Here is a 144,179-nt window from a genome sequence, read left to right on the forward strand (position 1 = left end):
CAGTCTTTCCATACCAGAATGGGAGCATATACTGGTGCTGCCAGTGGTCGTTTTGAACACAGCCTGTGATGGTCAATTGTCTCATTACTGGTCACAATCCACATAACTAGTGTATGGACTTGGACTGTTCTTTGGTGTGTGCTACCGCAGTACATTGTTGTACCACACATTATGGTTTTTCCCCATTCAATGCTCATGTGGAGTGTGGGAAGAATGATTCTTTAAATGGTTCTGTGCATGCTGTAATTAATCTTGCCTTCATGGTCCCTATAGGAGTGATACATATGCGGTTATTGTATAATCCCTAAATACCTCACTTAATACAGGTTCCTGAAATTTCATAAGTTAGGTTTTGTCATATATTTGGCGTCTATCTTCACTTGTCTGGCATTTCCAATTTTTAGTAGCTTCTTGATGCTCTCCCATGCATCAAATAAATCTATGATCAATCATGCTACACTATTTTGTATACATTCAATGTCTGCCATTAGCCTTATTTGTTATGGGTCATACTTAAGCAATATTCTAGAATGGGCCACACAAGTATTTTGTAAGCAATGTCCTCTATAGACTGATTGCATTTTCCAGTATCTTACCAATGAATTGAAGTCTGCATTCTGCTTAGCCTACAAGTGAGTCTATGTCACCATTTCATTTCATCCTGATATTTGAATGAGTTGACCAATTAAAACTGTGATTATTTGATAATGTAGTCATACAATACTGTCTTTTATTTGTTTTGTGATGTGCTCCAATTTACATATCTTTGGATGTTATGATCTGACTCAAATTTGTGCAGATATTTTTTGGGTAATAATTCATTATAGACAACTCTATCATCCAGGAAAAGTATGAGGTTCCTTATAATATCGTCTTCCAGAACATTAAGGTACAACATTAATGTAATGGTATAAATTACTATAACTGTATAAATAAGTTTATAAGTGTGTAAAATACATTGAACTATTTGTTACAACAAAATATTGTACCGGTATACTCAGCAAGATGTTAAATCAGCAGATAGCTACATTTTATGTTCAACATTTTGTGTACAGCATATATGCTGGAAAGGATTTATACCCAAATTAAATAAATCTGAAGAAATGGTAGTGTGTATCTGGAAAAAAAATCCGTAAAAACCCATACAGTCCAATTTGCTATTATGTCACTGTTACTGAAATATAATACAAAGTAACTGAATTCGATGAACATTCTCAGAGTGCAATATGCCTCAGAGTGAAATGCACAGTAATGTCAACATTGTTTTTCAAGGCTATGTTTGTGAAAATGGATGAAAGCAAACCACACATTTTGTTCTCAATCTGCGGAAGCATTATGCACTGTGAAACACTGTACTGCTGTTATACATAAAAGCTGTCTCATTGCCAACATCTTTCCCCTGCTGGCTGTTCTACACTTCTCATCACTGATTCAACACATTGTAAGATATTTTATGCTGTATGACACCACAGTCCAATCTGGTTAGGATAGCATAAAAATAATATATGAATTTCAGTATTGAAACTGGAACAGCAGAACAGCTCTCATCACACTGGATATCAAATCGAGGTTGGATTACAGCCATGGGTACATCATTTCATGCTACTCAACTGTATGTCATATGTCAGAGTTCATCAACTGTAGTGGCTGGCGACTGGTGGCATACCCATCTCTTGGCATCCTGTGAACAGACGTTCTCCACAGGTGACAGATTTGAAGAAAATGCTGGATACGGCAACAGTGGAACACTCTCTGTATCGAGGTAGCTCAGGTGATGTGTAGTCTTGCATTATCTTGTTAAAAGATAACATCACGGAGCCCTTGAAAATAGGGCACAGCGATAGGCCTTAACAAAACACAAATGCAATGGCTGCTGTCCAAATTACTGGCTATGTGAACCAGAGGTTGTGACATGAATCCAGTTGCACCCCATACCATCACATCACGTGCTGGACTCACATGAGAATGACAGATACAATCTGGCCAGGTCTGTTGGCATCAGAGCCTACACACACATGTACATCAATTGTGACGATGTTGCAGAACCGAGACTCATCCGATACGATGACACAGTGCCATTCCTGTGCCTGGCATTGTTGTCAGTTGCACCGCTGTCAGTTCACCTCTCTCTAGAGCTCCATTAAGGACTTGACAGTCTGTGCTGCTCCAGATGCCATCACATTGTCTGTGTGGATACTTGTCTCACTGTATACAAGCCCACTTCCTGACTAAATGTACACAACTTCACTGCAGGATCACGTACGCATGAGCGAACACTTGTCTGCCCTCTCAGGTGCTAGTTGGGTGGCACTACTGAGGCCCTGCAAGGCATTTAGCATGGCCCTCCTGAACCTACCAATTCTATGTTCGCACAAAATGAGATTCTGAGCAATGCAAGCAGCAATATAGTGAAACAATAAACCAGATTCTCAGCAGACAATGAGCCTGCCACTGCCAAATCTGGAATGCTGATAAACATTTCTCCTTCTTCCATTATGCTTAACACGGTCTTCGTGTAAACAACCAACACTGAAATAGAATTTCTGAATGAGAAACCTGCTCCATATGCTTTTCTTGCATACAGAATATGCATGGGAGTGCTGAAAAGTAATGCCTCTGAATTTTTTATTCTGTTCTCAATATCGGTCGAGGTATGACACGTCACACATATTACTTGGTCAGCTTTTCCACTTCACTGACTCGTGGCACACCCCCCTCCCGCAAACAGATGGTGTCGCAATAGGCAGCCCACTCTGACCAGAGATTGTGAATATGTTTACGGTGCACTTCGAGGAAGAGGCCCTGATGTCATCCAAATGGAAATCCATCTTCTTCTTCTTCTTCTTCTTCTTCTTCTGTTATGTGGATAACACACTTGTCATCTGGCCTCATGGAAGAGACAAACTTCTTGACTTCTTTGTACATCTGAACTCCACACGCCACAAAATCAAATTCACTATGGAGACCAAAGAAGAAGGAAGACTACCATTCCTGGACATCATAGTCAGGAGAATAACGGACAGCACCCTGTGCCACAGCGTGTATCTGACTCTATAAAACACATAAACTCAGTTCTCCCTATGGCACTGTGAATAATTTCAATAACAAAAAGTGAGATGAATGTTGCAGCGGATATTTAATTTCCTCTGTGGCTTTGCATTCAAGATCAGTCTTACCTGAGAGTGCAACATTACATCTTTGGTTAATTTAATTATATGTTCATTAGATTTTGGTTATAAGGCACGTTTTGCTTCCTAATGTTTCATCTCCAAATGCTGGAAACAATCCATGGAGGAAGAGGAGTATGTAAGACATTGGTGGACCAGGTTGGAAGAATCTGTGAATTTCAAGCAGATATATATATGTCTGCTTGTGTCTTTATGTGTGGATGGGTATGTGCATGTGTGCGAGTGTATACCTGTCCTTTTTTCCCCCTAAGGTAAGTCTTTCCGCTCCCGGGATTGGAATGACTCCTTACCCTCTCCCTTAAAACCCACTTCCTTTCGTCTTCCCCTCTCCTTCCCTCTTTCCTGACGAGGCAACAGTTTGTCACGAAAGCTTGAATTTTGTGTGTATGTTTGTGTTTGTTTGTGTGTCTATCGACCTGCCAGCGCTTTTGTTCGGTAAGTCACCTCATCTTTGTTTTTTACATATAATTTTTCCCACGTGGAATGTTTCCTTCCATTATATTTATTGTTTTTGTTGTTATAGTTACTCATTATAACCTACTTAAAGTACATCACGTACCCTCCTCTCCACAATTCTTCGAACACATAGTTTTGCCTTTTGCAAAAAATCACTGCGTTTCTATATAACATACTTGGAGTCAAAGTGTCCAACATCTATTACAATTATAAACAGAAGAAAGAAAGTCATTGTATTTATTGGCAGTATTACGCAATCAAATATTTTGAAAGAGTTCCAGTGGTATAAATTTACAAAATCTTACAAATAAATATATACGTTTATTCTTTAAATCAATTCTTAGCAATAACATAATAGTATAAATTGCAGAATCAATATAGCCAATTTTAATGTAATGAATGCAATACATATACAATATAACAGTGGTAAGTTATAACAAATGAGAGAGAGAGAGAGAGAGAGAGAGAGAGAGAGAGAGAGAGAGAGAGAGAGAGAGGCATTTAGACAATGTTTCATTACAGTGTGAAACTTATTAGAATTAAAATGAAGCCATAGTGAATTATTACATTCCAAAAATAATAATTATTGTGTTCTTTCACCCCAAAATAATACATTCATTAGGTAATATATACTTTTAATTTCAGAAATTTTTACAGCTCTGAACTTCACTGCTTCGATGAATTTATTACATGTGTCAATGAATGAGGGTTGATAACACTGCTTTAGTCATTCAATTGTTCGTCATGTGATATTCGCAATGTTCTTAATAACTTCTTATGTAAAGTTCTATCATCAAAAAGATAATCTACATAAGTTTTAAAAGTTGCGAATCTTTAAACAACAACTTGAAAATGGGTGTATCAGTATTTTGTATACATTCTAGCATTGCTAGATTTACTTTTAAATTTTAAAGTATATGAGCAGATTGAGCGACTTTCCATCCAGAAAATTTACTGTTGGCAAGACCTCACTACAAAGAAAAATGGCCTTTCCGGAGTCAAATGCTAAAAAATTCATAAATACCAGCATTGTAAGTGATACAAACAGGTATTAAGCAATGGGCATAAATATCGTTCTGCTTGATGAGAAAAAAAGTAGGTACATGAAAGAGTAAATTGGGTGCAAGGATTGAACATAAACTGCAAAGGTTAAAAAAAAAAAAAAAAAAAGAGGGTCACTGCTCAAGAATTGAGAACTGTCCCCCCCCTCCCCCACCCCTTCCTTTTACAGGCTTACTTTCACTTTTCAGATGAGACCATGTCCCCCATATGTGAAGAAAATAGCCAATATGTAAAGAGAATTACAGATAAAGAGTTTTCTAGAATGAGATTTTCCCTCTGCAGCATAGTGTGCACTGATATGAAACTTCCTGGCAGATTAAAACTGTGTGCTGGACCAAGACTCAAACTTGGTGATCGTAACCCCAGACCTGTGTTGCCGTTTTGGGAGGTAGATCTTGTATCTGGAAAGAGGAGATGACAGTTAGGATACTATGGGCGAGCAGCTGCCATCAGTTTTTGATGGTGCAGAACCCACAATAGTGGAACTGCTGCCCAGTCCAAAGGCACCTATTACCAGTCTTACCCCACAATAGTGTATCGAATCCAGAAGTAATGTCGAAGCTGATAAAAAGTCATATGAGAGATTCCTGTAATCTAGGTGTGACTGCACCAATGCTGCATACAGCCATATCAAAGTAGAGTGGACCACACCGCTGAGGCATAGAAGAGCATTCAGGTGCGACCTACATGTCTGCTTTAGTTGACAAAGACGGGGAAGCCATGTCAACTAGGCATCATTGACCAGTCCTAAAAAACACAATGACAGAAATGCATAACGTAGGTCATGGCAGCCAAAAAATGGATGCTATGAGTGAAAGCCCAGGATTGTGCTTGGTGTATTGCTCCCTGCATTCTGCCTCCAGCAATAGCCGTCACGGATGAACAAAAACGATGGGGACACCATATGTCATGCAGCTGCCGCCAGATCATTGATAGCCACAAAAAGGAGAGTGACACTCAAAACAGAACCTTGTGCAAGCCCCTTCTCCTGCAGGGGGAGATGCTACAGGAGGCACCAACCTGTACCCAAAAAGTGTGACATGGAAGAAAGTTCTGGATAAAAATCAGGAGTGGGCCATGGAGGCCCCACTCCTTTAAGGTGGCAAGGACGTTATGGCACCATGTGGTATCATAAGATATACACGCAGATCAATGAAAACTGCAACAAGGAACTGATGCTGAGCAAAAGCTGTTCAGATAGCACACTTCAAGTGGACTAAATTATCTTCAGTAGAGCGCCCTTGGCGAAAAGCACCCTGGATCGAAGCCAAAAGATCCGGGGATTCAAGGACACAATACAGCCTTCGACTAACCATATGTTCAAGTAACTTGCAGAACACTGAGTAAACAAGCTGGACGACAGCTGTCCGTTTGAAGAGGCAATTTATCTGATTTCAAAATTGGAATAACAGCATTTTCTCGCTACTGGGAAGAGAATTCTGCATTGCACCAGGGATGGTTAAAGAAAGGCCAGGTACACTGATGGAAAAATTTGCAACACCAAAAAGTAATTAATGTAGAGTAATGAAATACCAGGAATATATTTGTTGAGACAACGTATGTAAAGTGATTAATGTTGCAGGATCAATGTGAGTGTGAGATAAGCCACTGCAAGACATTGCTGAAGATGCCACTAAGTGAGACAAGTTCATAGAGAATTGCAATAGAAGGCAAAATCGTCAAAAAAAAGGGAGCCGGAGATGCCCAGTGGGAGACAGGCCATTATAGGGTTTATGGTGATAGCAAAGAGAATGACACTCAGAATGGAACCCTGAGACACACCATTTTCCTGGATAAAGGTGTCCGACAAGGCAGACCCTTCATGCACCTGGAAAACTCGGTCTTTTAAAAATGTCTGAAGGAAACAGGGTAGGTGGCCACGGAAGCTCCACATGTGAAGAGTATGGAGGGTACTAGCTCTCTAGCAGGTGTCATAGGCCTTTTCCAAATCGAAAAACACAGCGACAATCTGGGATTTCTGCAGAAAACCATTCATGACATGGGTGGGCAAAATAATGAGACGGTCCACTGCAGAATGCCCTGTTGAAGGCCACACTGTGCATTCATCAAAAATTGTGAGACTCGAGCCACCATATCATCCGGGCATGAATCATATGTCCCATCACCTTGCGAACACACTGGTAAGAGAGATGGAGTGGTAGCTAGTAGGAAGAGTGTGTGTGTGTGTGTGTTTTTGTGTGTGTGTGTGTGTGTGTGTGTGTGTGTGTGTGTGCGTGTGTCAGAGAGAGAGAGAGAGCTAATTTCAGCAAGAGCTGGATTTCCATCAATAAACTGAGTTGAAGTCTGCTGTTGTGGTCTTCATCCAACTACTGCTTTGGTGCATCTCACCAGCCTATTCCAGCCTTTGTAAGCCTCTTCATCTCTGCATAGTATTTCAACCTAAATCCACTTAGAATGGTGAACCACCATTCAGAGAATAACTTTTTAACAACACAGTTTGACTTCTGTAAAGGCTTCTATACTGAGAATCCAACATAATGTCTCACAAATTCAATTCCAGTAGAATTAAATAGTGGAAATTATCCCCTCTGTCATCTTGCCAAAGCCTTTGACTGTTTAGAAATCAAAAATTCTGTGACGGGGAGCAAAAAAAGTATGGCATTAAAAGTCTTCCCCTTGCATGGATTGAGTTGTACTTTAACTACAGAAAATGGAAGGTCACATTAACAAATGATAAGACAGGAATAAGATTAAACTCAAAAAAGGAGAACATAAAATATGGTGTGGCACACAGTGTTTGCTGCCAAGTCCACAAAAATGATTTACTTGGGGCACTGGAGGGCTTTGGAAAAACTCTAATGTTTTGCAGTGTCACAAACTTATTGATGCAAGATCTAAACTCATCCATACCAGAAACATCCAGGAGAATAACAGAACAGGCTTGTACTGATCAACAGATACCAGCTTAATGCCTAAAAACTTGTATTGTGCAGTTCTAAAGAAATAAAAGTGACTTACAGATACGAATATCAAAAGTAGGGATAAATGGGTAACTAGGCTCCCGTGTTCTAAGTTCCTGGAAATGCAGATACCACTCACATGTGAGACCAGCATGTGAGTCAGTTAACCGAGAAGCTCAGTTCTGCCCATTTTGTGCTTAGAAATCTCTTACTGTATCAAACTGGACAAAGGATTGCTAACACACTTTCACTCAGTTTACTCATATGGCATAATCTTCTGAGGTACTTCAGCTAAGCGGAAAAAAATATTTATTCTACATCTTGAAAAAGCTTCTTCAGGGACCCATGGATTCTCACACTTACATGCCTATAGAAGTTATATTCCCTAATGGTATATGTGATTAATAACAAGATTTAGTTTAAGATGAACTCAGCAATTCAGAACTGCAATACTAGAAGCAAAAATAATTTCCATATATAAAAACCTAAAATCAGGTTTGCCACAAGTTTCTCCAATTGAAATTCCCTGATATTTCTCTGATTCCACAGACACGTTTTAGAATTTTTCCCCGACAAATTTTGAGGTCTCAAGGGGAGGTAAAGACATAAGTCGACAAAAGAATGTATTTGTGATTAATAACAAGAGTAATTTTTAGATGAACTCAGCAATTCAGAACTGCAATACTAGAAAGAAAAATAATTTCCATATATAAAAACCTAAAATCAGGGTTGCCACAAGTTTCTCCAAGTGAAATTCCCTGATATTTCTCTGATTCCACAGACACGTTTTAGAATTTTTCCCCGACAAATTTTGAGGTCTCAAAGGGAGGTAAAGACATAAGTCGACAAAAGAATGTAAGGGCTTTGTATTTCTCCCCCATTTTGTTTTAGGGCGCAAAAACAACTAGGGTCATATGTGTCCATGCCAAAACTGTGAAACACAAAGATGAAATGAGGAGTTAAAAATGATTACATGTCAATGTTTAATGACAGAAGATAGGACAGCTACAAACAGGGACGTGGAGAAAGCTCTATGAAGTACGCAATAGGGAAATGGAGGCCCAGAACTAAATATTAAATGGCCTTCACTATATTGCTACAACTGATAAAAAGTAAAACACAGTCGACAGCCCACGGATTGTTCACTAAAATGGCCAATAACTCAGATGGCAAACCCAAACGGGAATGTAAACGGTAAAAAAAAAAGGGCATCCCTTCAGGAAACGGCAGACAGTTAAAAGTTGGGTGCAATGTGCACAAAGTAGTAGGGGAGCACCACTTAACAAATGGTGATGGCTAAAAAAGCAGTGCCCAATATGCAACCTAGTTAAAATGACCTCCTTGCCGCAGGAGGACTGAGAGGAGGTTGTCCAAGCCACTGGGAGAGGCATAATAACCCAGAGCTTATTCCTATGAATGGAGGACCAGTGGCGATGCCAAAGTGACACCACCTCCTGACAGAAAGCAACAAGAGATCATCAGAGGGAATGCAAGAATTATTGGGCTGAAGTACAAGGAATGCAGCTTTGGCAGCAGTGTCAGCAACCTCTTGGACCGATATGACCTGGAACCCACATAAACATCACAGTGGCTCCATAAAAAGTGAGCAAGTGGAAGCTTTCCTGGAACGGGTGCACTAAGGGATGGCCATGTCATAGGCTTTCTCCAAATTGAAAAACACAGCCAGTCTGGGATTTCCACAGAAAACCATTCATGACATGGGTAAACAAAGTGGGTGATAGCCAGAAGGAAGTTGTTTGTCCTTACCGGGCTTTGGTGTGGGTATGACAGTGGCTTCACGACAGTGGCTGGGAAACATGCCCTCTGCCCAGATCTGGTTGTACGTATTAAGCAAAAAGTGTTTGCCCACAAGAGAAAGGTGCTGCAACTTTTGAAAGTTAACAGTGTCTGGTCCAGGGCGGAGGATTGAGATGAAGTGAGAGCATGATCTAGCTTCCTCATAGTAAAGGCAGCACAGTAACACTCACGATTCTGAGAAGAGAAAGGCATTGTTCGAGTCTTCTCTGCTCATTTCCAATAGAGGTAGGCAGGACGATAGTGGGAGGATCTCAAAATTTCTGCAAAATGGCGACCGAAGGTGTTGGAGATAGCAATAGGGTACACGATGATAGTGTCTGCTACTGTCAGGTCGAAAATTGGGGAATGTATCTTGCACCCAGAGAACCGTCGGAGGTTGGTGCACACGATGGAAGAGGGGGGTGTAACTGTTAAAAGAACTAGTGAATGAAGTTCAGCTGCCTTTTTGGTTATCCCGAAGAATGCGAATTGCATTGCAGCTGGCTTCAGTCCACCAAAGGACTGGGACACAGCATGGTAAAGAGGAAGTGTGAGGAATGGAATGTTCTGTGATGGTAAGAATAATGTTTGTAAGAAATTCCACCTGGTCATGACAACTGCGGAAATCGTGTTCGTTGAAGGTCACCAGGGAGGAGTAAAGTCTCCAGTCAGCCTTAGTGAGCTGCCATTTCGATGTGCACGGAGGTGGGGTAGGAGTTAGCAAATGGATAGCACACAGGAAATGGTCGCTCGAGTAGGTGTCAGAAAGAACGGACCGTTCAAGATGATGTGCAGGACGGGCAGTGAAGAAGGAAAGGTCCAAATGGGAATAGGTGTGTGACGAGTCTGAAAGCAACATGGGTGCTTCTGTGCTAAAGAAGAAAAAGTTAAGTTGATTAAGAATGGCAGCGAAGAGGGCACCTCTCGGATAGGTTCTGGAAGAGCCCCAAATGTGATGGTGTGCATTAAAGTCCCCAAGCAGCAGAAATCGGCAAGGAAGCTGTCCAATAAGCTGGAGGAAGTCGAACCTGGTGACATCGAATGACGGAGGGATGTAAATGGTAGAAGGGGAAAAGCTCAAGTGAGGAAGGAAAAGACAAACTGCAACAGCTTGATGACAGGTAGTCAGGGAGATGGATGGGTTGACTATGAATGTCATCCCATAAGAGCAGCATGACTCCCCCATGAGACAGAATGCCAACCTCGAGCGGAAGGTCAAAACAGACTAGGAAGAAATGTGAAAGCTCAAAGCAGTCATGAGGATGAATTTTGTTTCCTGAAGACAGAGTACAAATAGAAGCTGCGATTCTAAAAGCAGTCATAAATCCTCTTTGTTGGATCAAAGGCTGCAAAAGTTCCATTGGAGGACAGTCACGATGAGGACAATAGGAAGGGGTGTCACCTCGGCAGCTGCCGAGTGCCAGTCTGCGAAAACTCGCTGCTACAGGGCACAGAGGCAAGAGGATCCTGCTCCATGTGGTCCTACAGAAGTGTCGGCTTTCTTCTGCTGTCGACATGAGGAATCCAGGGCATGTTGTCTGTAGTTCAACAATGCCTAGATGATCAATACTGCAGTTCGATTACATCTGCATTATTACACTGTGCCAAGAAGGGCTCTCAACAAGGGTAGTGTCCAGGCATCGTGGAGTGAACCATGGCAATGTTGTTCAGACATGGAGGAGAAACAGAGAGACAGGAACTGTCAGTGACATACCTTGCTCAGGCCACCCGAGGGCTACTACTGCAGTGGGTGACGCTACCAACGGATTATGGCTCTGAGGAATCCTGACGGCAATGCCGCTGTGTCGAATAATGCTTTTCGTGCAGCCACCTTACATCACATTACGACTCAAACTGTGTGCAATGGGCTGCATTATGTGCAGTTTCACTCCACACATCCATGGCTAGGTCCATCTTTGCAACTGCAACACCGTGCAGCACGGTACAGATGAACCCAATAACAAGCTGAATTGGACTGTTCAGGATTGGCATCACGTTCTCTGCACCAATGAGTGTCACATATGCCTTCCGACGATTGTCAGAGATGTGTTTGGAGGCAACCCGGTCACGTTGAACTCTTAGACACACTGTCAAATGAGTGAAGCAAGGTGGAGGTTCCCTGCTGTTTTGGGTGGGATTATGGGGGGCTGATGCACACTGTTGGTGGTCATGGTAGGCACCATGACAGCTGTGCTATAAGTGAATACCATCCTTATATTAGAACAAATAAGCCCTCGGTCACAAATATTAAGTCAAAATTGACCAGGTTTCGATGCTACTATGAGCGTCGTCTTCAGAATTACACTAACTGTTCTAGAACATATTATGTATATAATACATTAATAAAATTAAAGTTTGTACTGACTGGAAAAGATGAAGTACAAACTTTAATTTTATGAATGTATTATATACCTAATATGTTTTAGAACAGTCAGGCTAATTCTGAAGACGACGCTCATAGTAGCATCGAAACCTGGTCAATTTTGACTTAATATTTGTGACCGAGGGCTTATTTGTTCTAATATAATTCTGACACGGGCACTGAACCTTAGCAGCTATGTTCAAAGTTTTATGAATGCCATCCTCCGACCAATAGTGCAGTCATATTGGCAACATATTGGCGAGGCATTCGTCTTTGTGGATGACATTTCGCATCCCCATTGTGCACATCTTGTGAATGACTTCCTTCAAGATAATTACATCACTCGACTAGAGTGGCCAGCATGTTCTCCAGACATGAACCCTATCGACCATGCCTGGGATAGATTGAAAAGGGCTGTTTATGGGCATGTGACTTGCCAACCACTCTGAGGGATCTACGCCGAATCGCCGTTGAGGAGTGGGACAATCAGGACTGACAGTGCCTTGATGAACTTGTGGATAGTATGGCACGACGAACACAGGCATGCATCAATCCATGAGGACGTGCTACTGGGTATCAGAGGTACCCGTGTGTACAGCAGTCTGGACCAACACCTCTGAGAGTCTCGCTGTATGGTGGTACAACATGCACTGTGTGGTTTTCATGATCAATAGAAAGGGCGGAAATGATGTTGATCTCTATTGCAAATTTCTGCACAGGTTCAGGAACCGAGGGGATGCAAAACGTTTTTTGATGTGTGTATGTATGTATGTATGTATGTATGGGATGGGCATCAGTTGTTTGGTAAGTGGTGCTTAGGTGTGTGTGTGTGTGTGTGTGTGTGTGTGTGTGTGTGAGAGAGAGAGAGAGAGAGAGAGAGAGAGAGAGAGAGAGAGAGTGGAGGGGGGGAAACTGTGGTTGGTAAGACCTTTTTCCTTTTTGTAATGTAGTGGATTTGTTTACGGTTCATTGAGGTAATTTATGTTTGATTAATTTGGTATTATTTTTTGGGGGTATTTATTTGCTTATATCGGTGGGTTTTATGGAGTGTGGTCTGGTGTTGTTGATTTGTGGCAGTTGGTAGTATTGTGCACCTTGGTTGAGCTATATAGGTCAAGTGAAATTTGCAGTACCAGGTTTTTGTGTCTGGTTTCATGGTATCTCTGGCTATGTTTGAGCCGTATAGACCAAGTGAAAGTTTCAGTGTATGTGTGGGTTTCTAGTATCACTGTCTTCATTGGAGCTGTTTAGTTCAGGCAAAATGTATGATACCAATAGCTGTTATTCGCAGTTTTGGGGTGGGATGATTGTTGAGGGTTTGTTGAGGATTTTGTGTGCATAATTTTTGGTTTGATATTTATTTTGGAATGGTGTCATCATCCTTATTGTTGTGTGTGGTGATTGACACTGCCCAAAACCCCTACTTTGAGCGGTTCCCCCATTAGTTTCACTTTATTTCTGGTGTTAAATATTCCACTTGTTAGGGCCTGTTTATGTTTGTTCATGGGTGTAGTGATAGATGTCGTGGTCTCCATATTGAAAACGCTTGAAATAGGACTGTCACCATCTTGAAGATGCCACGGGTTAAAGCAAATAAGAGAACAAGAACTTTTGGTAATCCCCTGCTGCCTATGTCTGTAAAATATGCTAACAACAAATTATGGCTAGTGCTACTCTGCTCGAATTGATAATTATGAAATTACTTGTAGATTTGTTATGTCAGGGGTAAAACAGCGATTTTGAAAATATCCACTGCTCGTCCTATACTATTTAGCTGCTATTTTTATATAATACTTCAAACAAAACATTCATGTAATGGGACGCAGACTACTGTCAGCTCTCTATATATGGGTAAAGTCAGGATCTATATAATAGTATTAGTATGCAGAATTTACGTTCTGGAGCCCAGGTATTCTTATAAATTATGGACACCTTGTCTCATGGGGTATTTTTTTACTTCATTTTTAAGGATTTGGGGATTTTTGTTTGCCTGTCCGTCTCTTGTCATACTGTTACACTTTTCTAGCAGAATATAAAGCTGTAATCTGAACCGTACGGAGAGGTGCACAGTCTACATGGAAATATGCCATTGGTACTTGAGGGAACATAGATATATTAATGCTTAAATTCACATAATTGATTTTCCACAATAGTATTTGTTTTATAGTCAGTTATAAACCAGCTTTTGGCATTCTGTGTCATCCTCAGACAATTTCTGATGATGTCCAAAAAAGCCAAAATCTGATTCATAACGAACTGTAAAATAAATGACTTTGATCATGCTGAGCACCACAGCTGAGACCAATATTAATGATTATATGTGTTATTACATATTTATCATGTTGCAGTTGGTTTCATTGATTGAACATCTTCAAATTGCCCATTTGTGTCATGACTTTACACATGTAGGCCACCTGAATATGTTTAGTGAACAAATCTGGTCATAACACAATAAATGTGTAATAATACAGCTTAGATGGTTATTAATATGAAATAAATATTATTATGGCACATCAATCATGTGTATTTCCAGGGTTGCCACATGTTCTGGAAATCAGGGAATTTCAAATGTATCAGGGAATTTTGAAAAGAGCACTGGAAAAATCTTGTTTTTGTCTCAGTAGATGAAATGGTTTGTTTACTGAGATGTCATGTGTCATCACTGGCTGGGTGCAGCTGAGTACGTGCGTAACTTCCGTACTCCCTTATTCTTACTGCTTCTCCCCTTTATACCACTCCCCTCGAATTGCAATCAGTACCACCACCACTTCTTGCCACTAGCCTAGCAGCTATCGACAAGAGACAGGGAGGCAGGAGGAGTGGTTATTTGAATCTGATTCTCAGAGATTGTTGACGCAGCAGCCAGAGGTGGTGATCACGTATACACGAGTTGTGTCTGGGTGACTGTCTGAATATCTGTGTGCTCTTGTTTTCTGACAAAGGGTATGGCGGAAGTTTAGTTGTGAGAATGTTATTGTCTTTTTTACATGCCTGGATGTGGCTCAGCAATCATCTTTACCGTGAGTTGCTACTATCCTCATTAGCGTTGATTCTCAGAGTATTTGTGCAACTCACCAGCTACACAACCGGCAGGCCGGAAAGGACAGAAGGAAGAGTCCCTTGAAGACTTGCTACATCCCTCCAGCCAATCAACACATGAGTCTCCCTCTGCCAACTGGAAAGGCTCGAAAAAGTCCACCAAAGGCAAATGGTCTTCTGTTTCGCTGACCCAAAGATCCTCTTTGACGGTGTCGCCATGTGATACCTTCTCCTGGCCGGCCACCATTTCGCCAGTGTGCCCCACCAACCTTTCTTGTGCCCTGGATTCCTCATGTCGACAGCAGAAGAAAGCCGACACTTCTGTAGGACCACATGGAGCAGGATCCTCTTGCCTCTGTGCCCTGTAGCAGTGAGTTTTCGCAGACTGGCACTCGGCAGCTGCCGAGGTGACACCCCTTCCTATTGTCCTCATCATGACTGTCCTCCAATGGAACTTTTGCAGTTAGAATCGCAGCTTCTATTTGTACTCTGCCTTCAGGAAACAAAATTCATCCTCACGACTGCTTTGAGCTTTCACATTTCTTCCTGGTCTGTTTTGACCTTCCGCTCGAGGTTGGCATTCTGTCTCATGGGGGAGTTATGCTGCTCTTATGGGATGACATTCATAGTCAACCCATCCATCTCCCTGACTACCTGTCATCAAGCTGTTGCAGTTTGTCTATTCCTTCCTCACTTGAGCTTTTCCCTTTCTACCATTTACATCCCTCCGTCATTCGATGTCACCAGGTTCGACTTCCTCCAGCTTATTGGACAGCTTCCTTGCTGATTTCTGCTGCTTGGGGACTTTAATGCACACCATCCCATTTGGGGCTCTTCCAGAACCTATCTGAGAGGTGCCCTCTTCGCTGCCATTCTTAATCAACTTAACCTTTTCTTCTTTAGCACAGAAGCACCCATGTTGCTTTCAGACTCGTCACACACCTATTCCCATTTGGACCTTTCCTTCTTCACTGCCTGTCCTGCACATCATCTTGAACGGTCCGTTCTTTCTGACACCTACTCGAGCGACCATTTCCTGTGTGCTATCCATTTGCTAACTCCTACCCCACCTCCGTGCACATCGAAATGGCAGCTCACAAAGGCTGACTGGAGACTTTACTCCTCCCTGGCGACCTTCAACGAACACGATTTCCGCAGTTGTCATGACCAGGTGGAATTTCTTACAAACATTATCCTTACCGTCAGAACATTCCATTCCTCACACTTCCTCTTTACCATGCTGTGTCCCAGTCCTTTGGTGGACTGAAGCCTGCTGTGATGTAATTCGCATTCTTTGGGATAACCAAACAGGCAGCTGAACTTCATTCACTAGTTCTTTTAACAGTTTCACCCCCCTCTTCCATCGTGTGCACCAACCTCCGACGGTTCTCTGGGAGCAAGATCCATTCCCCAATTTTCACACTGACAGTAGCAGACAATATCATCGTGTACCCTATTGCTATCTCCAACACCTTGGGTCGCCATTTTGCAGAAATTTTGAGCTCCTCCCACTATCATCCTGCCTACCTCTATAGGAGATGAGCAGAGAAGACTCGGGCAATAACATCTCTTCTCAGAATCCTGAGTGTTACTGTGCTGCCTTTACTATGAGGATGCTAGACCACGCTCTCACTTCATCTCAATCCTCCGCCCTGGACCAGACACTGTTAACTTTCAAGTGTTGCAGCACCTTTCTCTTGTGGGCAAGCACTTTTTGCTTAATACATACAACCGGACCTGGGCAGAGGGCATGTTTTCCAGCCACTGTTGTGAAGGCACTGTCATACCCACACCTAAGCCCGGTAGGGACAAACAACTTCCTTCTGGCTATCACCCACTTTGTTTACCCATGTCATGAATGGTTTTCTGTGGAAATCCCAGACTGGCTTTGTTTTTCAATTTGGAGAAAGCCTACGACATTTGTTGGAGGACTGGTATCGTTTGTACTCTCTACACATGTGGCCAACTGCGCCATCTCCTTGAGGAATTTTTAAAAGACGAGTTTTCTATGTACGTATGGGGTCTGCCTCCTCGGACACCTTTATCCAGGAAAATGGTGTACCTCAGGGTTCTGTCCTGAGTGTCGTCGTCTTTGCTGTCACCATTAACCCTACAATGGCCTGTCTCCTGCCGGGCATCTCCGGCTCTCTTTTTGTTGATAATTTTGCCATCTACTGCTGCTCTTCATGAACCTGTCTCATTGAGTGGTGTCTTCAGCAATGTCTTGATCGTCTTTACTTATGGAGCATGGACAGTGGCTTAAGTTTTTCTACTGACAAAAACATTTGTATGAATTTCTGGTAGCACAGCTGGTTTCTCCCACCATTTTTACATCTTGGGCCTGTTGCTCTTCCATTCATTGAAACTACAAAATTCCTGAGGCTCCTGCTTTATACAAAACTATCTTGGTCCTCCCACTTCATGCTCCCTGCAGCTTTTTCGATGGGTGTGAACCCTTCACCATCTTGGCTTCGTGCGGCAGCCCATCTTCACCTTGACCTTCATTCACTTTCTAAAGACACTGCACCAGGCTCGGTCTATTGCCTTCAGTTTCACGACCTATGCATGGAATTTTGCAGTAGTATCTTTGTGTACACTGATGGCTCTTGGACTGACCATGGTGTCAGGTGTGCCTTCAACGTCAACCAACATTTTTTGGTACTGACGTCCGGCACATTGCTCAGTATTTACAGCAGAGCTCTTCACCCTGTATCAGATCATCGAGTACATCTGCTGACATACTCTTTTCACTGTGTCACTGCTCAGACTCTCTTGGCACCCTTCAAAGCCTCTGTGCAGTGTAGACTGTCCATCCCTTAGTGCACCGGTTCCAGGAAAGCTTCCACTTGCTCACTTTTTATGGAGCCACTGTGATGTTTATGTGTGTTCCAGGTCATATCGGTCCAAGAGGTTGCTGACACTGCTGCCAAAGCTGCATTCCTTGTACTTCAGCCCAATAATTCTTGCATTCCCTCTGATGATCTCTTGTTACTTTCTGTCAGGAGGTGGTGTCACTTTGGCATCGCCACTGGTCCTCCATTCATAGGAATAAGCTCTGGGTTATTATGCCTCTCCCAGTGGCTTGGACAACCTCCTCTCAGTCCTCCTGTGGCAAGGAGGTCATTTTAACTAGGTTGCATATTGGGCACTGCCTTTTTAGCCATCACCATTTGTTAAGTGGTGCTCCCCTACTACTTTGTGCACATTGCACCCAACTTTTAACTGTCTGCCGTTTCCTGAGGGGATGCCCTTTTTTTTTTTTAGAGTTTACATTCCCTTTTGGGTTTGCCATCTGAGTTATTGGCCATTTTAGTGAACAATGCGTGGGCTGTCGACTCTGTTTTACTTTTTATCAGTTGTAGCAATATAGTGAAGGCCATTTAATTTTTAGTTCTGGGCCTCCATTTCACTATTGCGTACTTCATAGACCTTTCTCCACGTCCCTGTTTCTAGCTGTCCTATCTTCCGTCATTAAACGTTGACATGTAATCATTTTTAACTCCTCTCTTCATCTTTGTGTTTCACAGTTTTGGCATGGACACATATGACCCTAGTTGTTTTTGCACCCTAAAACAAAATGGGGGAGAAATACAAAGCCCTTACATTCTTTTGTCGACTTATGTCTTTACCTCCCCTTGAGACCTCAAAATTTGTCGGGGAAAAATTCTAAAACGTGTCTGTGGAATCAGAGAAATATCAGGGAATTTCACTTGGAGAAACTTGTGGCAAACCTGATTTTAGGTTTTTATATATGGAAATTATTTTTGCTTCTAGTATTGCAGTTCTGAATTGCTGAGTTCATCTTAAACTAAATCTTGTTATTAATCACATATACCATTAGGGAATATAACTTCTATAGGCATGTAAGTGTGAGAATCCATGGGTCCCTGAAGAAGCTTTTTCAAGATGTAGAATATATAATTTTTTCCGCTTAGCTGAAGTACCTCAGAAGATTAAGCCATATGAGTAAACTGAGTGAAAGTGTGTTAGCAATCCTTTGTCCAGTTTGATACAGTAAGAGATTTCTAAGCACAAAATGGGCGGAACTGAGCCTCTCGGTTAACTGACTCACATGCTGGTCTCACATGTGAGTGGTATCTGCATTTCCAGGAACTTAGAACACGGGAGCCTAGTTACCCATTTATCCCTACTTTTGATATTCGTATCTGTAAGTCACTTTTATTTCTTTAGAACTGCACAATACAAGTTTTTAGGCATTAAGCTGGTACCTGTGGATCTATACAAGCCTGTTATGTTATTATCCTGGATGTTTCTGGTATGGATGAGTTTAGATCTTGCATCAATAAGTTTGTGACACTGCAAACATTAGAGTTTTTCCAAAGCCCTCCAGTGCCCCAAGTAAATCATTTTTGCGGACTTGGCAGCAAACACTGTGTGCCACACCATATTTTATGTTCTCCCTTTTTGAGTTTAATCTTATTCCTGTCTTATCATTTGTTAATGTGACCTTCCATTTTCTGTAGTTAAAGTACAACTCAATCCATGCAAGGGGAAGACTTTTAATGCCATACTATTTTAGCTTCCCCTCTCAGAATTTTTTAATCTAAACAGTCAAAGGCTTTGGCAAGATGACAGAGGGGATAATTTCCACTATTTAATTCTACTGGAATTGAATTTGTGAGATATTATGTTGGATTCTCAGTATAGAAGCCTTTACAGAAGTCAAACTGTGTTGTTAAAAAGTTATTCTCTGAATGGTGGTTCACCATTCTAAGTGGATTTAGGTTGAAATACTATGCAGAGATGAAGAGGCTTACAAAGGCAGGAATAGGCTGGTGAGTTGCACCAAAGCAGTAGTTGGATGATGACCACAACAGCAGCTTCAACTCAGTTTATTGATGAAAATCTAGCTCTTGCCGAAATTAGCTCTCTCTCTCTCTCTCTCTCTCTCTCTCTCTCTCTCTGACACACACACACACACACACACACACACACACACACACACACACACACACACACTCTTCCTTCTAGCTACCACTCCATCTCTCTTACCAGTGTGTTCTCAAGGTGATGGGACATATGATTCATGCCCGGATGATATGGTGGCTCGAGTCTCACAACTTTTTATGAATGCACAGTGTGGCTTTCAACACGGCATTCTGCAGTGGACCATCTCATTATTTTGCCCACCCATGTCATGAATGGTTTTCTGCAGAAATCCCAGATTGTCGCTGTGTTTTTTGATTTGGAAAAGGCCTATGACACCTGCTAGAGAGCTAGTAACGTCCATACTCTTCACATGTGGGGCTTCCGTGGCCACCTACCCTGTTTCCTTCAGACATTTTTAAAAGACCGAGTTTTCGAGGTGCATGAAGGGTCTGCCTTGTCGGACACCTTTATCCAGGAAAATGGTGTGTCTCAGGGTTCCATTCTGAGTGTCATTCTCTTTGCTATCACCATAAACCCTATAATGGCCTGTCTCCCACTGGGCATCTCCGGCTCTCTTTTTTTTTGACGATTTTGCCTTCTATTGCAATTCTTTATGAACCTGTCTCACTTAGTGGCATCTTCAGCAATGTCTTGATTGTCTTTACTCGTGGAGCATCAACAATGGCTTTCGCTTTTCCACTGACAAAACTGTCTGTATGAATCCCACGAACGCTGACTGCAAATTTGTATGTCCGTCTGGTTATTTGACCTGTTGTGCTGCCATTCACAAACAGCATTCCAGGAGGTGTTTTCCTACAGGATAACACTTGCTCACATACTGCTGTTGTAAGCCAACATGCTATAGTGTGTCAACATATTGCCTTGGCTTGCTCGATAACCAGCTCTACCTCCCATCGAGCACGTATTGGACAACATCTGATGACAGCTTCAACCCATCCACAAACATCATTAACTGTCCTTATATTGGCCAACCAAGTGCAACAGGCATGGAACTCCATCCCACAAACTGACACATGACACGTGTACAATAGCGTACCAGCATTTGCATTTACATTTGCAGTGGCTTGTCTCACACTCCCATTGATCCTGCAACGTTAATCACTTTACATACGTTGTCTCAACAAATATATTCCTGGTATTTCATTACTCTACATTAATTATTTTTTGGTGTTGCAAATTTTTCCATCAGTGTACCTGGCCTTTCTTTAACCATCCCTGGGGCAATGCAGAATTCTCTTCCCAGTAGCGAGAAAATGCCGTTATTCCAATTTTGAAATCACATAAATTGCCTCTTCAAACGGACAGCTGTCGTCCAGATTGTTTACTCAGTGTCCTGCAAGTTACTTGAACATATGGTTAGTTGAAGGCTGTATTGTGTCCTTGAATCCCCGGATCTTTTGGCTTCGATCCAGGGTGCTTTTCGCCAAGGGCGCTCTACTGAAGATAATTTAGTCCACTTGAAGTGTGCTATCTGAACAGCTTTTGCTCAGCATCAGTTCCTTGTTGCAGTTTTCATTGATCTGCGTGTATATCTTATGATACCACATGGTGCCATAACGTCCTTGCCACCTTAAAGAAGTGGGGCCTCCATGGCCCACTCCTGATTTTTATCCAGAACTTTCTTCCATGTCACACTTTTTGGGTACAGGTTGGTGCCTCCTGTAGCATCCCCCCCCTGCAGGAGAAGGGGCTTGCACAAGGTTCTGTTTTGAGTGTCACTCTCCTTTTTGTGGCTATCAATGATCTGGCGGCAGCTGCATGACATATTTTGTCCCCATCATTTTTGTTCGTCCGCGACGGCTATTGCTGGAGGCAGAATGCAGGGAGCAATACACCAAGCACAATCCTGGGCTTTCACTCATAGCATCCATTTTTTGGCTGCCATGACCTACGTTATGCATTTCTGTCATCGTGTTTTTTAGGTCCGGTCTTTGATGCCTAGTTGACATGGCTTCCCCGTCTTTGCCAACTAAAGCAGACATGTAGGTCGCACCTGAATGCTCTTCTATGCCTCAGCGGTGTGGTCCACTCTACTTTGATATGGCTGTATGCAGCATTGGTGCAGTCACACCTAGATTACAGGAATCTCTCATATGACTTTTTATCAGCTTCGACATTACGTCTGGATTCGATACACTATTGTGGGGTAAGACTGGTAACAGGTGCCTTTGGACTAGGCAGCAGTTCCACTATTGTGGGTTCTGCACCATCAAAAATTGATGGCAGCTGCTCACCCATAGTACCCTAACTGTCATCTCCTCTTTCCAGATATGAGATCTACCTCCCAAAACGGCAACACAGGTCTGGGGCTACGATCACCAAGTTTGAGTCTCGGTCAAGCACACAGTTTTAATCTGCCAGGAAGTTTCATATCAGTGCACACTATGCTGCAGAGTGAAAATCTCATTCTAGAAAACTCTTTATCTGTAATTCTCTTTACATATTGGCTATTTTCTTCACATATGGGGGACATGGTCTCATCTGAAAAGTGAAAGTAAGCCTGTAAAAGGAAGGGTCGGGGGAGGGGGGGGGGGGCAGTGCTCAATTCTTGACCAGTGACCCTCATGTTTTTTTTTTTTGTGCAATTTGGGTTAGTTTATGTTCAATCCTTGCACCCAATTTACTCTTTCATCTACCTACTTTTTTTCTCGTCAAGCAGAATGATATTTATGCCCGGTGCTTAATACCTGTTTGTATCACTTACAATGCTGGTATTTATGAATTTTTTAGCATTTGACTCCGGAAAGGCCATTTTTCTTTGTAGTGAGGTCTTGCCAACAGCAAATTTTCTGGATGGAAAGTCGCTCAATCTGCTCATATACTTTAAAATTTAAAAGTAAATCTAGCAATGCTAGAATGTATACAAAATACTGATATACCCATTTTCAAGTTGTTGTTTAAAGATTCGCGACTTTTAAAACTTACGTAGATTATCTTTTTGATGATAGAACTTTACATAAGAAGTTATTAAGAACATTGCGAATATCACATGACGAACAATTGAATGACTAAAGCAGTGTTATCAACCCTCATTCATTGACACATGTAATAAATTCATCGAAGCAGTGAAGTTCAGAGCTGTAAAAATTTCTGAAATTAAAAGTATACATTGCCTAATGAATGTATTATTTTGGGGTGAAAGAACAGAATAATTGTTAGTTTTGGAATGTAATAATTCACTATGGCTTCATTTTAATTCTAATAAGTTTCACACTGTAATGAATCATTGTCTAAATGCCTCTCTCTCTCTCTCTCTCTCTCTCTCTCTCTCTCTCTCTCTCATTTGTTATAACTTACCGCTGTTATATTGTATTTGTATTGCAGTCATTACATTAAAATTGGCTATATTGATTCTGCAATTTATACTATTATGTTATTGCTAAGAATTGATTTAAAGAATAAACGTATATATTTATTTGTAAGATTTTGTAAATTTATACCACTGGAACTCTTTCAAAATATTTGATTGCGTAATACTGCCAATAAATACAATGACTTTCTTTCTTCTGTTTATAATTGTAATAGATGTTGGACACTTTGACTCCAAGTATGTTATACAGAAACGCAGTGATTTTTTGCAAAAGGCAAAACTATGTGTTCGAAGAATTGTGGAGAGGAAGGTACGTGATGTATTTTAAGTAGGTTATAAAGAGTAACTATAACAACAAAAACAATAAATTATTTGTGATTGGCAAGCTTTCGGAGCCAATGGCTCCTCCAGACAGAAGCGTTGAAGGGGAAGGAAGAAGGGTAAAGGAAAAGGCCTGTAGAGTTCCAGGAAAAGGTGTAGATTTTGGAAAAGTCACCCAGAATTTCGGATTAGGCGAAAAATAGAAACGACACATGTCATATACCAGCTATTATGTAAACACTGTTCAGCTTTCTACATCTGCATGACTACCACCAAATTATCAGTTAGGATAAGTGGGCATAGGCATAGTGTATATACTGGAAACTCACAATATCCTGTTGCAGAGCATGCTCTACAACATGGCATACGTGACCTCGGCACTTGTTTCACCACACATGCCACCTGGATTCTTCCGCCAGACACCAGTTTCTCAGAACTCCGCAGGTGGGAACTAGCACTACAACGTGTCCTTGGTTCTCACCACCCACCTCGCCTTAATTTACGTTAATTTCTCCTGTCTCAGCTTTTCTTCACTGTAATTACTCTTTGCTTCACTCCGTTTTAGCTTTCTACATCTTTCATTGTCTTTCCCGTCTATTTTCACTGCCCCCTCCCACAACTGTTGCATACAATACACTTACCTTCTCACTCTTATTAACCATATACAGTTTTAGTAGTAATCTCTGTCTTGCATATTACCCTGTCTTCCACCTTTAAGCTCTCAGGTTTCCGAATCTTGCCCGATGCAGTCCCCAACAATTAGTCTTTCCTTCTCATCCTGTACCGTAAGTCACCCATGACCCATGGTTCTGGGTGACTTTCCCAAAATCTACCCCTTTTCTTAGACCTCTCCAGTCCTTTTCCTTCATCCTTCTTGCTTCCCCTGCAACCCTTCAGCCTGAAGAAGGAGTCACTGGCTCCAAACGCTTGCCTATCACAACAGTCTTTTATGTGTGTGTTCTGCCACTGCTTGGTGAGTAGATTTTTTATCTATCCAATTAAATAATATTATAAAGAGTATCTGTGTGTGATGTTTTTATTGGTATACAACTTGTTATAAACAAAACTTATTTTTACCATTTAATATGTTTCCAGATATTTACCAGTGGTAAAGATGAAATTGGGTTGATTGTACTTGGTTCTGACAAGACACAGAATCCACTTGATTACCCAAATGTTAGTGTGGAATTTCCTCTTGCACTACCTACATGGCAGATGATATCCTTTGTGGAGAAATCTTTTCATGAAAGTGAAATAAAAAGAGATTGGATAGATGGTGTTGTTGTTGGCATGCAAGTCTTGAAAGATGAGCTAGAGTAATTATTTAAAGCTGTCTGTTTCATGACATTCCTGGAACATGTTCCAGAATGTGTGTTACACAAATCACAGTGACATAGTTGTGACTTTATAAACTTGAATCAATATGTTTTTGTAATGAAAAAGAAACAGAAGGCACAATACCTGCAGAAATAGGAAATTTTTTTGTGTGATTTTACTGCATGAATGTTTTTTACAGTTTTTCAGCTCAATAATTAAGGAGGTATTGATACAAGGCTTTGCCAAAAACCCATCTGTCACCTACAATTCCAGCCCTGTCACTGGCATTCCGTACCCCACAATATGACTGGGCCACTATGAGAGCAGCCACATCATTGTCAAATTCACTGAAACTACTGCATAGCAATTTGCTTGAGTATGGCTGCAGTTGTGGTCTTCTGTTTGGTTTAAGCACTGCGTCAATACCTTCTCTTTATAGCACTCAGAGGTCGCGATCTGCGACTGTTTTTACAAGTGGCAAGAGAACTTTTCCTCTAGTTGCTTGTTTTTCACTGAAAGATGCAAATATTTTAGAATGTAGTGCCCTATGTATATCTGTTAGAATAGCCACAAGGTCTGAAAGTTATTTTCAAATGATTGAGCTCTTCTACAGAGTATTGAAATTCACAGATTCTTCCAACCTGGTCCAACAATGTCTTACATACTCCTCTTCTTCCATGGATTGTTTCCAGTGTTTGGAGACAAAACATTAGGCAGCAAAACGTGCCTTATAACCAAAATCTAATGAACATATAATTAAATTAACTAAAGATGTAATGTTGCACTCTCAGGTAAGACTGATCTTGAATACAAAGCCAAAGTGGAAATTAATTGTAAGCTGCAACATTCATCTCACTTTTTGTTATTGAAATTATTCACAGTGCCATAGGGAGAACTGAGTTTGTGTTTTATAGAGTCAGATACACGCTGTGGCACAGGGTGCTGTCCATTATTCTCCTGACTATGATGTCCAGCTATGGTAGTCTTCCTTCTTCTTTGGTCTCCATAGTGAATTTGATTTTGTGGCGTGTGGAGTTCAGATGTACAAAGAAGTCAAGAAGTTTGTCTCTTCCATGAGGCCAGATGACAAGTGTGTTATCCACACAACAGAAGAAGAAGAAGAAGAAGAAGAAGAAAAGAAGAAGATGGATTTCCATTTGGTTGACATCAGGGCCTCTTCCTCGAAGTGCACCGTAAACATATTCACAATCTCTGGTCAGAGTGGGCTGCCTATGCCGACTCCATCTGTTTGCGGGAGGTGGGTGTGCCATGAGTCAGTGAAGTGGGAAAGTTGACCAAGTAATATGCGTGACGTGTCATACCTCGACCGATATTGAGAACAGAATAAAAAATTCAGAGGCATTACTTTTCAGCACTCCCATGCATATTCTGCATGCAAGAAAAGCTTATGGAGCGGGTTTCTCATTCAGAAATTCTATTTCAGTGTTGGTTGTTTACACGAAGACCGTGTTAAGCATAATGGAAGAAGGAGAAATGTTTATCAGCATTCCAGATTTGGCAGTGGCAGGCTCATGGTCTGCTGAGACTCTGGTTTATTGTTTCACTATATTGCTGCTTGCATTGCCCAGAATCTCATTTTGTGCCAACATAGAATTGGTAGGTTCAGGAGGGCCATGCTAAATGCCTTGCAGGGCCTCAGTAGTGCCACCCAACTAGCACCTGAGAGGGCAGACAAGTGTTCGCTCATGCGTACGTGATCCTGCAGTGAAGTTGTGTACATTTAGTCAGGAAGTGGGCTTGTATACAGTGAGACAGATATCCACACAGACAATGTGATGGCATCTGGAGCAGCACAGACTGTCAAGCCCTTATTGCAGCTCTAGAGAGAGGTGAACTGACAGCGGTGCAACTGACAACAATGCCAGACACAGGAATGGCACTGTGTCATCATGTCAGACGAGTCTCGGTTCTGCAACATCGTCACAATTGATGTACTTGTGTTTGGAGGCTCTGATGCCAACAGACCTGGCCAGATTGTACCTGTCATTCTCATGCGGGTCCAGCATGTGATGTGATGGTATGGGGTGCAACTGGATACATGTCACAACTTCTGGTTCACATATCCAGTAATTTGGACATCAGTCATTGCATTTGTGTTTTGTTAAGGCCTATCGCTGTGCCCTATTTTCAAGGGCTCCGTGATTGTAGATTGTATTTTATTGGTCCTGTTGTCTACATAGCAGCTTATGCATAAGACATTGGACAAGTCAAGTTATAAATATACAGGCTGAAAGTAATTTCAAAGCATACATATTTAAGCTTACAATAATACACTTTACACACAAGTATTTATATAACACATTTCATAAATTTAAATATTCTTCAATGGAATAAAAGCAGTGATGCTGTAAATATGACTTTAGAGATTTTCCAAATGTATTGACCTCAGTGATAGCTTTTATGTTTTCAGGAAGTTTGTTATAAAGCTTAACTCCCATGTGAAAAGTACCTTTTTGGCACAGTGCTATGCTGATTTGAGTCATATGTAAGTTCCTGTTTTGTCTGGTAAAGTGCTCATGTATATCACAGTTTTTTTTAGCCTCTGGTCCTTGCCTATTACATTTAATTTAAAGAACAAAAGGGTTTCCATAATGTATACACACGGTAATGGGAGAATACCAGATTTCTTAAACAGGGGTTTACAAGAGTCTCTAGGCTTGCACCCAAACAAGATTCTAATGGCCCTTTTTTTGTAGTTTAAAAGTGCTATTAGCTATTTTAGAGTTTCCCCAGAAGGTGACCCCATATCTAAGACGAGAATGAAAGTACGCATGATATGCATTCAATACTGTTTTCTCACTACAGCATGATTTTAATGAACAAAGAAGATAACGTGTTTTGGTCAGTTCTGCATTGAGACATTCAATATGCTTGTTCCATCTGATGTCACTCTGCAGCCAAAGTCCTAAGAATTTGGTTTCAGTACTGTTACCAACTGGTTCGTCATTGATAGAGACTGACGGGATAAACATGTCCTTGTTAGGAACATTGTGGAATTTAAGAGCAACGGTTTTCTTACTGTTTATTACAAGCCGATTACTCTGTGCCCAGCTGCTAAGTTGTTTCGTGACTGTGTTTACTGTCTGCTGTAACTGTTCATCGTCATCTCCTTTTAGTAGAATCGTGGTGTCATCTGCAAATATGATTGATTTGTGTGCATCAATATTTAAGCTTAGATCATTTATGTACAGAAGAAACAGAAGGGGTCCCAATACGGATCCTTGGGGTACACCACATTTTATTTGTTTATAGTCAGATAAGTGATTAGATACAGTTTTTAGTTCAATATTTGTGTGCTTGACGCACACTGCCTGCATACGATTTGTCAGGAAGGAACTGATCCACTTGTTGGACAGACCTCGAATACCATATCTTTCTAGCTTTGATAGCAGAATTTTATGGTCCACCATGTCAAAAGCTTTTGACAAGTCAATAAAGACTCCTATTGTTTCCTGTTTTTTGTCCATCAGGTTTAGGATGAAATTGATGCACTCATAGACAGCAGTTGTCGTTGACCTCTTATTTCTGAATCCATGTTGTTCATTACATAGGATGCTGTTTTTATTTATAAATTTCATAAGTTTCTCATACATAACTTTTTCCAGTACTTTAGAGATGCAGGAGGAAATTGTGATGGGTCTGTAGTTATTTACATTGTCTTTATCCCCTTTTTTATATACAGGAATAACTTTTGATGTTTTTAACACATCAGGGAAAGTGCCTGCCTGAAGTGAGCAGTCGCATAAATGTGTGAGTACTTCAGTTAGGTTTGATGCGCTCTTCTTTAACACTGTTGCAGGTATACCATCAATACCTGCCGATTTGGAATTTTTTAGTCCTTTTATTGCTTTAGCTACTTCATCTTGTGAAACAGAACCGATGTACATTGATCCTCTACATGTACTTATTTTATATTCATTTGCCTGGATGCTCTTAAAGTTTGATTGTAACATATTTTCAGCAACACCTGTGAAAAAGTTGTTAAATGTGTTAGCTACTTCTAAGGGGTTTGTTACTTTTTTATTTTTATGTGATAGTGTTATATTTTTCCAAGGTTGTTTGTATTCTCCACATTCTTTTTTTATAACACTCCACATAGCCTTTGATTTATTAGCTGAATTATAAATGATTTCATCATTATGCATTATTTTTGCTGCTTTTATTACTTTTCTTAATATTTTGGAGTATTTTTTATAGTATGCGCGTACTACAGGTGAGGAATTTTTCGAGTTACATATTTCATGAAGTAGTCTTCTCTTCTGGCATGAAACCCTTATTCCCTTTGTGATCCAGCTGTTTGTTCTAGAGTTTCCCCGTATGGTTAATGTTTTCAGTGGGAATGCAAGTTCAAAGAAATGGGTTAATGTATCAATGAAAGTGTCGAATTTTTCATTAATATCATTCATTTTGTACACTCCTAGCCATTTTTCTTTGTGTAATAAGTTGTTGAAGTAGTTCACATTATGCTGATTATAGCTTCGATATGCTGTTCTAAAAGACATGTTGTTAATAATACTGCCTTGTACTTTTATGCTTAATATTTGAGCAAGATGATCACTAAAACCTGCATTGAAAATTTTTAGTGAGGTGTTGTGTAAACTCTTATTTACTAGAAACTGATCAAGAGCTGTTTGACAAGTTTCTGATACTCGGGTAGCTGCTTTTACTTCAGCCTTTAAATTGAAGGACGTTGCAAGGTTCAAAATGGTCTCCCTATTTCCACTATTCATGAGGAAGTCAATATTGAAGTCACCACAGATTATAAATTCACAATCCATTTTATTTACTTTATTTAGCAATGACTCCATTTTGTTTAAGAAAAGTTCAAAATTCCCAGACGGTGATCGGTAAACTGTAGCAATAACCAGGTTGAACTGAGTAATTTTTATAGCTGCAATTTCATAATCCTTTTCGACATTTGCCCTAGTTAAGTCAGGTAGTGTAATAAAATCTACATTATCCTTTGTGTAAATTGCTACCCCACACTGTTTGCTGTTTTTCCTGCAGTAGTAAGCAGCCAAGACAAATTTGTTTATTTTAGTATTCTGGATTAATTCTGGGTTAAGCCAGTGCTCAGAAATGCATAACACTGAGATATCATTAAGTTCATGTGTTAATAGAACGTTAATTTCATCGATCTTATTACGCAGGGATTGCACATTATGGTGATAAATTTTTAAATCGGGCGTATTCACAATTTGGTAATTGGGAATCATATTTACAGCATCACATACCTCTAGTTTAAATTAGGAATGTCAGCAGCGTTGTATTTTTGTTCTTCTTTCTTGTTTATTTTGTTTTCCTCGCTGTTGGAACGATGTTCAGGAAGCTGATAAATTGTTCTATCCCTTACAAGTCTTTCTTTGATGTTATCTTTTAACAAGATAATGCAAGACTACACATCACCTGAGCTGTACTGAGCTACCTCGATACAGAGAGTGTTCCACTGTTGCCGTATCCAGCATTTTCTTCAAATCTGTCACCTGTGGAGAACGTCTGTTCACAGGATGCCAAGAGATGGGTATGCCACCAGCCGCCAGCCACCAGTCGCCAGCCACTACAGTTGAAGAACTCTGACATATGACATTCAGTTGAGTAGCATGAAATGATGTACCCATGGCTGTAATCCAACCTCGATTTGATATCCAGTGTGATGAGAGCTGTTCTGCTTTTCCAGTTTCAATACTGAAATTCATATATTATTTTTATGCTATCCTAACCAGATTGGACTGTGGTGTCATACAGCATAAAATATCTTACAACGTGTTGAATTAGTTATGAGAAGTGTAGAACAGCCAGCAGGGGAAAGATGTTGGCAATGAGACAGCTTTTATGTATAACAGCAGTACAGTGTTTCACAGTGCATAATGCTTCCGCAGATTGAGAACAAAATGTGTGGTTTGCTTTCATCCATTTTCACAAACATAGCCTAAAAAATAATGTTGACATTACTGTGCATTTCACTCTGAGGCATATTGCACTCTGAGAATGTTCATCGAATTCAGTTACTTTGTATTATATTTCAGTAACAGTGACATAATAGCAAATTGGACTGTATGAGTTTTTACGGATTTTTTTTCCAGACACACACTACCATTTCTTCAGATTTATTTAATTTGGGTATAATTCCTTTCCAGCATATATGCTGTACACAAAATGTTGAACATAAAATGTAGCTATCTGCTGATTTAACATCTTGCTGAGTATACCGGTACAATATTTTGTTGTAACAAATAGTTCAATGTATTTTACACACTTATAAACTTATTTATACAGTTATAGTAATTTATACCATTACATTAATGTTGTACCTTAATGTTCTGGAAGACGATATTATAAGGAACCTCATACTTTTCCTGGATGATAATGAATTATTGCCTGAAAAAAATCTGCACAAATTTGAGTCAGATCATAACATTTCAATTTGGTCCAAAGATAGGCAACTGAGTTTAAGTTTTCAGAAATGTAAATTGGAGCACATCACAAAACAAAAAAAGACAGTATTGTATGACTACATTATCAAATAATCACAGTTTTAATTGGTCAACTCATACAAATATCTGGATGAAATGAAATGGTGACATAGACTCACTTGTAGGCAAAGCAGAATGCAGACTTCAATTCATTGGTAAGATACTGGAAAATGCAATCAGTCTATAGAGGACATTGCTTACAAAATACTTGTGTGGCCCATTCTAGAATATTGCTTAAGTATGACCCATAACAAATAAGGCTAATGGCAGACATTGAATGTATACAAAATAGTGTAGCATGATTGATCATAGATTTATTTGATGCATGGGAGAGCATCAAGAAGCTACTAAAAATTGGAAATGCCAGACAAGTGAAGATAGACGCCAAATATATGACAAAACCTAACTTATGAAATTTCAGGAACCTGTATTAAGTGAGGTATTTAGGGATTATACAATAACCGCATATGTATCACTCCTATAGGGACCATGAAGGCAAGATTAATTACAGCATGCACAGAACCATTTAAAGAATCATTCTTCCCACACTCCACATGAGCATTGAATGGGGAAAAACCATAATGTGTGGTACAACAATGTACTTTGTCGGACAAACCCACAGTGGTTTATACAGTGTGCATGGAGACATGGAATCAGTTGACAGTAGCTGGGTAATGGTTCATATTGATTCCCATTTCCCTGTTGCAGTAGGTGATCTTATGCCTCTAATTATTTTTTCATTGCTATCTTAACTTGCATTCTTCAATTCAGTTTATTAACCCTTCTTATCTCTTTGTATTAGGGCAAATGTACAGTTAACTTTTGAGGAATTTGTATTTTCAATTTATCAACTGGAGTTTTGTTTCATATGCAGCAGCAATGTTACAAATTATTTGTTTCAGTTTCTTTAGAATAATTTGCTGTTTCACGGGTGCTTTGAAGGAAATAAAAGATCTCGAAAGTGTCTTAATGACAACCGATGGCCTCATGTTGACAAGACAGCTGGTTGCCTTGCAGAGGGCAGGGCTTGACGGTCTGAACATCAGCTTAGACACCCTGCAGTCCCAACGCTACAACCAGATCACGAGGAGGAAAGGCTGGGAGCGTGTCATGGTTGGCATAGATCTAGCCTTGCAACTTGAATACGACCCTGTGAAGGTATTACTAGTGCAGCTGTCATCGCATGCAGACTTTCATAAACAAAAGATATAAATCTGTTGTTAAGAATATCAATACAAGAATCACCATTTTAAAGCAGTATGCCCACACCCTCGCCCCCATCCCCGCTCCCACCCTCACCGCTGTCTCCACACTGCAGCTGTAAGTGAAGGAAGGTATATTAAGACAGAAGAAGTAAATTTTAGCTGACGATGCTAACAGTTTCGTAGTTTATACAACATAAAAAGGATGCCTTGCAAGTTTACCAATTAAAAATCTTATATTTTCCTCCCAAGAGAGTCTTATGAGACTCAAGATCTTTACAGTTTCTCTTTTTTTCTTTTGTGTCTTTAGTTTAAAATAAGTTTCCACTATTGTGGTGTTGTTTTGGTAAAAATACTCGATTGTTTGGAAAAATTATTCTTAATTCTGTAGTCACATTTTTGTTGTGTCTAAGTACTACTGGTTTCAGTAGCAAGTGCCAGCATCAGTTCATCTTATTATCAAACATTTCTGTGCAAAATAAAAGCTGACCACTGTGGCCGAGCAGTTCTAGGCACTTCAGTCCAGAACCGTGCTGCTGCTATGGTCGCGGGTTCGAATCCTGCCTCAGGCAGGGATGTCCTTAGGTTAGTTAGGTTTAAGTAGTTCTAAGTCTGGGGGACTGATGACCTCAGATGTTAAGTCCCATAGTGCTTAGAGCCATTTGAACCATTTTGCAAAATAAAAAGCTTCTGTACAACTGCAAACTAGACATACCATTTTCAGGGTGCAGTTCACATCTATTGAAAGCACAACAGTGACCTTTACTTTTAGTAGATAAGACACCTACTGAGGTAAGTGACTTGATGACTGCACACAAGAAGTTGTCATTTATTCCATATGTAGCTACCATGCAGACTCATATTTTGTATTAGTTTGTCCTTACTCTTCCAAAAGGTTAAACCTTGTCTCTGCAGCCACAGCTTCCTCTCTTCAGCAGTTGTCTTCATCTCCATGTGTGAAGAAAATCCCATTCATTGATCATATTGTTTAAGTAGGATGTTCTCAGTCATCCCCTTGTTTTCTTGCCTACGATCTTGCCTTCAGAAATGTTTTTTAAAAGATTATCGTCTCCAGTTTAGTGTCCAGTGTATTTTGCTTTGCCCTGGCCTATAACTTTCAGTGGTTCTTTCTTCTCTCCTATTTCCTTTAATTTTTCTGTCAATGCAGATAGTTCTTGTACTTCTCCTCCAGAACCACATTTCAGCAGGTCTGAGGCGAGCTTCCTTTGGCTATTCTAATGTACAGATTTTGCATCTGTGTGTCAGAACACTCCACACAAAGGTCTTTACAAATATTTTCTTAATGTGGAAGCTGATATGTTTATTCAGTTGCAGCTTCTTCTTATTTTGGAAGGAACTCTTCACCTGTGCTATTCTTTTCTTGAATGCCTTGAAATATTGATTGTTTTCTTGCAAAATGCTACTGAGATATTGAATTTCAGTTCCTTTCTTGAGTTGCTCATTGCCTGTTCTTGTGTCAGTCCTACCTCCTCCTCCTTTCTTGTCTGTAGCCATAACTTTTGTCTTCTTTGTATTCATTTTTAGCTTTAGTTTTACCACTTCTTGATTTAAGGCCTGAAACATTTTATTTAGTTCCTACTCTGATTTACTATTGTGATGTCATCAATCTGCAGTGTATATGCATGCAATTAAGTTTCCATATCGACATCATGCTCCAAAAACCACCTAACTGTGTGTGGCAGGGGGTACGTCTCATGCCACCAACTGATCCCCTCTGCCTTGTTCCACTTGTGAACAGTGCTTGGGAAGAATGACTGTCAGTACACTTCTGTATTATCTCTAACTTCTCAAATTTTCTTCTCGTGATCATTTCGTGAATTGTATATGAGAGAAACTATTATGTTGTCAGACTCTTCTCGGAAACTACTCTCTCGAAATTTGGGTAGTAAATCTTTCCGTGATGCACAACTGCTCTCTTATGGCATCTACCACTGGAGTTGCTGAGCATCTCTGTAATGATCTCACAGCGACTAAATGATCCTGTGACAAAACACTCCGCACTTCATTGGATCTTCTTTCTCTCTTCTGTCAGTCTTACTGGGTAAGGACACAGGGGTAATTTACATTCACTTAAGATTCTTCCTGTGAATCTTAGTCTGGCATCTGCTTTTCTATTGCTGTTTTATGTGGTCATTCCACTTTAAGGTTGCTCTGGATAGTTACTTCTAGATATTTTATGGTAGATTCTGTTTCCAGCAATTTGTCATTAATAGTGTAGTTGTACAGTATTGGATTTCTTTTCCTGTGTGTGTGTGTGTGTGTGTGTGTGTGTGATATGTTACATTTATTTATGTGCAGGGTCAACTGCCAGAGCCTACATCATTCACCAATCCTCTGCAGGTCATTGTGCAAATTGATACTGTCTTCTGTTATTGCTACTTTCTGATGGACAAGTGTAGTACCTGTGAACAATATTAAGGAGCCTCTGACACTTTCTACTGGATCATTTATATACATTGTAAATGTAATGGTCCTATCACATTTCCATGGCGTATTCCAGAAATTACCTTTTGATTCTGGTCATCTTTTCTTTGTTGTTGTTATTACTTCCTTGATGAACATATTAAGGAAGTAAGGTGATAGAAGGCACCCGTCTCTCACTGCCCTTCTGGTTTTCCTTCTTTCATATCCGGTTCAGTACTCTGACTTTAGTATATACTCAAAATTAATCATCTGTCCTTCCACTTTGGACATTACTTTAAGGAATGATGATATAATGGTAATCTGTTTATTAAACAATATTTTAACGATACACTATGCTTTCTGATCATATAGTGGCTTGATGATGGAATTTGATACTGAAATTAGTAATCATTAGACAAAATAAAAGTGAAGCTATAATAAAAGAAAGTAATATTTTGGATCATGTCAGTTGTTGTTCCAAACAACAGCACGTCAGGAATAGGTTCAAATGGCTCTGAGCACTATGCGACTTAACTTCTGAGGTCATCAGTCGCCTAGAACTTAGAACTAATTAAACCTAACTAACCTAAGGACATCACACACATCCATGCCCGAGGCAGGATTAGAACCTGCGAACGTAGCGGTCATTCGGTTCCAGACTGTAGCGCCTGGAACCACATGGCCACTCTGGCTGTCCAGGAATAGGTACTAAATTATTTGTCCGCTGATGACCTCACAGCCTAGAACACTAAAACACAAATGTTAATTGTTTGTTATGTGCCCTGGTAGAGTTTACAGCTGTTTACAGTTCACGATTGGTTGTTGGAGATTGGACATTACTCACATAGTGTATTTAGTGCACAGTGCAGAAAAAGGCAGTGTCCAGAAAAGTAAACAAGTGTAAAGGCAAAAGTTTCATGACAGGATGTTGTGTCACCATACTTGGAAGACAATTATAGCCAAAGACAGAAATTTAAAAGAAACTGGCTCATTTGAGCTGCGGAGACCTAGTCGAGGATTCTCAGTAGATAATTGTTAGCACAGTAGAATTTATAAAGAGACAATGTCAGTTCGTGTCAGGGAAGGTTGATTGGTAAGTATCTATCAGCTTTCTCGTAAAACTCACAATTTGAAGAATACACATCAAGGAAAAGGTAGAAGTCCAACAGTGTCAAATCTAGACAATAATATCGATCATCCAACAGTTTTGCAAAATCCCCAGTTGTACTTTACTTACTTACTTACTTACTAACTTACTCAGATTTGCTGTGTACCATACAAGGAACTGGTTTCCACTAGTTGACTTGATCAGCTGCCAAGTTCTCACCTTCCTCCAAGTTTGTGTCCATGGATTGAAGATTCATTGCAAAAGTTCCAGGTGTTAAAAGGTCTTCCTGTACATCTGTATCTGTCCATTGATTTCAACAACAGTGTTGATTTTGGGATTCTTCCACCTTACATGCGTAGAACATAACCTGCAATCCTCAGTCTTCTTTCAACAATAATTTTGTGCAGGCTGTGTAGACCTCTTATTCTCAGCACTTCATCGTTTGTAACTTGGTTGGGTTAACATCTTCAGAATTCATCTCTAGCATTGTTGGTGAAAAACATGGAGACTGTGTGCTGATTTTACTGACATTTTCCAAGTCTCACACATATAAACGATAAAGGAGTGTAGTCAAAGCTTTGTTGGCATATTACAGACCTAATTGCCATATGGACTGATTTTCCAGTTCTGCTGGTGATTTCTGCATCTGTGACCTCATTATTACATATAAAGCTACCGAGATATGGCAATCTGTCAACATCTTGTATTATCTTCTATTGCACTGTAATCGGGGAAGAGACGAGTAATTTCCACTTACTTTGCACATTCTGTTTACCTTATCCCTATTAATTTTCAGCCCTACACAATAGGGCATTTAATGAGAAAGCATATAAAAATTAACTTAATGCCTTCCAAGGAGACGGTCTCTACTTAGTCTCTACTCCTTCAAGCCTGACTTTGTAAGTGTAGACCAGACATGGCTTAAATTCAGAGAAATAGTATCGACAACAATTAAGAGATATATACCAAATAAATTGAAAGGATACCAAATAAATTAAAAGGGTGGTGCACAAAATATGTCAAAACTCAGCTGCAGAAGCAATGAAAAAAAGCATGTCAAAATTTAAAAGAATGCAAAATCTCCAAGATTAGCGATGTTTTACTGAAGCTCGAAACTTAGGGTGGGTTTCAGTGCAAGATGTGTTTAATAGTTCCCATAGTGAAACTTCGTTTTGAAATCTGGAAGAAAATCCAAAGAGGTTCTGGTTGCATGTGTAGTACACCAATGGCAAGACACAACCAATACCTTCACTGCGCAATAGCTGTGGTAATATTACTGATGACAGTGCTACTAAAGCAGGGTTACTAAACACGGATTTCTGAAATTTCTTCACCAAAGACAACAAAGTTATTATTGCAGTATTCAAATCAAGAACAACTGCAACTGTGAGTAACTTAGTAGTAGCTCTCCTCAGTGTCATAAAGCAGTTATGTTTCTTTCAGAGAATGCTGATACAATAGCTCCATTAGAAATCATATATAGCCCTGGAGATTCTAAAAGGTATCAGATAGATTATATAATGGTAAGACAGAGATTTAGGAACCAGGTTTTAAATTGTAAGACATTTCCAGGGGCAGATGTGGACTCTGACCACAATCTATTGGTTATGACCTGTAGATTAAAACTGAAGAAACTGCAAAAAGGTGGGAATTTAAGGAGATGGGACCTGGATAAACTGAAAGAATCAGAGGTTGTACAGAGCTTCAGGGAGAGCATAAGGGAACAATTGACAGGAATGGGGGAAAGAAATGCAGTAGAAGAATAATGGGTAGCTTTGATGGATGAAGTAGTGAAGGCAGCAGAGGATCAAGTAGGTAAAAAGACGAGGGCTAGTAGAAATCCTTGGGTAACAGAAGAAATATTGAATTTAATTGATGAAAGGAGAAAATATAAAAATGCAGTAAATGAAGCAGGCAAAAAGGAATACAAATGTCTCAAAAATGAGATCGACAGGAAGTGCAAAATGGCTAAGCAGGGAGGGCTAGAGTACAAATGTAGGGATGTAGAGGCTTATCTCACTAGGGGTAAGATAGGTACTGCCTACAGGAAAATTAGAGAGACCTTTGGAGATAAGAGAACCACTTGCATGAACATCAAGAGCTCAGATGGAAACCCAGTTCTAAGCAAAGAAGGGAAAGCAGAAAGGTGGAAGGAGTATATAGAGGGTCTATACAAGGGCGATACACTTGAGGACAATATTATGGAAATGGAAGAGGATGTAGATGAAGATGAAATGGGAGATACAATACTGCGTGAAGAGTTTGACAGAGCACTGAAAGACCTGAGTCGAAACAAGGCCCCTGGAGTAGACAACATTCCATTGGAACTACTGACGGCCTTGGGAGAGCCAGTCCAGACAAAACTCTACCATCTGGTGAGCAAGATGTATGAAACAGGCGAAATACCATCAGACTTCAAGAAGAATATAATAATTCCAATCCCAAAGAAAGCAGGTGTTGACAGATGTGAAAATTACCGAACAATCAGTTTAATAAGCCACAGCTGCAAAATACTAACACGAATTCTTTACAGACGAATGGAAAAACTAGTAGAAGCCGACCTCAGGGAAGATCAGTTTGGATTCTGTAGAAATACTGGAACATGTGAGGCATTACTGACCTTACGACTTATCTTGGAAGAAAGATTAAGGAAAGGCAAACCTACGTTTCTAGCATTTGTAGACTTAGGGAAATCTTTTAACAATGTTGACTGGAATACTCTCTTTCAAATTCTAAGGGTGGCAGGGGTAAAATACAGGGAGCGAAAGGCTATTTACAATTTGTACAGAAACCAGATGGCAGTTATAAGAGTCGAGGGACATGAAAGGGAAGCAGTGGTTGGGAAGGGAGTAAGACAGGGTTATAGCCTCTCCCCGATGATATTCAATCTGTATATTGAGCAAGCAGTAAAAGAAATAAAAGAAAAATTCGGAGTAGGTATTAAAATCCATGGAGAAGAAATAAAAACGTTGAGGTTCGCCGATGACATTGTAATTCTGTCAGAGACAGCAAAGGACTTGGAAGAGCAGTTGAACGGAATGGATGGTGTCTTGAAGGGAGGATATAAGATGAACATCAACAAAAGCAAAACAAGTGTAATGGAATGTAGTCGAATGAAGTAAGGTGATGCTGAGGGAATTAGGTTAGGAAATGAGACACTTAAAGTAGTAAAGGAGTTTTGCTATTTGGGGAGCAAAATAACTGATGTTGGTTGAAGTAGAGAGGATATAAAATGTAGACTGGCAATGGCAAGGAAAGCGTTTCTGAAGAAGAGAAATTTGTTAACATCGAGCATAGATGTAAGTGTCAGGAAGTCATTTCTGAAAGTATTTGTATGGAGTGTAGCCATGTATGGAAGTGAAACATGGATGGTAAATAGTTTGGACAAGAAGAGAATAGAAGCTTTCGAAATGTGGTGCTACAGAAGAATGCTAAAGATTAGATGGGTAGATCACATAACTAATGAGGAAGTATTGAATAGGATTGGGGAGAAAAGAAGTTTGTGGCACAACTTGACCAGAAGAAGGGATCGGTTGGTAGGACATGTTCTGAGGCATCAAGGGATCACCAATTTAGTATTGGAGGGCAGCGTGGAGGGTAAAAATAGTAGGGGGAGACCAAGAGATGAATACACTAAGCAGATTCAGAAGGATGTAGGTTGCAGTAGGTACTGGGAGATGAAGAAGCTTGCACTGGATAGAGTAGCATGGAGAGCTGCATCAAACCAGTCTCAGGACTGAAGACCACAACAACAACATATAGCCACTCATTTGATAAAGATCCATACCTAGAGACTGAAAAGTTGCTCAGGTCACACCAATGCTCAAGAAAGAAAAGAGGAGTAATCTGCTAAATAACAGACTCATATCACTAATGTTGATTTGCATTAGGATTTTGGAACATATATTGTGTTTGAATATTATGAATTATCTCAAAGATAATGATTCATTGATAAATAGCCAAGATAGATTCAGAAATATTGACCTTTTAAAACACAGCTAGCTCTTTAGTCACGCAAAGTAATAAGTACTGCCGACTGGGGCTCTCAAATTGATTCCATATTTGTAGATTTCCAGAAGACTTTTTGAAACAGTTCCTCACAAGTATTTTCTAATCATATTGTGTGCCTATGGTGTATTGTCTCTGTTGTGCAACTGGATGTGTGGTTTCCTGTCAGAAAGGTCACAGTTTATAGTAATTGATGGAAAATCGTCAAGTAAAACAAAAGTGATATCTGACATTCCTCAAGGAAGTGTTATAGACCACCTGCTGTTGCCGATCTACATTAACAATTTAAGAAAGAATCTGAGCAGTCCTCTTAGATGATGCTATCATTTACAGTCTTGCATATCATTTACTGTCTTGTAAAGTGATCAGATGATCAAAACGAACTGCAAAATGATTTAGGCTACCTATCCATATGATGCAAAAAGTGGTAACTGACCTTAAATAATAAAAATTGTTATGTCATCCGCATGAGTAGTAGAAGGCATCTACTAAATTTTGGTTACATGATAATTCACGCAGGTCTAAAGGCTGTGAAGTCTATTGAATACTTAGGAATTACATTTACAAATAACTTAAATTGGAATGCTCACATAGATAACGCGGTGGGAAAGCAAACAAAGGACTGTGATTTAATAGTAAAACATTTAGAAGATTAGGATTACTAAAGAGACTATCTACAACTATACTTGTCTGTCCTCTTTTGGAGTATTCTGCATGGTGTGAGATCCTTACCAGATAGGACTGACAAAGGACATCATTTAAAAGTTCAAAGAAGGGCAGCTCATTTTGTATTATTGGGAAACAGGAAAGTGCATGCCACAGATATCGCATGTGAATTGGGGTGGCAGTCATTAAAGCAAAAGCATTTTGCTGGAGCAGGTTCTTAAAATTTCAATCATCAATTTTCTCCTCCGAATGTGAAAATATTTTGTTAGAGCCCTCTTACATAGGGAGAAATGATCATTGTAATAAAATAAGAGAAATCAGAGCTTGTACGGAAATATTGAAGTGTTTGGTTTTCCTCAAATGCTGTAGGGGAGTGGAATGGTAGATAAATAGGTTGAGGGTGGTTCTCTGAACCCTCTGCCAGCAATTAATTGTGAATTACAGACTAGTCATGCAGATATAGATAATGTAGATAGGCTTTCAATATTGTGCACTGATTCTCTAATTTTATACATTGCTCAAATACTTTCGTGGCGCTTTGGAGTGACCCCTTCAAAATAACACTTTACCAGTGTTCTTAATATGTATTTTGGTAACCAGGTTGATAAGAAGTTACAACAATACTCTCTTATTACTCCCCAGTTTTGGGTTTTATTAATGAACAAAATCGCCGCAGTGTTCCATAACAATTACGGGCTGAAGTTTCCTGCTGATGGAACCAATATGATTTTCTGTGTTTCTGAGCATACAGGTTGTGTATGCTGTTTGGAGCCTGTTGTATGCTGAATCAAATGTTTTTATTGTTGTGATCTTCCATCTGAAGATTGGTTTCATGGAGTTGCCCATGCTAGCTTATTCTCTGTGACCCTCTTCACCTCTGGGTAACTACTGCAGCGTACAATAACTTGAACTTGCTTATTGCAGTCAGTTTTTGGTCTCCTACAGTTGTTACCCCCATTATATTCACAGATGACCACATATTGTGGAAATTGCATATTGTAATGTAGGATGCAACAATAAGGTACAGAAAGTTTCTGTTGAAAATTACGAATTATTTAGGAATAAAGGAGATGGCTCACCAAAAGGCAGAAGCACTGTCTCATCGATAGGCACACGAACAAAAGGTATGTAGAATGAGATTTTCACCGTGCAGTGGAGTGTGCACTGATATGAAACTTCCTGGCAGATTAAAACTGTGTGCCGGACCAAGAGTCAAACTTGGGACCTTTGCCTTTCGTGGCCAAGTGCTGAGCTATCCTTGCACGACTCACGACCCGTCCTCACAGCTTTACTTCCACCAGTACCTCGTCTTCTACCTTCCAAACTAAAAGGTACGTTACTTGGTGAGCTTCCAGAATGCACTTTCTTTTTCTAGCTGTAGGGAAAACATGTGCGCGCGCCCACACACACGCACACACACACACACACACACACACACACACACACACACACACACACACTCTCTCACATGCGCATGCATGTCTCCTTATGCTGTGGTCGCTCAACTGCCAGCTCTTTACTGGCCCATGGTGAGTGTTCTGGAGTGAGGTGGGGCTTTAGAGTGGGGTAGGATGGGGTGGGTTGAGGCAATGTGAGAGATGGAGAGAGATGGGAGGGGTTTGGAGGGAAGCATTTAGTGGCTCGTGGGAGAGTGGGGAGCCATCTGTGGGCTAGCTAGGGGTGCAGGTAGGGGGGTCAGGTGCCAGACAGCTGGGCACTCATAGACTAGGGTGTGACGTGAGATAACACCACACAACTAGCTGATTTGCGAGGGGGGGAGAGAGGGGTGTGTGTGTGTGTGGGGGGGGGGGGGGCTGGGAGTTAACTTGGATTTAGGCCAGGAAGCAAAGGATGTGCTGTAAGTATGGCTACGAAAGTTGAGTATTCTTAAATAAGATCAGCTGGTGCCAATGTATTGGAAAGTAACTGGCACACAAAGTGCAATTGTGGCTCCTTTTTCTTCAAAAGTTTTAAATAGTCTGCAGAGCAAATTGAATTAGGAGGATCAGGCATTTGTGTGGGTCTAGGAAAGTAAATTGTAGAGCCAGATAAAAGGCGCACAAGACAGGAGGGGTACTACTACTCATCACTGCTGTATCGTGCTACTAGTACATGTCAGTGTGAGTGCACCGAGAGTGGTGTTGCCGTACATGCGTCTTTAAATTGGTCACCGACTGATCATTGCAGGCTGGCTGCTGGAGGCCGTCTCTGGGAGCCAAGCGTGCTGTGCGGTCCCTGCCGTGCCATCTGCTGGTGACTCGCACATATATTAGTGTGGAACAGTGCTGACTGACTCTCTGTGTGATTCTAGTTTGTAATGTGCACATCAGTGTTCTGTGTCTTGTTGAGTCCTTAGAGGCATATTGTTCGGAGGTTATTATTAAAGCCATATTTGTGCGACTTGGATCACACTTCAGTATTTATTTATTTATTTATTTCTTGTTCCATAGATCCAGTTAGTGAGTCAATCACAAGGATATGGAACGTGTCAAATTGTACAGGTTTCAATTTAAACTATACAAGGGCAATTCAATGGCAAATTGTACATAGTTTAAGTAAGACATACTATAAATACGGTAACAGATACAATATCAGCTAGATAACATAACAACCATTTGACAGAAAAAGGAGTTTCAAATAAAGGTTAAAGGCAAGAGCACAAAGTTAAATCAGATATTAGGCCTACAAGAGTAAATACATGTACAGCCAATCTGTTGTTACAAAAAGTGAGCTAATTCCCAAATGCACAATTAAATCAATTGAACTACTTCTAGACACAATAAGTTTAGTGATGGTATACATTTTCTTTCAGGTATTCATCCACAGTATAATAAGATTTCTCTGTCAGGTAATCTTTGAGAACTCGTTTAAATTTTGGCAGTTCTGTATGAACACATTTGATATGTAGTGGTAGAGCATTGAACAGCTTAATGCTGGAGTAGTAAACTCCTTTTTGTACCAGAGTGAGACGTTTCATTTCTAAATGTAGATTGTTTTTGTTTCTGGTGTTATAACCATGGAATTTACTGTTGTCTTGGTAGATGGAATAATTTTTGCACACAAAGGTCAGCAAGGAAAAAATATACTGTGAGGCAGTTGTTAGGATACCTGCAAGAGTGTCTTTGATTAACCCCACACGTTATTCTGATTGCTTTTTTTTTTGGATGGTGAAAACTTGTTTTGCAAGCGGTTGGTTCCCCCAGAATATGATAGCATATGACATCAATGAGTGGAAGTAGCGAAAGTAGGCAACCTTAATAGTGTCAACTTCAGCCACTGAAGAAATTACCCGTAGTGAAAATGTTGCCGAGCTAAGTTTTTTACATAGATGAAGAATGTGAACTGACCAATTACATTTACTGTCTATGTAAGCACCCAGGAATTTTGTTTCTTCAACTTTCTGTATTGGTTGATCTCTACATTTTATGTCAATTTCATTGGGATTACTTTGTGATGTATGGAACCTCATATAATGAGTTTTATCTGCATTGAGTGAGAGACCATTTGAGGAGAAACAATTTAAGATGTCATTAAAAACAGTAGTTGTAGTTTTTTCAAGATCATGATCAGTCAAATCGTCAATTAGAATTGTGGTATCATCGGCAAACAGGGTAAATTTGCTGTTTGTCTCAGAACAAAGAGGAAGATCATTAATAAAGATGAGGAAAATCAGTGGGCCCAAAACGGAGCCTTGAGGCACACCACACGTTATCATGCCCCATTCAGACGAGGCAATTTCTCCAGAAGAGCCATTTAGCATTACAGTCTGCTTCTGATCCTGTAGATATGATTGTAGCCACAAGCCAACAGTACCACCTAAACCATAGTATTCTGCCTTTTTCCAAAGAATTTGGTGGTTTACACAGTCAAAGGCTTTCGTAAGATCGCAAAAAATACCCACTGGAGACATTTTTTTGTTAATGGCTTCCAAAACTTGGTTGCTGAAAGAGAATATTGCCTGTTCAGTACAAAGACCGGCACGAAAACCAAACTGATTTTTGCTTAAGATACTATGGAATTTGCGATGGTCTACAATCCTCCTGTGCATGAGTTTTTCTAGAATTTTCGAGAAGGTAGTTAATAGGGATATTGGGCGATAGTTTGTAACAATGCTTTTATCCCCTTTTTTAAAGAGAGGAATCACTACAGCCAACTTAAGTCTGTCAGGGACAATCCCATCTTGTAGGGATGCATTGTATATGTTGCATAAGGCGGGACTAACAAATTTATAACAGTGTTTCAGTATTTTACTAGAAATATTGTCCACACCAGCAGAATTTTTGTTTTTTAATGATCTAATTACTCTTATGACTTCGCTTACAGTAAATGGAGATAAGGATAACTGTGGGATTCTGTTGCTAATAGCTTTCTGTAGGAGGGACAATGATTCTTCCATAGAACCATTACAGCTTGTCTTCTCTGCTGCTCTCAAAAAGTGGTTATTAAATATTTCTGCAACCAACTCAGGTTTCTTTATGATACTGTCCCCTGTTTTAATCTCTACCTGAGACATGTTCCCTGTTGTCCTGCCAGTTTCCCTCTTTATTACATTCCTTATAGTTTTAATTTTATTTTCTGAGCTTTCAATTTCTGATTTTATGCACATACTTTTAGATTTATTTATAACCTTCTTGAGAATGCTACAGTAAAGTTTGTAGTGTTGTCATTTCTTTGGATCATTACAAGTCCTGAGAGAACTGTATAACATCCTTTTTGTTCTACAAGATGTTGTTATCCCTGTAGTGATCCAAGACTTCTTGGCATTGCCTATATGACTATTTCTAACTACTTTTTTTGGGAAAGATGGACTCAAATACAGACATGAATTCATTTAAAAATGAATTGTACTTTTTGTTTACATCTGTTTCCCTATCAACTCGGCTCCAGTCTATCTCTTTTAGGCTATCACTGAATTTTTTAAGGCCCTGTTCATTTATTATCCTAAAAGATTTCCAAGAATGCTCGGAACTGTTGCACACACTGATGTAATTGAGCCTAAGCAAGTGACCACCATGATCAGAAAGGCCAAGGATTGGATGTACAGTGATCTCATTCCATGTAGACTTATCTATAAATATATTATCTATCAGACTTTTACTGTTAACAGCAACCCTAGTTGGGAAATCTACTATTGTCATCAGATTATAAGACTCCATTAAATGTACTAAATCAGCTTTACTATTGCTCTCATTTAGGAAATCAACATTAAAGTCACCAGTAATTATCAAGTTCTTGGACTTTGAGTACAGTATGGATAATAAAGAATCTAAGTGCTTAAGAAATACATTCAAATTCCCTGAGGGAGATCTATACAGTGCTAACACTACAGCCGTGAAGTCATTTACAGTAATCTCAACACCACATACTTCAATTTGTTGCTCTATACAATGGCTCTTTAAATCTAATGCATTGTAAAATATGTTGTTTTTTACATAAATTACCACTCCACCTTTTTCCATGATGGTTCTTGAGTAATGCGCTGCCTGACACACAGTATTACTTGGTTAGTACATCACCACAAACATATGGACCGGGACTGTACATGCTTTGACAGTTTGCTACGTCTCTCTCTTCTAGGACTGACATGGTAGCTGCCTTGCATTTCTTAATGACTCTGACCTTGTCAACCACAAACCGAATCTTAGTACAGTCATGATTTCCCTGAAGAGATTACATGACAGCAGAGACTTGTAAAATTGTGTTACCCATTTCTCTAGCCAGTGAAGATTCATTCTATACCTTCAGATACAGTGTCATTTAGGAGTAGAACAGCAAGAAATACGTAGCTCCTCTAACAGTAATGACAGTTTATCACCTCCCAACACTACATGTGCCAATGTTTCAGTGCATTTTTGAATATGTTTGTTAACAGATTCATCAACACAACAAAAATTTACGATCTCAGTAGCATCTTATTTTTTAACTCATACTTTACTATTCATCAGAATCTTCATCGCTGCTCTTTGATTTGTCAGAGCTCCCTGCTGTACTTTGTTTTATTTCATAGTCAGAATTAGTTGAAATACCACCTACCGTATTTACCCAAATCTAAGCCGCACTCAAACCTGAAAAATGAGACTCGAAATAAAGGAAAGAAAAAAAAAAAAATTCTCGAATCTAAGCCACACCTGAAATTTGAGACTCGAAGTTCAAGGGGAGAGAAAAGTTTTAGGCCGCACCTCCAAATCGAAACAAAGTCGGTCCATTGTAATATGAGACACAATTTAGGTCGAATGAATGACGATACAGCTACAGTAGTTTGGTTCGAGTCGTAAGCTTAGCAGTTAAACTTTACCAGGTAGCCTTTGCTATGCGTCAGGCGCTCCATCCATATTTATACTGGTACCCTTCCTTTTTCATGTGCTTCATCTGGTTTGAATCAATCGCTTATTTTGCTTTGATCTGATAAGTGCCGTTTTCCTTGTTATAGGCGTTTATGTCACTCTAAGCTGAAAATGCATTACTGTACTGTGTCATGCATTGTTTGTCGCATTCTGATAGTGCGTGTTTGCGGCCTGTCATCACTCGTGGCATGGCTTGCTTTTGTGCACGCTACCGCTGCCTACAATTTAAAAAAAAAAAAAAAAAAAAAAGAAGAGAGAGAAATCATCTCATTAGCAAAACAATGGCAAGAGACTACTATTTGTTGTTCCTTACACTGCTGCTTTCTTTGATAACGATCAACAAGAACCAAATAATAGACTGCGTATGATAGAACATGTTCTGAACGAGAGTTAGGTGAAAATTTTTCTCCATTTGAAAATCTTTGCGGCCGCTTCTTTAGTACATCAAATTCTGCACAGAAATTAGAGTCATCTTGGATATAAAAATCTAGTCAGTTGCCGTGCTTCATTTCTGACTGTATCACTATTAGGCATAAGAATAATATGAATATAAACATGACACGATACGTATATTCTTCCGCGTTTGCTGTTGTCTCACTCTAGTTTCGTAGTTTATTAGGCAGACAGGATTTAAATAAGATAGCAGCAAACACGAAAGAATACGTGGCAAAATGTTTATATTCGTATTACTCTTATGATGAAGAGAATACTGCATGTGATTCACATTTCATCAGGTTCCTATTAGCAACCGTCTCTTCTCACAGGTAGGAAAAAATTCAGAACATTGAGTTGGCCATATTGACAAACATCCCAAACAGTCTTGCCGGTCGGATTTTCGTAATACATTGAAGTTCTGCTACATTCGAAGATGAACAATACGGAATTTGTATTTACTTCGTTGGATAATGTATGAAAATTGTCTTCCACCTTTTTTTTTTTTAATTTATTTACTGACGCAGAGGTTTTGGCGCCAGTATTTATTTTTGTGCCTACGAAGCATGCCTGTGTAGCGCTACATATATTCCACGGCAGAAATTAGTTGTTTCAGCACCTACTGACATTTTTCAGAACTTCCACTTGCTTTGCACTCGATTCCAAGCCGCATGCGGTTTTTTGGATTACAAAAACCAGAAAAAAAGTGCGGCTTAGATTTGAGTAAATACGGTACATCCTCTCCTTTGGATTCAACTTCTTAAGTATTATATTTCAAGTCAACACCTGCTAATCTGTGAGACCGAAATGATGAGCCATACTACTCTATTTCACTGTACCTGTATGTTTCATTTGTATAACATTTTATTCCATCATAGATGCTGCACTTATAGTTTCATATATGCATTGCAGCAGCAGACACAATAAAAGTAGCAATCAGCAGTGCTTAGTTTGTTGAATGGGTAACAAATATGCCATTGTCCCAGTTCCACATATCCCCAAAATTTGATTCTGCCAAATTCTGTACTCTCTGAAATCGAATGTTTAATCCAAAGATGAAAGTGAACAAGTTTGATGCAGTATTGCTAATATTGTTTATTACTCATCTTGCTGAATGAAGTGCATACCGTATCCTTTCTGAAAGGTTTGGAGAAGTAATGCACATACCAGTTTTCTAAAAACTTACATTGAGATTGTGCTCTCCTTCCTCTTGTACAAATTAGTAGAGCCCTTCAGATTACTCCACAATATGCCTCTTGGCAAGGTGGTAACGACAGTATTATGAAAAGGATAGATTGGCACTCACTGTATAGTGTAGATGTGTTGCTGGCAGGGTGTAGGGGGGGGGGGGGTGGGGGGTGGGGGGGAAAAGGAACACCACCTATTATTAAACACGTAAGCTTTTGGTGCAAACCCCCCCCCTTTCCCTCACACACACACACACACACACACACACACACACACACACACACGCACACGCACACACATGTGCGCAAATGCAGATCACACATACATGACCACTGTCTCCGGCTGCTAGGGCCAGACTGGGAGCAACTGTGCATCATGGGAGAAACAACGGTCGGGTGTGTGTGTGTGTGTGTGTGTGTGTGTGTGTGTGTGTGTGTGTGTGTGTTTTTTGTCCACTTTGGAAAAAGACTTTCTGATGGAAAGCTTACGTGTTTAGTAGTCTTTTTGTTGTGCTTGTCTGTGACCTAACATCTCCTGTATACAGTGAATAGCAATGTATCTTTTTTATAATATGGTCATTACTCCAGCCTAGATTTCTATTGTTTGTTTCCTTTTAAGACCTTATAAAGACAGTTACTGACAATTTCTTTTTTCTTATTGGAGAAAAGTAAAACCATATGGGGGCCAGACGTAGATTGTAAATGAATATGGAATAGAGTATTTTTATTCTCCCTGTATGCAGTGTCAATAACGTCACCTCACACACTTCATTTCTGGCAGCACCTCCTTCTCAACACATGACTGTCCCCCGCCACCTCACCATAGTCTTCAAGTTATATCCTATAGCACTTCTGGGTGGACAAATAGATGAAGGATGTAGTTTAAAACAGTATAACTAAACTTAAAAGTCAAACTGCCCTTTTATAGAGACTGCCATCATTATTTAAACATACTAAACAACATCAAAACAGTCAAAAGAAATTTTTTTTCAAAAGAGCGGAAAATTGTAGTGAAATTCATGAGAGGATTGTTTTAAATTGTTATATCTTAAATCAATAAGTATGTCAGCATTTCCCAGGATTTTCTGGCTTAATTAAGACTAGGTCATGCCACCACAGTGGTCAGACAGTGGACTTGACTTCCAGAGGACAACGGACCCGAATCCCATCGGGCCATCAAAATTTGGGTTTTCCTTGATTTCCCTAAATGATTTAAGACAAATGCTGGGATGGTTCCTTTGAAAAAGATGACATTCGGCTGAGGAAGCTAATTTCTGTGGCATGTCTGATGACACAGTGCTGGTGGAAGCACGAGTATTTCAGAGCACACCATTCATTGCACATTGTTAAACATAGGGCTCTGCTGCAGACAACCCCTGTATGTTCCCATGTTGACAACACAGTTGAATTACAATTTCTGTGGCTCAGGAGCATTGAGATTGGGCAGTGAATCAATAGAAATGTGTCATCTGGTTGAATCATTCGAGTTTCGCATTACACCTACTTGACGGTTTTGTGCACATACACTGTCAACAGAGTGAATTGGTGCTTGCAAGGTGCACTTTGCTACAGACTTAGGCCAGTGGGAGCAATATTATGCTATGGAGGACATTCACCTGGTCTTCTATGGGTCCTGTGGTAGTAACTGAAGGCTCCATAACAGCTTTGTTCTGTGTGAACGTTATTGTGCACTGTCCGCACCCTGTCCCTAATGAAGGTGACATGTTTCAACAATATGACTTTCAGTGTCACGAGGCCAGAATCAAATTCACCCCTTCTGAATCTGATGGAATACATCTGCGATGCTATCAGATACCAGTTCTGCACCCAGAAACCACTGATCTCCAATTTATGGGAATTACATGACCTGTGCTTAGACATGCGGTGCTGCATAATGCTGGGAACATACCTCACATAATGCTGGGAACATACCTGAAATTTGTTGAACTTGTCCCACACAAAATCACTGCTGTATTGTGTTCCAACAGTGGACAAACACGTTATCAAACAGGAGGTCATAGTGTTTTGTCTCATCAGTTTATATATTCAATGCTTGAATGAAAGGTGTGCTCTTTTCCTTTTTTCTGCCATTGCGTGTATGTGTAAAGCAGGATGTTCTACCATTTGGGCTTGTTTATATGATGGCTGTCAGTATTACCACCTGCAGAGATACTAAATGCTCCTTTTGTGAAGACCTTTTATCTTGAGAACACTTTCAACTTTGTTTCACAAATGGCAGCACAGTTTCATGTAATTGTTAAAATAATACTTTCAGCAAAAGATGTGTGCGTTGGAGTGGGGAAAAAGATTGGAGATGTATGTAGTTTAATTTTCATAAATTGTTAAGAAGGTTAACAGCTTGGCATGCTAAGATAAATTCAGACATTCTCTAAAAAGAGAGAAAAAGATTAATATAACAGAATCAGTGAGGTATACAAATATAACAACAGACTTGTAGAACCATTATTTTGTAGGTTAGATTAGATTAGATTCAGCTTTTGTTCCAAGACCCAAAACATGAGACGATTCTCATGGGTGAGTAACATGCCAGAAAGTATAACATAAAAAATATAAAACATTTGAATACCCTGATCATTTGTCAGGAGATTGTCAAACTAGGTGAATACAATACAAACTGGAACAGCTAATATTTTCAGAATTGATACGCTGTCAGACTGAAACATTGTTATGCACTATTAATAAATTTATCAAACAAAAAGTACATAATCTTGACTGTTATGACAAAGTGCTCTCAGAACTGAAATCTAACAGACATTCTTATTTAAGCTGGCCTAACAGCCACTGTTAAGATATTCATCTATTGAGTAGGATGAGTTACCTATCAAAAAGTCTTTCAAACTCTGTTTAAACCATGCTTTATCTGATACCAAGTTTTTAATGGTGTCTTTCTTCAACAGATAAATTGTGTTGTAATGCGAGGTTTTAATGAAGATGAAGTGTGCAGTTTTGTGGAGTTAACAAAAGAGAAAAATGTTGATGTAAGATTTATCGAGTACATGCCTTTCAGCGGCAACAAATGGAATGATGGGAAGATGGTCTCATTTAGTGAAATGGTCCAAATAATTAGAAAGCAGTGGCCTAATTTTGATCCTCTGCCCAATGGGCCCAATGATACCTCAAAGGTACGTGCAGTATTACATATGAACATACATTGAAAATAATTTAATGTTTATGACTTACTACCAATCACAATAATACTTCACATCTGCTGGTGGTATGAGAGATGGACTGGTTTAGTTACATATTTCTCATCCCATTCAGTAAGTCTGTCCTGGCCTGGGTTTCTCTGCAGCTTTTCTACAACTCTTCCCATTTCCTAAACCTTGACAATCCTTTTCTTTCTTCCCTTTTCCATCCCCTTATTGTTTCTGCCAGAAGAAGAAGCCACTGGCTCCGAAAGCTTGCACATTTCCATAACTTTAAGGGGAGTTAGAAGGGGAAAACATTCTTTTTCACTTTTTCGGGTTTTTACCTGATTATAAAATTTGCAATTTTCCAAATAAAATGATATGTATATTACTTATAAACTTGCGTGGGAAGTATTTTATTTTATTTTCTAAAATATAATCTACACTAGTTGAAAATGTTAAAATTTTTACACGCATTACTTCAAGACCTAATAAAATCTGTAATTTTTTATATACAGGGTAGTCCATTGATCGTGACCGGGCCATATATCTCACGAAATAAGTGTCAAACGAAAAAACTACAAAGAACGAAATTTGTCTAGCTCGAAGGGGGAAACCAGCTGGCGCAATGGTTGGCCTGCTATAAGGCGCTGCCATAGCTCAAACTGATATCAACTGTGTTTTTTTAAATAGGAACCCCATTTTTTATTGCATATTCATGTAATACGTAAAGAAATGTGAATGTTTTAGTTGGACCACTTTTTTCGCTTTGTGATAGATGGCGCTGTAATAGTCACAAACATATGTCTCATAATTTTAGACGAACAGTTGGTAACAGGAAGGTTTTTTAAATTAAAATACAGAACGTAGGTACATTTGAACATTTTATTTTGGTTGTTCCATATGTGATACATGTACCTTTGTGAACTTATCATTTCTGAGAACGCATGCTGTTACGGCGTGATTACCTGTGAATACCACATTAATGCAATAAATGCTCAAAATGATGTCTGTCAACCTCAATGCCTTTGGCAATACGTGTAACGACATTCCTCTCAACAGTGAGTAGTTCGCCTTCCGTAATGTTCGCACATGCATTGACAATGCACTGACGCATGTTGTCAGGCATTGTCGGTGGATCACGATAGCAAATATCCTTCAACTTTCCCCACAGAAAGAAATCCGGGGACGTCGGATCCGGTGAACGTGCGGGCCATGGTATGGTGCTTTGACAACCAATCCACCTGTCATGAAATATGCTATTCAATACTGCTTCAACCGCACGCAAACTATTTGCCGGACATCCATCATGTTGGAAGTACATCGCCATTCTGTCATGCAGTGAAACATCTAGTAGTAACATTGGTAGAACATTATGCAGGAAATCAGCATACATTGCACCATTTAGATTGCCATCGATAAAATGGGGGCCAATTATCCTTCCTCCCTTAATGCCACACCATACATTAACCTGCCTAGGTCGCTGCTGTTCCACTTGTTGCTGCCATCATAGATTTTCCGTTGCCCAATAGTGCATATTATGGCGGTTTAGGTTACCGCTGTTGGTGAATGATGCCTCATCGCTAAATAGAATGCATGCAAAAAATCTTTCATCGTCCTGTAATTTCTCTTGTGCCCAGTGGCAGAACTGTACATGACGTTTAAAGTCATCGCCATGCAATTCCTGGTGCATAGAAATATGGTACGGGTGCAATCGATGTTGATGTAGCATTCTAAACACCGACGTTTTTGAGATTCCCAATTCTCACGCTTTTTGTCTGCTACTGATGTGTGGATTAGCTGCCCCAGCAGCTAAAACACCTACTAGGGCATCATCATTTGTTGCAGGTCGTGGTTGATGTTTCACATGTGGCTGGACACTTCCTGTTTCCTTAAATAATGTAACTATCCGGCGAATGGTCTGGACACTTCAATGATATCGTCCAGGATACCAAGCAGCATACATAGCACACGCCCCTTGGGCATTTTGATCACAATAGCCATACATCAACACGATATCGACCTTTTCCGCAATTGGTAAATGGTCCATTTTAACACAGGTAATGTATCACGAAGCAAATACCGTCCGCACTGGCGGAATGTTATGTGATACCACATACTTATATGTTTGTGACTATTACAGCAGCTGGCTGGAGTGGCCGAGCAGTGCTAGGCGCTACAGTCTGGAAACGCGCGACCGCTACGGTCGCAGGTTCGATCCTGCCTCGGGCATGGATGTGTGTGATGTCCTTAGGTTAGTTAGATTTAAGTAGTTCTAAGTTCTAGGGGACTGATGACCTCAGAAGTTAAGTCCCATAGTGCTCAGAGCCATTTGAACCATTTTTGACTATTACAGCCCCATCTATCACAAAGCGAAAAAAGTGGTCCAGCTAAAACATTCATATTTCTTTATGTACTACATGAATATGTAATAAAAATGGGGGTTCCTATTTTAAAAAAATGCAGTTGATATGAGTTTGACCCATGGCAGTGCCATCTACCAGGCCAACCATAGCGCCATCTGGTTTCTCCCTTCAAGCTAGACGAATTTCGTTCTTTGTAGTTTTTTCATTTGATGCTTATTATGTGAGATATTTGGCCCGGTCACTATCAATGGACCACCCTGTAGAAAGCTGTGGATTGCTGTGTTATAAAGGTTAAATTATGTGTTTGTATTGGTAGCACTGTCAAAAATAGTATCGTATCTTTTCATAGTATAAACATGCTTTGTACATCGAAGTGTTAACATTTTTCTGAGGAATAGTGACGAATAGACTGGTAAATCTCTCAAAAAGTATGACTCCAAAATGAAGTGTTTTTAAGAAATGTGGGTTTCATGGTAATAAATTTTTGAATAAAGAGAAACATTGTGTTCAGCATGTGGTGTGTGAAGTTACAGACAATGAAATACTCGCAAACTCATGAGTATCTAGAGAAACACCCATTAGTGCTTCGAAGATTAAAATAAAACATAGTGATAACACAGTTATCTCAAAACAAAACTCATGTAAATGGTAGGTTAGGTTATATTCTGATACATCTACACATCGTAACAGGGGTGTTATGTGAATGTGTGTGCTGTATGTATGTGGAGGGCCAGTTAGTTTACATGAAGACATTGAGGTATCAAATGGACTAGCCAGGAAACTTATCATTAATTCTGCCAGTTGTAAATATACTCATTCATTTTGGAGTTCTGATAAGTGTAAAGATAATTATTTTGAAATAAATGTTAGGTGGTTTTATGGATTGAGAGCTATTGGCAAAGGACACACTGCAGCAGAAACAATGTGTGTCGTGATGTATATGCCACGCCCACTTTGTAAAATGGACAAGTATGCAGGATTTATTGGAGCTGCTGTGAAATCCACTGCATGTGAGTCAATTAAGGGTGCTGCAAATGAAGCTGCTGAAATAAACGATGGTATGATTGACATATCAGTAGCTTTTGGGGCACTTGGTAGAAGCGCAGCTGAAGTTCTAAGAATTCTGTTGCTACAGTGACCAGTGGTGGATACTGGAAAGCTAATAGATTTCCAGATTTTAACCAAACATTCTTATAAGTATAAATCAGGGAATGAAGAAGGGCATATCTGTGACAGAAATTATGAAGGACAACTAGTCGTACGGAGGCCTGTGCAGCTGTTGAAATTTATAATCGATCTGTAAACTAAAGGGGAGTGTGTTACACTAAGTTCTTAGGTTGTGCAGACTCAAATGCATATAACAGTGTAGTAGCCACTCAGCCTTATGGTGAGAAGCTTATCACAGAACTGGAATGTGTTGGTCATGCCCTCCTGGATCTGGTTCATGGTGCAATTACCGCAATGCCCAGTACTCAAACAGGTCATACAGCCATAAACATTATATCCCAGCAGCAGTTGTGGATATCATAAAACCTGTTTACAGAGACCTGGCAATCCTGAATTATTGAAGAAGTGTCTGCATTGTCAGACTCAAAATCCCAATGAGTCGTTCAATAATCTTATAGCGTCAGTGTCGTCGTAACTGCTGTCTGCGTCACGTCTGCTGTGCAGCGAACTATGCTGATTTAAGTATTAACTCTATTTTTCTTACTTGTAACTTCTTCTTCCGTGTGTTTTTGCTTTTAGGAAGCTTTAATTGTCGAGTGCTAGTAATAGTGTTCCATAGATTTTGTGTTTGTTTTGAATACAGTCAGAGAAAGTCCGTTTAGTCAGCCATAGTACCAGTAGTGCTAGTGTTTGTTTTCAATACAGTCCAGAGACAGGTAGTGCTATTTTCATTGTTTTCTACAGGAAGTGTCTAGTAACCACAGTTTAGTCAACTATCAGCCGCCTTTAGTGAATTAGCAGTCTAGTTATAAGTTGATTAACTCTCTACAGTAAATTGATTTCTTAAGATGGATAGGATGTGAGACTGCTGTGTACGGACACAGGAGGAGCTGGCCACTGTTCGCAAACAGCTGAACGTGTTGATGGCCGCGGTTAGCCGTCTTCAGGCAGTGGTGAGTCTGGTGCGTTGCATGGTACACCCCAGGTGTTACATGCTTCACCCACTGACCCTGCTGTCGACACATCTTTGCGGATACCGGGCGCGGTTGTGCCACCCTCTTCCCAAGGGGAGTGGCGGGTTCAGCGGCATTCGCGGCGCACAAGGTGGAGGGTCAGTGTGGAGGCTGGCCGTGTGGCATCGCCCGTTCTGCCTGTGAGTGGACATGTGGCCACTCCTTCAGCAAGGTCCGAGCAGGCACATGGGGGGAGGGGTTTATTAGTTATTGGGAGCTCCAACGTTAGGCGGGTGATGGAGCCGCTTAGGGAAATGGCGGAAAGGTCGGGGAAGAAGGTCAGTGTTCACTCTGTCTGCTTGCCGGGGGTCTCATCCGAGATGTGGAGGAGACCGCGCCGGCAGTGATAGAGAGCACTGGGTGCACCCAACTGCAAATTGTTGCTCATGTCGGCACCAATGACTCCTGCCGTCTGGGTTCAGAGGTCATCCTCAGTTCGTTCAGGCGGTTAGCGGAGTTGGTGAAGGCGGAAAGCCTCGCGGGGTGGAATCTGAGCTAGCTATTTGTAGTATCGTTCCCAGAACCAATAGTGATCCTCTGGTTTGGAGCCGAGTGGAAGGCTTAAACCAGGGACTCAGACGATTCTACGGAGATCTGGGGTGCAAATTTCTCGACCTCCGCTATCGGGTGGAGAAATGTAGGGTCCCCCTGAATAGGTCACGCATGCACTACATGCAGGAAGTGGCTACAAGGGTAGCGGAGTATATGTGGAGTGCACATGTGGGTTTTTTAGGTTAGAGAATTCCCTCCCTAGGCCCGACAAGACACCTCCTGAGATGCGGCAAGGTAAGAGTAGACAAAATGCAACAGGGAATAACAATATTAATGTGCTAATAGTAAACTGCAGGAGCGTCTATAGAAAGGTCCCAGAACTGCTCTCATTAATAAGCGGTCACAATGCCCACATAGTACTAGGGACAGAAAGTTGGCTGAAACCAGATGTAAACAGTAATGAAATTCTAAACTCAGATTGGAGTGTATACCGCAGAGACAGGCTGGACAGTGAAGGGGGAGGCATGTTTAAAGCAATAAGAAGTGCAATAGTATCGAAGGAAATTGACGGAGATCCGAAATGTGAAATAATTTGGGTGAAGGTCACGGTTAAAGCAGGCTCAGACATGGTAATGGGATGTCTCTATAGGCACCCTGGCTCAGCAGCTGTTGTGGCTGAGCACCTGAAGGATAATTTGGAAAATATTTCGAGTAGATTTGCCCAACATGTTATAGTTCTGGGTGGAGATTTTAATTTGCCAGATATAGACTGGGAGACTCAAACTTTCATAACGGGTGGCAGGGACAAAGAATCCAGTGAAATTTTTTAAGAGCTTTATCTGAAAACTACCTTGAGCAGTTAAACAGAGAACCGACTCGTGGCGATAACATATTAGACCTTCTAGTGACAAACAGACCTGAACTATTTGAAACAGTTAACGCAGAACAGGGAATCAGTGATCATAAAACGGTTACTGCATCGATGATTTCAGCCGTAAATAGAAATATTAAAAAAGGTACGAAGATTTTTCTGGTTAGCAAAAGTGACAAAAATCAGATTTCAGAGTACCTGACGGCTCAACACAAAAGTTTTGTTTTAAGTACAGATAGTGTTGAGGATCAGTGGACAAAGTTCAAAACCATCGTACAATATGCGTCAGATGAGTATGTGCCAAGCAAGATCGTAAGAGATGGAAAAGAGCCAGCGTGGTACAACAACCAAGTTAGAAAACTGCTGCGGAAGCAAAGGGAACTTCACAGCAAACATAAACATAGCCAACACCTTGCAGACAAACAAAAATTACGCGAAGCGAAATGTAATGTGAGGAGGGCCATGCGAGAGGCGTTAAATGAATTCGAAAGTAAAGTTCTATGTACTGACTTGGCAGAAAATCCTAAGAAATTTTGCTCCTATGTCAAAGCGGTAGGTGAATCAGAACAAAATGTCCAGACACTCTGTGACCAAAAAGGTACTGAAACAGAGGATGATGGACTAAAGGCCGAAATACTAAATGTCTTTTTCCAAAGCTGTTTCACAGAGGAAGACTGCACTGTAGTTCCTTCTCTAGATTGTCGCACAGATGACAAAATGGTAGATATTGAAATAGATGACAGAGGGATAGAGAAACAATTAAAATCACTCAAAAGAGGAAAGGCCGCTGGACCTGATGGGATACCAGTTCAATATTACACAGAGTATGCGAAGGAACTTGCCCCCATTATTGCAGCAGTGTACCGTAGGCCTCTACAAGATCGTAGCGTTCCAAAGAATTGGAAAAGGGCACAGGTCATCCCCGTTTTCAAGAAGGGATGTCGAACATATGTGCAGAACTATAGACCTATATCTCTAACGTCGATCAGTTGTAGAATTTTAGAACATGTATTATGTTCGAGTATTATGACTTTTCTGTAAACTAGAAATCTACTCTGTAGGAATCAGCATGGGTTTCGAAAAAGACGATCGTGTGAAACCCAGCTCGCGCTATTCGTCCACGAGACTCAGAGGGCCTTAGACACGGGTTCCCAGGTAGATGCTGTGTTTCTTGACTTCCGCAAGGCATTCGATACAGTTCCCCACAATCGTTTAATGAACAATTTAAGAGCATATGGACTGTCAGACCAATTATGTGATTGGATTGAAGAGTTGCTAGATAACAGAATGCAGCATGTCATTCTCAATGGAGAGAAGTCTTCCGAAGTAAGAGTAATTTCAGGTGTACTGCAGGGGAGTGTCGTAGGACTGTTGCTATTCACAATATACATAAATGACGTTGTGAATGAAATCGGAAGTTCACTGAGGCTTTTTGCGGATGATGCTGTGGTATATCAAGAGGTTGCAACAATGGTAAATTGTACTGAAATGCAGGATGATCTGCAGCGAATTGATGCATGGTGCAGGGAATGGCAATTGAATCTCAATGTAGACAAGTGTAATGTGCTGCGAATACATAGAAAGAAAGATCCCATATCATTTAGCTACAATATAACAGGTCAGCAATTGGAAGCAGTTAATTCCATAAATTATCTGGGAGTATGCATTAGGAGTGATTTAAAATGGAATGATCATATAAAGTTGATCGTCGGTAAATCAGATGCCAGACTGAGGTTCATTGGAAGAATCCTAAGGAAATGCAATCCGAAAACAAAGGAATTAGGTTACAGTACACTTGTTCGCTCACTGTTTGAATACTGCTCAGCAGTGTGGGATCCGTACCAGATAGGGTTGATAGAAGAGATAGAGAAGATCCAACAAAGAGCAGCATGCTTCGTTATAGGATCATTTAGTAATCATGAAAGCATTACGGAGATGTTAGATAAACTCCAGTGGAAGACTCTGCGGGAGAGACGCTCAGTAGCTCTGTACGGGCTTTTGTTGAAGTTTCGAGAACATACCTTCACCGAGGAGTCAAGCAGTATATTGCTCCCTCCTACGTATATCTCGCGAAGAGACGATGAGAATAAAATGAGAGAGATTAGAGCCCGCACATAGGCATACCAACAATCCTTCTTTCCACGAACAATACGAGACTGGAATAGAAGGGAGAACTAATAGAGGTACTCAAGGTAGCCTACACCGTCAGGTGGCTTGAGGAGTATGGATGTAGATGTAGATGTAGACCAAAAAATGTTTTTCTTGTAATGAAGACACTAAAGTGGGGGTCAGTCATGCTGTTATTGCTTTTAATGATGGCAACATTGGTAGCGTGAAAGTGCTACAACATATGGGAATTAATTCTGGAGCAAACTGCATCAGAGAATTTGAATGGATGGACAAGGTTTGCAATGGTAAAGCACTGTATGCAGCACAGTTGGCCACTACGGAGTCCAGAAAGAAGAAAACAAGAAAAAACTTAAAAAAGGTCAAGAGGATGATATACAGTATGGTGCAGGGTGCTTCTGAGTGACTAAAAATAAAATGTTAAGCATATATTGAGTTACAGTCTATTAAAACTTTAAAAACTCTTCTTGAAAATTTAGATTTTCTCTTGCATTTTCCCTAAATCTCAGAAACTACTTCGAGTAGCGAATTAAAATTTTCAGGGAGTAATAACATACGTATTCTGAGTCTTCTGAACTAAAAGAAGAACATAATATTATGCATAAATAAAATTATTTAGAATAACATACAAAAAAGTACACAAAATTTTAACTGTGTAATTAAAAAATTGCATTTCCAAAAGCAGTGGCTGAAATGCAATTATTGTAAGACTCAGAACATATAGTTTAATGTCCTGTAAAAGTTTCTTGTCAATGGCTACAGTTGTTCCTGAAATACGGGGAAGTTAAGTCACCAAATTTAACATTGTCAGGATAGGGCGTTCAAACTCCCCTTAATGCACATTTTCTCCTTCCTCCACTTGGTGAGCAACACATTTATAGTATTTACACAACAGCAGTAGCTATTTTCTTCCAATTTCTTTTTGCAGGCATACCATGTCCCGGGCTTCAAGGGACGTGTGGGATTTATAACCTCAATGAGTGAACACTTCTGTGGCACGTGCAACCGTTTACAGATAACAGCCGATGGCAATTTGGAGGTGTGTCTCTTTGGGTATTCAGAGATATCTCTCAGGTGAGTGATGAAACATAGAATAATCATGTCCAAGTGAAAATTCATGCGAGGAAACCATAAAATTACTAGAAGACTGACAGAGTGATCAGTATTTTACCTTCAGGAGGTGAAATTCCAAAACTTCTTATAGACACATTCGTTCCTCTTGTCCTCACATTAGTCACGGAGTCCGAGTGACCTTTGAGACCTTCAGAAACTTATCCCTCTTTCCTCTCTCATGAAGGAACTGATATTTCCAAATGCTGAGTATAGAATAATACTTTCAAACTGTTTGGCATGCACATTAGGTATGTGGTTGGTATATGGAAGAGATAAACTGCAGTTAAATCCAGCAGGTATGAAATGAGTAATCTTTTCTTGAAGTTTTCAGCTTGCACCCTCCTCCCTCCCAGACATACAAACCAGATACCTCTAGCTAAATAATTTGTGAGTATATATAATTTGCCTCTGTCAGCATCATGTTACACTAACCTATTTGTGAGATTAAATTAAAGGAAAGTAATCAGAACTGGAAATTATGTAAAGACATTTTTGGCTATGTCCCTGTGTTGTATTAAAGTTAACACAGTATTTCTGTCCATGTGATGGTAACTATGATTCGCCAGCCACCGTTGCCGAGCGGTTCTAGGTGCTTCAGTCCAGAACTGCGCGACTGCTACGGTCGCAGGTTTGAATCCTGCCTTGGCTCAGATGTTAAGTCCCATAGTGCCCAGAGCCATTTCAACTGTGATTCATGATTATCAGAGTCTATATGTTCCAAATAAAAATTGGAACTTCATGTGTATAAATGTACAAATTATTAGACAATGGGACCAACAACTGACACTTTTAAATTGATGACTAGACTAAGACTTGGCGATAAGTTTGTTTCAGGACATGGTAAGGGGGGTGAGGGGTGGGAAGAATCAGCTCTCTCTTTGTGAGCATACCAGAAATCCTTTATCAACTGAAGGTAAAATAAGATATAAAAATACAGGGTCAAACAATTAATTTAAGTATCTTAAAAACCAAATGACTAATAAAATTGGAAGCTAAGAAAAGTAAGTTCATAGTAAGTAGGGTGAAACACAGGGGGCTGCAACATATTGCCATTGTTGTTTGACTTGTCTATCAAAGAAAAAAGAAATGGATCAAAACAAAATAAAAGTGAGAATGGAAATGTATCAGAAGCAAATAGGAGTAAGCAAGGAACATATTCTTTAATTAAAAAAAAAAAAAAGACATGTGAGGCAGATGTTCCTACAATTTTATGTTCAAAGCACAGCAGCCTGTGAAAGCAAAATATTTATGACATTGAAAAAAGAAAATCAGTGAGTGAAAAGTGTGTGTAGGTGAATTGTGGTGAAAGACTGGATATTGGAACTTCTGTTATGCTGCCCAGTATTAGTTGACTTGGTAGTAAAGGAGCAAGTTTGCAAGGGCGGATAACTGTTTGGCTACGTAAAATAGAGTGGGAGTATGGAAAAGCTAGTCCAAGATAGGATGAAAAAGATAACAGCAACTTAAAAAATGAACCCCATGAACCCCATTCCCATCTAGTGAATGCAGTGGTTGACAATATCTTGTGACATTCACCTATAAGGCTCAAACAATAATTGCTAAATAAAAATACAAAATGTTGACAAGACTGTATCTAAGCTGTCACTCTCTTTTGAAACAAGGGTGTTTAAACCAACAAACACGCAGGAAAGCAGGGACAACTCACACACTAGAGAAGGATGGGCAGTATCATTGAAGGAGTGAGCATGAACCGTGTGGAATATGTGTGGTACAAGTAAAAAAAAAAAAAAAAAAAAAAAAAAAAAAAAAAAAAAAAAAAAAAAAAAAAAAAGTAATGATAGTAAAATTCCAATCCCGGGAGCGGAAAGACTTACCTTAGGGGGAAAAAGGACAGGTATACACTCGCACACACGCACATATCCATCCACACATACAGACACAAGCAGATATATATATGTCTGCTTGTGTCTTTATGTGTGGATGGGTATGTGCGTGTGTGCGAGTGTATACCTGTCCTTTTTTCCCCTTAAGGTAAGTCTTTCCACTCCCGGGATTGGAATGACTCCTTACCCTCTCCCTTAAAACCCACTTCCTTTCGTCTTCCCCTCTCCTTCCCTCTTTCCTGATGAGGCAACAGTTTGTTGCGAAAGCTTGAATTTTGTGTGTATGTTTGTGTTTGTTTGTGTGTCTATCGACCTGCCAGCGCTTTCGTTCGGTAAGTCACCTCATCTTTATTTTTATATATAGAAGTTTATTATTTTATTTACCGGTCTTGCAGTTTCCTTGATTTCTTGCAAAGTACAGTACAATGAAAACCTACCATATTGCATAACAAGTAGATGAGTATAAACTTCAGAATAGCATCATCGCCATTAAATGACCTATGTTTTCTTTACTAACAAGAGAAGGGACAGAAGCAATAAACACAAAATCAGAACTGCTTTTGCTTGATTACAGCAGGGACAATAATTTTTAACATCTACATTTACAACAGATCATATTTACAAAATGTTTTCGAAATTTGCTCTGTTTACTCAAATGAAAGTATTGCACTGCTCAATCATTCATTTACACTCAACCCCGACTGCTGCACATGCTGTGGGGTGTGTCATCTGGTTATGTCATATGTTCAGTGTTTCTCACCAATTTTTGGGGTATTTTGAAATGTACAAAAAGGAAAATGCAGAAAGTTATCACATTTTGCTGCACATTACCTGCGTCACAGAAAAATAGTGTATACAAATCTTCTCAGATTTGCCACTGAATAACTTTGTCCAAGCCTCACAATATTTCACCAACACAACTGTTCGTCATCTTCAGGTAGTGGTGGGTCCTGTCATCACTGCTGCAAGATGTGGCTGGTGATATTCGCACAGCAGAATTGAAATTTGTCAGGCTAGAAGCAGGAGTACGAATGTGTGGACAGGCACTCCCAGTTGGATGGAAATGCCATTCATAGTAGCCTTCTGCTTATGTGTTGTGGGCAATGACTGCACTTCTGGACACTCGTGTGGTTAAGAGCTGAATTAACTCTCTGCAAGGTACTGCATCAGGTCATACATCGGAGGATCTGGTTTCTACTGTTTTAATTTCATGGCAGTCAGTGCTGGATTCTGGGCAGTGCTTAGTCAAAATTCCATATTCCTGTTGGTAAGATTGCCCACCGTATGGATACATGCCTCATTCTTAAAAACACAGTCCTAGAGTGATGATGCTGAGGATACAATTTCAGTCCTCTTGGGAAACGTGTGGTGCCCTGTATTCAGGCAGTGCTCTGCTACCATTAATTTACTGGGTGGCATTTTTGTCAGCGCTGTTGAACACAGTGTTCTTGCACAATGTGAGGTGTCTGCCCTATATAAGGTTTCCCATAATGGCATCAGATCTTATATATGATCTGTGTTTTCTAAGGTCAAAATTGTCTTTAACTGAACACAAACGATTCCTTAGTTTTGCTGGTAGACGAAAAACACACTTGATTCTGTTTCTCTTAGCGATTCTTTTAATTTTGAAAACATGCCACTGAAATATGGCAAGAAAGCCATTTGCAGTGCTTGTCTAAGTATCTTCATTTACATCCCTACACTGAACTTGCTTTGCTCAGAACACATTGCAAATCTGTTTACAAGAATAAACATTCTGCTGGAACACTGTTCTTAGGTGTTACAGTTCACCAGGCAGACTGTCGGTATCTGAAATCACGTGTGCTCTATGTGCCAGGGAGTGTAAGACACTACCACATTGTGCAGGGTGACGGCAACTTTTGGACCTCAAATATAACTCTGCGTGTATCAGTTTGCAGTAGAGACTAAGCCCCAGTGCTATGTCAGCTTTTCTTCTAACCGTGACATCCAGGAATGGTAAGCTGCTATCTTTTTGTACTTCCACAGTGAACTGAATATTCAGATGGAGCGAGTGCAAATGCTGCAGGGACATAGGTAGTGTCTGTATTATGTGGGCCACACCACAAATGTCTCTTCAGCATTCTGCCAGAAGGAGGAATGTTGGATATTTACTAAATGAAATAGAGGATCTCCCATGGGAACACTGTCCACTTGATTAAAGTAGTTGGTGTTACATAAGAAATAGGATGAGGTATGCACATGTTTAAACAGCATCACAATTTCTTTCTCAAACTTGCTGCTAATAACCTCTAATGAGGGCTGCAGGGGCACTTTTGTAAGTAATGATATAACATTTGAGCTAACTAAAAGATCTGAAAGTTCTAGTTTAAGCATCTTCAGGTATTCTATGAAATCCTCTGAATTCTAAATATGATGGTCATAGTCATCCACATGATAAATTTCAAAGCTGTCACGTGGAAATTGCCAGTTGCATCTTGCAGCAGTGATGGTGGAAATCACCACCACCTGAAGATGCCAAAACGTTGTGTCACTGAAATATTGAGGGAGGGACTTGCATAATGTTATCTGGTGGGGAACCCAAAGTGTTTTTGCAACAGATCTATTAGGCAAGCCTGAAAAGTCACATATACTCCAAGCAGTAAGTACCTGTTATAAAATGGTCACATTAGTGAGCTTGGCAATTAATTAAGAGTTTATCAATAAATTTGGCTTCATTTTGCAAGAAATTGTGCTGTGTTCCAGTACTCCCTCTTCAACAAAACTAATGTCAGTTTCTGCTCCACCTCTTCAGCCCGAGATCCTATGTATACTCTTGAGCATTTGTGTAAGATACCTGTTTATTTATAAAAATAAAAGTAACTTCTATCATGACTTTCCCATTCTTGTCCAGTGGGTTTGTTATCCTGCTGTTGCCTACTGCAGACTACAAGATTACTGTTGAAGATTTCTGCAAAGTTTTTCTTCCTTTTTAGTGTACCAACATTTCACTGTGTGGTAATTGCCTGGTACTGTTTAACGGGTGTTTTAACTGTTGTTTCAGAGATGCAATACGAAGCAAATGCAGTGAGGATGACTTGCTTTCCATGATTGGGGCAGCAGTGAGAAGAAAGAAGAAACAACATGGAGGTAAGATACATTACAGCAAATGTAACTCTGTAGATAGAAAGAAAATTTCTGCTTAACAAGTCATAGCAAACATAAGAGCAAAATAGAATGAAAAGCAACAGTGATAGAACCTGTGTTTTTTGTGTAAACTTGAATTTAATTTTTTATTTAGTATTCATTCTGATTAATGCCCATTGGTCAACAGTATATTTCAGCCCTAGAATTTGGTTCTGCAAGGTCCACCAGATAACCATATATGGCTGTTGTAACTCCTTTATTGGACTTCAGAAGTTTTCCAGCAACAAATCTTTTTTTTTTTCTTTCTTTCTTTCTTTTTTTTTCTTTTTTAAAAAAAAGCTAAAATGCAGAAAACATCATAAAGCAAACACTCACAGAAAAGCATCAGTGTCCTTGAAACAATGGAAACTCCAGTAGGAATATCAACAATGTTGGAAAAGACAGATTACTACTTACTGATGAAGGCTGTGGCTGAAAGCTTTATGTAAGTGTCTTTTAATTCTTCCCATCTGCAGCCTAAGGTATCTTCTTTATGGTAAGTAACAGTCTGTCTTTTCCTTCATTATTCATTAGTGTTCTTTTTTTTTATTGCTGTTTAGCAAGCATCGTGTGGTATATAAGGGATGTGAATAGCGTCAGATGTTGAATCATCACTCTGGAGGATATGAAGGTGCTGCATATTGGTGTGAGACAGCATTATCTGATGAGAGTTTGAAAGAAACCTCATTGTGGATGTCCATTTGGTCCCCTGGTTAAACCTTGCAACATCTGTATTTTTGGAGTATTTGGATCTGACAGTGGCCTGATGTTGGAAAGTAAGGGCTTACTCATCATCAATGTTCCAGTTGACTACATCAGACCACTACAAGGGAGCATCACTGTGTAGTGTACTGAGTACATTGTAACCTGTTCACGTCTGTGACTGCCATCTGAGAACAAGTACAGTAAACTCTTGTGCAGCTACACTTTTGGCTAGCTAGACTGACACTTGACAAGTTTCAATTTGCGTGCACCTGGAGCCAAGCATTTGCTGGTGTTTTTTGGCAATCTACTGCTAATCAGTGCACTGGTGCGTGTCAAAAGTCCAAGTATCGTCAATTCGTGCGTGTGTTGGTTGAAGCTCTAGTGCGTTTCTTATTCGTATTGCATGGTTTCATGCCACTGCCATCTATTGGAACTCCTTGGAAGTACAGTACATACAGTATTGTTCTATGGAGCGCAACGTAGGCCTGTCGAAACTGACAATTAGAGTGCGCCGCCTAACTCTTTCCACTTGTTGTCGGTACATCAAAGCTGAGTGTTTAACAGTGAACGTACAACACCCTGTTGTGTTGCCACGTGGGCTTGGGTAGAACAGAGGAAATGGCATAGATGTATCGAATGCTTTCATTTGATGGCTGCCACAGCCTGGTTTCAAAAATCAAAAGTTTGTCTAGGGCATCTCGAGTGTTGTCAAGTTGTGCATTTGTGTGTGTCTGATTTGAGGTTTTGTGCTCCCACTATGTGCCTTAAAGTGTCCAGAGATAAAAGGGGCCAAAAACCATAAAGGACTCAGTCGAGTGTCTGTAAAAAGAACACTGAACGTGACTAAGGGCACATAACATAAAATGAATGTGATCTTGTTGGAAAAAGAGCATCACACTTTGCAGAGAATTGATGCTGGTGAGCCACCCACAAAAGTTGCTGCAGAGTAGGAGTACAATTACTGATCGGAAGACAAATCGATCAGGAATTGAAAAATTTTTGTTCCATCCAAGCATTGGGCAGCGCAGTGAAATCTTGAAAAACAATGAGAAAAGGTGCACATCCTCAGTTAGAAGAGGCATTATTTTTGTGGCACGAATAAATAAGAGCCAAAGGTGTGTCAGTTTCAGGTCCTCTAATTTGTCAAAATGAGCTAATGAGCTGATAGAAGGAAAGAAGCAAGAATTCCTCGGAAGTAATGGCTGGCAGGATCATTTCAAGAAGCAGCATGGCATCCATGAAATTGCCATCAGTGCCAAATCATTATCTGGGGATGAAGCTGCTATGCTGATTTTAAGAAGAAACTGCACACAATCATTGACAAAGGAGGTTATACTGACAATCAACTTTACAAATGTGATGAAACTGGGTTGAATTACAAAATGCTGCCAACGAAAACCCTTGCCTCTAAAGAAGAAGAAATGGCTTCCAGATACAAAAAAATCAAAGAAAGATTTACTGTCCTCGCTTGCAGTAATGCCACTGGCAATCATAAACTGTGTCTTACTTTAATTGGCAAATCCAAAACACCAAGAGCATTTAGACACCAACCAACCAGCTTTCCCACTGAGGTACACGAATCAGTCTCAAGGCATGTATGAACAGTGCCGTGCCAACTTCAGAGAGTGGTTCCAGGCAGAGTTTGTTTCAGCTGTAGTAAATTACATGGAAGGAAAAGGACTTCCTTGAAAAGCGCTACTTCTTGTGGACAATGCTCCTTCTCACCCAGGTGATCTGCAAGATGGGGATATCAAAGTTGTATTTCTTCCACAAAATGTCACATCTCTATGTCAACCGATGGACCAAGGTATTCTTGAGGCGATGGAAAAACATTACAGACACAAGATGCTGGAATACTTAATAGGTGTGATTGATGCTGCAGATGATTTTGTGGAAGCTCTTAAAAAAATTGATGTTTTAAGTGTCATTCATTGATTGCTGAAGCTTGGAATCTAATTCCTCCAGTTCCTCTTGTTAGGTCTTGGAAAAACTCTTAGATCGTAAGGCAACCTAAGTGGTGGGAAGGAGGAGACAACACCGAAACTCAAGCTGACATAATTTTGGTGAATTTACTGGAGAAGCTGGTTGTAAAGACACACACTTCGAAGACATTGAAGAGTGGATGGAAAATGGCATTTTTTCATGTGACTGAGGATGAAATCGTCCAAATTGTGACCGATCATAAAGCGTTAGAAGACTATGTTTCTGATGATGAATCAGAGAAAAATATTCCTCACACATTCTGTTACGAAGTGATCCAAACTGCCCTGGAGTACATCAGCCAACAGGAGGAGACGATTTATCCTGAAATAGTTTGATTTCAACGTTGGAGATGTATTGTTGCAGCAATAGTTTCTCAAGCAAAAAAAAAAAAGAAAAAAAGGCATTCGTGACTTCGTTACCAAAAAATAAACTCTAATGAAGCATCCTAGAACTTCTATGTCCATAACTTAAAAAGTTTTTTTTTTTTTTTTTTTTTTTACTTTTCTTGAAAGTTCCTCTGGACAGACTTTTCGTTCCTTTGAGTAATCTCTAGATTTGTTTCATAATTTTGTTCAGTAGTTTATTTTTTATTCAAAAGAGTAGGTAATAAAATTAAAACTCCTGTTTTTTCCTGCTGCCAAATAAGGGAGATTTTTTCTGTAAGAATGCAAAATAAACGAGCTTTGTTATACAGTATTTAAAAACTTTGAGTTTTCAATCATAGTTTGGTGCCTTTTTAACATGTCAACACAATTTTTTCAGTAAAAAAGTGTAGGGTTATTTGCAACCATATCAGTAATGTTTTACATACCCTACGCACGTTTTACGATCGTATTTCGCAATATTGACGCAATTTGGAGTGTTCACATGTGAAAACAGGGGGACTTTGATTTATCTGGAATTTTCGTTATCGGAACTGACCACCGTCCTGATCATTTCGGATAAACAGGAGTTCACTGTAATAGTCTCCTTGCAACATGCTGTGTCATACAGCTAGGAGCAGCCAGACTATGGAATTGCCGTCCTGCGCATAGGCTGCCATTAACACCCAAGCAAATGACTGCATGTGAAGTGGTGCCATGATCAAGAAGTACGGACTGCTAATGAATGGCGTCACATTATGTTCACTGATGAGTCCCAGTCCTGCACTGCTCCAAATGACTATCGTGGAGAAGTTTGACAGTGACCCGGGGAGATGGGGAGAGGTCACATTCTTCCACATTTTGGGGGGGGTGGGTCACAAAGGAATCCCATGGTGTGGGGAGCCATTGGGTATGACTTCAGGTCACGGCTTGTAATGGCCGTGGGAACTCTGATGGTACAGCAGTGTGTAATAGTATTGTGGTGCTATTTTTCAACAGGCCGGTGCTTGTCCACATGTAGTATGTGTCTCTTTAAATTGTCTGTGTGATGTTGATATACTCCTGTGGCCAGCAAAATCCCCATATCTGTCCCTGATATAATATTATGGGACCAACATGGACGTCAACTCCATCCCACTGCCTGTATCCATGATTGCAATGTCCAGTTACAACAGTTGTGGATCACCTTTCTCAGGAGGGTATGCAGCAGCTTTACGACATCCTCCCGCACTGTCCAGGCCAGACAGGGTGCATTGCTGTATTGATAAGTGGGCTCAAACTGATAAGTTCTGTGTAAATTTGACTCTGTTTTGTTATCACTGAAATAACATCACATACCCTCTAAATTAGCTATGTTTCAATTTGTTTTCTCCCCACCTTCTGAGTGTCTCACTTTTTTTCAAGCAGTGTAATTTAAGACAGACATAAGAATATGAAAATGGGATGGCATATCACATTGCTATTCAACTATGCCCCTAAGAAAATTGTAAGATAATGGAGAAGAGCAGGTGCACTATTACACTGACTAGAACGTAAACTTAAAGATAGAATTATATTGTGTAACCTATACCGATGACATAATACTAATTGACAAAGACATCACTGATATGCTAAAGCAATTTGAAATATTAAGGGAGCAAGCTAGGAAAATTGGACTACTAATTTCACCTGGAGAAAAAATTCTTGGCTGATACCAAAATGGCACTGGGTGAACTTATATAGGCAATGACATAGTATTCGGTGTTAAATAGTTTAAATAATTTGGTGAAAAAGACCACTGAACATCATAATGAAAAGAAGGCCATAGAATCCAGACTTCGGAAAGTACAAACTGTCTCTCAGTTAACTAAAAGTATTTTTCCTGGAACTCTAAAATCTAACATTGTACAACAGTGATCAAATTAGAATTTCTTTATGCATGAGAGAGACTCTTTGTCCAGCACAAGACATGAAAACAGCAAACTGAATTAGAAGAATGTAAAATTGTAGTAAAAATCTTAGGTCCAAGAATAAAGGATGGGATACATCACACAGAACCCAGTGTGAAATCTCCAGGCAAATTCCTAAAAGCTCTTGTTACAATGTGTCTCCAAGGAATCCAACTTGTGGGACATACAGAAAGAATGTATCCAAACAGGCAGCTCATTGGATTCCCACATACTTGAAAAATAAGATCCTACTGATGAAAACAAACAGGAAGAGACCTTAAGAAATTGGAATCACCACATTTACAGTATTCTGATGTAGTGATGAGTCACACAGAGTGCAGTTTCGCAGTAGCTTGATCGATGCTTGTACTTGTGTATGTAGTATATGCAAGTGTGTACAGCGTCTCTTCTGGTGTACTCACGATATGCTAATTTAGTGGCCGAGCAGTAAACCGGATCCCTACTCGGTTCCAGTGTGCTGTGCTAATCATTCTTCTTCACTTGACATTTATGCTTGGAGCTGCAAGAGAGGCCATTTTCCAGATAATGCCACAAAAACAACAAATTCTCAGATATCAGTTTAACTTACACGCTTCAACATCATAGACAACATTTCACATTAATATGTTGCAGAACACTAGATTAGTGTTAAAATTGCCAGAGTAAACATTGTTCTCCACGTGACAGATTGTCAAAAGATGTCCAAAATCGATAAATTTTATATCTCTGCACAGAGAAGCAGCTGGTTGCTCATTGTCATCTGTGGTGCTAATCAATGGGTTGAGCTCGTTGCTGGCACAGCGCCACCTCAGAGTAAGTGGCCCCTCATCCCAGCAGGTGTCGATGTTTAAACACCCGTATAGCTCCCAAGACTTACTGCGTCTGTGGATAACTCCATCTCTGCACAGAACTTCCCACATTTCCCACACAGTGGGCCCTCGTGTCTCTTACACACAATAAATCTTCAAACTTATTTCATTGGCTAAGTTAAATTTCGAGTGTGATGTGCTATTTCGTAAAAAATAGCAAACGGTAGACATGGATGTTATTGTGACTCTTTCCTAAGGCAACATTTGTGTATTACACTTGTAGAAGTGCACTGCAACATAAAACAGTAGACCGTAAGTTCAAACAATGGAAACTCCAGGTTGGAATATCAGCAGTGTAGGAAAAGATAGAGTGCTAATTACCATAAAGATGGCACGTTAAAATGCAGACAGGCACAGTTAAGACACTTACACATAAGCTTTTGGCCACAACCTTCATCAGAAAAAGAAATAGAAATACACACCATTCATTCACACAAGCAAGCACACTGTAGGGAAGCAGCCTACTCACGCTGTAGTAAATTCACATCAGTTTCCATTGAGTGTCAGCTAGTCTGCTGTAACTAGCTCTGACGTCATAAATGTTGCGCAATACCTTAAAAATCAAGCAAATGAACTAAAACTTTTCTAGCATGTCAGAAATAATATTAAATTAATGTGTGTTAAATATCAGTTCGATAACTTCAGCCATTTACGAGATTTGGACGTTTTTCTGGAAAAATCATTGGCGCAACAGAACAGAGCTAGAGACTTCAAAATTTATATTTAGATTCATCTTTCATAATTATTTAATAAAAACAGTACTTTGGATTTCACATATTAAGATTTTAGTGGAAATTCATGATTTTCTGGTTTTCGTCTCAAAACTGAAGGAAGCGAGATAGATTAAGTAGGTTAATAAATAAGGCTAGGTTGTTTAGATTTAAATAGGTTGGAGGTCCGCTATGATTATGAAGATGTGTAAAGTTTCTTTTTAATACCTATAAAATTATAGCGATAGCGGATCTCAACAGGGCCAGTTCAGAGCTCATCTAGTGCGTGCAGGGCAATTAAATTAATTCTCTCGCCTAAAGTATTTAACTTAGCCACGTCAAAATTTTATTATCAATACTTACCTGCGTGCTGAATGCACGTTTAAATTAAGAGCTTCTTCGGCCATCAGCCAAAGAAGCTATAAATTATTATGTAACTTGAAGTGGTGCGTTACTAGCCCAGCGGCTAGTCGGGATAGCGGATTTGATCAGGCGTTCCCTCAGCCGTCCGCACCGCGGCTTTATATATAAGAACACTGCGCGAGGAAGCAAGGCCCCAGTTCTCTCCAGACGCTGAATGACACGCCATCTGTGTCGGTAGTCGCGTCGCATCAGTGTATCTGCTACAAACAGCCTCGGGTGCCGTATTAAGTTACTAGAGATACGCGGAACCATGAGAACATTTCATGTGAAGTGTTAATTCTGGAATGATTTTCATTAACTAGCTTCAGTTTGCGTATTGTCGTATTTTCACGTGCCGTCGCGGGACAGACATTCTACCAAATATTTAGCGTGGCGTTTGATGAAATATTTTCATCAAATTATGGCGAGCATTCTTTTAACATTTAATTCGGACATTTATAGTTGCATCAGCGCATTAGACTCTGAACTGCTCTGTTAGTTAGGTTGTAGGGATACTTGTGGTTCTTATTAGTGAATTTCATAATATACTCAAATATTTTGGAAAACCGTTTTTGATTAGAAATCCCGGACAATCTCCTAATTCCTCAGAGCTATAAGCTGCAGCTATAAGAACATTCTCAGGCAAAGTGGGCACTAGGATATCTATTTACTGGCTCCAAGTTTTATTAAATCACTTTCTGGGGGTCACGGAGTAAATAGAGAGCCAGTGTTGAGAACGGCAAAAGACAGCAATAACAACATTCTAAAAGCTAGAAACTGATTCAACACGCAAGCATATATCCAGCAATCAGATTTTTTATTATTGTTACAAACTTATACATCCGCCGCCCCACATATGGTGCATCGGCCGGGAAACAACTAAGTGAAAGTGATTTTTAACTATTCGGATTCGCGAGTGAAATGCGACACGCAACTGAGTATAGAACAGTGAATGTGTTACGTGTGCATGTGGACGACGCAATTGGATTAACAACGCATCTGGATTGACGGAGCTGGCACTGAGTCTAGCGGTGCTGCCGGCATCGCGAGAAGCCAGTCTCGCCGCACCGCAGTCGTCCGCTGGAGCAGCCGACGCAGAGCCTGCAATTGCGGGCCACGCTAACACACAACAGCCGTCGGAGAGCCGTCTGCAGTTTAACGTGCCACGTCGCATCAGGAATCCTGGTACGCCGCGCCGGCAACGCCATACGTCGTGCAGAAGGAACTAAGTTAAGTGAAAAACTGTTAAAAATTTTACTAACCTGCACTAAAAGACTGTCGGCGATGGAACCGTCAAAAGAAACTGAGGTTAAACTTAAATCAGAACCTATGTCTGTTGAGGGAACTGTAAATCCAGACAACGGTTCGAGTGTAAATATGCATGAAAGTAGTAATGTTAAGGTGAAATATGAAGTATTGTCTCCTGGCAGTAGTGTGGGAAGGGGCAATGATTCAATAATAGAGACTCCTGTAGTAAAGCGGAAAGTAGAAATGATAAATTTAGTGGATGATAGTTTCTCTGATGAATTAAAAATGAAACAGTCATCAGAGATGGTAGAGTTTAAGAAGGAGAAGTTAGATATGACTAATCAATCAGAAGTTTCAGTTAGTTTTGATAATTCTGGTGTTGGAGCTAGTTTTTCGTCACCTGAGTGTGATAAAAAGCCAGCTCGTGAGCAACCCAAAGATGCTGGGGCTGTTGATTTAAATGTTATATTACAAGCAATAGCTGCCAGCAATGCTGAATTAAAGTCTGAAATGGTGGCCAGTCAAACAAATTTTAATAAACGGTTTGAGGCAATGGACAATAAATTAGAATCCAATAATGCTGAATTAAAGTATGAAATTGTGGCCAGCCAAACTAGTTTTAATAAACGATTGGAGGTAATGGACGATACCTTCAAGGCTGGTTGCAATAAGTTGAAAAGGATCTTGACAGTTTGAATTGTAAAATTGATTGCAATCATGAGGATATTAAGAAAAAGGTTGCTCAACAGTTTTCTGAAATGTATAAAACAGTTAAATCCGAAGTTGCTGAGGTTCGCAAAGACTTCCAAATGGAAGATGCGAAGCTGGAGCACAAGTTAACAGAAAAGATCGAGGCAGAATCTGAACTGTGCTCAGATAGATTTAAAGATGTTAATATAAAAGTAAACATATGTCAAGCAGAAGTAGAAGCAATCAAAACTGACACTACTCATATTGTACAAAGAGTAGATAATGTTGAAATGAAAGTAGAAAATATCAGTACTAACATTGCTAACATTGAAAGTAAAGTAGCTTCAGTAACTTCTGGTAATGGTAGTGTACAACAAGTTGTAGCTGCAAACGCTGCTTTTATCGGGTGTCGGCAGTTCTTGCAGTTCGATCCAGATAAAAATATCCACCCGCTAGATTTCTGGAACGATTTTGAAGATGTGATTCCACCAACTTGGTCTGAGCGAGAGAAAATCTCATTTATTAGAAGCCATTTAGCAGGTGACGCCATGCGTTGGTCAGCTGATGTTATGTTGAAATGTAAAACTTTAGCGGAATTTAAAACAGCTTTTATTAATGAATATTGGTCTAGCAATAAGCAAAATGAAGTGTTGAGAGAATTTTGGAGTGGAAAACGCTTCAATGCAGGCAAGGAATCTATTAAAGAGTTTGCTAGGTCATGGATTTCACGTTTGTCACATTTGGCGGAAAAGCTAAAACCAGAAATGATTATACTAGGTCTGGAAACCAAACTGCCATGGTACTGGCAAACTAGAATTATATCAGCCCCTAGAGACAATCTGGATCGTTTCATTGAATATTTGGAACGTGTAGAACGTGTTGCTGCCAATGAGGAGCAAGCACGTAATAACCGTAATGCCAATAATAATAATAGTAATTTTAGGAACGAGCAAAATGGCAATGTAAACATCAGAACAGTAGGTGTTCGTCATCCTAAGAGAGATAGGAATTGGGGAAATAATTATCAGAACCAACAATGGCGTCCAAGGGATAATAATTTTGTTCCAAACAGAAATATGCATGTAAACAACAGTACGGAAAGTAAGGCTATGCCAGCTAACTATAATGAAAATAAAGGAAACAGTAGTAGACCTAGGCAGGAAAACTAGTTCCCGTCTATGAGGACACTGGCGCTCACCAGGCGGTTACTTTTCCTAAGCCAGTAGTTAAGGGAATGGGTAAGACAGATCAGAATACTCAAACTGAACAGATGGATGAAATGTCGGTAGCACCTAAGGATACAACAGAAATATTAGATCACTCACAGTATTTGATAGATACCGTGTTAGAAACGCTTTCTAAGTGGGAAGAGAAAGAGAAGGCGCAGCAGTGTAACAGTAGGGATGAGCTACAAAATACTGAATTGACAGGTGAAGAAGCAGAAGAAATTCATGCTTATATTTACGATGAGGATGATGTGCTCTTATCTAAAGTGCCTGTGCAGGATGTTGATAATGTACTAATAGATTTAGGACAGGAGATAAGTAGGAATGTAGAGGGTAGGCTGTTTGGGGTCAATGAACCCAGTAGCTGTGACCAGTTGTCACTTGAGAAGGAAACCGACGATAATGGTGAAAGTGGTTTAGCTGTAACTAATGTTATGCCCGGTCTGGAGGCGCAGAATCGCTCAGACTATAGTAATTTGGGTCATGTTCAGCAAACTAAATGTAATGAAGTCGTGCGGTGTTTCGATTTAAAATTAATAGACAGACTGGAAAAGGCAGCTGAAAATGTAATTCAGGAAACCCCTACACACTGTGACCTAAATGTAATGAAGACAGATGTTGATCACTTTAGTTGGAGACAAATCCAAAAGGAACTACTAGATGAATGTGAGGAACCACCTGTACAACCTAGAATAAGCCACCCTATAATAATAGTGAATATGTTGGGTATCAATGTACGTTGTCTCTTAGACAGTGGAAGTGAGGTGAGTGCAATATCTCAGTCCTTCTTTGATGCATTACCTGGTAAAGACAAACTTACTGTAATGAGGGTATCAGGACTAAGAATAATTGGTGCTACTGGCAAGGTGTCAAAAACAGTAAAGCAAGAAGCTTTGCTACCCTTTAACATAAATGGTAATGTAATTGATCATCCATGTTTAATTGTAAACAATCTCAGTATTGAGGTTTTAATTGGCATAGATTTCTTGTCGAAATATCAGAGTGTTGTTGACTTTGAAAGAAGCCAGTTAAAAATGGTCTTGCCAATAACCGGAGTAATTATAGTACCTTTTAGTGATAAACATGTAGTAACTGATCATGAAACTTGGGAGCTGCCTATACGAGTTCTGAAAAACAGGAGGTATTGGGACGAGGATGTTAATCTTAATAACAATAAGTTGAACACAGAAGAAGAAGAAGAAGCAATTATTTTAGACAAAATAGAAGCTAAATTGCAGGAAATCGATAGGATTTCAGGCAATCAAAAGGAAGAACTGAGACAGGTTCTAAAAAGGCATCATAAAGTATTTTCAGATCGACCTGGCAGATTCATAGGTAGCCAATGAATGCTGTAGGGAGGAGGTTGTTCTGTAACCTCTACACAGTGTGGCAACTGTGCAGTCCCCGCTGTGTGAGATCTTTCCCTTTCAGGTCTCACTCACTCTTCATCTTTTCTATCCACCTAAAATTTCTAACTCTTCTTTACAGCATTAAACTAATGAATGCTGTAGGGAGGAGGTTGTTCTGTAACCTCTACACAGTGTGGCAGCTGTGCAGTCCCAGCTGTGTGAGATCTTCTTTCCCTTTCAGGTCTCACTCATTCTTCATCTTTCCTATCCTCAAAAATTTCGACATTTTCTTTCCAAATACTAAATTTTCCAGTATAATTATCAATACAGCATTAAGCTAATGAATGCTGTAGGGAGGAGGTTGTTCTGTAACCTCTACACAGTGTGGCAGCTGTGCAGTCCCAGCTGTGTGAGATCTTCTTTCCCTTTCAGGTCTCACTCATTCTTCCTCTTTCCTATCCACTAAAATTTTCGACCTTTTCTTTCCAGACATGAAAATTTTCTGTCATGGCTATCAAGCCATGAGTTATGCAACCATTCTATCTACCGATTAGTGAAGAAAAATACCTAATGTGACAAACCTAATAGTGACAAACAATAGGGAAGTATGACGTAATTAAGATACAAATGTATTTGAGTAACAATTATGTATAGTACCCTGGTAATATAGTAACTACAAAGTGTTCTTTTATTGGAAATGGTCCACCAACAGTAATTTAAAAAGATGTATGAATTCATGTACAAGCAGGATCTGAAGTGTCAATGAGACCTAGTGTATGCTTTAGAGCTGACTAATAAATAGTAAAAGAGATTGCTTAGTGGTATGAAATATATGCAGATAAGTTGTAAGGATAAACTCACCTTGTGTAGCAAGGAAAGGCAGTATAATAGAATTGAACAGTGTTTGTGGTTGAGACGTGAAGGACACGTCCCTGAAGTATTTATAAGGTTGGAGCTGGCCATTATTTTAGTGTAGTGTGTGACAGGATACACCTACACGTATTGAGGTTATGAGTTGGAGGCGTGAATGCGACCATAGGTACCCTTATGTTAAATGAGACAGAGCAGCTCATGGTGTCCTATAGGTTTAAGGAATATAGCATTACGCTCGTCCATAATTATTTGATGCAGTTTAGTGGTAGGTCTGAAAGAGACTACCTGTGGTTTCAGCGTCCGATTGAGTGGAAATGGATTGCCACGTGAGCAAACTAATCAGCTGCAATACACTATGAATATGAAATAAATGTGCTATCCTATGCTTTAAATATTAATAGAGTGAGTGTTAAATAAGTACATACACTAGCAAAATAAATAAATAACATACTGACAGACGTGAAACATTATTTTAGCTCAGCATAAATACACTTCAAAGTAAGTAAGTACCTAATTGCAGATGTGGAACTGACAACAGCAGAGGACCAATAAGTGGATTTTGTAGTCAACTAAACGTAGTGTGTTTTGAACACTCAAAACTGTACTATTACCAAAAGTTACTCACATGTACAAAGAAGCTGAGAAAACAACCACTAATCATACTCATACTATCTCTAAGAATAAAGTAATCAAAGATGAGTCAGTTAAGTGCTTAAAATGCAAATGTATCAAGGATGTACCGAGCATTGGTTCAGTGTTCCGGCCCAGAAATAATAAATTCAGATTAAATATGATTCATCACTGTATGCCTTGAGCATAGATTTTCTCTAGTACATGACTAAAGGCGTTTTGAGCCATTTGTTTAACGATTTTATGACAGTTAAGTAACCACGAGAGTAAAATTGAAAAGGTTCTGTTAACTTTGTTCCAGAAAAATGTTGAAGGATAAAATGTATATATCCCCATTTCATTGTGACCCACCCACAGATATTAAGTGAACAGAGTCTGAGGCACTCTTTTTGTTTGTTCTACAGGACAAACCAGATAATGGCAGCCTGGTAGCTGCGTGAAAGCGTGGAGTGACTTGGACACAACTCACAGTGACCCCTCCCCTTTCCCCATGTAATTTAGAGAGAACGTGAAGGACGCACACCATAGCAACTTCCCCTCCTCTACCCTTGTGAATGGAAGTGTAGGACGCCAGCCAAAGCGGCTACAACCACGTGTGTAAAAATTATTTGTGAACTTTTTCTTTCAGGTTTAAAAAAGACTGCTAAGAGATAATCATCTGTTTATGTGTCATGTTATTTTCTTTGAATTTGTGTATGTAAAGATGTATTTAATGTATTTAATGGATCTAAGATTTTCATAATTTTTCAATTTGTATGTGTTTGTTTGTCTAAGGCAATATGTATGCCAAAATATTTCATGACTTTGCTTTAAAAATTTGAGTAATGACATTGTTTAAAAGGCAGTGAACATGCCTACAATTTAAATAATTAATTTAGGTAATCAGTTTTCTTTAATGTTTCTACAGGTTTATATTTCAATTTTGAATTTTCATAGGGAGTTAAACTGTACTCTTGCTTCCCTTTTTGTAATTAAATTTTTTTTCATTCATTAACATTCATAAGCAAAAAATTTAAGTAGAGGGTGATGTAGGGAAGCAGCCTACTCACGCTGTAGTAAATTCACATCAGTTTCCATTGAGTGTCAGCCAGTCTGCTGTAACTAGCTCTGACGTCATAAATGTTGCGCAATACCTTAAAAATCAAGCAAATGAACTAAAACTTTTCTAGCATGTCAGAAATAATATTAAATTAATGTGTGTTAAATATCAGTTCGATAACTTCAGCCATTTCCGAGATTTGGACGTTTTTCTGGAAAAATCATTGGCGCAACAGAACAGAGCTAGAGACTTCAAAATTTATATTTAGATTCATCTTTCATAATGATTTAATAAAAACAGTACTTTGGATTTCACATATTAAGATTTTAGTGGAAATTCATGATTTTCTGGTTTTCGTCTCAAAACTGAAGGAAGCGAGATAGATTAAGTAGGTTAATAAATAAGGCTAGGTTGTTTAGATTTAAATAGGTTGGAGGTCCGCTATGATTATGAAGATGTGTAAAGTTTCTTTTTAATACCTATAAAATTATAGCGATAGCGGATCTCAACAGGGCCAGTTCAGAGCTCATCTAGTGCGTGCAGGGCAATTAAATTAATTCTCTCGCCTAAAGTATTTAACTTAGCCACGTCAAAATTTTATTATCAATACTTACCTGCGTGCTGAATGCACGTTTAAATTAAGAGCTTCTTCGGCCATCAGCCAAAGAAGCTATAAATTATTATGTAACTTGAAGTGGTGCGTTACTAGCCCAGCGGCTAGTCGGGATAGCGGATTTGATCAGGCGTTCCCTCAGCCGTCCGCACCGCGGCTTTATATATAAGAACACTGCGCGAGGAAGCAAGGCCCCAGTTCTCTCCAGACGCTGAATGACACGCCATCTGTGTCGGTAGTCGCGTCGCATCAGTGTATCTGCTACAAACAGCCTCGGGTGCCGTATTAAGTTACTAGAGATACGCGGAACCATGAGAACATTTCATGTGAAGTGTTAATTCTGGAATGATTTTCATTAACTAGCTTCAGTTTGCGTATTGTCGTATTTTCACGTGCCGTCGCGGGACAGACATTCTACCAAATATTTAGCGTGGCGTTTGATGAAATATTTTCATCAAATTATGGCGAGCATTCTTTTAACATTTAATTCGGACATTTATAGTTGCATCAGCGCATTAGACTCTGAACTGCTCTGTTAGTTAGGTTGTAGGGATACTTGTGGTTTTTATTAGTGAATTTCATAATATACTCAAATATTTTGGAAAACCGTTTTTGATTAGAAATCCCGGACAATCTCCTAATTCCTCAGAGCTATAAGCTGCAGCTATAAGAACATTCTCAGGCAAAGTGGGCACTAGGATATCTATTTACTGGCTCCAAGTTTTATTAAATCACTTTCTGGGGGTCACGGAGTAAATAGAGAGCCAGTGTTGAGAACGGCAAAAGACAGCAATAACAACATTCTAAAAGCTAGAAACTGATTCAACACGCAAGTATATATCCAGCAATCAGATTTTTTATTATTGTTACAAACTTATACATCCGCCGCCCCACAACACCTCACACACACATGACCGCCAACTCCGACAGCTCAGACCAGAATGCTAGTCTGTAAGTTTGCTACACAATAAAATAATTATTCTGAGCTACAAGAAAAATGGATTCAAAGAACTAAACAGCTTGAAGAAAAAAAAGGGAAGCTCCCTGAAGCAACGTAGTTTCACGAGTGTGCATACCAGTGGTAAATTATGAGAGTCGCAACTCTCTGAAATGGATACAAAGGCCACCAGATTGCATTAGCTTTGTTTGTGTCTCGGATTGTTACCAAGAATGGTAGGAGCTATAAGAGATGTGAAGAGTGTAAGATGTTGAGTGATCCCTGTGAAGGACACAGATGCCCTGTACTTCTGTGAGTCAGCATTATCAGCACGCAACAAAATTTGAAGGGGCCTAATTGGGTGTCTCCATTTGCCAGGCTGATTGAATTATGCAATATGCAGATTTGTGAGTCATTCAGATGTGGTAGTGGCCCCATGTTGGACTGCTTGGGAACGTAAGGGTGGTGTGCTTGTCAGCAAGCTTCCGGTTTACCATGTCTGACGAGCCCATGGGAGAATTGCTGTAATGTACGCCGAGCACATAGTAACCCCTTCACACCTGCACCTGTCATGTGACCAGCAGTGAGACATTCTGCAAGACCCGCGATGACAGTTGTCAGTGAGTATGACAACGACATAGGGAGAGGGCGTGTGGGGCAGCATCGGATATGACTTCAGGTCACTCTGACAGCACAGCAGTATGTCATGGACATCCTACATCCTCATTTGCTACCTCCATGTCCAACGGAGTTACAAGAGACAGACCAGTGAAAACATATCCAGTTGTTGACTCACAAAACGGTTTTGAGCTGTGACGCATGTAGTCTTAAGTGAATCATTCATACAAAAAGAAAAGAAGAAGAAGCTAAAGTCAGAATGTGAAAAAATTGGAGAATGGAATAGATATTTGAAGACTTCACACTTGAAACTCCCAGTTTTCCTATTGTGAAAGTGCCTTTGTGACCATATGCATTTCACTGACAATAAACTTTTTTTTTCCCCCTGGGTCTTGGCTCCATATTTTTTCATCCAGTTGAGTCAGAATACTTGCATTGTATTTGTGAGGTATTGTTTCAGTCTTGCAAGCTAATCTAAAATAGAAATCCCTTTTGCATCCTAGAAAACAATGACCACTCTTTCTCTCCGATTAAGTCACCTTGGCTATTTTTGTGCAACTGCTGTTTCATTTCATCCACGGGAACAGATTGGTGCATAGAATCAGTTGTGTGTCAGATTGTCCCAAATTGTTTTTCACATTAGGTTGTAGTCAGGCTTCAACAGACATGCCACTCACTTTCTGGTATGGCCACGGCATCAAATGTTTTGCACATCTTTTTAATTACTGATCTTGCAATATCACACTGTGTTCTTTCTCAGCATTTTCATATTTGATTGTAATTCTAGGAAGTTGTTCATGAGTCATCTTACAGAGACATATGCTACATATGAATTCAGCCACCCATTCCTTAACTGTTGACTATGAAGGAACTCCCCCCATGAACCATGGACCTTGCCATTGGTGGGGAGGCTTGCATGCCTCAGCGAGACAGATGGCCGTACCGTAGGTGCAACCACAACGGAGGGGTATCTGTTGAGAGGCCAGACAAACATGTGGTTCCTGAAGAGGGGCAGCAGCCTTTTCAGTAGTTGCAGGGGCAACAGTCTGGATGATTGACTGATCTGGCCTTGTAACATTAACCAAAATGGCCTTGCTGTGCTGGTACTGCGAACGGCTGAAAGCAAGGGGAAACTACAGCCGTAATTTTTCCCGAGTACATGCAGCTCTACAACTTGACTAGAAGAAGAGATCGGTTGGTAGGACATGTTTTGAGGCATCAAGGGATCACAAATTTAGCATTGGAGGGCAGCGTGGAGGGTAAAAATTGTAGAGGGAGTCCAAGAGATGAATACACTAAGCAGATTCAGAAGGATGTAGGTTGCAGTAGGTACTGGGAGATGAAGAAGCTTGCACAGGATAGAGTAGCATGGAGAGCTGCATCAAACCAGTCTCAGGACTGAAGACCACAACAACAACAACATGAAGGAACTGACTCCTAATAAGTAAGATGATGCCTGTAGAAAAGTACAACAAAACAGTAATCTCAAAAAAGGACAGGATAGACAGTACATTCTGTAGGACATATTAAAAGTGATTGGTAAAAGAGACTTGGCATGTTAAATGCAGCTTTTGATTACATGATAATTGAATTGGATAGATAAACAATCTACTTGCTAAGTGGCGGCAGAACACACACATAAAAGAAGATTATAATTAGGCAAGCTTTCAGAGCCAGTAGCTCATTCTTCAGGCAGAAGGGTTGAAGTGGAAGGAAGAGGGGTGAAGGATAGGTCTAGGAAAAATTGTAGATTTTGAGAAAGTTACCCAGAACTGCAGATCAGGGGAGACTTTCCAGATGGGATGAGAAGGAAAGACTGATTCCACATCTACATACATACTCCACTAGCCACCATATGGTGCATGGCAGAAGGTACCCTGTCTCACTACAATAGTCTGAATAAAATTACTTGATAGTTGACATCAATCACTTGCCGCAACAATGTTGCCACATTGGCTACCAGCTACCGTTTGGTTACAGTTGACAACAAACAAGCGGCTCACTTCACAAATTATGTTAAACGTTTAACACAGAGCAATTTTTCTAGTGACTGGTGCAAGGTATGTCAGAAATGTTGGATACTCTGTCGACTATTGATTTAAAGTGACCAGTGACTGAACTGGGGAAGACGACCCGTTTTGTATCCCTGACTGTAAACTTGTGTCCTAACCCAGCCGAGAAAATTGTGGTCAGCAGTCTGCAGCAGTACTAATATCATGATCGCTTTGTTCATGGCGATTAAAGCTAACGCTTAAGGGTAAACTCAAGACAACAAAAACTCAATTTCAGGGCTGAAAGCAAATTAAAATTTCTCCGTTTCATTTGTTACCTGTAACTATCCTTACTCTAGCTGCACATGCTGCCATGTTAGAAACCAGTGAACAGTCCATGTGGGCACTTGTTCGTGGATTATAGATGACTGAGGCAGATTCCAAATGAAGAAATAGTGACAGGAAGAAAAATAAGACCAAATAGAACAGTCAAAACAATGATGAAAAATGATGCAGCAAAGTATTAAAAATAAAAAAATACATTTAAACCAATTAATTGAATGAAAATAATAATCACACTCTTTTGGTTAGATTTAGAAATAAAAATTTTGCTACATTGATGAGATTCAAACCTACGACATGCTACACATTAGATTAATCTGCCAACCATTGTGCTATGCCACAGCACTGCATGAAGTATTTATATATGTGAATGTAGTGACCCAGTTGCAACTATGAACTGCAACCTTAAAAATTTCAGTTTCACACAATGTAGTGAAAAGCTTATCTAATGTAAGATGATCTCTGTGAATATGATAACTATATGTATGATACTGAATCACACCTTGTGCTGAGTTATTCAGTAGTGTTTGGTTAGTGCTATGAATGAAATGTGTGTCTTTCATTAGCATTGTTAATGTGTGTTGTTTTTGGTGTAGCTATCGCGTGTCATGAAATACATAATAAAAGTGTCGGGCTCGTAATTCGGGATACAAATACATCAAGAAAGAATGCTGAACCAGGAATTGGAAGTGACTGGCCAATTTTGGTGGAGTTTGGCAACAGCTGACAGTTCAAGTGTGACGCTGACTACTCTTATTGGCGTTTGAAGTGCCAACTATCAAGTAATTTTATTTCAACTGTAGTCAGTTCCTTTTCCGTTCCATCTGCCAATCGATTGAGGAAAAAGTGAATGTCTATATGCCTCTCTATGAGTCCTAATTTGTCGTCTCTTATCTTCGTGGTCCTTACGCATAATGTATGTTGGTGCAATCAGAATTGTTCTGCAGTCAGCACAGTGTTCCTCAAAATCCCTCCAGGGATTCCCATTTGAGTTCCAGAAACATCTCCATAATACTTGTATGTTGTTGTTTCGACCTACTGTTAACAAATCTAGTATCCTGCCTCTGAATTACCCCAATGTCTGCTTTAATTCGACCCCTTGTGGATCCCAGACACTAGCATCCTATATGTGATGTCCATCACAGCTGAGCCACACTGTAGTAAAATCCACCCAACAAACGAAAGATGATTATTCGCCCTCCCTACCATGACCCTCACAAGTTTGTTCCATTTCATATCACATTGCAACGTTATGTCCAGATATTGAAACAATGTGACTTCATTCATGACACTACTAATGCTGGATTCTGGCATTATGGATTAGTTTTTCCAACTCATCTGCAGTAACTTATATTTTTCTACATTTAGGGTTAGCTGTCATTTATCACACCAACTGGGAACTTTGCCCAAGTCATCTTTTATCCTCCTAAATCACTCAACGATGACACCTTCCATACACCACAACATCATCAGCAAACAACCACAGATTACTGTCCACTTTGTCCATCAGATCAGTTATGCACATAGAAAATATGAGTAATAGCGCTCCTATCACACATCCCTGGAATGATCCTAATGATACCCTAGTCACTGATGGACACTCACCGTCGAGATAATGTAGTGGGTTCTATTACTTCAGAAGTCTTTGAGCCACTCACATGTCTGGGAACCTATTCCATGTGCTTGTACCTTTGTTAAAAGTCTGCAGTGAGGCACTATGTCAAATGCTTCTCGGAAATCAAGAAATATGGAATCTGGGTTTGTGAATTTTGTGATGGCAAAGTTAGAGGAGCAATGCATCTGCATTAAATTTTGCGTGAAACTCAAGAAAACCTTTACACAGACACACCAAATGATGCTGGGAGCCTATAGCGATGAGTGCTTAAGCCATACTTGGTCTTATGTATTATTCACACGTTTTAAAATGGCTTTACAAAAGTCAAAAATAATCCTTGTTCAGGACGCTCTTAGATGTCCCCTGATGACGCTTGTGTCAGGAACGTCAAAGAAATTGTGTGTGGCAGTCGAAGATACACTGTCTGAGAGATTGTAGAAGTATGTAACATTTCAATTGGATCATGTTATGAAATGACACAGCATCTTGGAATGCATTGTGTTGCCGCCAAGTTCATTCCACGGCTCATGAGTCAAGACCAAAAAAACTTTTGGATCTCACAAATGAGAATGAGATGTTCCTTGCGAGAATAGTATGACCCCTGCAGACTTCTTTTTATTTCCAAAGTTGAAAAGGATGAAGTTCTGCAATGGTAGATGAGATAAAAGAAAATTCGCAGACGGCACTTTATGCGACCCAGCAAGAGGTGTGTCAAGACTGCTCCTGGAAGTGGAAATGATATTGGGAGCAGTGTATCAATTGTGGAGGAGAGTAATTCGAAGGAGACAATCCATAGTAATTAAAAGATAAGCATAGAAAATTTTGTGGACAAAGTTTTGGAATTTTTTGAACAGACGTCGTATGACAAAAGGGCATGCTGAGTTGCCCATGAGCGATGCTTTGTACTGATTTGTGGACATAAACTTACTGGTCTCTATGAAACTGATTAGATTCAAACCCAGAATATGTTCAAGAATTCTGCAGCAAACTGATGTTACGGGTATTGGTCTGTAATTTCGCGGGTCTGTTCTTTCGCCCTTCGTATAAACAGGAGACGCCTCTGTATTTTTTTCCCCAGTTGCTAGGTCTTTCTGCTGGGTGAGAGATTCACAATAAATACAAGCTAAGTAAGGGTCCAGTGCCATATAGCACTCTTTGTAAAACCAAATTGAGATTCCATCTGCAACTGGCGACTTATTTGTTTTTAATTATTTCAGGCGTCGGGGATGCTTACGAGGGTGGTTTGAAAAGTTCTTGAAACAGAATAGAAAAAATGTACTTATGTCACTGAAACTTTTTTGTTTTTCAATGTACCCTGCTTGTAGATTAATTCACTTGGTCCAACAGTGTTCCAATACCTCGATCCCATCTCGACAATGATTTTCCTCCAGGCCTATAAAATAGTTGTCAACTCAGGCTATCAATTCTTCATTTAAGTGAATCTTCATCCACAAAGAAAAATTTAAATTTAGGGAAGAGGCACGTGTGGCAACAATTCATACCTTAATTTGTGTAATTTTACCATGGCGATGGTACATGCATGCGAGCGTGCATTTGCTTGATGCTAGACGACTTTCTTCCTTATTAAACCTGGCCTTTTTCGCATATCATTTGTTGCAATTTGTCCAGAAGGTTAGCATAGTATTCTCCAGTAATTGTTTGCCCAGTGGGGAGATAATGTACAAACAGAATCCCCTTCTCATCCCAGAACACTGATGCCATGCCCTTCCCCGCTGAAGGAATTTGGTGGCGCATCCCAGAACACTGACGCCATGTCCTTCCCCGCTGAAGGAGTTTGGCGGCGGAGATTCAGCATTATTTCTACTGCCTTGATTATTGCTTTGTCTCTGGGGTATAGTAGTAAACCAAAGTTTCCTCGTGGTCACAAACCAGCACAAAAGATCTTGTTTGTTTCTCCTAAAACAGGCCAAACATTGTTGTGATATGTCCATTCTCATGCGTTTTTGACACAGCGTCAAGAGTCGCGGCACCCATCTTGTGAATACCTTTCAGATGACATCTGGCAAGCGTGAGCAATTTCATGCACTCTAAATTGGTGATCCTCCTTGATCATTATGCGGACTTTTGCAATGATTTCTAGAGTAGTGACACGTTTTGGCTGACCTATTCATGGATGATCATCATCTAAGCTCTCCTGACCAAATTGAAATTCATTTATCCACTTGGCAACAGTTGAAGACAAAGGAGCAGAGTCCCCTGGTGTTTTCTGGAAATCGGCATGAATGTCCTTCACTTTCATACCTTTCTTTATGAAGTATTTAATCACTGCTTGAATCTCAACCCGACCCCCCGTCCCGTACCGTCGCGTCTTTGCAGATCACTGCACAGGAACAACAACAGAGCCGTGTCACTGCCACAGCTCTCTTCCAAGAGCACTGACATGGGACGGGTTTACAGGCAACAGTCCAACGAATATCATGTGAACAACTTGTGCTAGTGCTGGCCTCTTGTGGTGATTGTTGTTAGGTGTCTTTGTGCTATTGTCAAATGACGGTATGTTTATATGATTCTCTTGCATGAATGATTTCTTAAATGCAAAATTTAAAACATTTATCTCCTACTGCCACACCAGACTGGTCAAGTGACTTGATGGAATTCTTTGACTCACTTAGTGATTTTACATAGGACAATAAATTCCCCTGCTTCTCAGCCAGATCTTTTGCTGAGGTATGACAGTGGTAGTAACCTTTCCTTGTTGCCATTTGGCATTCTCTTTTGAACCAAGAGTGCAGTAGCTTTTCCTTCCTCAGTATTTTCCAAATTTCATTGTTAAACCGCAGTGGCTCTTTTGCATCCTTAATTCGTTTACTAGGTACAGACTTGTTGAGAGTGCAATTCACGATCTGTTTAAGCTTTGACCATAATCTCTCTACGTCCATCTTAATGGAACTAAGTGATGTCAGTTCTGTCTAAGTAAGATGCTAACATCTGCTTATCTGCTCTTTCTGGCATGAACATTTTCCTAGCCTTCTTGACTGATTTATTAATTTTTGTAACCTTAGTTGTTATGATGTTATCATGATTATTAATCCCCATCTCTATGCTGAAGTCATTGATGATATCTGGCCTGTTTGTAACTACAAGGTCTAAGATATTTCCATTGCATGTGGCATGGCAAACTAGGTGCTCAAGACAATTTTCGAAAACCACATTCAAAAGTGCTTCACAAGATTGACTGCACCCCCTGCAATGAAGCCATAGGCTACCATCTATACTCAGTAGACTAAATTCACCTCCAACTAGTATTGCATGATCTAGGTATTTACGTGCTACTGTCTGTAGACTTTCTGTGAATGGCTCCAAAACTGTCATAGCAGAACTGGGTGGCTGATTATCCATTAATTAACGTGATTTCACCTAGACTTGTTATACGCAACCAGATAACTTCACTGTCACAATCAGCTTTGACCTCAATAGAGACAATGGACACTCCCTCTCCTACAGTGTCTAACCTGCCTTTCTGATATATATTCCATTAATCACTAAATATGTCAGAGCTTTCTGCTCTCGGTTTCAGCCATCTCTCAGTCTCTGAGAATAATTTGAGTGCGATACTTTCCTGGATGGCAGTAAATTCGGAAACTGTGTTACAAGTACATTGACAACTGATAAAATTTTGACAATCTACACTGGAGTGAATTCAAAAGATAAACCTCAACCAACATTGAATGTATCTTGGTGATAAAGAGCCCAAATAAATAAATTGATGATTTTATTCCATTTCATCTGATTGAATGAAACACACACAGCATAACTACTCAGAAAACAACTATAGTGCTGATTACATTTACTATCATACATGTAGCACTCTGAGAACATTTCACCTTGTCATAGTAGTCCTGTGTTTTGGAACTAGGCAGTGCTTCATTTCACAAAGCGAAAGGAATAGCTTGTGTAAAAAACAAAAGAAGGGGAAATAGTGGTTGCTGGTGTTTTTAACATTATCATTCAATTTAGTTCCTATTGTGAACTTTGCAGCTAGGATATGTAAATGCTCTGAGACTGCTATTGATAATATCTTTATGAACAAATCTAGGGGAAAGACGTCATATCACAAAACCAATAGTAAATGGACTATCTGATCACGACGTGCAGCATCTTGTGTTAAATGTTGAAACTTGTCAGGATAAAAAAATATTAAATCTGAGTACAGGAGGATAATAAATAAGCCAGAAATTGAGGAATTCAGGAAATTGCTCAAAGACATGAACTGGAGAGATGTTTACCTGACTCAAATGGAAAATGCAAAGCATTTATTAATAAAGTTACCTCCTCTTTTGAAAATTGTTTTCCCCTAAAGGTAACTCAGATCACACAGAAGTCAAAAGATAAACCATGGATTATACAAGGAATAAAGATATCATGTGGGGCAAAAAGGAGACTGTATCTACTATCTAGGAACGTTTCTGATATTAGAATTGTAATGCATTACAAAGAATACTGCAAAATATTGAATCAAGTAATCCAGAAATCGAAGTAGCTTTATTAAGAGAAAATGATAATTGTATCGGGCAACAAAATAAGAACTGTTTCAGATATAGTGAAGACAGAGAGAAGTGGGGCCAAAAAGGAAGTGGAACAGATAGCTCTAAAAGTAAATGAGACTTTGGTAACAAGTGCATGTAGTGTTGTAAATCTCTTAAGCAAGACTTAATTTTTGTTACTGACGGCTCGGGGTTATCAGGTTCGGTGAATGGTGCAATGGAGTATCTGGGACCAGTCTTTGAAGAACATCGTGTAGAACCTATTCGAGGAACTTTGAATTCCAACCATTGCTTCTCAGTATACTTACTCCTTAATGAAATTTGTTGCAAGTTATATATCTATATTTCCAACAAGTAGCTCAATACATATTATCAATACTAGGAATAAGAAAAATCTACATAAAGACCTAAAATCACTTATGTTGGTCCAAAAGGGGGTCCAATATTCAGGAACACACATTTTCAATAAATTACCAGCAACCATTAAAAACTTGGTTTCAGATAAAGCACAGTTTAAACAGAGTTTGAATGACTTTTTGATAGGCAATGCCTTCTACTCTATAGATGAATATCCTAACAGAGACTGTTAGGCCAGCTTAAGTAAAAATATGTTAGATATAAGTTTTGACAGCACTTGGTTGCAACAGTCAATATTAAGTATTTTGTGTATGATAAATTTATTAATAGTGCATAACAATGTTTCATTCTGACAGCGTATTAATTCTGTAAATATTAGCTTTTCCAGTTTATTGTATTGTATTCACCTATTTTGACAATCTCATGACAAATGATCAGGGTAGTATTCATTATATTAAAATGTTTTGTGTTATACATTCTGACATGTTCCACACCCTCGAGAATCATCTCATTTTTTCGGTGTATGTAATGAAAACTGAATCAAATCAAATCCAATCACCATCTCTCATCATGTAATAACTTCACTTCTTCTTCTTCCCTTGTCGTCTCCTGTTTTTCCAGTACTCGTCCATCTCCTCCTCATGTTTTTCCCCCTTTATTCTATTCGTGTTGTTCTCAATCCCCTATTTCTTCTGCATTGAAAGCCTTTTATTTTTATTTACTTATTTTTTTTATTGAGGTGAGTCTCTACGGACTGCGTGGTAACAACCGACTTCACTCTAGTGTCCAGGTCTTGTTCTTGCTCCAGCTTTGACTTCCTGCCAGTATCTTCTGAGCCCCTGCAAGAAGTGCCTTTTTATGCTCTTCAGATAATGGTCCTCACTGTCTTTCGGATGTTGATGCCATGTTAAAACCTTGGTAGTTGGTCACCAATCTTCTAAATTTGTTCCTTTCAGGAATTTCTCTCTGAGATACCAATCTGCTTAAGATATTTTTCACATTCTTTGAACCATCTCGGCCTCGTTTTCTTAGATGGGATGAAACTCCATATTCTTTTTGTTAGTCGATCACCGTCCATTTTCATGAGATACCATAAAATAACAATCATTTCTTCGTAATGGATGCTGTGATAGGTTCTGTCTTGCTGCACGAGTCCTCATTTGCTCTCATTCGCCATTGTCCATCGACCCATCTATTACCTTAGGATTTTCCTTAATATCCTACACTCACGCTTTTCCAGCCGCTCAGCTTACCTTGTCTATTCGTGGTCAAAGATTTGGATGCTTATAAGCCCTCAGGTTTTACAACTGTATTATAATGTTGGAACTTGGCCCATATACTCATAGACTTTTTGTTATAAGTATTCTTTGTCAGTTGGTATGCTTGGTCTAACTTCCTCATCCCGACAATTGCTTCTTCTTTTAATCCATTCTCCAGGTGGATGACTTCACCGAGATACCTGAAATTCTTAACTCATCCAATTTTTTCCCAGGTTGGTTATCATCCATTCAGGTCCATCACAGATGTTCGTCATATGTTTTGTCTTTTGAATAGAGATCTGGAGTCTAACTTTTTTCAGCAATTTCTGACAGCCTATTTATCTTGTTGACTGCTGACTCTATGTTGTTAGCAAAAATGGCTAGGTCAGCCGCAAAATCTAAGCAGCCAATGCACACCCCTTTGTTCTTAGGACGAAGTCTGAACCACTCTTCATTTGTTTCTCCTTGGGCTAATAACTTTCTCCACTCTTGAATGACCTTTTCCAAGACACAATTGAAAAGGTTCAGGTACCTCACCCATAAATTTAATTTTTGACACTGTGTTAGTAAGAGTTTGTTTGATCAGCTTTCTTGATGTATTATCCACCCCAAACTTTTCCAAAATATTCATTACTGCCTGTCAGTCGATGGAGTCATATACTTTCTGAAAATCAACAAATATGACCACATAGTTATTTTTCCAATTTTTTTTGTACCTGATCATGTTCTTCAAGTTAAAGATCTGTTCTGCGCAAGAATCGCCCTTTCGGAAACCAGCTTGATAGTCCCCAATCAGTTGGTTACAATGATCTTCTATTCTATTCTGTATCACTTTGGAGAGAATCTTATATGGAACAGATACTAATGAGGTACCCTTATAGTTATTGACATTCTATTTATCACCTTTTTTGTGTATACGATGGATTAAAGCTGACTGCCATTCAGTTGGTATCATCCCAGCTCTCCAGATCTCCTCAAAAAGTTGGACTAGTATATCTAGAGTTTCATTATTTGCCAGCTTCAGTAGTTCCACCACTATTGAATCCTCTCCAGCTGCCTTATTATTCTTAAAGTTGTTGATGATCTCTTTGGTCTCCTCTTTACTAGATGGAGATGAGGGGTAGTTTGTGGATTGGGGCACATACAGGGAATCTTTCTTTCGGTTCATCACAATTAAGTAGGTTTTCAAAGTAACGAGACATTATCTTGCAGTTCTCTTTGTTGGTCAGGCCGAGTGTGGTGTGCGTACTGTAAGACCTTCAGTACACACACCATCAGATTATTTGACTTGTTGCTCTAACGAAGTAAGCGAGTGTCAGCAATATGTCTCGTGGTCTTATCATGGCATGTTTATCTTCTGCCATTAGGTCAGACGATAGAAATGCCACTTGCACACTTAGAGTAGCAGATTGATGGTGACCAACTTTAAATAGAACTTGATTAATTTTCACACACATTTATTAAAATAATAACAAATATAAAAATTATTTAACTTGGTTCTGGATGCTATTTACAATTGACAATCTGAAGTTCCTTTGGTATTGGTACGTTAATCTTATTCTTACATATATCTCGGATACTTGACAAAAGTGTCTATACATTTATCTTCATGGCTATGTACAGGAATATGGTAATCTTATTAGGCGCAGACTGGATCTTGACTATGGACTGGCACAGACAATTGTAGAACTCGTACAGACTGGTACAGACTAATGCAGACTGGTACAGACTAATGCAGACTGGTGCAGACAAATGCAGACTGACTGATCGAAGATCTTTACACCCGTTATAATACCTCGCACGTTCATGTATCACTGCGTGTGTGTGATGCGCGAGGAGAAAGTGTTCTATGTTAGCAGCAATCTCATTGGCTGCGTTACATATTAATACGCGGATCGGCGGAAGCAGAATTTGGTCCGTCTCTATGGCAGCGCCATCTCGTAGTGGGGAGATGGACGAGTGCTGCGCCTGCGCTGTTGTGCTTAGCGGGGCGCACTCTAGTGGGAAATTTGTGTACGCGCTGAATACGCGGAACTATGTACACAACACTGAGCTTTCCATTTTCGTCTCTAAAACAAAAACTAGGGGCTTGGTATCCTTTCAAATTCGATTTGAACGTCTGATAGAAGTCTCTGACATTGTTTATCTGGAAACGCTGATCGATCTGTTCTAACTGCTGTTTCTCATGCAGTAGAGTTCTGGCTGCATATTTTTGAACTTCATGGAATACATCAAAATCGTCAGGTCTCCTGGTAGAGTTCCACTATTTCCATGCACTTGCTGTTTGGGCCACCACCTCACCACAAACCTCATTCCACCATGTATGATTCCTCTTTTTAGCTGTCAGGATTGTAGTATTAGCTGCTTGTTGGATCATGGAGGCAATGTCTGCCCATTTATGGGATTCAACTGTCAGTTACTGGTGGCATTGTTCCATTACGTTTTGATTGATTTTGAGCTTCGCAGTATCATATTTATGAAATTTATTTCCGGTTTTCACAGACTTATTGAGAGGGATGAAATTAATTTTGATCTTGGAGAGGTGATGATCCTTTTACATTCAGTATGTTATCTGTAAAAAGGTTTCTTTCTATTATTTCTGATTGTTTGATGTTGTTTCTTTCTTATTTCTGTAATCCATGCTATCATTGATTCCTTCTTCCAGAACTACTCATTCAGTAGAGGTCTCTAAAAAAAGATTAATCTTCTTTTAGCCATTACTTCTGATATTTTCTCAAAATTTTTGTATATCTCCTCATTACTTCTCATTTTCCAGCCATCTGTAGCTTGTATTGCAACCATTATTTTCTAATAATGCTCCTTTGTGGAACCTCTGTTCTGTCCAGCTTATAGTTCATCATTAGGCATCCTCATCCATGTAAACATCCTGGTCATACCACTGTGGGATAGTGTTTAAATTTGTTTTTTTTAGTTGTACATTTCTTGTTGTAAATATCCTTTGTCAAACGATTTGCTCTCTCCAGTTTGCTGACTCTTGCATCTACTGTTAATTCTTCTAGTCCATTTTGTTGTACAGTTTGTCCAATATATTTAAATTTACTTACTAATGCTATTTTACATTTTTGTTTTTCTAAGAATGTTGATGCATTGTTTGAAATTGTCATCAATGTTGTTTTTTTGGCTGAAATTTTGGGACCAGCTCTCTTTGCTATTTCTTCCAAAAGATTTGTTTTAATAACTGTCTGTCAGATTTTTTGAAAGTATATCAGAATCATCTGCAGAAGCCAGGCAGTTTACCTTAATTCCATTTGTTTTTCGTCCTAAAACTATTGGTTCAATTTTGTGATTTTTTTCTCCAAATTCCAATAACTTTCTATTTTTTCTAGAATGTAGTGTTACAGTAAAGGTGATAAACTGTCCCCTTGTCTAACACCAGTTTTTATTTCAAATGGTTGAGATACTTCTCCCATAAATTTAGCTTCAGTCACCCTATTTGCTAGTGTTTTGAGGATTATGTTTGCTTTAACACAAAATTCTTTGATGATTTTACCCATAATTTCTCTGCCTACCAAATCAAATGTTTTCTTGAAACCAATATGTGATACTATTATTGGTTTGGTGATTAACAGTCTGTGGAGAATTATCAATTTTCTAATAAACATCTGTTCTGTGCAGGGTCTTCCCTTTCTAGAGCTCCTTGAGATTCTCCCAGTTATTTGTCTAAAGTGTCTACAACTCTGTCCAGAGAATTTTTGATAATATTTTGTATACCACTGGCAGAAGTCAGGCATCTCTGCAATTGTTGACATTTTGTGTGTCCCCTTTTTTTCATAGCTGTGGATTAATGCTTTCAATAATCTCTTCAGCTTTCCAAATGTTCTCAAACAGCAGTTGTAGATCATTTGTGTGTTCTGACTATTTCAATAATTTTGCTGTAGTGGAGTCTTCATTTGTTGCTTTGAAGTTTTGGAATGATTTGATGGCTTCATGAATTTATTGTTCTGTTAGTGGAAAATCGTCCTCCAGATGTTGTGGGACTGCTATTATATATTGCTACAATGTGCTGTTATTGTTATTGTTGTTGTTGTTGTTGTTGTTTGGTTGCCTGTTCTTCAGCACTATCTTTCTGTTTCGTTTATCTATTTGCCGCCATTTTAGCCCATTTACCGGTATTTTCAGCTTGTTCTTCACTTATTTGACCTTTTGGTGGCTCCTCTTGAAGAGATCTTATTTCTCAGCATTTAAAATTACATCATCTGCTGCTCTTTCGCATCTGAATTTCATCATGTCCATTCTAGTTTTTTCATTCATTTAACCATCCATCTTCCATGACTCAAGATCCTAAATTATCATCCTTATTTCTTGAACAGTCTCATTTCTCTTTTTACATTTTCCAGATGAAGAAACTTTTGGTCCTCAAAGCTAAGATTAGTATCAGTTTTTTTATTTGTTTCTGCCTATGGCTGCTATATCTCTTTAGTTAGAATATTTTCTCTCTCTGTATTTGATTATAGTCTAAGTCTGAATATTTTTATAAGTACATTTATTGCTGTAGCAATGAGTAAAATAAATTGTATTGCACTGCCTGTAGCATGTAGCACCATTTTGACTGTTAGTCCTCTTGCTGTACAAAAAGTAGCTTTGATGATTACTTAATGCAAGTATTTTGTAAGAGCTGTGGAATGGTTAGTATCTGTTTATATTTTTCTGATTAATTCAAGCTCATCAATGCACATCCTGTGTTAAGGAAATATTTGCACTGAATTTACTGTGTGTTAAATATAAGCAGTGGATCCATTGGGGTAGTCTGTTTGGTAGAAATATGTCAAGGTGAACAAAACAGGAGATGGTGAAGGAAGAGAGGGAAAAGATCAACATTTGCTTCTCATCAGCAATATAACTGGGTTGAAACATTCAGTGAAAATTATCTGTGACAGGAAGTTGTCAGAAATACATTTTTTGAAGAAACTTTATGTTTGTATAAGCATTTATTAAATTTAAAAATTGGATTTCATGTGTTAATACAAAAGGTAATGTTTTGCATTGCAGGCATGCTGAACCTGTCAAAGATGAAGAATCGGCCAATGATTCTTATTGGAGGATAACAGTATGTATAACTTAAACTTGAGATTCTTGAAAATAAAGCTAGTCAGTATTTCTTAACAGTACTGATTTAAATACATCTAAAAGATCGCTGTTACCTAAATGAAAGTTGACGAGCAAAGTCTTAGTGGACATTTGTATAAATTTGTCATAGGTGTTATTTACAAGAAGAGTAAATAGTTTCAATAGGAATGTGGTGAGACATTTAACAAATGTGATGACCACACATTAATAGGACCTTGTAACATTACCATTATGATATTAGTAAGCTTTTATGTAAATAACAGAAACCCTGTCTCTATGTTGCCACGTATAACCCTCTTACTAAAATTTTGTTTAGTTTCCAAATAAAATACACTGTGGACGGATAGTCCTGTTTATAGGAAAAGATAATCAATAGAGTTATCCTTCTTACAGGATTTACCGTGTGTTGCGTCTAATGGATAAGTAAATTGGACTATTCACTTCTTTTCCTAAGATCTTACCCAGTGGCTAGATAGAAACACAGTATGAATAATAATATACTGAAGCTAGGACAACTCATTTCCAAGTTCATTTAGTGGTTTAAAACATGTACTTAATGGTCACCAACCTATCCTGGCAATGAAATAGTGAAGTATTGGAGAAGCAGAAATGTGAATTTTGCCTACTTTCTTGCTACTGTTTAGTTTGGCTCTTCGAATAAATTACCCCACTTAAACAATTTTGGGCTACATCTTTATACATTATGATTTAAAAAAAGAAAAAGCCCAGTAGATAACTTCAAGGAAGGTAAAAAAAATTAGCCGGGGATGGGGGGAACAACCTTTAGAAAAGCACTTTCCATAATCAAGAAACTTAAATACTTAGACACTAAAGCACACACTTTTTAACTGAACATTTCACTTAAAGAAAACCTCTTTCTTGGTGGAATTTACTTTCAAAAGCTATTATTCTTTGAACTAATTCTGTATAGCCATCTAACAGGTTCTAGTAAATTGGCTTCACTCTGATTGAATTTTATGTAAGCAAACTATAACACTTTGCAATAGTTAAGAAAACATTTTTATTATTTACACTAAAGCAATTTAAATGGTGCCTCTTTATATTAACTTGGCACTTCACTCTGATTGAATTTTATGTAAGCAAACTATAACACTTTGCAATAGTTAAGAAAACATTTTTATTATTTACACTAAAGCATTTTAAATGGTTCCTCTTTATATTAACTTGGCACTTCATAAGTCTGTAAAACAGGACACTCGGATCAATCAAACACCAGGAAGGAACCCTATACGGATGTATGATTAGGATGAAATGACAGGGTGAGCCAGTTTCCGTAAATTTCAAGAATGATTATTAAATCACAGTTTAAATTAATGGTTCATGCTGTACAAAGGTAAAAATAGAAAAAAATCTTATCTGGTGGCTATATGCTTGGGTTTGGCGAACAGTTATGACGGCTACACTACCCACACTATGGCCTGCAAGTTTCTTGCTGTATGGGCTCAATTTCTCTTCTTGGCTTCATTCAGTTTTACATACAGTAGCTCAACAACTCGCAGCTATGCTGTAAGCTGTTTGCAGTCTTCAACCAAGGCATTTTTATGGAAATTTGCAGGCAAAGCTTCGGCTCCACAAAGGAGTTACCTCAATCACTGCCGCCTACAGACTGTGTGACTTACTTCCCACACTTGCTCAAGGTAGCACGCCAATTCGCCTTTCGCACCTTTTCCACTCCCCACAGCTATTTTCGTTTCAAACAAAAGCACACTGGCTTTTACATAACACCTATTTCTTACATTGTTCCTAAGCATGACCATTTCTTAAATTGTCAAATTTACATCAACATGAACAATTTATACACACAAATATTTTTAAATACAAAATGTTATCAAAACATTATTTAGACCCTTGGTATCCTTTGTAGAGGACTTGGGCAGGTTTGTCCCATCCTAGTACACATTATTTTGTTACCTCCCTTCAGATATTCCATTTAGCTACATCTACAATAATTCCCAATGTTCTGCCTTTTGAGGTGTCCAGTGCGGGTTGTTTTTATTTTTTATTTGATATGCGTATTCCATAGATCCGTACATGCGAGTGATTCGCCTGAATGTAGAACATGTCAATACAATTGTACAAATACAATTAATGCTACAGAATAGTAATATAATTCAATGATATAGATATTACAAGCTGTCATTAAACTAGTATAGCAATTCTCAACATAACATTATAACTATAACATTAACACTATAACATTAACATAATATTGTATCATCCATCTAATAACTAAATACATCTATTATTAAGGGAGGGCATTACTTCTGGAAAAGAATTCATCTAACGAGTACAGTGGATGGTCGAGCAGGTATTTTTTTAACATACCTTTGAACAGCGTTTCATTTTCTATTGTACATTTAATATAATTAGGCAATGCATTAAAAGTCTTTATAGCCGCATACTTTACTCCCTTCTGTACAAGTGTTAAATTTTTTAGTTCAACATGTAGATCATCTTTACCTCTAGTATTGTAGTTATAGTATGAACAATTTGTTTCATACTGAGCATAGTCTTTATTAACTACATTCATCAGAGAGTATATGTACTGACATGTTGTGGTCAGAATACCTAACTGTATAAAAATTTTTCTACATGAGGTTCGTGGAGGAACCCCACACATGATTCTGACTGCTCTCTTCTGAGCATTTAAGATTTTTTTTGAGGCTGGTGAATTACCCCAGAATATTATTCCGTAACTCATTAATGAGTGAAAGTACCCAAAGTAAGACGATTTTAAAATGTTGATGTCCCCAAAATGAGTAATTATTCTTAGAGCAAAAGTTGCTGATGAAAGCCTTTTTAGAGTAAGGGACACATGCTGTTCCCAGTTGAGCCTACTGTCAATGTGAACCCCCAGGAATTTAGTGGATTGCACCTGTTCTAGTTCCTGGTTGTCATGAGCAATTACTATACTTTCTAGAGTTTTATTTTTGTGTGGAACTGTATAAAAATAGTTTTTTTAATATTAACTGAAAGAGAATTAATTGAAAACCAAGCTGTAACTTCTCTGAGTATATCATTAACATCAGTCTCCATATCAGCAGTAGACTGACCATCAACGACAATGCTTGTATCATCAGCAAACATTGTGAATTCACAATTTTTACTAATGGACAGGGGTAAATCATTAACATATATTAAAAACAGCAAGGGTCCAAGGACAGATCCCTGGGGAACTCCATGCTGAATTTTGCCCCATTCAGAATCCACTAGATTAGGAGATCCTTTGTTGCAGCCATGTAGAACCACCTTTTGTTTCCTGTCTTGAAGATATGATTTTAGCCAGTTACCTATAGGCCCTTTGATTCCGTAATGATAGACCTTCTCCAAGAGTATCTTGTGGTTTACACAATCAAAGGCCTTGGAAATATCACAGAAGACACTAACTGGTGACTTCTTACTATTAATAGACTCCAAGACATCATTTGTGAGTGAATATATGGCACACTCTGTGGAAACCCCTTTTTGAAAACCAAACTGTCTGTGGTTAATAATATTAAGTTTATCAAGATGTGCCACAATCCTGTTATACACTGCCTTTTCAAGAACCTTTGAGAATGTTGTTAAGAGAGAGACAGGACGATAATTTTTTACATCTGTAGCATCGCCAGACTTGAAAAGAGGTCTCACAGTGGCATATTTCATTCTCTCTGGAACAACTCCCTCATAAAGAGACATGTTGCAAATGTGAGCAAGTACTACACTTACATCATTACTGCAGGCTTTCAACAGTTTATTAGAGATGTTATCTATACCTGAAGATCCTTTACTTTTCAATGAGTGAATTATTTTTTTTATTTCATTAACAGTTATGGGTGTTACATTTATATCATTAAAACATTGTGGGAGGTTAAGTTTCAGAATATCTAAAGCTTCTCTTAGGTCACCACTGAACCTATTTGAGAGGTGACACTTAGAAAGTGGTTGTTAAATGTGTCTGCTATCTGTTTACTATCAGTTATTTCCAAATCGTTAATTTTTAGGACAGCAGATTTTTCATTGTCAGATGGTGAAGTACCTGTTTCCCTCTTTATTACATTCCAAATTGTTCTGATTTTATTGTTTGAACAGTTAATTTTAGATTGCATGCACATACTTTTAGATTTTTTAATGACTTTAGTTAAGATTTTGCAGTATGTCCTATAATATTTCATCTGCAGGGGATTATTGGATTGTCTAGATATTATATACAGTTCCCTTTTTCTCTGGCATGATATTTTTATGCCCTTGGTGAGCCATGGTTTTTTGCTTGATTGCCTGTTCTGTAGTCTACAGACCTTTTTTGGAAAGACATTTTCAAATATATCTGATAATTCATCAGTAAATAAATTATATTTTGTATTAACATCATTTGCAAGATAAACATACCTCCAGTCAGTCTCCCGAATGCATAATTTGAATTTTTGGATATTTTCCTCATTCATGTTTCTAATGGTTTTCCACTGTGCACTAGCTTTGTTCTGATTTGTATTAAAGTTGTCAATTGTGAGTATTTGCCCATCATGATCAGAGAGTCCATTTATGACTTTTTCAACTTTGATGTGATTAGTTTTACTCATATCTACAAAGATATTGTCTATTAGAGTGCTGGAAGTGGCAGTAGTTCTTGTGGGAAAACTGACAGTGGAGACAAGGTTGTAGGTATGCATTAAGTTTGCAAACTCTGTCTTAGAAGATGAGCTTCCTAGGAAATCTATATTAAAATCTCCAGTCACTATAATGTCCCTATTTTTTCTTGTGAGATACAATAGCACAGAATCTAATTGTTTCATGAATACTTTAAAATTACCAGATGGAGCCCTGTATACTGCTACGATTACCAGTTTCTTGTTACCTTCTACTATTTCTGTGACACATGCCTCAAAGTCTTTCTCTACACAATATTTCTCTACATCTATTGTATCAAAGGACAGGCTGTTTTTCACATAAATAACTGCCCCACCTTTGCACATATGCTTTCTACAAAATGAGGTAGCTAAACCATAATTTGGTATATTGAGCATTTCAATGCCAAAAGTGATATGGTGTTCTGTCAGACAGAGAATATGAGCACAATTTGCGCCTGTTGGTTCATCAATATTTACAATAAATTGGTCTAACTTACAGAGCAGGCTTTTGAATATTTTGGTGAAAAATTTTGAGCTCATTTTTAATTACATGATTAGTTGTGGTGTTACCATTGCTAGGACTGAGTTTTATTACTTTTGATATACCAGTATTACAGGAACAGTTTTCTGCAGGGAAGAGGGAGCTGTTGTGCTGGTAACACCCACATTTGTTGTTATTAACTATATTACTTACATTCTGATTGGAACCTTCCCCCTTCTGCCCCAGTACCATAAAAAATCCCCATTTGCAGCTGAGGACTTTCTTGATCTCAGGCACATCCTATGTGGAGCAGCTGCAGTCACTACTGTGCTCCTTTTTGCCATAGAGGGTGGATCTCCTGTTGGTGAGGTTTCTACACTGTCGGCTTGTACACTTGATCCTGTGGGGGTTGGTGTTGCTGTTTCTGCTATTGATGACTGTTCTTCCTCCTTAAATGCTGCTGCTTCACAAGTTGGCGGTGGACTAACGTTTCCCACTTGAGTTGTAACTGCTGGTGCTGTCTTGCTTTTGTATAAAAGACCTGTTTGTGTTGATTCACATACAGGTGCTGCTGCATATGAAGTCTTCCCTTCAGCTGTTCCATTAGGTTTGAAGGAGTATTTTGACGACACTGTATGTATTTCTTCCAATGGTACAGTTTCAATGGGCACAGGTGCTTTTAGAATGATTGGAGGAGTGGTGTTTTCAAATAGTTTGAATGTTTCTGCTAATAATGCTTTAGCGAGTACACGTTTTCCTAGCCAGTTCCTGTCCATTCCATGCCGAGTAAAATGGTTTCTCTCTTCGGAATTACTGTCCAAAAACTTCACGTCCTTGAATGCTTTGCATACCTTTTGAAACATTCTGTTTGTGAATTTGATTTCATTATTTACACATGAACTGTTTATTAGGTCATGTCTATATGGGATGCTAACGATGATTGTTTTTCTTGGCGAGATTCTTTCCAGTGCATTTCGCAATGCTGTGATTGCATTTTTCGACTCATTTTTATAAACATCGTTAGCTCCAGCAATAATTACACAAACATCGTTTGGTTGAGGGCTTAAATCTTTAATTATTTGCTGGAAAGGAGCCCCGGGTTTTACTGTGGCAGTAACGGAAAATTTAGATTGCATATTCGTAAGAATAGTGGCTAAATCTCGTCCATGGCTGTCTGCAAAGATATAAACTTTTGGTTTTGTCTCGTCTTCTCTCAATAATTTCATTTGTCGGTGTTTCTCTTGTGCAATGGGCGCAAACGAGTTTTTCGTAACTATAGCAGATATTGGAGCACTTTGAATTTCAGTAACGGTTTCTTTGAGAGTGTTGTAGTTTTCACTTTGTACATTTTTCACAAAAGGATTAAAATCGACATTCAAAGAATTAATTAATGATTCGATGTCATTCATATATTTTTTAGCTATTGCGAGTTCTTCTTTCAGCACATCAGAGATGAGTTCTTCAGTACCAGCATTATACATCTTGACTGCACTTTTTCGACCACTGCACTTAACAAAGCCACATACACAATTCGGATTTATCACTTTTCTGTTGTTCATACACGATAGATGGATCCATATATGTGGAAAAGAGCACAAACAAATACCGCTATGAATACTGTTTTGGCAGACTATGCACTTTAAACTAAATGTAATACGATTTTCTACGGCACGATTTACTACTGCTTGCATACTCAACGCCACTTCCTGGGTGTATTGTATCGAGTTAGCTTTTTCAAATTTCCATGTGGGTTTATCAATGTATTTTGTAACTGATATTTCAGCACCAATGATAACTTTTGTGAGCCAATGTACACTCCTTGAAAAATGTTTCAGTACTACTATTGAGTGATTCAGTGGTAATTTGTTCTCATCAGTGGAAAAGATGGATGGGTAAGGTTTTGTATCAGTTTCCATCTGCCTGCCCAAAACGTTTTAAATTCCTTGGCATCAAACTTAGATAATTTCTTGTGTGTTGATCCATTCGAACAATGGTTCTCTATTTTTGTCTCTATTTATGTATCTCCGGGTTGTGTTTTGGAATTAAAATCTTAAACATATACGTGCTGTCTAGTTGCTGTGTGTAAGACTAGTGTCAGACACTTTCCGTTAGGTGATTTGTGGACTGATGTAATAACCAGGCCTTTGAGTTTTATTCTAATTACTTCTACATCACTAATTTTCTGACAGCTTAAGCCAGCATAATCCAAGAGCTGTTTCTTTTTTCATTTATTGTGGTAGCACCTAACAATTGAGAGGAGTATTGATATTGCTTTATATTGCGTAATCTTGCATGTAGCTTCTGAATTATCACCTAAATGCATTTCCTATAGAGCTATAATACTGACGGCATGCTCATCATCTAATTTGCTTTGGTAACTGCATTTGTCACTTGTTAATCCTACATTAATTTGCATAATATGGACACCTTGCCTGATAATTTTTGACTGTAAGCTCTGAGAAGTGCTGGACCATCTTTTGTGTAGAGTTTTTGCTGTATGCTCCTGCAGTCACACTGCCTTGGTGGACCATCTCGGGGGTTGTCTACATGCCACACAACAGTCTTTTTGGTGTCCCGTGTGAATGATTCACTGGTAAATATCCTGTCCCATACACTTTTGTTTGTAGACAATACTTCTGTGTTAGCTGAAAATAGAGCCAGGAAGCAGTAGTCTCAGTACCTCAGAGAATTAGTTTCAGGTAAAGTATATGGATCTAACATATCTAAAATGCACATGGTTTAGTTTGGAAACCACACAAACACCCAAATGTACACACCCGCAGTAGCTGCACGGGGTGGGGTGGGGGGGTTGGGGGGTGGGGGTGGGGGGGGAGGGGGGGGGCAGAGTGATTGGAGAAGACAGTACATTGTCTGAATGGGAAAAGATTGGTGGGTACAGAAGAGAGAAGGGAAAAGGTGAAGTGATACAGTGGGAAACAAATTAGCAGAGGTTTAGGTCAGGTGGATGGCACTAGATGTGCTGGAGAGACAATTTCCACCTGCGTAGGTCAGAGAAACTTGCACTGGAAGGGAATATCCAAATGGTATGTCTAGTGAAGCAGTTGTTGAAGTGGTGTACAGCCTCTTGGCAACTGCAATGTCAAGTCTGTGGTTTGCCACAGTTTGGTGCTGGACATTACTGCGAGTGAACAGTTGGTTACTTGTCATCCCTACATGGAAAATTGTATGGTAATTGCAGCATAGCTGATTTTTAACAGGTTGCTTTTGCACATGATCGTGCCTTTTATATGGTGGGAGATTCCTGCGACTGGACTGCTGTAGGAGGTGGTGGGTGGATCTGTGGGACAGGTCTTGCACCTGGGTCACTCACAGGATTAGGGGCGGACAAGGATGTTCTCTAGATTGTGTGGGCAGTGGAACATTACTTTGCAGGAATAGGGTAGTATCTTGAGTACAGTATACCCCATCTGAGATAGCCAAAGCCCCAGTGAAGGATGTGGTTGAGCTTTTCAAGGCCTGGGTGATTAGATGAGTGCTGACCATTGTCTGGTTAGCAGGGTTACAGGTGTGAAATGAGGAGATGGCACGGGAGATCTATTTATGAATGAGACGGATAGGATACTGTGGCTCTGGTAGTGCTATTGCCATATTTAGACAACTCCTGCTTTCCACTGGGGATAGGGAGTCCACGTGTGACAAGGCTGCATGGAAGAGCCTTTTTGACATGGAATGGGTGACGGCTGTCAAAGTGGAGGGAGGTACTGTTGGTGGTTGGTCCACTTGACATGTATTTATGGATATCGATGTCTAGTGATATGGCGCATTGAGTTGAGAATAATCAGGTTAAGATGATTTGGGAGTAGGTTTTTAGGTTATGGAAGAAGCAGTCTATACCATGAGTCCAGATCATGAAAATGTCTCAATTACTCTGAATCAGACAATGGGTTTTAGGTGTTGACAGGATAGGAAGGACTTCTCCTGATGGCCAATATAAAAGCTGGTATAGGATGGCACCATGCGAGTACCCATGGCAGTACTACAGATTTGTTTATACAGGGATAATCACTTAAAACCTGCACCACAAACATTGCAGAAATGGAAAGTGCTATTGACGTGTGGTTTTCACAGAATGGATTGGTAGTTGGGGGCTTATGCTAGTAACCAACCAACAGGTTGTAGTGATATTAGAAAGTGCATTTTTTGTGCAAACATAAACTTTTTTAAATGAAACTATGCCTATCGGTATTAACTAAAAGTAGGGTAAATTAGTCTATCAGCGGTGTTTGTTGCAGGAGTCTAGTGTGAGCCATTCATGAGATATCATATTTTGAAAAGGTCCCACGCCAACACTTGTACATTAGCTGTAAAGTTCCCACACCAACACTTGTACATTAGCTGCGGTAGCACAAACCAAAGAACAGTCCAAGTCCATACACTAGTTATGTGGATTGTGACCAGTAATGAGACAATTGACCATCACAGGCTGTGTTCAAAATGACCACTGGCAGCACCAGTATATGCTCCCATTCTGGTATGGAAAGACTGCTGCACACATACCAGTATTTCAGCAGGGACAATCTGACAGGCTGCAGTAATACATCATTGCATATCATCAGATGTAGTTGGTATGCCCTTGTAGACAGTCTTTCAGCTTTCCCCATAGAAAAAAAGGCTCCAGGCATGAAATTTGGCGAATGGATCAACCGAGATACAGGTCCTCTGCATCCAATCTAATGATTTGTAAACAGTTTGTGAAGCCATGTTGTACATCGTGCACTGTGGGTTGTACAGCCATCGTATTGGTACCACAAGTTGCTCCTAGTCTGCAGAGGAATCTCTTCTAGCATCCGTGGAAGATGATTTGTTAGGAGGCTGTGATACTTGTGCGCATTCAGTGTTCTTTCTAAGAAAAACGGGCCTATGAGCTGATGGTTCACTGCCTCACACCACACATTTACACTCCAAGGATGCTGAGATTCCACCTGCCACAGCCAAAGACAATTGTTAACAGACCAATTGTGCTTATTTCAGCACTTTACGAGGCCATGATTGTTAAAATTTCCTTCACCGCTAAACAAGATACATGATACATCTGGAGTATCCTGTCTTAATGCCCATGTATGGAAGTTAACACAATTCTCTTGATCAATTCCATGCAGCTCTTTATAGAAAGGGATACACCTACATCAATGGAGAATGCATAGGACACTTGCCCGATTAATGCCATTTCCACATGCGATTGTGCAAGAGGTAACATGTGGATCAACTACTTGTTTCATCTGTTATGTTGCTAAGAGTTAGGCTATGACTTCCACATAACTGGTTGAAGAGGTTGCCTAGCAACTACCCACACACACAAACACACTGTAAGCAAACAACATCATACCTAGCAACTACCCACACACACACACAAACACACTGTAAGCAAACAACATCATACCTAGCAACTACCCAGATTGAGTGGCACAAACTAGTATTGGTGTGGAAACTTTTAAAAATACTGTATCTCATTGACAACCTGTACTAGAATCCTGCAACAAACCCCACTGACATTCTGATTTACCATATTTTTAGTTTGTTAATGTCAGTAAGCACAGTTTCATTTAAAAAGTGTACATCTGCACAAGAAAGGATTTTTACAATCTGTTGATTGGGTAACAGTAATGAGTCCCTGTCTACCAATCCATTCAGTCAAAGCCGCAAATCAATAGCACTTCATACTTGTGGTGCGAGCTTTAGGCATTTCACCCTGTGACTTGGTCTTCGAAAGTGAAATAATTGTGAGTCAGGATGTGTTTGGGGAAGGGGATTTGGAAAGAGGTGGTGGGTTTGGTATCAGGAGGATGTTTGGAAAGTGAGGCCATGGGCATGGGGGATGTTGTAAAATGATGTTGCATCCATAGTAACCAGCAAGGAGTCATGTGGTAGCAAAACAGGAACTGCAGAAAGGCGGTGAAGGAAGTAAGCATTGTCTTCACTGTAGGATGGGAGGTTACAGACAATGGTTTGCATGTGATCTTCAGTGGGAGGATTGTACCCAGCCACAGTTGGGCAAGTGGAGAGACCTGTGTAGTTGGGTTGGCGAATAGGTAAAAAGGAAGGAGTGGTGTGAGGGAGGAGATAGATCCAGGAGTCAGGTTATGGGATGGACTTAAGGTCTTGGAGAGCTGCTGGAGTCTTGTTGGAATTCACGGATGTGATCATGGTTGTAAGGTTTGTATGCAGAGGTGTTAGAAAGTTGGTGAAGACTCTCAGCCACATAGTCACTATGATTCATGAACACTGTGATGAAGCTTTTATCTGTAGGAAAGATGATAAGGCACGGATTGATTTTAAGGATATGGGTAGCTGTGTGTTAGATAGGAGTGATGTTGGTCTCACTAGGGAGGATTTAGGAAAGGAAAGTAAGGCCGGGTTAGAAGTGATGAATTCCTGAAAGATAACCAAGAGATGACTGGCTGGAATGGGAGGTTCAGGGTGGGAGGGAGGCTGGAACTGTTTTAAGCAAGGTTCTATGTGAGGTTTTTGTTGGCTGTTATTAGTGGGATGCATCATCATCATCATTTAAGACTGATTATGCCTTTCCGCATTCAGTCTGGAGCATAGTCTTGATCTATTTCAACAGTTTTTATACCCCTTCCCTTCCAACACACACACACTAGCCACCAAGGAAGAGCCTACAGCTTTGATTCAACCCCCCCCCCCCCCCCCCCCCCGCCTCTTCCAGTCATACCCTCATACCTCCATAACGCACATTGAAGAAATTTCAGCTGCAGAGATTAGGTAAGGAAAGAAGGTCCTTTACAAGTCCAGCACACTTGAATTTAGGTTTTGGGCTAAAGGTGAGGCCTTTAGAAAGTACCAAGACGTCTGCAGGGCTAAGAGTTGTGGCAGAAAGGTTGACAACAGTTTTACAGGATTGGTGCTTAGGATGCATATATCTCATGGAGGATGGAGGAATTCGTTGCGATTGTGGAAGATGGAGTATCGAACAAAGCATAGTTAGGGAGGTATGAGGGTACGACTGGGGGGGGGGTGGGGGGGGGGGGAGGGGGTTGAATCAAAGCTGTAGGCTCTTCCTTGGTGGCTAGTCTGTGTGTGTGTGTGTGTGTGTGTGTGTGTGTGTGTTGGAAGGGAAGGGGTATAAAAACTGTAGAAATAGATCAAGACTTCACGACAACTAGCAGGTTTAAACGGGTGGGTGTTGTAATAGATATGTAGAGGTGGAGGTGATGAGGCTTGCACAGGATAGATTAGTATTGAGAGCTGCAGCAATCCAATCTTCAGACTACCACAGCAACAACAAAAAGGTCATAAGATGGAAACAATTTTGCATCGTAGTATCTCCCTGTTTCCACTCCATGTAGTTTTCACTTGTGGTAATGTGGCGTGTGTACAGAGATTTATCGGGTGTTGTTATTTTTATTGTACAGTATTAACAGGATTTATCAAGAGTGGTGATAACATCAATTTGTGACAATAAATCTTTGTCATGTGCAATCTATAATACTGTTGTTCCATTTGTAATAAACAACTTCTTTGATGCTGTTTTCCCAAATAAGCCTAAATTTTACTGTTATTCACATGGACAGAGGCAGAGTAAGACATGGGAGATAACTTCAGCTGATCTTCGAAGATCAATTTCTTGAGACAGAGACAGTGTCATTATTATTATTGTTATTCTTTACTTCCTCAGACGTTAAGTCTGGTTAAAAATGGAAAGTGACGTGGACCTTGATAAAGCGTCACTTCCTTTCAACTGTATGGTATGTGTTATATTGCATTTAGGAACTTTCGGGTAATTGAACATGTGTCAATAATTACTGATTTCTGTAGTTGTATATATATGTTTGGATGTAGCTGTATTGCGTTGATGTACTGGTGGATATTGTGTGGTATGACTCCTGTAGTTGATAGTATAATTGGTATAATGTCAACTTTATCCTGATGCCACATGTCTTTGACTTCCTCAGCCAGTTGGATGTATTTTTCAATTTTTTCTCCTATTTTCTTTTGTATATTTGTTGTATTGGGTATGGATATTTCGATTAGTTGTGTTAATTTCTTCTTTTTATTGGTGAGTATGATGTCAGGTTTGTTATGTGGCGTTGTTTTATCTGTTATAATGGTTCTGTTCCAGTATAATTTGTATTCATCATTCTACAGTACATTTTGTGGTGTATACTTGTATGTAGGAACATGTTGTTTTAAAAGTTTATGTTGTAAGGCAAGCCGTTGATGTATTATTTTTGCGACATTGTCATGTCTTCTGGGGTATTCTGTATTTGCTAGTATTGTACATCTGCTTGTGATGTGATCTACTGTTTCTATTTGTTGTTTACAAAGTCTGCATTTATCCGTTGTGGTATTGGGATCTTTAATAATATGCTTGCTGTAATACCTGGTGTTTATTGTTTGATCCTGTATTGCAATCATGAATCCTTCTGTCTCACTGTATATATTGCCTTTTCTTAGCCATGTGTTGGATGCGTCTTGATCGATGTGTGGCTGTGTTAGATGATACGGGTGCTTGCCATGAAGTGTTTTCTTTTTCCAATTTACTTTCTTCGTATCTGTTGATGTTATGTGATCTAAAGGGTTGTAGAAGTGGTTATGAAGTTGCAGTGGTGTAGCCGATGTATTTATATGAGTGATTGCTTTGTGTATTTTGCTAGTTTCTGCTCATTCTAGAAAGAATTTTCTTAAATTGTCTACCTGTCCATAATGTAGTTTTTTTCTGTCGATAAATCCCCTTCCTGCTTTCTTTCTGCTTAATGTGAATCTTTCTGTTGCTGAATGTATGTGATGTATTCTATATTTGTGGCATTGTGATCGTGTAAGTGTATTGAGTGCTTCTAGGTCTGTGTTACTCCATTTCACTACTCCAAATGAGTAGGTCAATATTGGTATGGCATAAGTATTTATAGCTTTTGTCTTGTTTCTTGCTGTCAATTCTGTTTTCAGTATTTCTGTTAGTCTTTGTCTATATTTTTCTTTTAGTTCTTCTTATTATTGTTATTGTTATTATTATTATTATTATTATTATTATTATATTGAATTATTGTTAATTAATACCCCCTTAAGGAGAGCACCATCAATTTTCAAGGCTTTTTTTCTGTCTATTTCATTTGTCTTTCAAAAACTTCTCATATATTCATTGTGATTCCTCTTCCTCTCTTCTGTACCGTTCTTCCCCATTTTCTTCTCTTTCAATATCTGCTGAAATTTCTGTTTTCCAGTTTTTTACTCTGTATTTTTTCCTGTCTGTGATGTCTTCTGTGGAGATGTTTTGTTTCTTGAGGTCCTCCATGGTTTCCTATACCCAGTTGGTTTTCACTTTATTAGTCATAACTATATAAAAAATATTCTTGGTAAGTCTGTTTTTGTGCATAATTTGTATGTGTCTCTAGAACCTTGTCCTTCTTTACCTGGTGCTGTTTTTAATCCTCTGTTTGTATTTGTACAGTTCTTTTGTCAATATGTTTATCCAGATCCCCTCTCTCTGAACTGGCCTGTAGATCTTTCCTTCTGTTTTTCCATCTCTTTGATTTTTGTTTTTCCCTTCATGGCTGTTGTTCTGAGGTGTACAAGGCCTGTGGTAACTACTGTACTACAGTGTCTTAATTTGGCATTGATGGAAAAACTTCTTTTGTTATAATTGTTCCATATAAGTCTGAATACCTTATGTAGTTTTGTGATTCTTTTTTCATTGGATGTTGAGTTCAGTCTTATTTTCTGTGTAATCTCTTCCAGGCACTGGAAACTTTCTTCATGTGATATCTTCCCATACTTTGTTACCAGTGGGTGTCTGTCTCTTTACATTGTGTCAATGTACAAGTTTTTTTCATTTGAGATTTGTAGTCCCGTTTTGATTGAGATTTGATAAAGAGTTTGTAGAGCTTTTTTGTCTTCTTTTCTGTTATTTGTTATGATGGCTATATCATCAGCAAAGGCCAGACATTTTATCTACATGTGCATATATATTTCGAAAGTCATGGTGTGGTGTGTGACATGATCTGACTACACGTAGAGTGCAGTCTTTGTTTGGCACGGCACTTGGAGGGCGACAGTTCAGTCTTCACCCATCTGTCTCTTTTGTCCCATGTCCTGATTATTTTCTCCAAAACTGAGTTAAATAGAGTGGGTGATGGCCATCCTCATGCCTCACTCCTGTCTTTACTTTGAACGGTTCATAGATCTCTCCCATGAACTTCACTTTCAATATTGCATTTTTCATGTTTCTTGTCATATTAACATCAAAGATAATGATAATGTGCAAGAATAATGTAAGGCTAGCATCTTTTTAGTCACATGTTTCTGCTGATACAGCTTATATTGCACACCTGGAAACACAATGTCAATTTTGTTCTGATGACAACACATGTCACCTGGGAATAGTAGATGTACTGGCAATGGTTTCAGTGTCATCCGCCAACAGATAGTGTAATGGCGTAGCTATCAGAGTGCTATATGTGTCTACCCTTTAATAGGAAATGCTCACAGCCAGTGTGATGCAGACATGTGAAGCAAGCAGGCAACCATGCCAGGAAGGCACACTCGTGATTCTTATAGCCAACGAGTGAGTTTAAAAAGGGGTCAAATTGTGGGCTTCCGAGTGGCAGGATGGTCCTTTCGGGGGAATTGCCACACAAGTTGGATGTGCTGCGTCAGTTATGCAACATTGCTAGTATCAGTAGTCACGTGAACATTCTCACACACGTAGTCGAGGTTCTGGACATCCACACAGCACAGATGCTCACTAGGATTGTTGTACTGAAAGGGCAGCAGTTGCAGATCGTACGGCTACCACAGCACAGATAAAAGGTCTTGTGAGGCCCAGATGTGTCAACACAAACTGTTGCGAAGCAGTTATTGCCAGTTGCGTTACGGACGTGCACACATCTATCCCGTCTTCCAATCGTGCCTCAGCACTGACATGCATGGTTCGAGTGGTGCCATCAGAGGATCTCTTTGAGGATGGCATGGCACGCCATGGTTGTAAGTGATGAAAGCAGATTCCGCTTGCAGACAAGTGATGGTCGTATCAGCAAATGACATAAATCTGGTGAGCACTCTCTTGTAGAGTGCATTAGTCCAAGATACAGTGGCCCTACCCCAGGCGATAAACTACAACTCTCATTCGTCTGTGGTGTTTCTGCACTTGGTACATACAGAATGATGTTACACCCGTTATTTTTGCATTCTTGCAACTGGAAGGTAATGTACTGTTCCAACAGTACAGTGTTGACCCACACAATGCCCACAAAACTCAGTGTTCTCAGAAAGATGAACAGTGACTTCCCGGGCCACCATGTTCTACGAGTTTGTCTCCAACCGAGCACATGTGGGAACATGGGATGAGAAGTGACTCGTGCAACTTGTCAACCAACAACTCTTACATAACTATCTGAACAGATTGAGCATGTGTGACATAATTTATCTCAGGACAGTTTTTGCCATCTGTACTATCGACTGAATGCTATAGTCAGTGCCTGCATTGTCAACAGTGAGGGCTACACCACATACTAATGTGTGTGTTTTGGCATGGGTCGATACATGCTAGCTGAGAAGCATTTGCAGTATTGATCTGTAAATGTGATCATTTCATGTACTCCATATGCACTGTTGCAACATTAAATCTGGAGTGAATTTTCTTCTGGCAGTGGGCACAAACTTTTACCTCACAACTTTGATACATTTTACTTTTTCTTTTTCTTAGTCTTTATCCCCTGCTATCACAGTCTCAGCATGTTAATGTGGATTTGGCAGTATTAGTGGTAAATTGTGGCCAGATGCCCTTTCCATGCCACCTCCCCCCACCCCCCCAACCTTCCAACCCACACCAGGGTGAAAGGTATGTACCCTGTATCTGTATGTATCTAATATTATCGTGTGTGAAAGTGTGAGAATGTTTTCAAAATGTTTGAGGATCATGTAACTGATGTGGGGTGTGCATACCAGTCTGCTATTCATCTAGTTGGATGTGGACAACAGCCTAAAAATCATGTCAACACTGGCTCTAGCTGCATGCTAACGTTGGCATCTACCCAGGAGTATTACAATTTCGATAGAGTACAGTAGAGTTTTAATGATTTATACAATACTTTTATGTCATGAATTTTAGAAAATTGATTGAAGATGTCTTTCTGTTGTTGTTTAATTTATGATATAGCCGCAACAGAAAATCCAACAGAATATGTTAATTATTCTGGTCTTGTTCATTTCTGTATTTGTTCTGTGTTAAAGTAATTGTTCAGACGCATACAACATAAAAGTTAAAGTAAGGTCTATGATGGCAGGCAGTGACTGGGCTGTTGTCCTGACAGCAGGTAGGGTGCAGCCTTTGTTCACCGTGGCACTAGGAGGGAGAGGGTTATGGCCTATCACCCCAGCTTCCTTTTACCCCTGGGAAACATCCCCAGGAGTCATCTGATAGCAGGTTGGTGTCACCTGGGGCGATCCTGCAGTCACTGGAACAAGGAAAAATCCCCACGTTTATGTTTTATGGGGAATCGAGCCCAGGACCTCCTGATTGGAGTCTAGTGCGCTACCCACTAGACCTCCACAACCACCGTGCTTATGGGATATGAAATGTCTGCATCTATATGACTACTCTGCATTTCACAAATCAGTGCCTGACAGAGGATTTATCAAACCACTTTCATACTGTTTCTCTACCGTTCCACTCTTGAACAATGTGTGGGGAAAAGTAACACTTAAATTGCTCTGTGTGATCTCTGATTTGTTGTGTTTTATTATAACGATCATTTTTCCCTATGAAGGTGAGTGCTATGAAAATTAAAATGTTTTTGCATTTGGAGGATGAAGTTGGAGACTGGAATTTTGTGAAAAGATCTTGCCACAGCAAAAAAGTATTTCTTTTTGTGATTACTATCTCAACTCGCATATCATGTCCGTGACTCTCTCTCTCCTAATATTTTACAATAATACAGACTGAGCTGCCCTCATTTTGACTTTGATTTCCTCCATCATTCATATCCCATGGTGTACTTGTGCATTGGCATCTTGAAACACAACCAATGATCATCCAAATGTCGACTATATGACAGGTCAGTAGTTTCGAGGATCCTGTCATCAAATTGCACAGCCCTCAAATAGCCTCATTAGAAATGATATGTGTCAGACATCTGTATACCATACTGGCCCAAAACATGACTGATCCATCTGCCTGCTAAACTTAAAAGACTGGACTGCAGGTCTGAAACTCATTTTTCACTGGAGCGGACACAAATGAACAAGAATTCTCTGTGGCTCTGAACAGTAGCTGAGCACAAGCAGACACCATTCTGTTGCATTTGGTTAGCATTCACAGGTGTTCACTCATGTTCTGCCCATTATCAGTCCTTCGATGAACTGTCAAACGAAGTCTCCATCATCTCTGCATTGGTGAGAGCAGGAGAGAAAGAGCTAAATTTTGGTGTTTCATCAGTGAACTTTTGTCTTCAACTCAAGATCTTTGAGCAGCAGAATGGTCTGAAGAGAATGTAATGTTTCTGATAACAGAATAGATGCTCGTGAATTCCAAGATGTCCACACCATAAATGCCAAATAAAAAGAAATGGAATTGACAGAGAGTTTCCGAGGTACTGGGAACATGAGAAAGATGATAATTACAATAGATACTTTCATCAGCCAGGAATGGAGTGAATAAGCACGAGCTTCGTATTTGTTTTTATTAAAAAAGAACAGCACAACAAAGTTCCTTGAAAGTAAACATGTACAAAAATGTATCCATCATTCTGATTAAAATTACGTACATACCCCACACGAGCTTTGTATTTGTTTTTATTAAAAAAGAACAGCACAACAAAGTTCCTTGAAAGTAAACATGTACAAAAATGTATCTATCATGCTGATTAAAATTACGTACATACCCCACAAGCCACCTTAGTAATTTCTTGCCCTGTTCCACTGACAAATAGTGCTAGGAAAAACGACAGTCTATATACCTCTGTACAAGCCCTAATTTCTCTTGTCTTTGTGGCCTTTACATGAATTGTAAATTGGTCACTGTAGGATCGACCTAAAGTCAGCTTCAAGTACGAGGTACCTAAATAGTTTAATAGTGTTTTGTGAAAAGAATATCATCTTCCCTCCAGGGGTTGCTATTTGAGTTCATGAAGCATCTCTATAATACTTATGTGCTGGTCAAACTTACTGGTGACAAATCTCTGAATTGGTTCAATGTCTTCCTTTAATCCAATGTCGTGCAGATTCCAAACACTCAAGCAATGCTAAAGAATGGGTCACACTAGTGTTGTGTCCTTTAGAGATAAGCTACACTTTCCTAAAATTCTTGCAATAAACCAATTTGTCCATTTGCCTTCCCTACAACCAATTTTGCTTGTTTCATGTTTTACTGCTTTGGAACATTATGCCTAGGTATTTAATTGACATGACTGTCAAGCAGCATACTACTGATGCTGTATTCAAACATCATGGGATTTTTTTTTTCCTTCTCATCTGCATTAACCTACATTTTTTTATATTTACAGTAAGCTTCCATTCATCTCACCAATCACAAATTTTGTCCAAGTCATCTTATATCCTCCTATAGTCACTCAATGGCGACATTTGCTCATACACAATAGCGTCATCAGCAAACAGCCTCATAGTGCTGGCCACGTTGGCTGTCAGATCCTTAATGTACACTTATTAGCCAAAACATTATGACCACTGCCCACTGCGAGTTGAATGCTGCCTGGTGGCATTGGGGGCATGTGATGCAGTAACAAAAATATGTAAATAGAGCAGACGCAGATGGTGGCTCACTTTAGGGAAGATATGGGCTGCAAATGGGGAAATCAGTTGAGATAAGTGATTTTGATAAATGGCAGATTATTATTATGCTGAGCCTGTGACACACATCTCAAAAGCGGCAGTGCTGGTCAAATGTTCATGAGCTATCTATCACTAGGTGCTAAATGGTTAGACATCCATGACTCTTCACAGTACTTGGGGTTTGGAGGCATGTCTGACTGCAATGTGGATAGATGGTGATTTGTAGCACAATGCTGGTGCACGCACAAGTGTTCCATAGCACACTGTTCATTGTAAATTCTGGAACACGGAGCTCCGCAGCAGACCACTCCTACATGTTCACATGTCTACCCAACAACATCATCAGTTGTGATTGCAATGGGCACAGGACCATTCGGATAAACCATCAATCAATGGAAATGTTGGCTCTTTGGGTGAATCCCATTTTTGCTACACTAGGTTGGTAGGTGTCTCCACAAAAACCATCATTGAGGTGAATGGCAGCTCCAAATGTGCAGCACACCATGGATGCTGGCTGGTGGGAGCAGCATTATGCTTGGGAGACATTCTCCTGCACTTGCATGTAGTAATCGAAGACATGCTGACAGCTGTGAATCACCTATGTCCCTTCATGCTTGATGTCTTCCCCGACAGCGATGTAATCTTTCAGCAGTGTAAATGTCTGTGTCTCAGAGCCAGAATCATGCTACAGAGGTTTGAAAAGCATTATAGTGACGTCATGTTGATGTCTTGGTGGCCAAATTTGCCTGATGTAAACCTAAAGAACCCATCTGGATCGCTATCAAGCATCATTACCACGTATGCAAATCAGTGATATGTTATTTACGTGAATTACAAGACCTGTGTGTAGACATCTAATGTTTCATACCTCCTCAAACCTAACAACAAGCTGTCTGATCCCTGATATGCAGAATCAGTTATGTATTTTGTCCCAAAGATGGACAAACAAGCTATTAAGCAGGTCATAATGTTTTGGACCACCAGTCTAAACAGGATATTACAAAAAGGTACAGCCAAACTTTCAGGAAACATTCCTCACACACAAAGAAAGAAAATATGTTATGTGGTCATGTGTCCAAAAACGCTTACTTTCCATGTTAGAGCTTATTTTATTACTTTTCTTCAAATCACATTAATCATGGAATGGAAACACACAGCAACAGAATGTACCAGCATGACTTCAAACACTTTGTTACAGGAAATGTTCAAAATGTCTTCCATTAGTGAGGATACATGCATCCACCCTCCGTCGCATGGAATCCCTGATGCGCTGATGCAGCCCTGGAGAATGGCGTATTGTATCACAGCTGTCCACAATATGAGCATGAAGAGTCTCTACATTTGGTACCGGGGTTGCGTAGACAAGAGTATTCAAATGCCCCCATAAATGAAAGTCAAGAGGGTTGAGGTTGGGAGTGTGTGGAGGCCATGCTATTGGTCGGCCTCTACCAATCCATCGGTCACTGAATCTGTTGTTTAGAAGCGTACGAACACTTCGACTGAAATGTGCAGGAGCTCCATCGTGCATGAACCACATGTTGTGTTGTACTTGTAAAGGCACATGTTCTAGCAGCACAGGTATGAAATCATGATAACATACTCCATAGAGTGTAGGTGGAAGAACATGGGGCCCAATCAAGACATCACCAACAATGCCTGCCCAAACGTTCACAGAAAATATGTGTCGATGACGTGATTGCACAATTGCGTGCAGATTCTCGTCAGCCCACTCAAGTTGACTGTGAAAATTTACAATTTGATCACGTTGGAATGAAACCTCATCCATAAAGAGAACATTTGCACTGAAATGAGGATTGACACAATGTTGGAGAACCATTCGCACAAGTGTACCCGTGGAGGCCAATCAGCTGCTGATAGTGCCTGCACACGCTGTACATGGTATGGAAACAACTGGTTCTCCCGTAGCGCTCTCCATACAGTGACGTGGTCAATGTTATCTTGTACAGCAGTAACTTCTCTGACACTGACATTAGGGTTATCGTCAACTGCATGAAGAATTGCCTCGTCCATTCAGGTGTCCTTGTCGTTCTAGGTCTTCCCAGTCGCTTAGTCATAGGCTGGAATGTTCCGTGCTCCATAAGATGCCGATCAATTTCTTCGAACGTCTTCCTGTCGGGACACCTTCGTTCTGGAAATTTGTCTCGCTACAAACGTACCGCGCCATGGCTATTGCCCAGTGCTAATCCATACATCAAATGGGCATCTGCCAACTCTGCATTTGTAAACATTGCACTGACTGCAAAACCACGTTCCTGACAAACACTAACCTGTTGATGCTACGTATTGATGTGCTTGATGCTGTTACTGTAGAGCAATGAGTCGCATGTCAACACAAGCACCGAAGTCAACATTACCTTCCTTCAATTGGGCCAACTGGCGGTGAATCGAGGAAGTACAGTACATACTGACGAAACTAAAATGAGCTCTAACATGGAAATTAAGCATTTCCAGACACATGTCCACATAACGTATTTTCTTTATTTGTGTGTGAGGAATGTTTCCTGAAAGTTTGGCCGTACCTTTTTGTAACACCCTGTATAGAGAATGAGAGTGATCCTATCATACTTCCCCGGAGCACTCCTGAGAATAACCCCAATACCCCTGCCTCTGATGAACACTCACCATCAAGGACAACATTCTGGCTTCTACTACACAAGAAGTCATCTCGAGCCATTCACATATCTTGAAACCTAATCTGTAATTTCAGACCTTCATCAACAGTCTGCAGTGGCGCACTGTGGCAAACACTTTCTGGAAACAGCAATGTGGAATCTGCCTGTTCCCTTCATCGCTGATTTGCAGGATATCTTGTGAGAAAGGAGCAAGTCGAGTTTCACACGAACGATGATTTCTAAATCTGTGCTGATTTGTGAACAGAAGCTTTTCTGTCTCGTGGAAATCAAAGTGAAAATACATTCAAGAATTCTGCAGCAAACCATTGTTAAGGATATTGGATTGTAATGTTGTGGGTCCATTTTTTTACTCTTCTTATATACAGGAATTACCGTGCTTTTTTCCAATTGCTTAGGACTTTGCATTAAGCAGGAAATTACAATAAATGCATGCTAAGAACAGGACCTATGCCATAGTGCACTATTAGTCGAGAGACCCATTGCTGAAATTTTGACATTATGTTGGCTAGACAGTAGGTTGGAGGATTCAGTTCTGATACTGCACAGCTCTCAAATTATACTTACTAGGTGTTAGAGGCATTTGATATCCATAGGTGACACCAGACCAAAACCAGACTGACTCAACTATGTGCTGAATCTGTGGGTCTTCACACTTGAGACATGCATTGGTACCTGGCCATTTCCGCACCCTTCTACAAGGATCATCAGGTATCAAAGAAATGCTTCACTTATTGTGAAAGGAATACAATACCACTGATCCAAGTTCCGCTGGAGGACACCCTGTATCACCACTAGTAATTTCCTTTCCTGTTGCACCACAAACAGAGTGAGGGCAAAATGACTTGTCTATATGCCTATTAGTCGCAGTAGATTGTTCTGCAGTCAGCGTCAACAGCCATTTCTCTAAATTTTCTCACTAGTGCTCCTTAAAAAGATTGTCGCTTGCCATCCACCGGTTTCCATGTACACCACGATTCTTTGTGCACTACATTCCTCGGGGGTTTGTACTGTAGTACATAATGGACACCTAGAGACCCCACTGAATGTGTCGAGATGGTTGTGTACCGTGTGAGTCAACACAGCTCTCCCCATTATCTGCAAAAAAAAGTCACAGTGCAGTTACAGTAAGTTCCCGAGGTATTACCTGGCAGCTATAATTTGAAGTTAGCAGTCATCAGTTGTTGTTGGCTCTGAGCAATCTCTGTAGTGCTGATTTTTAACATTTTGTTACTGCAAAGGCTGTGGAATGTTCATTTGATGTCGCTGTAGCGTTTGCCAATTGTGTGGTAACTTTCCATGCTGACAAGCATTCTTACTGTAAAGTAACAATGCCTGGGCAGTCTTTAAGCATTAACGCTTTAATCCCTTTGCAACGTCAAATTTTTTGATGTTATATTGGACATGTGATCAGTTTGTTTATTTATTTATTTTTGTAATTTTATTTTTGTGGTTTAGTACAAAAACTGTAGTGGTAGTGTATTTCTCCTAGAGCCCTTTTGTGAGCTGCTATTTTCCTCTGTGAAAATGAGGCAATTTTTTTTTCCAACTACACAAGTGACGATAGTAGTGATCTGACAATAAACAAAAACTGTTTGTTGTAGCAATTTTTATGCATCTGGTACAGTGTACTATCACAAGATACCAGGTACATCTACAGATGGTAATATATATTCCCAAAAGCTTTGTAAAACCACTAAGTGGTTGGCAAGTATGCTTCCCGAGATTCACAAAAGACATAATTGTGTTTACTCGAATCTAAGCTGCACTTTTTTCCGGTTTTTGTAATCCAAAACACTGCCTGCGGCTTAGAATCAAGTGCAAAGTAAGCGGAAGTTCTGAAAAATGTTGGTAGGTGCTGCCACAACTAACTTCTGCCGTCGAATATATGTAGCACTACACAGGCATGCTTTGCAGGCACAAAGATAAATACTGGCGCCAAAACCTATGCGTCAGTAAACAAACTAAAAAAAAAACAGGGGTGGGGGTGGAAGACGAGCTTTTTTCTCTGCCCCAACGTTCAACCACTGCATTTCCATACTTTATCCAACGAAGTAAATACAAATTCCTTATTCTTCATCTCCGAATGTTGCAGCCTTTCAATGTACTATGAAAATCTGACTGGAAGACTGTTTGGGATGTTTGTCAATATGGCCAAGTCTACGTTCTGAATTTTTGTCCTACCTGTGACAAGAGATGGTTGTTAATAGCAACTTTTATGAATTGTGAATCACATCCAGTATTCTCTTCACCATAAGAATAATTCGAATGTAAACATTTTGCCATGTATTCCTACATGTTTCCTGCTATCTCATTTAAATCCTGTCTTCCTAATAAACTATGAAACTAAAGTGAGACAACAGCAAACGCGGAAGAATATATATATCATGTCATGTTTATATTCGTATTATTCCTATGCTGAATAGTGATACAGTCAGAAGTGAAGCACGGCAACTGACTAGATTTTTAAATCTAAGATGGCTCTAATTTCTGTGCAGAATGTAATGCACTAAAGAGGCGTCTGCAAAAATTTTCAAACGGAGAAAATTTTTCGCTTCACTTTCGTTTGGAACATCTATCATATGCAGTCTATTATATGGTTCTTGTTGATCATTATCAAAGAAACCAGCAGTGTAAGTAACAACAAATAGCAGTCTCTTGCCATTGTTTCACTGATGACATGATTCCTCTCTCTTTTTTTTTTTTTTTTAATTGTAAGCGGCAGTAGCATGCGCAAAAGCAAGCCATCCCGCGAGCGGCGACAGGCCGTAAACACGCATAATCAGAATGCGACAAACAATGCATGGCACAGTATGATAATGCGTTTTGAGCTTAGAGTGACGGAAACACCTATAACAAAGAGAACGGCACTTATCAGATCAAAGAAAAATAAGCAATCAATTCAAACCAGACGACGCACGTGAAAAAGGCTCTCTAGTATAAATATGGATGGAGAGCCTGACGCATAGCAATGACTACGTGGTAAAGCTTAACTGCTAAGTTTACCACACGCACCAAACTACTGTAGCTGTATCGTCATTCATTCGACCTACATTGTCTCAGGTTGAAAGGGCTACTCTGAGATGAACAGGTTGCCACAGGAGAGTAATGCATGGACTTTAACTGTTAGTTGCCCTGAATGTGAGTCCAGTGAGCTCACCACTGTGCCACCTCGCTCGATATATTTTGAGAGAAGTTCCTGATTTAACCATTTCACAGGATGTGGGAAGTGTACTTACCATCAACTGTATTTCTTTACTGTATTCCTGAGAACACATCATACGAGCTCTGTATGCACCTGGCACCTGATGTTAGTTTGCTGCACCAGCTGAACTTTCTGTCTGTTATGAAATGTAGCTTTTAATTGTCATTAAATGTCACTTGTTCCTTTCAGAAGCAGTTGCAAATATACGTGCCACCAAATAATGTTGTTTTGAAGGCCACTGGGAAGTATGCTTACTACCAAAGTAATTTTTCCGTGATACAAGGGGAATATACTTACCACAAAATTAATTTCTTTTTTGGACTGCAGAAAAGATACTTACCACCAACTGACCATACTTACCACTAATTTAGTTGTTTTACTATGCTCTTGGGAAAATGTTGTACCTCCTCTGGATGTGGTTGACCTTTTGTGATAATATGCTAAACAACTGGTGTCTGTTTGTCATGACATCAGTGCTGTTGTCACTTGTTACAACAGAACACATTGTTTCATTCTGCAATATATGCTATTGTGACTTGTCTCAGCTTGTTTCTTTAAGCAGTGTTAAATGAAGTTTCTAGGATTGTAAAATAGATAGTCAAATAAAAACAGAAAATTCCTTTTTTTCACATGTAGTAGTAACTCATAACAGCTTACTAAAGACAGTGGGAAGTATACTTACTACTATAGTTTTTTGCTCCTAAATCACAAAAATAAAATAATCAAAAATTAAATTTAGTTGAAACTTCTAAAATGATACCAAAACAATTAACTTTACAGGGCTGCTACAAAAAATGTGCCTACAAATGGGTTAAAAACAAAGTATGCAAGCTGTGGGGGCAGTGTGAAACTTTTTTAAGCACTGTATTTGAAAAATATTATTCATTTTGTTCCACTTCTAGAATGTTAGGTTTTGTGGATTTTTGCCTGTACATTAATGGGTGTGGATGCGTTCAGTGGAGGCAAGTGTGTCGTGTATGATTTTTCTCAGTAAATATGTCCTACTGACGTTGCAGTATATCTCCAATGTTCTGGATGCATCAAATGAAGTTTAAAAGACAGCTAACTGCTGCTGCTGGTATGCCTCTTCATGTAAATGTCAGAGTTACTATTATTATTCAATACAAAAAGGAAGATTACCAGCTTAGCAATTTGCTGAAAATGAGTTCATTAAAGGGAATATTACAATTAACATCCTGTTAACGACAAATTAATTAGAGATGGGAAGCAGCCACAGATTGGAGAAGGAAATTAATACATTTCATACTGTGCTCGAGCACAGGCAATAAAAAACAGTGAGCAAACATGATGCGTGTACTTGTTGCCTCAGGGTCTCCTGCGAAACTGAGGTGCTTGAGTAAGCTACATCACACTGCTTCGTTGTGTACTTGTTGTCAAGCCAGTTTATGAAGTACACATCCCTCTTCATTTTTATATAACTTTGTTTTGAATGCACTGTACAAGAATATTGAATACCTTGAAAATTATCGAGTTCAGCCATTCATTCACATGTAATATTCCAACAGCTCCATCACCGATGAGAGCCTTCAGGGGTGTAAAACGAGTAAGTGAGAAGTGCCACTGAACTACTAACAACCATTTTCATCTACTACTAATCTGCTCACATTAATCATTATTCAAGGGGATCAGTTCTACATCATTTTATTTTTATAAATATACAGAGAAGCAACTACTTGAAAAAAGCCAATGCTCTGCTACTTAAACTGCTCTGCCACTATTTTGATTTAATACTTCATGCTAAATGGGCATTTAATTCTACACAGGACACTGTCATCTAAACTTATTCTGATAAATTCATATACTTCCTTCCTGTGCAATGTCCTTTATGCTGTCAATGCCACGTTGGGACCAGTACAGTAGTTTCTGTTCCGTGGAGAACCAACCGTACCTGCACATAGGCTATTATTATGATGGAATCACCACTTCAAAAGGCATTCCAAAGCTGCTGCCAGCTTCCCTCTGTGGAGTAAACCATCTACCATTCCTGTCTGCTCCTAGAGAATATGTTGCATGGCTAAATATGGTTTTCTGTTAGAAAGTGTTTGTGCGTTGTGTATCTGAGGTGGGACAGGTAGGTAAATTCACATATCCAGGTAAATTATTGGTGGACTGGCTAATAAAACATTTTTTACTTTAAATTTGAATATTTGGGGATTTCCAGATTGCTCCTAATTTCGGCTGGGAGATGTTAAAAGGGTGTTGCACCTGAATATAAAACAGTTTTCTTAGCCCTAAGCTCTTTACGGGTGTCAGTCCTATTGAGGAGGGGTACTCCTGGGCTGTGCACCAGAGTTTCTCCTGGGCCACCTGCAGCATCTGTACTTGTAACATGCCAAGGTCATTATACGAGTGGTCAATTGGCCATAAAGAGGTTTGGTTGGATATGTTTATGTTTAGTGTGCAATACTGCTTTCCCGTATTGCCAGTTTTCAGCTAGATATTTGCAGCTGGCAATGCCATTTAGTTTTGCTGTAATGCAGGGATTCACCAGTGTTTATTTTGTCTGTGAGCTTGTGCTGTCCACAGGTGATTAATTGTCCCTAGATAGAAGTGTTTTTCAGCAGTTGTGTTTTCACCCGTGGTTGTGGTCGTAGTTTCCCAGGTTAAGAATGAAGTGATTGTCAGAGTGTCTCAAGTTCCTGTACAGTAGTGTGGTTGTTTTTTGAATATCTGTGTGTGAGTCTCAAGGCAGTATTCTCTGTGAAGGTCGACAGTGTGTGTGGACTGTGGTGCACTTCGTTGTGTATCACCTGTAGGCGGCACAGGCGGTCAGAGCCACGTAACCCCAGACTGCAGCTGCATGTATCATCATGGGTCTAATCAGTATCATGTACACGGACCTCGATATCCTCCTATTCAGTGTGCTTTACCTGTTGAGCTTAGAGTAACACTGTTTGAGCCTTGCATTTGCTCAGTTGGCCTGTCACTGCAGTATTTGACTTTCACACTGAAACATATTGGGCGTGTGTGTAGTGTTATTTGTCTGCAGTCTTAATGTGGGGTCCTACCCACTCATCTCATATAGGGTGCCTAAAGGATGCTGCATTCTCAAAATGCTATACAACAATTCAAGCAAACAACATTAATAGTTTTTATTACAAATAAGAAGCTTGACAATGCTTGACCTGGAATTTACAATGGTGTCGCAAGCAATAGGCGACATGCAGTATAAATCCGAGTCCTTTGCTATATACAATGTTCGTGCAAGTTTGACACACAGCTTGTGGATCACTAATAACTGTTATTGTAGCATTCTGCGCTAGGCCTGTCCGTATACTGTCCTAATCCTGTCCAAATACTGAGTGGCCGAGGCTGGCAGGAGTGGCACTTGTATTCTCTTTGTCTAGGGGCCTGCTCCCATTGTGGTGTGGTCCTTGCCAGTGGGCTATTCGCTGACGGTGTGTTCACTGCCTTCTTTGCTCTTGCGATCTTAATTTTCATTCCAGTGCTTGTGGGTATGCCAGAACACTTAATGATTGTGCAGTTGTTATGGTTTGTCAGTGAACAGAACTGCTTCACACTTGTCAGCATTTGCTTTAACACACTGTCGTTCCAGCTAGGCAGTTTTGTTTGCAGTTGCGAATTATGCCTGATGGTTTCCAGTCTTGCACTAGGATGGTAGTGTCATCTACGTAGATGGTTGCCATTGTGTTTTGTTCAGTTGGAAAGTCATTGACGTAGAGATTAGACAAGAGGGGCCCTTGGATGCTGCCTTGGAGTACTCTCACTTGTATACTGTGTTGTGTTGACTGTTTGCCCTGAATGTCGGTGTTGAAGCTTCTGTGAGTGAGATATGAGTGTGTAAGGTGTACGAGCTCGTCGGAGAGACTAGCAGTGCAGAGTTTGCGAATGAGACAATTGTTCCGTAAATGACTGAAGACCAGGAACAGTGCTCCTGTAGCTTTATGGTGTTGGGGGTGTGTGTAATATGTTCTACTACACGGAGGAGTTGTTGTGTTGTGGAGTGGTGATTGCTGAATCCAAATTGCTCCAGTCTCAGCGAGTCATTGGTGTTGCAGTGCATAGTAAGATGTTTGAGAATCATCTTCTCAACAATCTTATTTAGGGAGCTCAGCAGGCTGATGGCGCCATAATTTTGTGGTAGGGAGTGGTATTTCCCTGGCTTCCTGAACATCAGGACAGGGAAGTGTTGATGTTGTAGAATGGTATTCATCATATGTGCGAGATGCTCTATAGCTTTATTCGTGAACTCCTGGGTGACATGGTTTTGAAAGTGATTGGGACCAGGAGCTTTTCTAGTTGTTTTGTGCTTAATAACCTGTGTAATTTCATGTGTAGCAGTATGTATTGTTACATTGCACTTGGGCTGGGTTACAGGCCATGTAACCTCCTGGTCCATTTCAAGTAGCAGTGCTGGATTGGAAGGAGCCAGATTCAGTGTGAATGATGTTGCTAGTGTTCTGGTCATCAGCTCATGCTTCCCCTCCATGGAGTATGCTGGTCTGTAAGGTATTTGTAAACTTGGTGTGTAGTATTTCTTCTTGGTGGAGTGGACAGCTATTTGCCACACTCCAGGTCATGTGGTGTGCAGCCCTGCGAGTCTATTGTCCCAGTTTGTGGTTTTAAAAGTTTTAATTTAGCCTGTATGATCCCCTGGAGAATGCTAATATGCTGTTTGTACATCCAGTATCTCCCGAGATGATCTCTCATTGACATTGGCCCCTGTATTTCTGGGAGCAGGGCCATTGAGCATTCTTGTGGTGTAAGTACTGTAATGGTACCTGCTATTGCATCCTGAACTGCGGTGGTGAGGGCTTTGACAGCTTCAACAAGTTTCCTGCTTTGTGTAATTTTGGGAATTAGTGGGATACGACTTTTCAAGCATTTCCTTGAACAATGCCCAATTCACACGCTTGTAGCTCAGTATCCTGTGAGATTCATCATACTGCTGTGTTTCTTGCGAGTAAAGTATTACAGGTGTTTGATGAGGCTAAATCATGTATAATTTCAATGTTGATTGTGACTATAATGCCTATCACATCTAATGTCTATCACATTTAGTCTCTGTTCCCTGTTTTAAGTGTCACCTCAGCTGGCACTAGTGTAATGTAGTTTGGGCGCAGTGCATGTTCGCATAGTTTTTTTGCTATTGGTGTTTGATCTTTGTTAGTTCCAAGCAGAGTGTTTAGCATTAACATCACCAGTGGCTATTAGTCACTATGCTATGTTGAGTATTGTGCTGATATCGCTTGTTATGATATTACCAGATCAATTGTATATCGATATCAATGTAGTGTTCACTCAATTGACTTGACCCTAACAGCTGTGGCTTCTAGTCTTTCAGGTTCAGGGATCTTAATATTTGTGTATTCTTTGTCTCAATATATGAAGATTGCTGTTCCACCCACAGTTGTGCCTTCAGGTGGTCAGTACAGTAGATGTAATATCTTGAGAAGAGTAGTTGTTTGTGTAACTGGAGCTCAGCTTCGTTCATGAGAGCATTCCAGATTCCCTTCTCCTCCATAAATGCAGCTAGCTCTGCCCTTTTGTTGCCAATCCCATCTGCATTCCAGAATAGCATCTAGGTCAAAGTACTGTTGTTTGTGTTTTGTGGTGTATTATCTATGGAAGTGTGTGGGCAGTGTGGTGATAGCAGTTTGTATAGCAGCCATGCACTGGCTGTGTGTAGCCGTCATGAGTTTGTGCATGTGTTACGATGAAGAGCCTCAAGAGGATCTTAAGCCATGTGAGTGGGATATAGTGTCTCCACTATGCCTCTGATTGTGGTGAGAATGTTTGTTATGTCAGCCAAGGTGCTGGCAGTGGTGTTGGTGGCTGGTGGTCCTTATGTTGGTGTACTGGATGGGCTGGCTTGCGTGTTATTCATGGTTCGTATTTCATCTGGGGTCACCTGTGTTATTGCTGTGGTGAGGGGGGCAAGAGTGTGAGTTACGGTTACATTGTTCCTTTTAATGTGTTCCTATGTTTGTCTGGTCTGTTGTTGGTGTATTTGTTGTGGTGTGATAGTGTCCCCTCTTTTGTTTTTTGGGTACCTCTGTTTTATTTCGTGTGTTTGTGGTTGCCCTAGTTTGGGTGTGTCTTCTGTGATATCACAAGTGTCACAATCTGGCCTAGACAGAGTTGACTTGGTGTTGTCTGGGACCGGCAGTGTTGTCATCAGTACAGGGGCAGTTTCTAGCATTGCGGGTGTGGGTTGTGGTTCTGTTGTTGTGGGAGTGTGCCGTGAGTTTGTGGAGCTCTGTGCATCCTCAGTTCATCCACTTCCACTGACAATGCCAGTAAAAGAGATTCCACACCTTACTGGTTGGGGGGTGGGGAGTGTCTTGGAGCTGTTCTGGTTACCACTTGTCTGTCTTTGGCACTTTTGCACCTTAGAGCTTCTTTGTATGCTGCACACCATCTGTAGTTTGCACATGGACCCCTCCACATTTGGTACATTTGATAGTTGTACCAAGTTTAAAGTGTCGTGCTACACGGTTACCAGTGCATTTGCGGCACCGTGTGCCAGATCACATCGGGTGCCGCATGGCCAAACTGCTGGCAGTGGTGGCACTGTTGGGGGACACACGGAAGTGTGTATATTTCTACTACGACCATGTGAAGCAGGAGCATCTGCGTCAGAAAGTTGCAGGAGTAAGCTGTGTCATCGAACTCCACTAAATAGTTTGGCTGCAATCTGTGTGTCACGAATCCAAGAATTCATCTCATGCTCTCACAGTCCCAGCTGAGAGCTGTGATTATACCATGAAGAATGTCATTGAGGGTTGTGGTGTCAACTCCTTTCACGATGTACATTCGAGTTTTCCCCCCTTGGGTGTTATATTTATGATACTCAATTCCCCCAGCTTTGACGATTTTCAGGAGATTTGTGCAATCTGTTTTGTTGCATACATACAGTGATACATGGTCCCTTGTGAGTTTTGTGTTTGGTATATTGTGGGGAGTGACATTCTACAAATGTCTTTTTTAGCTTGCCGGGGCAAGTGTAATTGTGTATTATGACCAGTGGGAAGCCAGTCGGTGTAGTGTTCTGCGTAGCGGCTGGGGTAGTGTTGTGTAGTTGAGGTGCTGCAGAATTGTTTGTATGGTCCCTCATATTACCGATGCTCAGAACTGGTGTTGGTAAAAGCACGCTGCATTTGCCGTGTGAGTCAGTAGGCTCAGTTGTTCATGTATGTTGCTGCTGATTGCATTTTGGACCCACCAGCTTCGAAGGTCCATCTTTGTTCCACGGAGCTGTCACTTCCAGCTCGAGGACTACTGCGGTGGTATTGAGGGCCTCTCTAGTATATTCACTGGTGGTGTGACTGGTGTTGGTGTTGCTGTTGCTGTTGCGTTGCTTCCACCCGTCAGTTGGACAATGAGCTCATGCTGTCTCCGAGCCATTGCTTCTTGATTTGTGGCAGCAAAGTCCAGATTTAGCTGGTTCGTCACTTACTGATAGGTGGCAAAGCAAGACAGAAACGTCAAAGGGAACAGTTGGCACTCCTGCCTCTTGTGCTGCAGTCTTGCTACGGGTCGTCGGGTGGGATCTGCTTGGTGGATCTGCGTCTCCCAGACATAAGGATACTTTTAAGGATAGAATGTGGATATGAGACAATTTTACTTTTTCGTCTGAAAAGACAATTTTGCTTTTTTAGTGTACATACAGAAGAGGGGAGTCCTTATGACTCACTTGTGCAAGATGCAATGCTCAGTGCAAGAGAGCACGGGTGGAAGACGGCAGCCTGTACTGGACAGTGTTGTCCAATGTGAACGTGCCCCGGACACTGAAATACCCTATTAAAGAATGGGAGAGTCACACTGGGGAAGTTCCAACCACAGTTGCAGGAACTTTGAGCCAGAACTCATGGCCACCTAGCACTGTCAAGTGTGTAGCAGCGTGTGCTTGTAGGTGACACTCCAAAGAGTGTCCTGTGGCATCTACACCAGTTTTAGCGTATGTGTAACACAAATATCCTCTCGCAGCTACTGCAGGTACAGGGGGAAGGCAGCTGCTCAGCTGCGACTCACCCATAGTACTGCCCGAGGTTTTCCTTGGTGGGAGGACTGGAACGAGGTGCACCAAGCCTTGTGATGCCCATTGAGGAACTGTTGGAGTGAGACGTAGTGACTCTGAGGTCAAGAAAGCTGGCAGTGACCAGAACAGGGTGTGCTGACTCCCCCCCCCCCCCCCCCTCCCCCTCCCACCATACTGCTTTCAGTGATGCCATTGCAGAGGATTACACTGTGGTTGGTCATCTGGTTTTTATGTGGGCCAGAACATGAAGCTTTCCTTTGCTTTTTTTTGCTAAATTGACTCATACTTCTGGACACAAACACCTATACAGAGCAAATGTATTGGCATCCAGGGTTGGGTTATTTGGGGGGGGGGAGTGACAGTTTGTTATTGTTTCCGCCCCCCCTCACCCAGCTTCCCTCAAAAATGCAACTCGCTAGCAACCTCGCTGTTAGCATACGACAGACATCTACAATTTTAATAACAATAATAAACACACAAAAATATATTAAATTATTCAATATAATAGTAACAATACAAATAGGTGGATCAAAGAAGGAAGAAAACATAGAACAAACAACAGAACTTCATAAAGTGTACAAACTGACATGGACACACTGTAATAAAAGAAACATTTCAGTACAAGGCAAACACATGCGCTATAATACAGTTATAGTATCAGAAGCACTCTTCGCATCAGAAATGACCACAATCTGTGGACCAGGCACCACAAAGCAGAAAGAATACAATGCAAAATCCTCAGAAAATTTTTTGGAGCAGTGCACAGAGATGGCATATGGATGAAGAGATCAACCAGAGAATTATAAGAACACAGAGGCAGATTCAGTCACAATCAGAAAACACCGACTAACATTCTGTGGACACATACACACAATGAACAGCGACAGATTCACAAAGGGATTTAGGATGTAGTAAATGCCTTAATCAAAAAAACCAGTTGGTTTAAAGAGATAGAAGAATGCCAAAACGAGCAGGAATCAGAATGGAAATGATGAATGAAAGAGACAAATTCAGAATCAAAATTATGAACATAAAACTTGAAGTAAAGGGAAGGAAGAAAACAGAGAAAATATGTACATATCAAAGGAAACAGGAACACAGTCAAAGAATGAAAAGATTTTGGGAAGAGAAAAGGGAGGAGGAAAGAAGGAAAAAGCTGAACAACCATGTAACAACGAAGTTGAACTCTGTCAGAGTGTGTGCTCACCATCATTATTTCAATAAACATTATGACTGAACAGAGGTCTGCAAACACATGTGAATGAGGGGAATACTGTTTCTATCAGTGATTTCCAACTGTGTTCGGGAAGTCATTCTTTCTGTTGTTGTTGTATCGGATCTGTTGACAGCTGGTATGTTCAACCCAGTGGTGTGCAGCTTTACCCGGCTGGAATGTTGTCAATCAGACCAAAAGCATGTCCTTGTGGGCAGACCCTAGCACGAGCAACTGAAAAGTGTCCTTTATTAAATGTAGCTTGTCATTGCTGGAAGAACTTGGCATTTTTGACACACTTCTGTTTCCATGCTACCTCCTTCTCCAAAAGTTATGTGTGCATTTGGAAATTGGTGAAGTATGAAATATAAAGACATCGTGTCATTCTGCCACATCTGTCTGTAGTGTGCATTTTGGGGTGCGTGTACGATACAAGGCATTTAGGTATGATGAGGTTACTTAGCCATCAATGTTCACAATGGCTGGCATAAAGGAAACATGACAAGTATTACATTAGAAAGCAACAGCGATAGCTTTCCGACCGCATAAATTCTACTAGGCAGAGTCAGAAGCAGACACAGTGGCCTGTGCCAGATACGAGGGTTGGAAGTGGCTGAAATGTGAGTCGTGGGACAAAGAGAAAGAGAGAGAGAGAGAACACACAGACAGCACCATAAAGCATTCCCCATCTCTTTCTGCACAGAATGCACCACACTGCTGCCTTCTTAAGTGCACCCCAGTATAATATGTTGTTTGGGAAGTGGGTGGTAGTTTTCACCATTGCCACGACCTCCCCTTATATCCACTCCTGCAAGATTGTGAAATCTACAGCCACTGAGGAGATTTATGTGAGATGTTCCTATCAACTTTGTGTAATATTCATATTGCACACTTCTGCAGACAAAACAGATTTTTGACCTTAGCTTAGGAAAGAAAAGAATCATAACAGATCATTAAGGTTCAAAGAACTTGTCTTGAACACTGTAAGGGATCCGTGATCCCACAAACAAAGATGCTAGTATCTGACGCCCAGGTCGATAGCGGACAGGAGTAGATTGTCGAGCGCTGCAGTAGGCAGTGAGACTAGTGCTGAGTGCGCAGTAGTATGGTAGAGTGTCAAGTGAGCAGTAGAGCAGGAAAGACGGGCAAGAATGGTGGTCTAGTGAGTTGTAAACGGTAAAATTCACTGGAGTATGACGAGTGAGCACGTCCCCCTGATCGTCGTGGGGTTGACTCTCACTAATGCCGATTCGCAAGTGATAAGAAACAGAAAGTGACAAGTGCCGAATTATGTGTTTCACGTCAACCGTGTCGGCCAGCAACAACCATGGATTGCAGTGAGGATTGTTGTGAATGTTAACCATCAGCATTGCGTGTGACAAAGTACTGAAAATCAGCAATCAATAAAAAGAGATAACCACAATTAGACGTGTAAGGCAAAGGTAGCAACTGCCTCAGAATTTGTGTGTTAGTAGGAAATATATATCAGTTGTACATCACAACCTTTCTGATTCTTAACAATAGACAAACTTTCAATCATTAGCTATTCCGTCCCAGAACAGCCGCATTCGGTTGAAATACTCCTGAAACCACAGCAGAACAACCAATAGCCTTTCATCCATTAAGCACACGGTCATATATCATAATAATTAACTGTTTGGTGGCTTCGGTAAATTACCAAAAATCCAGTAAAGGAATTAATCTGGGGTGTTTCAACACGAATGCTTAAAAATTCTTTTGTAGTTAACCTATTTTCAGATTATGAAGAGTTGTTTGTTACAGCTTGTATTTTTGTTCCAGGTGGCCCTGAACTTGATGGCTGTAGTGATGTCGTGAAGGCACAAAGTTGGAAGTTGTTAAACCTTCAGAAACAAGATTTTCAAAAGTACTTCTTCTGAGATACCAATATTTCGCCCCTGTTTGTGTCGGATACACAGACGTCTCAGTTGTTGTCACGTAATTTGAGTGTAGTGACTGAATCTAGAAAACAGTTTCTTTTGCTTCCCTGTGCCCCAAGCATTATGTGCAATGCAGGACTCCTAACAAAACAAACACACAGAGCACAGCCCTCTGTCTTCTCTTGCCGTTTCTGCAGTTTGGGAGCACAGTCCGAAAGTCAGACTCATGTTGACCGGTCTGGCAGGGCGAAAATGGTCAACGTGGGTTCGAAGCTGGTGACAGAACGGACTGCTACAGCACGAGCAAAGGTTTTTGTGGGACCCGAACTGATGAAACTCATACGAGAAAATGGCCTGAAGGTACTTAGCGTTGCTCGCCTGGCGGGAATTGTGGGGTCCAAGCAGACGTCCAGCCTTATCCCTCTGTGTCATAACATATCTTTATCCTCTGTGGCTGTGGACATTGAACTGGACTCTGCTCTCAACTGTGTGATTATAACTGGCACGGCAAAGTGTAGAGGGCAGATGGGCATGGAGATGGAAGCTCTCGCTGCTGTATCGGTGTCTGCCTTAACAGTGTACGATATGTGCAAAGCTGTGAGTCATGACATTGTGATATCTGAAATAATGCTTCTGGCCAAAAGTGGGGGAACTAGAGGAGACTTCCACCGGACATGAGCATCTGTGTGGGGCAGTGAAATAAGTTAAGTATACCTGGTGTGATGTAGACAAATTTCAAAGTCTGTTCATAGTTATCATAAATTATATACACATCGAATTGGCCTGAATATAAGTTGCACCTTTAATTTCGAAAAAGAGAGAAACTTAATTAAAAATAATTTGTCAAGTTGCCCATTTACAAAAGCTTTTCAAAATGTGATTTACCCTTAACCAGTTTTTTTGTAGTACACTATAGATAAATTACACACAAAAACAAAGCTTTCAGTTGCAGTTTTCATGTAAGACACTCTTAACTTCACTAACATTCATTGTTTTGTCACTGTCAGTATTTTTGTCACTCTCCTCCCAAAGTACAGTGCCGTCGCTACAATCCCGGGCATTGCATGTGCAGCATTTCTTGAACCGTACCTTTAAAAAGCACATCTGTTAGATGAATAACTGTGAGTTTGAAATTTGCAACGTAACTGTACGGAATTCCAAAATTTTCTCTCAATGTTGTGCTTCATTGGTGAAGAATAAATTATATTCTTTAGTTAGAGAAAAACTGTGCCTGTCCCATTGTCTAAAATAGTGAAACTGTGAGAATGGTAATACAGAGGGGTCCAGAAAAATGTAGACTCTCTTTGATAGTCAATATTGATGGAACAAAATGGCATAGTGTCAAAATTCTTGCATGGGAGGAAGATCATTTTGTGTGTTCAAAGTGACACCTGTTAGCAGCCAAGCAACATCAATGTTGCTGAATTGTTGACTGAAGTACAGCTGTCAATGTTGCCAGTGTGGTAGCTGCACAGGATGTCTTGATGGTTTCTCATATCTCATTCAGTGTAGCTGGGTTCTGTTGGTAAACTTTGTTTGTCGAGGTCCCCCATTGGTAGAAGTCGAGAATTGTAAGGTCCCATGAACTTGGTGGGCACTTGACAGTTCCTCTTCGACTTATCTGTCGTCCAGGTATATTTTCATCTAAGTAGAATCTGATATCTCTGTGGTGGTGAGGCAGAGTACAGTCTTGTAGGTAAAAATCTTTTGTTTCCAAACACCACTTGGATGGCTAATAAAATCAATGTTTGCCGTATATGATACACCTCACCAGTTATGTACCTTCAAAGAAGAATGGGTCAGAGAAACAATACTATGACGGACCACACCACACATTAACACCAAGTGAAGTAACATGTTTGTCCATGTGAACATGAGGATTTTCAGCAGCCCAATACACGCAGCTATGACAGTTTACATTACCATTCAGGTTGAATTGTGCCTCATTAGGCCAGATAACCTTCCCTGCAAACCATTCATCTTCGTGAAGCATGCCTTCAGACCACTCGTAGTGCTCCATCCTTTGATTCGAGTTATCCTCATTCATAGTGTGAAACAATCTTGGAATGTACACTTTCCACTTTGCAGTCTTCAGAATTTATCATGCACTTGATCAGCTTATCCCACTTCCCCATACACAATGCTTCATAGATTTTTGAGATGATCTAGAAAAATGTTGCAATACAGCAGTGCTGGAACCTGGAGGTTGATGTTGTTGTTCAGAGGACCTTTCCTTGTGCACATTTTAAACAGCATTGTCGGCTTAAAATTTATACCAAATACAATAAATTGTTGTTTCAGTACAGCCTTGCATTGCTCAAACAATAGTTGTACTTCATCCAGTGCTGCATTGTCATCTGCTGGAAACCCACACGACAAGATCTGTTGGGAAAACAGTGGTTTATGCTACCACTCAAAATTGCAGCCATATAACACTTTGTTCCAAAGGTAATAACTATCAGAGAATGTCTACATTTTTCTGGATCCCTCTGTAGTCACTACCTAAATGGGATAGCAACAAAGAGAATGTTTGCATTGCTACCTCATACACAACAATTGATTTACAAACTGTAGTGATATTTTTGTTTCATTTCAAATTTAAGAAAAAGCACTACAGTTGAGGTTTCTATGATTCATAAAAGTCCCAGTTTTTATGGGAGATTTTTTGTAGAAATGGTGTATCTTATATTCAGGCCAATATGGTACCCGTTTCCATCCTGTTTTAAGTCTTAATTCAAAATATTTATCTTTCTTTTTCCAATACCTGATCAGTTTGAGAGAGATATTTAAAAAAAAAAATAAGCACTAGCAAGTACGTTAATTTGCTATTGTTAAAACTTTTTCTCGTGCATGTTCTCTACAATTTTGATATGACACCACCTGCACTCTTATCTTGTTGCCAGTAAAAAGTGAGTAAGTAGGTCATTAAACTCTCTCTCTCTCTCTGTGCCCTCCCCCAGCTGTGTGGTAGTGTCCTCTGTGTTGCTCTATTGTTTCAATTTTTGATGGTCCCGTGCTGTGAAAAGTTGAGGTGAAGTGTTCATTCTTAAATAAATAGTGTGTGTCAGCTCTTTTCTCCTAGGATCAGGTTGTCATTGCTGTGTTCATTGATGTAAAATGACACTTTTTTAACAGTTCCTAAAAGGTGCACCACTTCATTGACACTTGTGCTCAGGTGTAGAGCATATTGGCCAGACTAATTTACATGTTTCAGCTTTACACTGTATGGTATCCTCTTTTTTAAAGGCCTGTTATCTTTCTTGTGTGTGACTAGTCCAGAGATTGAAAATGTTTTATTTTGTAAGTTACCAATCCAGAACAGGTTTCTGTCAATTTAATTCTTCAGGTTTTTCCAGAAGTTTGCTGAAATTCCTGAGTTGTCCTTTGCACAGTTGGACATCATTGTCTTCCTCGCATATTTCGGTGACATTAGTTGTTGCTTTTACAAAGTGCTACTTGAGACTGACCGTCAGATGGAGCAGGTCTGTAATTTGTTCCCTCTGCCTTCGTGCTTCATTTGCAATCTGCTCTGACAGACATCATCCTCGGGTATCCGTGTTGCGTGATATTCCGAGTGTCATCTACACTCACGGGCACGATTCTTGTGTGTTATGTTTTCAGTCCAAGCTGGTTGGTAGAATTCTGTTTGCGGGCTGTCCCCGTTTGGGGACAAGGATCGGCAGGGCATGAAACCCTAATCTTTCATCTTTCAGTTAACTCAAATGTCGAGTGTCACTTTTTTCATGTACTGCGGTTACAAATATAAGAAAATACAAAATGAAAATTTCTCAACATAGTCATGTTTCTTTTCAGTATGTTTCTCAGATCAGTACACTGCAATGTAAATATTCCGTTAAAAGAATATATTTTTGATTGTTTCTTCAGTCAAAGATGCATTGCCTTTTTGACTTAACAATCAATGTCAAATCATTGTCCCTCAAACAATCCTGCAGGGGTTTGACAACGTGAGACCATGGCTTTATGGAGGATCACCTAGAATTAGCTGCCGTCTTTTCTGACATGATTTTAAATCGATGCTATCATCACTGTTTCTTTTGCTTAGGGTTTTGAGTCTAGGAATGATGCAAACAATCAGCAGTTTATTTCTTTCTTACGTGATCTTGTTTTCTCCTCCCTAGCCCCCTTTCTTCTTTCATTTGGTAGCCTCGAGCAAATTGAATATTCCTGCTTTTGTTTGTATTTATTAATCTGTTTGTGCCTCTAATTCTTAAAAGACTTCATTATGACACTAATAATCTGAAGCAGCAAATTTGGGGGAAAAAGAGCTGCATTCATTTATGCTGTTGTAAAATGGAGGAATTGGTTGTAGTTGGAAAAAAATCTGCCTTTTACAGCTGCTGATTTTTGTCATTTATTTTACATAGCCCACCCATGATCTACAATCAGGTCTTCCTTTTTATGTTGTATTTTTTATAAGAATGTTGAAACATAGATGATTGTTATGCATCTTTGCAGCACCTAAACTTGAATATTGTACTTAAAAATGTTATTTGTTGTCTTTTTTAAATTAAATTGTTATGTTTAAGAAGTGAATTAAATAATTGTTACCTGTGACATAATTTTGTAGCAGCTAAACTTAGATGCTGGTCTTCAATATTTTAATTTTTATAGTTTGGGGTATGATTGTTGTAATTAGAAAATGAATGTGTGCTTTGTGCACTATGTTGTTACAGTAATTTGGAGTTTATTTTGTATATCATCTGGTGTAAATTATAAGAATTTAAGCAAAAACTTCTGTCTCTCAACAGCTTTCTTAATAACACTATTCCAGTAACTGGATATGCATATTGAAATATCTGTGTTGTATATTAGATTCTATGACCTGTACCGAGGCAATATTTTGCGGTTGCAAATTTTCTTGACTATTATTAAGTGTGTGTGTGTGTGTGTGTGTGTGTGTGTGTGTGTGTGTTGCTTATGCCCTACATACGAGTCCTCCAAGCTACTGATGATCTGACCAATGTACGACATGCCAAAATGCTACGGCTGCATGGGGAGATACAATTAAATCCCATCCCCCCCCCCCCCCCCCCCCCTCTCTCTCTCTCTCTCTCTCTCTCTCTCTCTCTCACTCTCTCTCTCTCTCTCTCTCTCTCAAAGATCAGCAGGTTCAGGAATCTAACACAGAAAGAATTTAATCACGGTTTCTTTTTCATCTCTATCATACAATGTAGTCCAATTTTTTGCTAATACAGAAATAACATTTTGTGATTTATGTAGTGTACTCTTCAAAAGATCTAATGATGTCCTCATTCCTTTCTTATAAACAAAACAAGAAGAAACTGACAATAATTGTCATTAAAATAAAACACAGAACAGTGTCTCCATAGCATCAATGAGCACATCCTTTCAGCACCTTTGACCCAGGCAGTGAACACAGCAACGGTCAGTCTATGACTTGCAGCAGGTGAATCCCAGTCAGCTGCATTGCTCATACACCCCACATAAATAATAATAAACAAAATCTAACAATACACATAACCAAGTCTTGATTTGTGACAGTATACCGCTGATGACAAAAAAAAATTAGACCCAAAGATTTTGAGATGTGATAGAATAGAACTTTTGCTCTAGTTGAAGCGGTAACATACAAATGTTGTATTCACACTGTTAAAAAGCTCAGAAAAGTGTTATAACTTTTTCAGAAGTCTAAATCAAACTATGGAAACTCTCAGTAGGAACTTAGAAATATAGGAAATGATAAAGTGCTACTTACCATAAATACATGTTAAGAAGTCTATTTTTTTTCTTTTAACAAATCTAGCACTGCATATTACTGCCAAATTAGTGATTACCTATGATTGCCCCAGTGGCAGAAGTATGTATAATAATGTCAAAACGTTTGTGACACTACACACTAGGAGAAGCTCAAGTTTCAGATACACGTTGATTGCGTTCTTGATGATGCTATCTACATGTTCATCCACACTCTGCAAACCACTATGAAGAGTATGACAGAGGGTACATCTCACTGTACCAGATATTAAAGCTTGTTCATGTTTCCTTTCCTCCATCTTGTACTTCAACTTTTCTTCCTTAAACTTATCCTGTTTCTAACTACTCTGATTTGCTTTTGTGGTTAGTGTGAATTTAAACTCAGTTGCCATAAATATCTAATATCTTTTATTGAACAGTGAATGGATTATTTTATATTTCATTTAATGCTGTTCTGCTCTTTGTTACGGCACAAATGGTGTTCCCTACTTTTGTGCAATTTTCACACAACTTGAAAAAATGGTGAGATAAACAACTAGCTTCATTATTTATTTATGTTTTGAATGTACCACTAATGTTTTGAATGTAACCAAAAATGCTTGTTGTTGTAAAATATACTTTCAACTTGCCTCCTTCACTAGCTGAAAACCTTTTTAGTTTCTCATGTTACCCCTGATGTCTTCTTTTTGGTTGATTCATTTATGATAACATTTTACTGTCCTGAGTAGTACCTGTGTATAAATATAATTTTATTTTTATTTTTAGTGATGTGTGTTTTTATGTGCATATTCTTTCAGTCCTGTGTAATGTGAGTCTCTGTTTAATGGTATGGTTATGTTGTCTTCAGACTTAAAGAATTGATGTAGAAATTTATAGTTTTCAGCATGTGGTTCAACAGATCCTTATTGTGTTCCTAAATTGGAAAAGTCCTAAAAACAGAAACTAGAAAATAACTGTATAGAAATTTTGGACCACCATTGGTTAAATATTTTATTACCAACCCAAGAAATAAATTGGGAACAATGTGCAGCATCTTATTCAGTGTAAAAGAAAACTCAAATTTAGTTAAAAGTGGACCACTTGAGTTTGCTAAAGGCATAGAATCGTGTGTTTCTAGTGTTCTTAAATCCATTCAAAACCCTCGAAAAGAACAAAAAAGTAAGAGAATATAATATTGAACTTACAGGCCTAAGTCTGGAAACAACATTATAATTGTGTGTATTTGGTTTTGTTTCTATGCTGTTGACATCCTGTACTGTTGATTTGAAATTATATGTGAGAGTTGATGTTTGGAAGCTAAATGCAGGAAAGAAGACCATGAAGTGAAATCCACCCTTCATGTTCTCAGTTGGCAGAGAATGTGGGCAAAGAACTGGAAATCTTTGAGGTACCAAATTGTCAAGGGCTGTGATATTGCCCTTTTAACGTCACTTAGAGTAGACATAGTTCTCTTAGTCCCAAGTGTAAGACAACATTTTTGGTACCTTACAATTTCAGTGGTTTCCATTTACAATTTCTGTTTACAGTGCTCATCATCAAATGTTTTGGTGTTGTTATTTGATTTCATATAAATAACATAGAGGTAGTTATTTTACATACTATTATGTTTCTGATAGCTTTTTCTCACAAAGCATACTTTAGGCTCGTATTTTATTGTAAAATATTGAAACTGACAGACATAAAGACTTGCATTTTCTGCATGTCTTCTGTCACCAGTTTCGCCTCTAATATTGACTGCAAAGCAGAAGTGATCGGCATAGAAAATGATGGAGTAAGGGTGGTGAGGTGGAGAGGGGGGGGGGGGGGGGGGGGGGGGGAGAAATGTAATATTGAAACTAAAATCAAGAAAGAGAGCAGTCAATTGAGGATACAATGAAACATTTGGGACCTCATTAACTGCAGGATCGTTCTAGTAGAATAGAATTGTATAAAAGATTACTGCCAAAGAGAAGTGTTAGAACTTCAAGTTTAACACATATATTTAGGAACAACACAACAACACATATAAGTCACTGAGTAAGTTGACCTGTGTACAAGTCGGCATTCGATTCAACACTGAGTCTCAGTCTAGCGGCCGCTGCTCGGCTGGCCGCTTAGGTGGTGCAGCTGCTGCATGGCTGGCAGACAGCGCCGCACGTAGAGGACGCGTGTAATTGCGCGGCAGCACTTTGAATAATCGGCGAGTCACAACATTTTTCCCCCCTTTGAAATTGTTGCACTGGTCTTGATGGAGGTGTCCTGGAGATGGCTAATGTAAAGTCTCGAGGAGGAGGCTTCCCGTACGGACGGAAGTGTCCCCGATGATAACGGGTCGAGATGACAGGAGACGTGGGTGATGTGTCGGCATCCATTGAAGGAGGAGGCGAGTAGATGTACTCTGACAGAGGATGATCCTCCGGTTCCTGCATGGGCACGTCTCCTGGTGGCGTCCGTTCTGGTGCTGGCATCGCGATGACGGTGAGAGGGCTGCGTTGTGAGTATTGAGAGATGCCAAGATCCTGGGCATCAGGTAGAGCCAAAAGTGGTGTGGCAGCATTCGGAACAGGCGTTGCTCGGCACCCGAGGCCGAAGCTGGTCCGAATGACGCACTGCAACACCCGTGTCCATCTGGATTTCATACAGGCGTCTACCACGGTGTCGTAAGATGCGGCCCGGGCTCCTTTTTTGGCCGCCTGCCATATCCGCGTACCCAGACAAGGTCGGCGGCGGTGAACCGGCCAAGGGAAGGCACCCGCGGCCATGAGGAGGGAGGCCGCAGAAGATGAAGTAGCGTGCGGGGCTGTCGCCATGTAAGAGCTCAGCCAGGCTGTGATCGCCCATGGGGGTGAAACGGTAAGACGCCAGGAACTGGAGAAGCGCATCATCATCAGCAGAAGAAGTCAGAAGTTTCCGCATCTGAGCCTTAAATGTGCGGACCAGCCGTTCAGCCTCACCGTTGGATTGTGGATGGAACGGCGGGGCCGTGACATGAGTAACGCCGTGACGAGCACAAAAATCTGCAAAGTTGGAAGACGCAAATTGCGGACCATTATCAGTAACAAGAGTAGAGGGGAGGCCTTCCAAAGAAAAAATGCGGGTGAGAGCACTGGTGGTTGCCGCGGTGGTAGGTGACGTGCAACGGACAATGAAAGGAAAGTTAGAGTAGGCGTCAATTACAAGGAGCCAATAAGTACCTAAAAAAGGTCCCGCAAAGTCAGCAAGAATGCACTCCCAGGGCTTCTCAGGCGAAGGCCACGGTGACAAAGATGACTTCGGGGCAGCGGCCTGTGATGCACAACGGCCGCAGGCAGCCACCATGTGTGCAATTTCAGAGTCAGCGCCAGGCCAGTACACATGACGGTGCGCCAGAGATTTTGTGCGAGACACACCCCAGTGCCCCTGGTGAAGGAGGCGCAAGACCGCAACACGCATAGATGCAGGTACCACTACACGCGGTGAAGCATTGTCAGTGGAGAGGAGGATAATACCATCCCTAGCCGTAAGGCGGTAGCGCAAAGTGTAGTAGTTCCGCAACGGATCAGAAGTCTTAGCGGACGGGCGATCTGGCCAACCCTCCTGAATACAGCATAAAACCCGGGAGAGGGTAGGGTCAGAACCCGTAGCAGCTGCCAGCCTGTCCGCAGTGATGGGGAACCCGTCCACAACCCACTGCTCGGCAACATCCAGGTGGAAACACCAAAGTTCGTCCCTATTGAATGCCTGATCAGGACCCATGGGAAGGCGAGACAAAGCATGAGCATTCGCATGTTGAGCCATTGGCCAGAAATGAATCTCATAATTGAAACGGGACAAGTAAAGAGCCCAACGCTGGAGGCGGTGTGCAGCCTTGTCGGGAAGTGACGTTGATGGATGGAACAAGGAAACAAGTGGTTTGTGATCCGTAACAAGATGAAATTTTGAGCCATAGAGAAAAACACCAAACTTATGAAGAGCATAAATAATGGCCAAAGCTTCTTTCTCAATTTGGGAATACCTTTGTTGGGCATCCGTGAGCGTTTTGGAGGCATAAGCGATGGGTTGTTCTGAACCGTCAGAAAAATGGTGTGCAAGGACTGCACCGACCCCGTATTGAGAGGCATCTGTGGCAAGAACAAGATGTTGGCCAGGTCGATAAGTAGCCAGGCATAGTCTTTAATTTCTGGAAAGCCGCGTCACATGACGCGGACCAGTGAAAAGGCACGTTTTTATGCAACAGGGGATGCAACGGCTGAGCCACCGACGCCGCAGATGGTAAAAACTTGTGATAGTATGCTATTTTCCCCAAGAAGGCCTGCAGTTCCTTAACAGATGTAGGGCGAGGAAGGGCATCGATCACAGCAACAGTGTGTTGAAACAGTTGAATACCATCGCGAGAGAGTTGGAACCCAAAGTACGTTATAGATGCCTGAAAAAATTGTGATTTCTGAA

At 39.9% G+C, this 144,179-nt stretch overlaps 1 protein-coding gene across 1 annotated transcript; it reads left to right on the plus strand.

The window, feature by feature from the left end:
• Positions 1–31,825: 31,825 nt before the first annotated feature.
• LOC124588381 (molybdenum cofactor biosynthesis protein 1-like) lies at positions 31,826–97,152 on the plus strand. The gene is made up of 7 exons (XM_047131472.1): positions 31,826–31,849; positions 31,950–31,987; positions 32,081–32,336; positions 51,468–51,692; positions 60,663–60,808; positions 65,714–65,799; positions 97,097–97,152. The coding sequence occupies exons 1-7, from the start codon at positions 31,826–31,828 to the stop codon at positions 97,150–97,152; spliced, it is 831 nt and encodes a 276-aa protein (XP_046987428.1).
• The last annotated feature ends 47,027 nt before the right edge of the window (positions 97,153–144,179 follow it).

This window comes from Schistocerca americana, unplaced genomic scaffold (assembly GCF_021461395.2).
Source record: "Schistocerca americana isolate TAMUIC-IGC-003095 unplaced genomic scaffold, iqSchAmer2.1 HiC_scaffold_64, whole genome shotgun sequence".
NCBI classification, from domain to species: Eukaryota; Metazoa; Arthropoda; class Insecta; order Orthoptera; family Acrididae; genus Schistocerca; species Schistocerca americana.

Bases quoted from the DNA above. Each gene is read 5' to 3' on its own strand.
- LOC124588381 (XM_047131472.1), top strand. From the start codon at position 31,826: ATGGAATCAGTTGACAGTAGCTGG. The intron at 32,337-51,467 runs GTATTACTAGTG...TTTCTTCAACAG, and splicing joins TTGAATACGACCCTGTGAAG to ATAAATTGTGTTGTAATGCG. The intron at 60,809-65,713 runs GTGAGTGATGAA...CTGTTGTTTCAG, and splicing joins TATTCAGAGATATCTCTCAG to AGATGCAATACGAAGCAAAT.